The sequence below is a fragment of the Cygnus olor genome, chromosome 2, assembly GCF_009769625.2.
Source record: "Cygnus olor isolate bCygOlo1 chromosome 2, bCygOlo1.pri.v2, whole genome shotgun sequence".
In the NCBI taxonomy this organism is placed as follows: Eukaryota; Metazoa; Chordata; class Aves; order Anseriformes; family Anatidae; genus Cygnus; species Cygnus olor.
The window spans coordinates 33,657,735-33,780,822 of NC_049170.1; the positions used below are offsets into that span (position 1 = coordinate 33,657,735).

Below are 123,088 nucleotides of genomic sequence, written 5' to 3' on the forward strand. Positions count from 1 at the left end.
GCTGAACCCAGGTGTGCCCCCACACAGGTGTGTGCCCCAGCTCTGCAATGTGAGCAGCGGAAGAGGGAGGCAGCCCTGACACCAGCTGCAGGTTTCATGGTGTCTCTTCTCTGCCACTGATCCAAACAAGCACCATCACAAGCAGGATTTAATCACCCCAGACAAGCTACCTTACCAACACACTTGTTCAATTCTGTCTGCTGACTGAGCTTCATTCGAATATTATTATTATTCGCTACTGGATGACCAATTATTATTTCTACACTTACACCCTCCCTACAAAAAAATGCTCGGGTCAGCTGGTTCTCCTAGATGTATCCCTGCCATTTACCTGTGGTTCTGACACCTGTGTGTACCCACAAGCCTTGCTGGGTTTGCAGAGGTGCAAACAATTTAGAGATGGGCTCAGCATCCCTGTGGGTGGCTTTGTTGGCTTGTGGGAGCTTAGACCTGTTCTTTTTGGTAGTGCAGTAAGTGCAAGGAGTGTGTACTTTGGGTAAGGTGTTATTTTTACTGGCAAATTTTCTGAAACAGACCCAAATCTTAGCATTGTTATAATTTAAATAATTATTATTTAGGAAAGTATATAAATTTACTTTATATACTGTGTGTATGCATGTTGATTTTTCTTGCAAATATGTGACAATCTAGGTAAAGATCCAGAAGAATGGGTGTAAACTAGATTTGAACTAAATGAATGGCACAGGTTTAATTCATGCAGAAGCCTTGCAAATTTGTTAATGTTTTTAGGGTAAGAATACTTGCAGTACTGTAATATCCAAAGCAAACCTTCCCATGTCCTCGCACAGTCAGGATTCACTATAATGTACCTCTAAACGTCATCACTCCTTGTAAAATCCCTTATGATTCACACTAAATTCCTGCTAATCCTTGCACAAAGCTACAAAGCTTCTTCAGAAGGAGGTGAATGGTAGCAGGGATCTACTGCCTCTTTTTTTTTTTTTTTTTTTTATTTTCTTCTGTGGGCACAGGATGCTCTGAAGTCCTTGACTGTGGGAGCTGTGGTTTCAAGTCACCCTTTCTTGGGGCTGTATGCAGTTTTTCTGGTTTTGCCTTTATCTCAGGAAAGGATTCCCTGCATACTTGGCGTATAAATGGAAATGTTGCTGAGAATGCTTGAGTAACAGCTTTAAACTGCTAGTTGAAGTGTGGCAATTATATTTACATAGATTGTAAAATGGTTGAGGTTGATCTGGTTTTGAGGCAGTGATTCCTTCCTTAGTGACTTGACTGACTTGGTGCAAAAGCAGCCTTTGTAGTGCACTTCTGAGCAATCATTCTGCACAGTGAGCTTGTTGACTTTCCAGGTAAAGCATAGCCAACAAGAGTTAGATTTCAAGCCTGAGCCACTCTTACTCATTCATCTATGCAGGCTGAGTGTTGACAGAAGACGTAAAAGTACAAGAGTAAGCAACAATAATTGTGTTTTTTTTACTGTCATTGCTAAAATATTTTTTAAGTCTCTTCAGAAAGTGGTTACCTTTAGGTTTTACAGTATTAATCTGGGGCTGCTCCAAACAATAGCTGTCAGTGTGAAGTTAATTTGTTTGTCAGAAGCTTCAAGGTTCACGCTGTTCAAGGTATGATATTTGAATAGTGTCAAGATATTTCTAAGAACAAGTTTTATATACTTCTGAACAGGCAATGTGCTGTATGTTTGGTTAATATGTGGCTAGACTTGCCTGAAATCCAGAACACAGCAATGATTTTGTTTGTGATGGGACTGGGGATTTTGACCCTGAGGTGGACAAAAGGAAGTTCAGCCTTCAGGGTACAAATATGGACTTCTCAGATTGATTGTCTTAAGTGGACTTCTGAAGTGCATATTTTAAATGCATATCACAGCCTGTGACAGAATTAAAACTGAATTTCCCTACTGGCTATGGAGAAGTGCGTGTAGTTCATCCTGCCATGTTAGTCCCATCTATTTTGAGTATATGCATGCGGTTTTCCTGCAGTGAGGTTTTGTTTGTTTGTTTTTAAAGCACATTAGAAGAAAGGTAGAAGACTCAAACGAGTTGGTTTGATAAGCCCTTCCATATTTGCTGGTTTTTATTTAAATGTCTACTTCAGCTACTGGTACTTATCTCCCCACCTCAAGTGACTTACAAAAAAAGAGATGCAGCCAAACAGTAAAGAAAAGAAAATATGACTACTTTCTCAGAGGTGATCAACGTTTAACACGTTTAACAAAAGAACAAGGATAGCTTTACTAGTACATGTTCCTATTTGTGCTTTGATGTCCTTTAGCAGAAGGTGCTGGAACTCTCCCTTCACAGCTAGCATGAGAATGCATTAATATTCTCCTGTTTTTTTCCTGCTCTGTTATTATTTTTCCAAAAGTGCTCATCTGTGGATGTGGTTAATTACTTTAAGTATTAAGAAAGTACAGCTGTGATATAGAAAAGGACTGTTGTTCTGTTGCTTAGAACATGTGGTAGATGCAGATTCTTAAGATAATCTAATTAAATGTAACAATGAGTTAGAGTCAAAACATACTGTTTACTTAGTGAGTTGGCAAAGTATTTGAGTAGCTTAAGTTTGGTGCTCATAATATCCTGCTTAATGATAACATGCAGAGATAGTTGGGACTTGTTAAAACTTGTTGAGAAGGTCTTTGTTTAACAGAAGATTTAACAGTAGCAGCATAAACGTAAAGAGTAGTATTAACTGGCATAGATGGCTATTCCTCTTAACAAGCTTCCTGAACAAAATATTGTAATAAGTTTCTTTCCTTGAATATCTATATCCTTGGTACACAGGTCTTGATCTTGCATTGTAAGGTAAAAATAATCTGAAATGTTAAGTAAATGTTTCAGTTATTAACTCAGTTTCTGTAAATAATAATCACTTAAATAACTGATCATTGCTCATTGGTTACAATAGGGAAGGAAAGAAGGTCAAAGAGTTGTAGGTCCCATGTCCTGCTCTAAACCCCAGGGTAACAGAAGAGCCATGACTCTCTTCATCCTCACCATTTCCACATGTGGAACTCCCTCATGTCCACAGCCTGTCCTATTTTTTTGCCCTCCTTCTGTATCATTTAGAGCTTGGGAAGAGAAAATGTTCTCAGAGGTGTTGTGGTCACTTTGTTTTGAGCAAGAAATAACATAAGGTGTCTGTCTTTTTTTTCAAATACAGTCAAGAAAACAGTTTTGTAAGGCCTTTCACAGGTTGTTTTATTGGTCTGATACCTCTTGCCTCTCATGAGTGAGCCATCTTGACAACTGCTGATGTGCAACTACCAGGTGAAGGAGTAGGACACCTTTAGTGTGGTTTTATTTTTCACGATTCCTGGGGATTTTTCAACACTTACAGGATTCCGCGTGGTAGACAATTCAGAAACACATGGCGTGCATTAATAAGCTACTTATAAACTGTTTTCGGTTATTTTTATCTACTTCATCTGAGGAACAGGAAATTAGCTTGCAAACCATTTAAGTTAATATATTCACAAGTTCACAATTCAAGTTTCAGGTTTTTCAGAGAGAAGTAGGTTTCTGGTGATGTACTTCACAAGAAGGGGATCACCTATCTTTAAAGGAAATACTGTATGTTGCACAAAAAATGTGTTTTGTTTAAGTACTTGCCCCTTCTGGAGATACCTTTGAAGTTTCCAGACTGGGTCAATGCTAGATAAGCTCACAGGGTAGAGTTAAATGCTCACATTCTCCCACAAATTAAGCATGTTACCTTCACATCACAAAGTATTCCACTGTTTCAGGGAAGAACTCAAATATATACCTCAGCCTAACCTCTGTATTTTCCTTCCTCCTTTCTTTCAAGTCATAATAGGAAACGATTAATGAGAAGTATTTTTGCCTCAATATTTTCCTTGGGCAAGCAGGGAGGGAAATAGCTCTGTATCTGTGGTCTCTGGTGGTTATGCTTTAGAGGAACAGCAGATCTATACGTGTAAATTTCTAATTTTATTTTCTTGGCACCATTAAGGGCGTGATGACCCTTGAAGAAGACATTATCATGACATTATCTTTCTAACAATCTGACAGAAACAAGCGATAAGCAATGTTATATAAAATACGATTCGTGTGCTTCCTGAAAAGAATCATGGAGACTATGCTAATATATCCAAACGTCCTCCTGTAGTCATCTTGTGTTCATTTAGAGAGATGTTTTTTAATGTTATAGGAGTTAGAAGATGATTATTTTGGATGTAAAACCAAAACCCTGGATCTTGACAGATGTCTTGTCTCAGTTCTTTGTGTAGGATTTCATGACTGCTCAGGTTTAGAGTCTGTGTTCAAGGATAGTACTTATTTAGATAAAACTATTTTTCATTTATTAATAAAAAAAAAAATGTGTATTGCTTAAATTACAGTTTCTATCTAGGTAAGCTGTTTGTGAATTGAATGCCTTGGAATATTAAGTACTTTGGTAGTACATCACAAGTGTACATAAACTTTAAGAATATGCCTTCAATTGAAGCTGGAAACTACAAGGGCACTATGGTTCTTTTGGAATAAATGTAATTTTTGTGAAGTATCTCATCTGCACAATCTGAGTCCTCAAAGTCTGTTTGCATTTTATGATGTTCAGAACACAGGTTCTTTCCAGGAGCCATAGCTAAATAAAATTATATATATATATATATATATATATATATATATATATATAATATTTGATAATTTGAAGAAACAGAGATTTCCTGTTCACCAGCATTCTGTATTTGCACTTGACTGCACAAGACATGGAGAATCTTATGGATATCAGATGCACCCAGGCTCTTCCATCAGCAATGTGGTGTACAGTTAATTGGGTAGCTAAAACATATTTCTGTAGTGGTATATATTATTCTAAAGCAGGAATAATTAAAATGTAAGATGGAGAAAGTTGATTAGAAACAGTTTTTCAAGATACAGATTAGGATTTGTCATATGCAGAGCCTGAGTCAATGATATCAAATTATTAAGAACAAGGCAAGCATGTAAGATGTTCAAACAGGCAGTCATTTTGAAAGACACAAGGAGAAATCTTACATATCTATTATTGCCCGTGATAAGGCCTCCAACAAAGTATTGTGTCCAGGTGTAAGCATTACATTTTAAGAAAGATGATCCCTCAATAGTTATTGAGGCTAAAGAAGAAAAGGCTGAGAACAGACATAAATCTTTGAAGACATTAAAGATTTCTGCATACAGGAAGGAAATAGGCTGTTCCCTACATCCAGAATATAATGAGCTTAATCTAAAGTGCAGAAAGTTCAAGTGTAATAAATGAGAAAACTGCTTTATGGGAAGAATAATGAATCACTAGATTGCTAGGGGAAGTGACATGCTCTTCATTTCTGAAAACCTTTCAGGGAGGGTTAAAAAAACTTCTTTTGGAAATGGAACAGGTATAGCAGACATTGTCTTGGAGCAGGAACACAGACTTAATTACTCTTAAAGTCCCTTTTAGACGTGCACATCTATGACATTTTATACATAACACTCAAACTGTTTCAAATTATTGCAAATTAGTTAATATATTAAGTATAAGACATTAATAATTAATACTTAACTAATAGCTTTGATTAAATGAATTTTCCTTAGGTTGTCACTTTGGCATTCTTGGCAATTAAATGAGTATCTTGCATTAAACACTGGCGTTTCTTCTGTTTCTTTCCAAACTTCCTTACTGAATTCAGATAATACAAACAGTATCAAATCTCTTTCAAAAGGCAGATAACTTCTCCTAGCTTTAAACGTTGCAAGGAGAATGGAAAATGACTTATCCTCAGAAAATTCACTTCTGCTTACCTCTTGGTAATTTATTTACAGCAATAGACTTCTTCCAAAAAAAAAAAAAAAAAAAGGCATTGAAATAAAATTAAGACTTTGAATTTGCATGAGACTGCATGAAGAAACTAATGACATCTGAAAGAATATATCTGGAAAGAAGGAAGAAAATAAACAATTTAGAAACATGCAATGTGGTATTTAGAAAACATCTACAGTACAGAGTCCATGCCTGGATCTGGAAAACCTAGTTCCATACATTCTAGGATCTAAATTAAACTATCATACTTTAGATGAATTCTAGAATTCATCTGCATAGCAAAACTTAAGAGGAAATTTGGAAATATGTGGTCTGTTTCTCATCACTTGATACATACTGATAGTATAGTTTGGTACAATTCCAGTCCTTGTACTTGAAAAGCATTTTGAATGGGACTTCAAGGTGGGAGAAGAGTATTGCAGAGAGAACTCTCTAATAATTGCTTTTTCTTTTCTTCTTCTTTATTTTCTTTTTAAGATTTTAACCTTCTTTGGAAGCCTTCCAAAGAAATAAATAAATAAAAATAAAATAAAATGGATAATTGCAAATATTTATGTGATGAACACATTAAAAAGGTATGCACAATGAAAAAATAAAAGCTGATTTTCTTGTTAATTCATAATGGTTTCATTTCTGTTCTACGAATAAACGTGGAAGAAAGAGATGAAATAATTAACAAAAATATGTCAATTGCTTAAGGAAAATTTGAATGGTCTGTACAACTAAAGGAATGAATAGAGACATCTTGGTCCTACTTCTCGTCCATGTCTCACCGGTAAGTGTTCATAATCACTGATTTAGTGGAAAGTTAATAGCTTTTAAATAAGACATAATTAATTACTGAAAAAGTGTGATCTGCACAGTATGGCCCTCTTACACAAGTGCATTTATACACTCATGTTGTGCATGTGTACAGCTCACGTTTATTGGTATATTCTGTTTCTGCAGCACTCTCAGAATTGCTTGTTAACATCTGTAAGAGATTTCCTTGACCATTGTTTGGATGAGTCGATAACTAGCAAACCCAGGAATTTCTCTGTCCCAGGACAACACTACTATATGCCACGTAAACAGTATTATTGTGTTAATGCTTTCAAAGATACTTGTGTGGGAGCTAGATATCCAAGTTACTTGAAAATTGTGTCCTGTCTCTCCTTCCTTTCCTGATCCTTCACCAAACATGATTTTAGGTTGGAGCGCAAAGGATGAACAGCTCCTGTAGGAGAGTTAGACCAACCTGAATTAAATTGGGTAATAACCATTCCACCTGCTGATGACCAGAGTATTTTAATGACTTTGTATCTGAGATTAAATACAAAGTAAACAAAATGTCTTTGTGCTGAGACTTCTGACAGGATAAATGTGAGATTAACAGTTTATTTGCTTCTTCCAGCTAGTGGCTGTATTGAGAGAAGTGAAATACCTCAGATGTTGAAGCAACCCAATATTCCAGATTCTACTTTAGCTCCGTATGAGGGAAAGGAACACTTTTGCAAAGGTTTATGACTGGGGGATATGTTAGCAATGTGGGATGTATTTTTGTTTTTTTCTGCTCCCCACCCTCCCTGCCCTCTTGCAACTTGCATGTGTGTGAGCACATGCACAGCTCTAACTATCCCACTGTTTCGCTTGTTCAAAGGAAATACCACATCCTTGCCAAACAGAATCCTATCTGCAGCTTACCTTTCAGCTTACAATACTGGCCACAGACGAGTGTGAAGTACCTGGGGGCACTGCCAACCTGGTTCTTCCAGGCTGTGGATCCACTTGTCTTCCTCTAGCATGCCCTGCACCCAGCCTCCTGTTCTGTGTCGGTGAATTCAGGGGCCATAGTTTCACTTGGGTACTGTTCAAGTGTGAAAGGACCTCTCTCAAATAGTTGTCTTGCTAAGCAAAGCATATAACGTTATGTGTGGGACATACACAAGGGATTTCATCCTGTGCATGTCTTTCCTGTGAACAGTTTGTTGGAAACCTTGAACCTGTTGCTCAGCTGTACAATAGACTAATGCGGACTGCTTTGGAGGTAGAATATCCCCTGATTGAAACAGAGCTGGGAACTATTGATGACCAGCTGAAAGAAGCAGAATATGCACATGGCAGGTGGAAACCTGCTGGGAATGTATCTAATGTGAAAACATTAGGGTGTGATTTGCAGAGAGTTCAACAGCCAAAGCACAACACTAGAACCAATCCACCAGGTTATGAATGCTTGAATGGAGCATGTACTCTTTTTCAGGAATGGTAAAAAAGCAGCTCTACTATACCTGGATGACAAAGGAGAAAAAATTGCTAAAATATACAAAATGCTGCTAAATGACATCTACTAATATATGCTTCTACTAATATCTACTATCCGTCTTGTAGAGGTAATGACCAAGTGAGCTGTACTTTGATTTGGGTGTTAAATATTTGACTACTACTACTCTTATCATTTCTATGTTTTTATTTAGTCAGCTGTGTAATTACACAAGCTATGTAAAAGTTCTTTAAGACTCACATTTGAAGACAAATAGGAGAAGGGAAGAATTTCAGCAAAATTCGAAAAGTGCATTAATTGAAAAGTGCATTTTAAGTTGGTAGATTGGGAATGACTGGCAAGCTGAGATCATGGTACTGCTGCTGTCCTATTTATGTGCCCCTAAGTATGTTGTTCCCATGATCCCCATAGATAAAAATCATTTCTGCATCTGGAGAAGTCATCCAGAAACACTTTTTTTGTACTGGATATATTGTAGAATAATCTTGATTTGAAATTTCACTATTGCTTGCTTATATGATTATAATATATATATGATTAATTAAAAATATACATAAAATTTATTTATAAATGCTATGTCCAATTATAATATCCTTAAACAATGGCTTCTGTGCTACATAACTACTAGTGATACAGTAAACCTGAATCAAAGAACTTGAAAGAGATGTGAATGCAGAAGCAGGATTTTTGACTCCTTGCCCCTTTTTTGCAAAATTTTCTTGAGGGACTTGTTTTTGTTTCTATTGCAATAATTTTATGTTTGTTATCAACATTAATCTTAGTATCTAAAGAATATGCTTTAGTTCAGATTCAGATCTTATTTTGTATTATTGCCTTTATTTATACTATTGAGATTTATTTAAGAAGGAAATCAAAATAAGGGTTTCTTTTTAATGCTTAGTTAAATATAAAAAAGGTTAGTACTGGAATGCAGTACAAACGTGCAGAGGTATTCTTATAGAATGTGTAATATCAAAGCTGCTGTATTGTATGACAGCATTGTACCAGCTTTTTACCAATCTCAGTGCAAGAGATACTTCACCCTTGTACAGTTTTGCTAGTGTAAATGTGATTACAAGGAGGTTCAAGAGCCTTCTACACTACAGATACAAGAACTATTATTGTTGTTTTGTACTATACATCAACTTTATAAAATAGTATAAAAACAAGGAAGCTTACTGAATGAAGGCATACATTAACACAACCATAAAATAAAATGCTTTTTTAATTGTGAGAAGGCTTGTTTGTTTCCTCATTCAGGGAAATTTAAAGCTCTTCAAAGCAGATTCTTCCTCAGCCTCTAGGAAAAGTTACATTGATGACATTGTGATTGATGGCTTATATAACACTCTAATGCAGTCTTCAGACTTCTTTTTGGAGAACACAGAAGAAAGTTTGAAGCCAGTTCCAGTTTCTCAAGCACAAATGATCCTTAATGCCACAGATATTCAATTTAAATCTTCTCTAGATAAAGAGGCTGGTGATGGCTTTCATGACCTTTGATGAACTCCTGGGTGATATTTTCTGAATGTCTGCCCAAATGAAAAGGTTAGCAGACCACCTGAAAATAGAATATTATCAGGTTCAGTTTCTTCTCTTATGCTTGAATCCAATTAATTGTAAATGGCAAGAATTTTATTTTTAGTTACAAACTCATTTAATAACGTCTTGAAATCCCGAGCCTCATGTGTTTTCTCAGTTGCACAGTTTATAGAAGCGTAGTCCCGCTAATTTCCAAAGGATTACTCATGCTTTCACACAGTTTTGCAACTGTGAGCAGCAGAATGAAGTTGTCCTTTTTATGCAAGCCTGATTTAAATTTACTGAATATTTCTCTCTCTCTGTCTGTGCTTTGAGTTTCTATCTCAGATGTCATACTGAATTCTGTAGCCTGCACGTAATGGAAACTTAATATTTTAGGAAGATGAGTAAGGGAATATCTGCTAGACTGATAACCAGAATCATATATAGCCCATTTAGCTTTGAGTAACTTGAAAAAGATATGTAGAATCATTGAATGTCTTGAGTTGGCAGGGACCTTAAAGACCATCTACTTCCAACCCCCCTGCCATGGGCAGGGACAGCTCCCACTAGAGTAGGTTGCCCAAAGCCCGATCCAACTTGGCTTTGAACACTTCCAGGGATGGGACATCCACAGCTTTTCTGGGCAGCCTGTTCCAGTGCCACACCACTCTCTGAATAAAGAATTGTTATTAATACAGGAATCTGCAAAATTTTGTTTCTTTTACTTGTAGTCTGAAATAAGTGCTTCAGTGTTGAAAAGAAATACAGTTGCTCAAGAAAGTGTGGGATATGAATGGTTATATTAATGTAAATTTGTTTTTGGAAAGGTACTAAAAGAAAAAGGAAAGGTTAAAATATATTCTGAATGTTATGTTCTTAATTTGATCCTAGAAGTGCTTATAGTATTGATTTTTTATTTTTTTTTTTTAAGTTTTTAATATTGAATAATTTCATATTCTTTTTGTTTTTGAAATTATAGCTGCTATGTTTTAGGAAAACCAGATTAAAATATTTCTATTCTCAGGTTAACAAATTTCAAGATAATCCCAAATAAAAACAACTTTTGCAGTTTTACTTTAAGCTTATTTAATACCGATAGTTTGCTGGCATAATTAAAATCAGTGAGTAAAACTTCAGGAAGTTCCACTTCAGAAATGAGAAAAATGTAAAAGGCTACAAGCAAAGCCAGTTCACCAATGGTTATATCTCAGATTCTGAATCCAGAAAAAGGTTGTATGGGAAATCAGCCTTCTGAAGTTCTATTTACATCAAGATGTTGGTTTTCATGGGCAAGGTTAGAAATATATACACTACTTTTTGTGTGTGCGCGCTTGTGTGTAATATTTGTATTGCCATGAAGAGAGAATGGGGCAGTTTCCCTCACATCTCCCAGCTACCTCATATGGGTGTGTTTAATAAGCATTCATACGTGTACCTTTATGGCACTATCAGAAACTGAAGTATGAAATAGTTTAAATGCTTAGCTTTTGGCTTGGATTTTGAGAAGATGGATTATTTTGTGTGCTTTCTAGGTAGTGGTGATATAGGGTTGGAAACAAGCAATAAGGTCCAGAAGGCATTTCTGCATGCTAGGCCTTCCCCCTGCATCTATCTATCTGTTATAGCAGATATATATAGCCAAAGCTTGTTTGTACCAAATGTTGTTGACACTTTTATCTGTACTTTCTGTTTCAGAGCATCACTGATGATTGGACTAAAACCCAGTGGAGACAGATTAATGGGGAACAGATGGATGTAGAGCTCAGAAGGTTTGCCAAGGCAGGTTCCATAGCTGTCTGCTTGTACAATTTATCTCTGTTGGTGCCACCCCTTCCTCACTCTTCCCACCCACTTTGATATTTCAGTGGATTTGTTGCTCATGTCCTAACTGAATGTTCTGGAACATGTTTTGGTTTGGGGCTTCCCTTTAAAACTTTATTCTTCTGGCTGAGTTTCCAATCCATGCGGAGGAAGATGGTAAATCCATGCTGTCACTTTTCTGAATAGTGGAGGTGTGTGGACAAATAATGAAAGAATAATAAATGACCAGATGAAAGTCATTATTTTTAGAGACAAATGGAATTTGCAGAGGTTTATCTGCTCTACTCTTAGACATAGCTCCAGAGTAGTTGGATTAGCTTCATAGCTTCAGCAAAGACACTCATTTTTTTAAAGGGAAGGCACTTTGTTTGAAGTATTTGCAATGTGTTGTTGGTAGTAGTCTTACAGAAGAAAGTTCCAATGGGACAGGGGAAGAACGAAATAAAAATAAGAACAGAAGCACCCCAGATGATTTGGAGGACACTAAAGGAGTAGCTATAATCCACAGACAATATTAAACTTGAGTACTGAATTAAGAAAGTATTGAACCTAATGGGTATGTTTCTCCTTATTCATGTATGTATTTCACTCAGAAATATAGGTTTCATTACATGATACCAGGAGTAATATGCTGTGGTAGGGGTAATAAAAGCAAGGACAAGACTGAGATCACTGTGTTGACCTTCTGCTTTCACATCATTCACTATGGCATATATGCCAGATCATGGAATAGGGAAGATGCTGATCATTGCCACTGCTGGTCCTAGGATGATCGCTTGTGTCATGTTCATCACACTCAGGTGTACACAGAACTCTCCCTTATATCCAGAACTGCTATTCACAGAGGGTTATTAAATTTATGGATACTTTTATCTGCAGTGATATAATAAGAACATCGTTTAAGTTGTTGGAGTTGCAATGGAGTAAATGGCTCTGATCCAACTGGAATTATAAAATCATTGTGTTAATAGTTGTTATTTGTTATTTAAAGTATCATACTGGAAAGTAAATTTTCAGAGCTTTTACTTTATCTACTGACCCCAATAAAATCTTCCACAGACTTATGCTGTCCCAAACATCTGCATATGAAACAGGAAAATAGAGCTTTCTGACAAATCTCATCATTTTTTCTTAGTTATCAACAAGGTAGTTTTCTTAGTAATCAACAGTAGAAACAAAAATCTCTTTACCTTGAGGGTGGCCAAACAGAGGAACAGGCTCCCTAGAGAGGTGGTTGATGCCCCAGGCCTGTCAGTGTTCAAGAGGCATTTGGACAATGCCCTCAATAACATGGTTTAACTTTTGGTTAGTCGTGGTCAGGCAGTTATACTATGTGATCTTTCAACTAGTCTATCCTAAGGTGGCTGTTAATAACAAGTAATTATTGTAGCCATTTTTATCCTATTCCATAGGAAATATATTCTTTGGATAATAAGGTTTGTGTCTGGGATGCATGTAGAGGCTTGGAGTTAAAGGTGAAGAATCTGATATCCTTGAGGGGAATATTGGAGCAGCAAAATTCTGCAGTCAGAGAGACATGATACCAGGTCAAGAAAGTGATGGGAGTAAGTATTCAGTTAAAGAGACCCCAGTAATGGTCTTTCATAGTCTACATATCAATGCAAAAGTACACTCAAGCATGTGGTAGTGCTGCTGCTGCCAACCATTCGATGTGGAAGTGGAACAGTGATTCAGGGTTCAGACAGAGCCATCTCAAGTATTGAGAAGAGAATCTGTGGTCTCTGCTCAGACAAAAGGACCCGACTCCCTGGGGGCACTCCCTGGGGGCATACCTGGCTTGCTAAATTAGAGGTTTGTTCAGTAGGTGTCTCTCTCCCTGCTGAGTTTAAGAGCAGCACTAAGCATAAAGAGTTCTCTGTTTTGTCTGAGACAGGAAATACTTACAAGTAATAATTCATATTAAATATTTAGAAGAAAAGTAAGCAATGTGGCTAGAAACTTTCCTGGATAGCAAAGAGAAGATTTCTTGATAATGACCAGAGGAAATGAGAGGCAGAGTAAAAATGGAAAGAAAGGAAATAAATAAGCCACCTGAAGCATCAGCCTACTAGTAAATTCTTTAGGAATTAGTTTGTAGGGAGTCTGACAGAGGTTATAATTACTGTAGTTGTTTCCAGATTTTTGCAGAAATCAGCCGAATGTGGGCTGTCTTGGAATTTTCTTATGGAGAACATCACAGGAACAGAGCTCCTTTAATAAAGTCAATTGAACAGCTGCTTGAAACTCTAGATAAAAAACAAGTAAGAGCTTAATAGAAATACTATTAGTATATCATTATTAGTTGCTCCTTTGATATGCTTGGTTAGTTAAAAACTTTTTTCATGAATCTTTGTTAGTGAGTTACATTTTCTCAAGATGTTAGTCCTGTGAAATTATATGCATGCTATGTAACTGTACATATTCTAAGAAAATTCCTGTCTTGATGTAGGAGTTAATGAAATTACAGCTTTCTAAACTTACATTTCCTTAGATTTTTTTTATCATTCGATAATATGCTGTCCATGTGCAGCATTTAAAAGTGTGTTCTGTTATGATATAGAGTAATAACAAGAGAATTTATTAAACTCACCCTAGCCCTATTTCCTCTGATAAATTATTTTGATTAGTGCATTTTTTAAAGTTTTTTTTGTCTTTCTAGGTTCAGCTACAAACAATACTGAAAAGTAAATACGTGGTGTATCTCATTGAACAAATGAAAGGTTGACAAAATAAATTAAATGTGGCAGATTCTGTCATTTCCATTTGGATGGAAGTTCAATACACATGGGCTCATCTAGAAAGTATTTTCATTGACTCTGATGATATCAGAAGCCATTTGCCTGAAGATGTACATAGACTTGACAAAATCAATACAGGCTTCAGAGTAAGTAGAGTGAGTGTGTTATGTTCATTTTTGTCTTGTATTTGAATTATATAGAGTGAGCAATTAAGCAGATATTTCTAAACAATACCATGTTGACAGTTTAGTTTGAGAATTTCTTTGATAGGTTTGTTTCTAACCTATTGAGTTAATGTTATTGCAGAAAGTATACTTAGGTGTAGTCTGCATTCTGTATTATTAAAATTAAAGTATTTATTTGCCTTGTTTTCCTTTCACATGGACTGGCATGCAGATTGGCACATTATCACAAACCTCAGTAGTGGAAAAAGTTCTGTGGATGGTTCTTTCACATGACTTTAATATCTTCTTTTAGTTACTCTTTGTTAGCTTTTTAATCTCCTGGAGTTGCACAGAGATATGATACTTCTCAGTTAAGGAAATCCTTTCTGTGAAACTTCATATAATTTATGACAGTGATAGGTGAAATATAAGGTTATGATATATTGTTTATTAATGACCAAAAATGACAGCAGATCAGCCTAAGCATTTTCACTTACACAAAATATCAGGTCTTAATTGTTCATTCTGACCAAACAAAAAAAGTCACTGAACCCTTGATGAGTAAAGAGAGTAACTTGCATTATGAACATACCTATAATTCAGTCTAAATATGTCAGGGAAAATTCTGAGGTCTCACTTTTCACTACATGTGTTTCTGAAAAGCTAAGTTATGATAATGGTCATTTCATAGGTTCTACATTTAAAACTTCAAATAAATTTCTAATTGTTTAAATCTGCAGCATAAGCAATATGGGCTGCAACATGTCTAACTATACACACAAAAAAAACCTACATTCACACCTTTTGCATTAGTTGAAAACCTTGTTAAGAATGATGAAATTAGTCATAGCATTTAACATGCATGCTTTTCTTCATGATGCATATTGAAGAAGGCATGGGTCTTTCACATATAAGCGGAATTGTCATACAAGTTAATGTTTTTGGTGTAATCTGTCATTTTGTTAGAAGAGATCTAACAGTATAATCAAAGCAGTGTTTGTTTTTCTTCAATGGCTGTTCAAAGAAGAACTCAGTTGCCTGAGTTCCTTTTTCATTTTCTTCATGTTCAGTGTAAACATTGTGAAAATAAATGGTTGTGGATTTTCTTCTTTTGTCATTTAAAAAAAAAAAAAAAAGAATCTTAAGCTGGTGAGGTTCCTTCTTCCACTTCCTTTCCCCTGTGCTTTCTTTGTCCCATTATACTAAATGGTATGAAATGGAAAAATGTGAGGGGAGTTCCACCTGTTGTAACTAATTTCCTCACAATTCTGTACAGGAATGACACAACAAAAACAAAAATGTGATAGAAGTTACCACCAAGCCATAGATGTATGAAAAATTGAAGATTTGCAGCACAGGTAAAATTTCCAGTATGACCATGAGTTGGAAATACAGTTCTGGAATAGTCGGGAAATGAGGGGTGTCAAGTCATGCTTGCTTTTTGTACAGTTTTGAAATTATATGATAATATTTTTGTTGTTCGTTGCTATTTGAGGTACTGGACTTGTACAGTTTTTTGTATGATTAATTACATTTGAGGTATTATTTTGTTATTTATGAATTGCATGATGTAAAACTTTTTCAAATGTCTTAAAAATATTTTCAGTTTTTATCAAATTTATTTTCTCCCTACACACAAACTTGTAGCTGGGAGTCTTTATTTCCCACTTTCAGCAGATTTGTCATGCACAAATAATTGTGGTGTTTGTCTTATTTCCCCTGCAGATAGGCATGTAATTGAGCATTTTGAAGCTTAATACTTCTAGTGTCAATACCAGCATTTATTTTTGTGTTTGTTATTCTTTATACATGAAAATGTATCTTAGGAGTCACTTCACTCTCTCATTACAGTGGTTCATTGGGTTTTGCTTTTTCAAAAATTTCTTTTGTCTATAAATATCTGCCCTGTCAAAAAGAAATCTTCTTGTTTCTTGTTTCCTAAGGCTGGACACTTTGGAAGAGTTGAAGAGGAGTTTCCATGTAGCCAAATGTACTTTCTCAGAGACTTCTCTGGTAGCATTCTGTTCTCATAGACTTCTTGGTCTGAAGGAGTGAAAAGAGCTGTTTTGAAAATATGTAAAGTTTGCCACTTTCCAGCTGTTTCTTACAGCTGGATCCATTGTTGGTACTTAAAAGTAGACTGCATTGTTCTGTTTTACTGTTTCGTCTGATTTCCTCCTTAACTGGAAGAGAATTCTTGGTTTTAGGGTGGTTGAAGTCAAGTATCATTAAAATTTCTGTTGTCATTCAGACTTCCTCTTTGGAAAAAAGCTCTGGGTGGATATTTAGAAACCAAGCACATAGCATTTCCTCACTTCTATTTTGTTTCTTCAACAGACTTGCCAGCTACTCTTCCAATAGGAACACAGGTGGAACAGGTAAAATTCTTTGCATATTTTTGTACTTCATGTTGTCTATAGAAGGATATATTTCCAGGTAATGATGTGAGAAGATAGTATCATAGTACCTCACCTTTATTTTTGAATGTTATGTTAATTTACTTATACAAAATATTCACATTTCTGAAGTAAGGCAGTAACCATTTCCTGACAACTAGGACAGGTACAAGGTCTTCATCAAGGAGAGATTAAACCATCATTCTGAGATATTAGAAATCCTGTGCTGTCTCTTACTGGAAATTTAGCTGTGTATGATTTGAATTTGTATGGATCATAACTTTGCAGGAATTAGAAATGGAAAAGGCCGATAAGATCATCAAATCAATTCTGCTTCTGGTACTGACTGATCAAATTTCAGAAATGTTATGCATAGTGGTGATAAGTAAGACTGAGAGATCCATGGTCTTTGTTACATTGTTAATGGCTTTACTGCTGACCATTAATGTAGGCAATGTTTTTGTAGCTATCCTTGTTTTCTCCCCTTCAACAATAATCTGTTAGATTTTGTGACACTTTGAGACCAATTTGTATTAAAACACAGGCATTTTTCATTTCAGAAGCTCTATACTCTACATGCCAGATATATCTACGTGCCAGATGATACTCCTGGCCTCAGTGATGATCCAGCTATGGCCATTAATTCTCTGAGTACTAGAGCTATTGGTGTGTCTCAGGCAAAGTTTTTTTAGGAGGGATGAGACATGTAACAGAAGAACTGATATTTTCCCAGAGGATGAATTATTTGATAGGCCTGAATATTGAACCTTTTTGGACATGATCGTAGATTCTCCCATCTGCTTTACCTAACTAAATCTTAGTGACTTTTTTCATCCATTATTTGCTCTATGTTACATATAAGAAGAGCAGCTGGACAATCTTCTGTTCTACTTGTCAGGAATAGACCATGCCAGTGTGTAGACAGTGATCTTCAAAATCTATGGTCTTTGGAGAGGTGTGTTGTTACATTTAGACCTAAATCAACAACTTTTTGTGAAATAATCACTAACCATAATTAATAACAATTTCAAGACATCTCGGTTTCATATTGAGCTTAGAATTTCAGTCTCTTTGACAACTGACAATAGTGTCATTAACTCTATTCACTACTTGCTCTGTGAGCGTTTCCACCCAGCTTTTCCCATAAAAACCTCTTATATAGTAATCATGCAACAGTCAGTGTTGCCGTGTCAGGCTGTGCCACCAGAGGAATCAGAAATACTCTTCTTATTTTTTTCATTGCCATAAGTGTTCTAATGTTATCAAAATACCATTTAAAAAAAAAAAAATCTATTGTTTTTAAAACTTACAATTGAAATGCTGTTAATCACCCCACCATTTGGTGCATTTTATTTGTTACAATTGTAATGTAAAGAAACATTTTCAAGAGGATGTAGAGGAATCTACAAATACTGCCCTTGGAATGTACAGCAGAGAAAAGGGGCATGTTCCTTTCCACGAAGAGTGTGGTTGCAGTGGTCAGGTACATTGAGTTATATGAAATTTAGTTCATATTATGTATGTTATGTAATGTAATTATGTATGTTATTATGTATGTTATGTATGTAATTATGTATGTTATTATGTATGTAATGTTAATTAAATAGACACTTAGACTGGCATAAAATGTCACTTTTTAAAACAGAAACTTTAAAAAAAAATCATAACAAAAAATTACAAATATCTTTTCCAAATTTCAAAATATTGTTATCATTATTACATTGCTCAGAGCTGCCTAATAAACTAATAACTTAATAAATAATCTAGTTGCCCTTTGTGTGGAAGCTTATAAAGAAGTGTAGAGAGTTAAGTGTTTAGGAGCAATCAAAAAAGAAAAATTGTGCTGAAAGCAACAGGATGTTGAACCCATACTAATAGTTCATACTAATGAACCCTATAGTTAAATGTTATGTTCCTCATACTTCTCTCTTCTGCATTTCCATAACAATTTCAGTTCTCCTCCTCTCTAATCCTTTAAGGCACACCTCTCCAGACCTCAAGCTCTCTCACATGTCCCCTATCAGCTGAACATGGGTTTAGCTGGTTTTGAGCCTCATGTTTGCTAATTGGCCAGCCAGTATGCATACTAACTGGGTAGTGGTAGGTCAGAAAGAACAGATCAGCAGCTTCTGAGACAATAACTTATTGTTCTCACAACAGTGCTGAATGGATAAGCATTCACATTGCATAAAATTGATGTTGCATGTAGTTCTAATGATTGATTGTCTCAGCAGGGAAGCCACAGATTGAATGGGCAAATATATGCAGCTTGCCTCTTAGAGATGGTTTCTCCAAGACACAGCTACGTTTGAGTGCCTGGAGACATAGGAAAGACTGTATTGTCTGTGTTTACTCTGTCTCTGCAGAACAGAAAAACTTCAGGCTTTTATATTTGGAGCTCTAAGACAGCAGGTCTGTGTGCTTCAGTCAAATGGATATGTAAAGCAAAACAATATCTGGTATCCCAGTAATTGGGAAAGGCTCCTCAGAATTAAATCCTACTGAAGAAGCAGTGTGGAAAGAGAAAATGGGGAAAAAAAAGAAGAAAAGCAAACAAACAGAAAAACTCTCAGTTCAAGCTTGTAAAGAATGTTGATATGAAGAAAATCTTTTGTAAGGATTAAAGAGATGAGCTTCCTATTTTGTTAATATAAAACATAGCACTTATGCTATGTGAGTAGATTTATGCTTTTTTTTTTTTTTTTTCAAAGATAGAGTTTTGGTTGCAACACCTTGGTGAAACTGTATGCAAAAACAGTGCGTCTCTTCGTCAGGAAGGTGATAGTGGCCTATGAAGAAAAGCAGAGAGAACTTCTTGACTACTCAGGCTAGGTTACACTTACCTGTTCAAAAATCTGGTGGGTTTGAGATGTAGAAATGGCATTCACTAGGCTGGAAGAGGGTTTGGAATCAGCTCTGAAGGATTACCATGAGAAATAAGTATTGATATCTTCTTTTTGCTTAATTCAGGGAAAATTAACACAGTGTGAAAATGGTCTCATAAAAAGATATTAGTGGCATATTTAATAATTTTAGTCTTATAGTAAATTAACTGCTACTAGCATCTACGGGGAGGGGAAAAAAAAAAAGAAAGAAAGAAAAAGAAATAGGCCTTTTGCTTCCGTTTTTGTTATCTCATGGGCCTTTTGAGTACATCTTGGTTACTGGGTTTTCCATGGGACCATTCGGAACTGAGATGAAAGGTAAAAGCAAAGACTACCAGAGTTCATCCATGTTAGTGTAGCAAGAACAAAGTATGAAAGCAGTATAGATATAAGTATTAAACCCATGTATTTGTTTAAGGAAGCAGAAATTGTTGTCTTTCTTTGAGTCAAACCAAACAGTTTACTTCTAATATTATTTATTTTAGTCCCGCTTCAGAAGAATAGCTTCTGCTGTTTGAATTTTGTTTCACCTTTGCTTACCTCTGCTTCCTTTGAATACTTAAGTAGTCTGGTTTTCTTTTCCAACTTAGAAAATCTGCCACATTGGAAATACAAATCGGAAAGACACCTGTAAGGAGAGGAAAATCTGATAGAGGTATCTAAAATTATCCCTATAATAGAGGAGATGGACAAAGATTCATCTTTTGTTCAGTGTCTCTAATATAAATGTAAATAGGCACTACCTGAAACTATTAGGCAGCAGTTTTTGTTGTTTTGTTTTTTTTAAAGAAACACCTTCACACAGTGTGCAGTTTAAAATACAGAACAGTTGGCTACAGAATGACACAAGTATAAAAAAGGGTCAAATAAAGGGTTAGTCATATTTCAGTTCAGTTCATGGCTATTAAATATGATGATAAAATTGGTAGAGCGGTTTGTGGGGTGTGTTTTTTTTCCACTGGTTTGAGTTTGGACAGTTTTTGTTTGTTTTTGTATGTGTTTGTTTTGTTTTTGTTGTTGTTTTGTTTTAGTAAATCCTGTCTGATGTGTCTGTGGTATATTATGGCATATATTCCCAGGATATCCATCTCCTGGGCTTGCTTTTTTTATGTTTCTTTTCAAAAATAATTTCTGCTAGCTTCTATGAAAGACAAAGGGTGATCCACAATGAACCTTTGTGTGATGCAGCAAGGCTATGTTTCTGTGGTTGCTGCTGGTTCTGTGACTTCAAGCAGAGCACAGCACTGTCTCACATTGTCTCTGCTTCCTGACTGGATGTAGTCTGAGCTGGGGACTGTAGGACTTGTTCTGTTTTAAAAAAGGTGGGCAAGGAATGATAATCTGGACCTCCGTGCAGATGACATCTTCCTGCCATAAAGAAATGGAACTCTGGTGTGTTTAAAACAAACAAACAAAAAACAGATACCTTTTGGAATACTAGACAATTTCATTCTAAGTGTCGCTACTGATACATCCTTTATAATTGCATTGGTACTTCCATCATGATATGATACAGAAAAATAAGAAGCCCAATGAAATTATCTGCTGGTTTTATTTTTGTAAGCATTTTCAAAATCTTTTAGGATTTAGACTAGGATTCTTAAGTAACTAATTTTCTGTAACTTGGTCCTGACAGGAGCTTGGGTATACTTTGAATTCAATTGCATCTCAGCAGAACTTCTGTTGGTGGTGGCAGTACAAGTAAAGATGATTCAGAATGCAATTAGGGACAAGAAAAAGTATTTTTTCACTGCTTTTTTTTCTTTTGTCCTTTACAGACCATGAATATTGAATCAGTAAAATCTTGCAAATTTCATCTGAAGTCTTTTGTAAATGCATTAAGGGAGTAGAGAGAATAACATTAAATCACTCGTGTAATATACTACGTCAACATAACTTCCTCTTCAAGATGTAGTAATAAATGAGTAACCTCCTGGCCCTACAGGAATGCAATTAAAGTTTTGCTGTTGAAATTCTGGTCTTGTTCAAGTCCCGCCATGTGAAATCATAGCACAGTATGGGCCAGAAATTTGTTGGGGTTCATTTTTTCAAGAAGTCTCAGGTTCCAGGGTTTTCCAGTGTTTTTGAGACAGGCCTTTTGTTTCCACTGTACCACATCATTCTCCTTCCTCTGTTTCTTTTCTGCAGTGCTGTCTCCTGGCCTTTTCAAGACCACCTCATCCCTGTCAGTCTCAGTCCTGTTTTATTGGCAGGCTCAGAGAGTTTATGGACTTGTGCTCTACACTTACTTTCATCTTCAGTTCTGGCAGCTGCCTTGGCTGTATTGAGTGAGTGTACCTCTGTCCTGTACCATGTGAAGAACTGACCTCATTATATTTTCCTCAGAGAAGCAGCCATCAGAATTTTCCTTTTTTACTCTTGTTCTTTGCATTTATAATGCATGTTTTAAAAGTTAGTTCCTTCTATATACATATTTCAGCTGTAGGCACTCTTTGTTGCCCTAACTGTACAAACTTTTCTATCCAAATTATATGCTGGACAGTAGAAAGACAGGTTACTAAAAGCCGGTGCCCACCAGAGAATTGCCACTATGCTTCCTCTGCTAGCATAAACTTTCCTAAGCGTTTGCTTTTGGCCCTTGTGAGACATGATCTGGGGAAAGATGAACCTTTGTCATCTGATGACTGGTTTTGTATTATGCACTTGTTTACATCTAATCCACCAGTAAATATATGTATGTATATATATATATGTAAAGGTAACAAAGATTTTCTTTAGGCAAAACATTACACTGAAATCATCAGTTAGAACATTTATCACTGTGAACCCAGGATATGCATATGCCTGTGAGCACTAAAATATACATACACACACAAGAATGTTTGCTGTCTAGTGGTAGGGATAGATTCCATAGATGGGAATCCTTACAGCTGGTTTAACCTAGTAAATTAACTACTTGTGTAAGTGCCTAGCTATCACATTCTGCCATTAGCATAGGTATGCCTACACAGATGTTTTGTGACTACCAGTTCCAAGTGAAGCTGTACACTTTCCTAGTAAGCTACTGAATGTGTGATTGGCGAGAAGCTGTGAAAAGTATGGTACACAGCAAACAATTTCATATGCTTTTGGACACTGCGGGACAGCCTGTTATCTCTTTCTTAAAGTACATATTTATGCCTTATATCTTAATGCCAGTCTCTCAAGGAAAAAAGTTCAGATTTTAAAAGATCTGACTATGTTTTGCATGTTGCATTCAGTGAGTTAATATCAAAATGGTGTTCTGGGACTGAATTAATGATGCCAATTTATTCCTACAAAGTGTTGGAGCTGTGCTTTAAACTATGTGACGATGGTCTTTGAGCTTGCTTAAAAAGAAGTTGTAACTTGCCTTGTTACTTGAAATCTATGCTCTTGCCTTACTTTTCACTGATTTAACCAAGACTTGAGAACAATCTGATTCACTGAATTGATTTCTCAACATATTGAAGTTCAATAGGGCAAGCTGCAAGGCATTGTCAGGCTGTCTGGAGAGGCGTGAGTATAGACTTGATATCTGGGATTGCTTTTCTGAGCAGTAAACCCCTTTGATTTTTAAAAGATAGAAACCTAGGGCAGAACTGGGCCTCACATTGGTGCTTCTGTGAGCAAGCTAAAATGGACGCTACTTTCTTATCTATTAAAATAGACCAACATTTTGGTACTTGTATTATTTTTGCTTTACCTATGACACCATACTCCTTCGTGCTTTCACAGTAGAAAGACACAGAAGTCTGCTAAAGTTGGAAAGCTGTTTGCTCAGGCACATCTCCTCTCACCAACCAAACATCCAGCTTCAGATGGCAGGGCTGGGCGGCAGCAGCAATTAGCTTTCTTGTTCTTTGGACCTAAATTTATAACAAGCAGGAAGCAACGTCTGCTTATAAGGAGGAGGTGAATTCATCTGCCTCTGTAAAGACAGTCGCTAGAGAGGTTTCCATCAGTCCTCTCTTTATCCCAAGCAAGGTGGGGCAAAGCTCTGCTCCTAGCAAAAGGATTGCTTTTTCTTCAAATGCTCTTGTACTCATTTTCTGAGGTGAAATCTTCCTAATCCAGACGACCTTAATGTCGTGAACCTTGGGGGATCTTTCCCCAGCTGTAACAGGGTGCGAGAGACAGCAACATAGATGTAGCAGTAGCTGGGCTCTGAAGGATGCAGCTAGCATGCAGCATTGCTACGGCATTCTGAGTAAGGCCAGTTGTAAACTGGTCTTATAAGACCCTAAAGTTGTGTCTTAGCAAAGATTGGAGGGACAATATCTTTCCCCACAAGTGCTTTTAGTGAATTATATCATTAGAGTTGTATTTTTGTTCCAGAAGTTTGAACTAATGGTTAAATTAAGCGGAGAAAAAAAAAATAAAAAATAAAAAAGGAAGAAACAAACAAACACTGGAACCTCCAAAGGCAAACACAACCTTGTATAAGAGCATTAAACAACCCCCAAAATCCAAGTCCTTTAAAAAAAAAAAAAAAAATGGCCATTTCAGCAATGGCAGGGTGTAGCATCTGACTTCCAGACCCTGCACAGCTCCTGGCAATATCTTTTGGACCTTCACGGCAAGTGACACTGCAGCAGACTGCCTGCTTGAAGTATCCCTAGTACCTGTCTTGCAAGCCCTGCATTTCTCAGCTGCCTCCTTTGTGTACAGCAATGTTACTGAATGATAACAATCAACGGTTCCTAATTAGCTCTTTTTGCTTTAAAGTAAGGTCCTTGTTAGCTTTGACTGACACTCTTAATTGTGACTCTCTCGAGCTCTGTTTTTAAAAATGTTTGCACACATCAGTCATTTGATTTAAGTGACTTATTCTTACCATGTTTAAGTACTAATCTGTGTATCTGGATTATGGGGTTTGTTTTCTTCCTTAGACCCTGTGCCATGGTTGTCCCTGACATTGAACTGATCTGTGAAATTTTGTTGGTTGTTGAAGGGTTTATTGATGTGTGCTTGTTAGCCAGCAAGTTTAGCACCTTGTATACTCTCTGCAGGGAACTGTTCTCTAAACAGGTGAGGGTCTCTTTGGGCTTCTGGGTTTGCTACGTGTTAATTAACACATATTCACTTGGAAACAGTGCAGCTGGACATTGTATAATAATTGTTGTGGTTTTTTTATTTTATTTTAATTATATGGTCTTTTTATTTTTAAGAAACTTTAAATCACATGCCCATCCCTACTTTATCATCAGATATGAATTTATAATAAAGTGCCCTTTTCTCTGATCTTGGTACATTTGTAATGCATTAATTTCATGTTTAAAAATTTGTAAATTGCTGCCTAGTACCTGGGACGGCTGAACTAAATTGTGTTGTTGTTTTTGTATTAGAAAAAAAAAAAAATACCTCTTGGAGAAGAGAAAAACTTTAAAGCAGGGTAGGAATTATTATGAATAACAATTTATTCTGTTTGGGTGAATGTTTGTTTAAACTTTTGCCAGTGAATACAGTGGAGGATTGTTTAAAAAAAAAAAAAAAAAAGAAAAAAAAGAAAAGAAAAGAAAGCAGTGCTAAGTAATTATTATCCTAGGAAGAATTTATATTCAGAATAGCTATCCTAAAAATCTACGTTTTTTTAAGCCCTTCCCTCACCATATGTTTCTAAGCTGTTTTTAGGCTGAATAGCTACCTGTGTCTCTTGTCCTTTAATTTTGGTGTTTGATGTAAAATATGTTGCTAGTCTACCCAGTCTTATCTTTTGGAAACAGAAAAGTACTGTTAACATCAGGTCAAATTAGATGTTTGGCAGCAATTTTTCTGCTTGCCTTGTTTCATCATGGAGGCATAGTACTATTGAATACAATACTTTAAAATATAGTGGAAGATATATGAGGATGTAGTTAAATACAGCCTGTGAGTAACTGCTGCGAATGACTAATATAAAGGACAGCTTCCCAAGAAAACTTGGTATTTGACATCATTTCTTCATAGTTCCTACCCACAGCTTACCCCTGTGATAGAAAAATAACAGACATCGAAGTGACCTGAACCCAAGGATTAATAAGTTATTGAGTTTTTTAGAGTGCACCCTGACATTTTAAACTTGAGCCAAGTAAATGCTCAATCTGCGAGAAGAGGAAGGAGACATATTGCATCTGCGCTGGAAGAACAGTGTGGGGCCTCCTTCTGAAATCCATCCCTCCAGAGGAGTCAGCTCCTTCTGGTTGTAAATGATGTCTATTAGTGTGAGATTGTCACTGGAGGAATCAAGGTGGAAATGGATCCAAAAGTTCATGACATCACATTCTCAAAGTATCATGCTGGACATTTTACTTCTGGTGCAAATCTGGTGCCATGTAAAGATAGATGGGATATTAACAATTTGATAGATATACATATTTCACCCCTTTTATGCTTTTACTTTGCTAGACTTCCAACACTGGCATAAAAACACTGCAAGGCTACAGCATAAACAGGGAACAAAAAGGAACAAAAAAAAAAAAACCTTTAAACTTAGTGTTTTCTTATACATTAACACTTGGTTTATTTTCCTGTACTAACAAAATTCATTAAAATATTTTCCCAGGACCACTGTGACTGGGGACTTCATGCTATCAAATCAGTTCTGGTAGCTGCTGGCTTACTGAAATGGAGAAACAAGAACAGACCTGAGGATCAGGTACAACCTTCATTTAAAAGCTTACAGGAGTAGGAGCTGTTCCTGGTGTTCTCTCTTTGAATAAAACCAGAATCCTAAAAAGAGAAGGGTTTAACGCTCTTGTGATCTGTGGCTTCCCATCCTTTTCCAGGTGCTTATGTGAGCCTTAAGAGACTTCAATTTGCTTAAAATAGTGACAGATGATATCCCAATTTTCATGGGCCTGATCAGTGACCTGTTTCCAGCTCTGGATGTTCCAGGGATAAGGAACCTGTAATTTGAACAGATGGTTAAACAATTTACCCTGGAGCTTGACTTGTAGCCTGAAAAGAGCTTTATTCTCCAAGTAAAAGAATTCATTGCCTTTAATTATTCCCCTTAAGAGTTTCAATCAAAATAATTGCAAATGGGTTGTATTAGACATGAAGGTTATTTTTGAGTATGTTACACTATTGATAAGGCATCCTCAAATTCTCAGTATTTCAAAGGCATTTTGTCATGGCAGTACAGGAACTCAGTATGATAAATATATCCATAAGGAAAATATATCTTTTCAAAAAGGCTGTCTGCACTGACAAGCATGTTTGTTTACAGCACCAAGTTCTTGTACACAGTAGCTTAGCAAATGTTGGTGACTATTTATAGGGGGGAAGGAAGAAAAAAAAGAAAAAGAAAAAACATAAATATGAAGATATAGATTTGGAGTGTGTGATTACCTGTGGTTTTTTTCATGTGTGTTCTGCTATTTCTGTATAATACAATGCATAATTAAGAGTAAGAACTCTATGCTTACTGAAAACATGCATGTGATTTTATACTCACAAGTATTACTCATCTATAAGCTAAACTGAAACGCTAATTTTAATTTAAATTACAGACGAGTTGAAAAGGTGAAACTCAGAGATATTGAAACACTGTTTTGGTACAGACCAAATAAACTGTGGTTATTTGGACTACTAAGGAAATACTTTCCCACTGTCCTTCAAACACCGTCTACATCTGAGGTGTACAATAACACACTGCTATCCTTTATTAGGCTTTTTTGGAAACTGTAATAACCAAGCAGGTTAAATGTGACTGTCCTCAGGATTTATAAGGGACTTTCTGCTCCAGTCTATATTGTTCCTTTATCCTGACAACAGGGACAAAAGACAATAAGCTATACCTTGGATTATTGTGAACTTTCCAATCAGTCTTCTTTAGGGTGTTCTGATTTCTGCTAACTGGGCGAATCAGATAACCACTGAGGAACATGAACTCACTCCTATTATACTTCAGAAAGTCAGTGTGGATGCGCTTCACTAAGACAGAAATTTATAAGCAGCCAGACTCTTTCCATTCTGCTTCTCACAGAACTAATTCTTTGGAAGAAATATTACTTTAGTGGGCTGATATTATATTTTACCAAATTATACGTACACAACTGTTCTAACTTTGGAATGCACTCTTCTGAAGTGATCCTTTAAAGTGATGGCAAATTTGTGGTAACTCTTCTGTATCCCTGGTTTGGCACAATATTGGAGTGTATAGGTGTATAGCAAAATGATAAGATTTGTTCTCACTCATTGAAGTAACTACGTTTATTAAAAAAAAAAAAAAAGAAAAAAAAAAGCCAGTTCTCTTCCCATTTTGTGGAAGGCAAATGATGTTGCTTGATGCAACATCGCTACAGCAGAGATAAGTGCTGAGAAGGTCTAAGTTCCTATTTCCTGTTAAAGGGAATAGGAAGGAGACGAGAGAGAACTTTTGTGCATACTTCCCTCTCTTTGTTAAGAGGACAACAGGAGAGCAAAGGGTCTCACTGTATCCCTCCTGTGTGGTAGGCTGTTCAGCTGGAAGAGCAACAGGCAGTGTGTCACTCCATGTTTGCTGCTGGAAATGCAGGGACTGGAAAGAGCAAGGTACCTGCCGACCTACACAGTGGGTTTTTGATTTCACATTGCAAAGAAATTGCCTTGGTTCTTGCAGAAAACATTCTGTGGGATCATGATCTTTGTTTTAGGCTGTTGTATGGTAACATGCTGTTCAGGCCATCCAGTCAGCCACGTGGTGTGCAATGGCAAAACTCAAATGTACAATTTGCTCATAACATTTTATATGTTGTTTGCAAATACCAAAGGAAAATTAATAGTGGCAGCAAGTAATGAGCATGCTATTTGACAGATAGACTAAGTAATACATTGTTCTGGAAGGAGAAGCAGGATGATTTAATTAGACTTCTAGACAGAAATAGTGGAATATTTTGACACAACACTAGACAAGTATTTCTTATAGTGCCTATTTCTTATAATGCCTATTCTATAATGCCTATTTCTTATAATGCCTATTCCTGTTACAAAATTTTGGCCGGTATGAGGTTTTCTTCACTTTTCAACATTTTCTATTAGAGAAGATAGACTGTGGAGTGCAGCTGTATCAGAATGGGATTCTCCCTTGCTGTCATGGAATCACAGAATCATTCTGGTTGGAAAAGACCTCTGAAATCACCTGGTTCAACCTTTAATCTAGTACTGACAAGTCCACCACTAAACCATGCTACTAAGTTCTACATCTACGTGTTTAGACTTAATGGAAATCAGGTTTAATGTCATTAGGCTTAATGGAAATTTGGGGCTAAACTAGCACAGAGGCATGAGTAAATGAAGGTGAACAGTTGACCGAGTGTAGGCATTTGCAGTCAGATACCCAGTTTAGAAAGGAACGCAAAAATTCCTACTGTGTCAAAATTAACACTAATGCGCAGCCTCTCCATCTCCTTTAGGTGCTGAAAACTGCATTACACCTACGTGAACACGCAACAAAAGTCCATTTGGAATGGCCTCAACCCAAAAGCTCTGACAGCTGATGAACTGTCTGGTTTTATACACAGTGCAACACAAGAGTAAAAAGATCACAGAATCACAGAATTGAAGGGGTTGGAAGGGACCTCGAAAGATCATCGGGTCCAACCCCCCTGCCAAAGCAGGTTCCTTAGAGCAGGCTGCCCAGGTAGGCGTCCAAAGAGGCCTTGAATATCTCCAGAGGAGGAGACTCCACAACCTCCCTGGGCAAATGGCACATGTCCTTCTTATTAGGACCTGTTCCTAGAAACATAGTTCTCTATCAAAAATAGGCAATGCCAGAATTCAAGAAGGTGTTAGAGACTGAATTATTGTGTTGGCTTTTTTTCTGTGTTTTAATGCAATATGATGTGAATGCAGAGCACTGGTAATTGTGGAAAGACTGGAGACAGGACAGGATGCTAGTAGACAGAAAAGTACTAAACTGAATGATGCTGATTCAGCTGCCAAAGAGGGTGAGTTATTTTCTCTCCAGACCCATGAAGCCTTCTGTATCTCACCAATATTATTAAGACTAATGACATACTCTCCTGTAGCCAAAACAGAGATAGGTCCTTATTATATAAAATTGTCCTGGTTTCAGTTAGGATAGAGTTAATTTTCCTCCTAGTAGCTGGTAGGGTGCTATGTTTTGGATCAGGATGAGAAGAGTGTTGATAACACCCTGATGTTTTAATTGTTGTAGAGCAGTGCTTACGCTAAGCCAAGGACTTTTCAGCTTCTCGCTCTGTCCTGCCAGCGGGCAGGCTGGGGGGTGCAGCAGGAGCTGGGAGGGGACAGACCCTGGACAGCTGACCCAAACTGGCCAAAGGTGTATTCCATACCATCTGACACCACGCTAAACAATGTATAGGGGTGGCTAGCCAGGGTGGGGGGCCGGCTGCTCAGGGATAGGCTGGGCATCGGTCAGCGGGTGGTGAGCAATTGCATTGTGCATCACTTGTTTCGTATACATTATTAGTAGTAGTACTATTATCATTATTATTATTATTATTTTCCTGTCTTAATAAACTGTCTTTATCTCAACTCAGAGGCTTCACTTTCCCGTTTTTCTCCCCCATCCCAGAGAGGGAGGGGGGAGGGTGAGCAAACGGCTGTGTGGTGTTTAGCTGCTGGCTGGATTAAACCACAACAAAAATGCAGTTATTCTGCTGTATCAAGAGTTCACTGAAAATATTTTTTATTTTACTATGAATAACCATTTACTAAGCAAAGCATGGTTTTCTTATGCTACACAAACTTCTTGTTTCAGTGATGCATTAGGAATCCTGAAGTTCTAATTGCTGTACGGTGCTATTATTCAAGCACTAAAGTGATGAGATTTTGTTGAAATACAATTTATAGTGGAAATTATATTCTGCTGTCTTTTCTTCTGAGAGAGCAAACTAATATTAACCATGAGGGGTCAAAATGGTTAGTTTTGGATGGGGATGTAAATTCCATGTGGATTGAGTCACTCAATACTGTTATAGATGATAACAAGGTGAGCAACTGGGAAGCAAGTGCACTAGATTCTTCTCTACCTGTTTTCCCCTTTATTTTTCTGAGGACAGCTTTTCCTTCCATTCCTTTCATTTCTTTTGGTTTTCACTATTAGTAAGTGATGCTTTGGCATCTGAGTAATACATTGCTTGCCTCTATGTACAACAAAAAGTCTTGAAGTTTCCTACATATACTGTAAGGCTCATTGTGCCTCCTAGTGTATAAATTGATGTAATTCAAGTTGTCAATCATAAGATTATTGAAACCAGCATTTGGGAAACCTTCCAGTAAAACAGATGTGAGATTTCATGGATTAAGTCCTCACATCACTGTAGCAAGGAAGGCTAGCATTAGGAAATCCAAGTCAGTTTAAGAACTAACAGTAGTATCTAGACTTTTTATTCTCTTCTCATTAGTTACACAGTGAAACCAATTTTGTTGTATGGTCAAAATGCTGCAATGTAATTAAATCCAAATCTAAAATCTAAATGTAACTTTCGAATGATGATTGTAGTTTGGTCCATTCTGTTAAGTTTTCCTCTTTTAAGAACTTAAGCCCATCTCCATGTGGTGACCTTCTCAGGTTACTCTGAAAGGTGCCTGTCTGGGGCTATCTGCATAGCCTGACTTTAGCTAATGAACAGAAAGTGTCATTTCCAAGGGAAGTTTTGGAGCACCCAAATTTAGGCTCCTCCTCTCAATCATTTTCTGTTTCTTTTTATTGACATTGAGAAAGATTTAGCTTCTCCTGCTTTTAACAGCCTTCAGGAGTACTCTCATTGGTGAAGCAGGCTAGTCTTCTTTGTTTTTTGAATTGTTTAAACTGTGAAAAAACACAAGATCAAGTAAAACCTTTTGAACTTGTTCTCCTCTGTGTTTCTGAAGCAAAAACCATAGCCGTGTTTGAACAAACTTTATTTAGCTGCATTTGAGATGTACTGATTCTTTCCAGGTTCTGACCCTTACAAGCAATGAACGTGTGCTGGAGACTCCATCAATGCAGCTACTGTTTGAGGTGCACCATTTAAAAGCTGCAGCCACAGCTACAGGATCCAGAGCTGGCCTCCTCTGTCTGAACACAAGGACCTGGGCTGGAATCCGTGAGTATTTGATGACATTAATTAACATTTTTAAGATACATCCTGAAGATTAATGGGAGTAGACGCTATTATTATTTTACTATGATAATAGGGGGGATGAATTAGTTGATGGGTTATGTAAGTTGTTAAATACAGTTTGGAAGATTTCAGCATAAGTTAAGTGTTTTATTTTTCCCTCTTATCCTGAGTGCTCAGTAAGTAAATAAATTGGCTAGTGTTTCCTGTCTCTTTTAATAGTTGCAATCTTTGATACTGTTAAGGACATTTTGGTTTACATTGGCTTGGTTTTCTTTACCTCCTACCGCTTTTGATTGCAGTACTACTCTTTTGACTTTTTGTATGTGTGTTTTATTCAAATTAATCACAACAACAATTTTTTTAAAGAACATGGGTCTCCATGTATAAAAGGGAATTTAGTTGTTAAAAGCACAATACATTAATTTAAGCAGTCCAGCGTGATCTTTTCCTTTTGTCTTTTGTTGAGCTAAACCAAAACAGTTGTACAAATTTTAGTAAAAAGGGAGTTGAATGTTTTCAATCAGTGTTTTTATTTTCAAGCAGCATTACTGCAGTTTCATGACAAAATTTGATTTTTCAGCACTCCAATACGTCATCAACGTATCATCAATTTTAGTTCTAGCCATCCATTTTTAGAGTAGTGTGTCAGGATAACTGGAGAAGCCTTCAGTGCACACGTTTCCCAGAGAAGTCTTGTCAGCAGGAGAATTTAATTAAACAGCTTGAGTTGCTTCAAGCTGCCCACCTAGGGGGGTCAGGATCAGAAGGCTGGTATGGACATGGAGAGGCAATATGATCTCTCACAGCAAACAGGAGTGTAGAGATGCAAACAGTAGGCAACAAACTGTTCAAGCAGAATAGCTGTGAATGAGTAAATAATTGGTTTAGGCAGTGTTTGACTAATACTGTGTGAGCGCAAGTAGGGGATAAAATTGCCTAATCCTTTAGAACAGAGACAGTAAGGTATGTGGCTGCTAACCCGAAGCATATGTTATAGTTAGCATAACGAAAAGGACTTTTAGGCCTTTGATTGTGATAGGAACTAGCAGATGAGAAGAGTTACATTTTTATTACAATTGTCTTCAACTGTACTCAGCCAGACTTTTCAGCTAGTCTGGGTTTTATAGGAATTATAGGAAATATATATAGACTGTAGATGTCTGCAGTGCCAGTCACGTTGAATTTGGGTGTCACATAATCATTGGTCTTGGGTACTACTTACACACTGGTATTTTAAGTATTTTTTTCTAAAACCACAGAAAAAAATATGGAATCCTTGGTCCCACCTGCTTTTTGTTGTCTGGCCCTCTGAAAGTAGGAGCAAACCATCATCTGGTTCCTTCTCCCTGCTCTCCCTAGAATAAAGGATGTAGCCAAGGAAAATGGGTACAACTATATGCCAGTATACTCAGCTGTCAAAGTAGCTCTCAGAAATACAGTAGGATGATGACGTTCACAAGAACAAATAAAAATAGTGTAAGACTGGTGACACCTAGGTGTCACAAACTACTGCACTGGGTGTGCATTTAGTTAAAGGTGGTTACATACAGTTTTCAAAATTCAACAAATCAATTTACATTTCAAATCCGCAGGGAAGAAATTTTGTTTTTCAAATTCTCCCTCATTAAATTGGAAAACAACCTTTTGTTTGTTTGTTTGTTTTAAAAGTATGTTGCCAGCTGGATAGAATAAAGGATACACCAATCCGAAAAGGCTAACAGGACTGTTCTCTTTGGTAAATATGTGCCTCCTTACTTGGAACAACTCAAAACAAACTCTAAAACTGTTGCTCCTATTCCTGAAAATATTATGGTACATGTAGGCATTAGGATTAAAGCTATTTATTTTTTAAGGAACAGTATTTCTGAAAACATCCATTTCTGAAAACGGTATTTCTGAAACATCCATTGAGCACGTGGCCCTATGCAGAATAAAATAAAGCTTTATTTATTTATTATTATTATTATTTAAAATTACTATAAATATGATAGGTATGTGAGGTGAAGCTTAGAGACTCAGTACTGAAGTATGGCACATACTTGTGAGTGGAGAATTAGAAAGCATGAACTATTAGTAAAAATTTAATTGCCTCATGGGGCATTTAGTTAGTTTTGCTCTTTTTTCAGTATGATTCACATACAGTATTCTCAAGTGCTTTACAGTGTTTTGATTACATTATTATTTAGGTCTTTTTAAATGCTTAGATAAGTAGGAATTTTCCTTGGGGGGATTAAAAGTTGATGGATATAGAAACATAGAGCTGCTGATCAGAAGACGTTATCCATTATTGGCTATCCTGAAATAAGATTTTTTTGTTGTAGTATAATATTTGGTAGGAAAATATAGGGCTTGGAAAAGAAAGCTGTATAAGGCAGCGAAGGTTTTAGGTGCTCAGAGTAAGTAAGTAAAGTTAAACTGTTGCCAACTGCTTGCTGAAACAGTTTTAGGTATGCTGAATGCCAGACCTAAAAGTAAATGAAATATTAATTGAAAAATTGAACAAAATGCCTGTTGCACCAACCTTTTGTTTCTCTTACCAGTTTTTGAGACACCAGAACTCTGTAAAAGTTGAGAAGGAATTAACACATTTCAGTTAAAACCTGATTTCAAAATTTTCCTACTACAAAAAATTGAGTACAAATTTTCAAGTGGAAATACTATGAACAAAAGAAATAATCCAGTAGAACATTCTGTTCCAGCAATTATGTTTTCAAATGAAAGAACAGTGTATCCCATTTCATTGCTTTTAGAGTTCAGTCCTAGGCATATATGGAGAAAAACAGAAATCAAAATTGGCTTTTAAAACTAAACTGCGTTGTGCAAGTGTTTTTCTTTGTTCCTTTTCAATTTCAGTTAATTTTTGTCCTTACATCTGAGGAGGCACCTCTCAAATGTTATATTGATGTACTTTTAACAGGCAAACCAGTCCTGCTTGTTGGAAATCCTGGAGTAGGACAAACTGTTTGTAGGCAATAGTCTTTGGAGAGAGCAGCAAGGCTAACATTCCTCTCAACTGCTATACACCATCAGCAATGCTACAAAGTAAGTTCCATGCAGATGCAAGAATCTTATCTTCCCTCAAAGGTGAAAATTTTTGTAGAGTTGTTATTATTGAATGCAGCTGTTTTTCAGGATGGTGGATTGCAGAGGGCAGCAAACAATTGAATGGCCGTGGCCTTCCTACCTGTATACCCAGTTGAAAATTTCTCAGTTCCTGTCTCTTTCTTGCATTACTGCTAGTGAATCAGATTGTCACTAGGCTTAAAAAGTATTAAATCCACAAATGTCTACTGAATAACTTTTTACCCTGCTTTTTCATTCCTGCCTTCCGTTGATTACTTCTATATTAGGTTGGATAAGCAAATACCACTTTCAGTTTACTTTGTACCTTAGTTCATTCTTTGAAGTGTTTCCAAGTTCATACTAAATTGGAATCCTACGTTAACACAACTTAACCTTTCTACCCCCAAAATGGAGAGATCTGAAGAAATCTGATGTGCCTCAGAGAGAGATCATAAGTGAATATAAACTGTCAAAACTTCTTTAATGGAGAAACAGCCTTAGAAAGTTTTCAGATATTCCTGTTTTGGTAAGGATTGTTTAGCTAAAGATTGCCATTCCAGCAGCAACCATGGCCAAGGCACTAGAGCACAAGGGCATAACACTTCCCATTGCAAAAGGAAGCTGATTAAAAAATTGGCAACTGATGCCAAAAGTTATATATTCTTTGTGCAGGAAATTTCTTAAATAAACCAAATAGGTGAATGCAGCACCACAGGGGCTTTCTATGCAAGTGTATAGCAGCACCCACTAACTGTATTATGGTCTAAAACTTGGGAGTTTATGAAGGTTTAAGGATTTGCTATGAAATTTTAGTATTATTCCTTCAGATTTTAAGTTGATACTATAAAACATCTGCTGCTCCTTTTAACAGAATAACAAAGAAATGGACTCTATCTGCAGCTTTTCCTTCTCTCCACTGTTCTTCAGCCAAGTCCCTCTTGTTAAGTGCTCTTCTAGCAAGTCTGAGCAAGTTCCTAGCTGTGGGTGAAGAACTGCATGACAATGCAGACCAAATATATTGTGTTTGCTTTCCATTGTGTTTACAACATCTTTCTGGTGAGCTGTAACAATATAATTTTGTTCTGTCATGTATCGCTCAGAATGACTGCCTCTTATGTTATTTTTGTGTTTGTGGATACCAATGCTTCTTCCCATACAATGAATTCAAGTGACATATTTTGAAGCCTGCCTTATATATTTTTGGCTACCTCTCCAAGAAATTGTTTGGAACAATCAGGTTGTTGTTGTTTAAATGGGAAGAGGCATCCACATCAAATTACACAAATGAGCAATTAAGTCTCAGCTCAAAAACAAAAGCTTAAAAGCTGAACTTTTTGAAGTACAGCTATTCTTCACATTGCCATGTTCCTTCCAGAGTTTAGAGGTTAAAAGATTTTTTCTTACATATCATATCACTTTTAATTTGCAGTATTTTCTGCCAGCTCCCATCTTATCTCTATCTGCTTAACTTCGTTTGAGCTATCTGCTAGAGTGGGTGAGATTAGCATGAAGTGCTGGGTTTTATTTAGCATTCTCCAAGGCATATGACTCATCTGCTCTCCCTCTAGAAAATCAGAAAATTTCAAAATGTTACTTGATGATGGCAGTTTCTAATGCAAACTAATATCGGTACATTAAGTTTGGGATCATTTGGGTACATTAAGTTTTTTGGGATTGTCAGTAGTACTAAAGTCTGGAACGGTGCCACAGGGAAATTTGCATAAACATTTAAGTACAATGGGGTTTAGTGAAATATATTTCCTTATTGTACTGTAATAATGCAGTATTTGAAAAAATATAATGGGATCAATAGGTTACAATTGTGGACACTTTAAAATTTGAGAAAGTTTAAGGATCAAGAAGAAGTGTTCCTAATTATGCGTTTAAAAGTACAGGTATATATGTACCTCTTCTAAATGAAGAAAACAGTGTTCTTTTTCCTAAGATATTAAGGCAACTAAGATACTTTAGACCTTTCATATGCACACAGTTTCTGTATTTTTTCCCCTTTTGTGGTAGAAAATTAGGATAAGTACAGACATACATCTTATTTTTTTCCCCAAATTTGATCATCCAGCTGCAAATACACTAAGGTTCTTCATTTTTGTCTTGTCCTCCAGTGCACCTTCACTCTTCATGTGCTTGCTTTTGTTCTCCACAGTCAGTAACCATTCTTTTAGCTGATTGTGGCTAGACAGAAGTGTATTTGAAAGCATTTGCTACCTTTCTTGAAGTGGCATGACAAACTCACTGTTGAGGTATGCAAAGGATTTATATCACTGTTTAAAGAATCTGAGATGACAACACAATGCCCCTTTTGTTCTAATGGAAGCTGTTTGCAGTGATATGTTTGTTCATACTGCTTTGCCATGAAACAAAAAAGTCTGTGACAAGTCAGAACTACAGTAGAGTTATGACATAAAGCATTTATATGTCACTACACAAGTGCTGCTTTCATTTCCTATAAGATCTCTTGATTGCGTTGCCCTGTTGTTAAGAAAATAATCAAGACAAGCTCAAAAATGTATGTTTACTTTTCATTTTCCCTATCTAGCCAAAAAGATTTTAACATATAGCCTACTATAATGCATTTAAAAAAAAAAAAAAAAGTCTGTTGTCCACAATGTTAGGATAAACTGAATGCATAATCTATTTAAATGCATAATCTGTTCTACTTAGTATACATTGAAATAATCCTTCATTAAAGTTTCATAAACACCTTTGCTTCAAATTCCTGCTATGAATGAAACCAAGAATAGTTCCAAAATTAGGCTGCTGACCAAATACATTAGCCATTTTCACTAGAACATGCTGAGAAGTTTACCTTGAAGTCCACCTATTCCTGTGATTTCATTTTCTGCAGAACATTTATATGATCATTTAAACAACGAAACTTAATGACATAGGAAGGGAAATGAGATGTTTTGATTCCAGCCCTGTTGTAATAAATTCCTAGTGATTTCTGCAGGATCCTATTTCCATGCACAAAATAAAAGCAAGATTCGCTTGTGCGGTTGGAAGTCAAATTTACATAAAGGTTGAATCCTGTGGAATACTTCACTAAGTGACAAAAAATGAGGATCACATCTTACTAAAATTCAGTATTTTAATAATGCCTAATAAAAGTAGTTTTCTCTTATATTTTCAAGATATCTTATCAGCTTTCTCTAGTTAATCTTCCTCTTACGTCTGTAAGGAAAGACATGCAGCTGGCTAAAATCTGTACAAGCCTCAAATTCATGTCATAGGATTTTACAGATGTAATGAATACGTGAAATTATTTGAATTAATTTGCTCACTGTTGTAGTAAGTTTATCTGATGGTCTGCATTCAACCTTATGTAAGCACCTCTGGGGAATTAGCTGAAATTTTATATAATCAGCTTAATATTCCTTAGTGATTAAATGATAGTTATCATTTGTATTTTTATACCTTTAGATATATTAAAGTTCTCATTTATCCTTCTCAGGAGAAGAAGAAAATAAACTACTTCAGTGATAGAATTGCTGAATGTCAAATACTCGGGGATTTTACATGCAAAAGCATCTCAGTTCCAAAGGATGCAGATATGTGGTGAGACTTTCAAAAGCCATGAAGTAGTCAAATTAAATCAAACAAGAATTTTCTGGAATTCAGAAGAACAGTCTGACATTTTTAAAGGCATTTTGTGAGTATCATTGATTCCTAAGGACTTCAATAGTTTGAAAACCCTCATAGGTTGTGGAAATATTTCATAAATCTTAGCCAGAATGATTTTGGTTTCTTGGTTTGTTTAGTTTCAGCATTGCTTAGTATGGTAATCATTTTTATGTATGCTGCATGGTCTTTCAGAGAGGCTTGAAAAAAAAAAAAAAAAAGGAGGAAAAAGCTGGTTGTAACTGTGGCCCAGTAGGAAATAAACTTATCTATTTTATGGATGATTTGAATATGCCTAAAGTGGATAGATATGGTCTATACCTCATGTATTGATTCAGCAGCATATAGATTATGAACACTGGAGAGTATTTAATTCTTACAAAAATTATAGGATAACTTTCAATATTGTGGTCCATGATAGGCTCGCTAAACCACATAGAAATGAAAAACTTGAAGAATTACTTCAAAAACAACAGCAAAAAGCATACTCTCCCTGGAGTTTTAAACAGTTTTAGAAAAGAGAAGAAGAAAGTGGAGAGGCTGTAGATAGTCTTGGAAGGAAAGTATTCTTCAGCTGCTCTTGGTAGAGCATCCCATGGATGGATGTGATGAGAACATGCATCTTTGAGGTATAGAACCTGATTCCCTAAACTACAGCTTGACAAATGCTCATCTTATAATACCACCTCTCTCTTCATCACCCTGTAAAGACAGCAGGCAAAATCTGCAGAAACATTACAGTACTGGTTCAAATGAACAATTGCTCTTTCTCTGTAATGAGAAGAAAAACATACACAAAAAAAGCATGCTGAAGTTGATTTGGACAATTAAGGCTACTCCCCCCACCATCAAAAAAAAAAAAAAAAAGCAAACCAACAACTGCCAAAACAAAACAAAATCATTTGGAAATTAAAATATATTAATATATTAGTATCCTGTTCCCAGATACTGTGAAAAGAGGAAGTTTTCAATTTAAAATCAACCAATTAATGTTTGATTTTGTTCTGATACAGGATCTGTGTCATATAAATATTTACAGTTGCTGTTATAAATACAATTGGCTGCTTCTTGTTACTGTACAAGCATGTCACTTAGGTTCTATGTTTTCTTCATGCCACATGTAAAGAAAATATTGTCTGTTGAGTAAAGGAAAGAAGTGATCAACAATAAAAAAAAAAGTTACAGATATGTCAGTGTAATGTCAAAAGGAGGTGGACAGAGTGGCAGGCTATATGCTTACAAACAACGATACTTCAGTATTAGGAGGCTGAGTGTATCTGCTCTGTGTTGTTCTTTGACACGTTCAGGTTGGTCTCACACACACATATACACCATCCTTAAAATACCCATAAATTTTTGTTTCATAGAGGACTCTTTTCACTGTCACAGGTCCTGTAAGGAGGATGGTTGGACCAGTTGATCTTGGAGGTCTTTTCCAACTTTGATGATTCTGTGATCTCAGTAGGGTTGTGACCAACTGTGACCAATAGCATCCATACAGTTCTTGCTCTTTTAATGTATGTTCAATTGGATTGTATAAGCATTTTATTAGGTAATATTTCATCTCATGAAAGAACAATAACAGGTTTCAGCTGAATATTTTGTTACGGAACAAGGCATAAAGAGAAAAAAGGAAGCAACTGCTCAAATCTAAAGCATCTCCCGCTCAGTGATATTAACTGGGTCTAATTTAGTGCCATGCAAAACTTGTGTGTTGTAGTGCCTTTGTTTTCTTGCCAGAGTTATATGCTATTAGAGCCTGTAATCTTTATATTTCTCAAAAAATTTTCAAACTTTCATTCTTAACGGTTACCACTGCTAAAACTATTCATGCTTCTCTGCTTTGAATTGTTTCTTTTGAAAGAAAACATAAAATTAAAAAACTATATTTTATAAAGCAATTCAAATTAGAGGAAGAGTTGACCTCGCCACTTAAGAATTCTAGACATAACCATTTGACAATTCTAAAATAGAGCAGAATTTAATTGAGTTTTGTTGTACACATACAGGAAAAAAAATGCAATTCTTTGAGAAAGAGATGCATTTAAATAAGGAATTGTGGGAAGGATTTATTGATTTAGTAGGGAATGCCTGCATTACTTATAAATTTTCCTCTTATTGTTGTTTTTTTTGTTGTTGTTGTTTATTGTTTTTGTTGTTGTTGTTGTTGTTTGCTTGTTTTTGTTTGAGCTGCTTGGCCTCCTTCAGTTGTATGCTGATTTCTAAAGAAACAAGGCTGTCAACAGATTTGGGCAATTGGAACTCAAAATTGCCTGATACTGAAAACCCATTTTAAAAGTAGGCGACTTTTATTTTTAAAATTTACCTAGATCTATGCAGTATCATTTGGAGAACCAGAAATAGTATTTATTGTATTATACAGCAGAACAGGAATGATCTTTTAAGCTACCTTTTTTAATATATAATGGTTTCTCTGAAATGTGCTTGGTTCCAATTGTTTTACACAGCTCTAAGAGACTTTCTTCATTCATGTGAAGATGATCTTTGCCATTTTTTTCATAGTGAAATCTGTTAATTTTATCTGTTGTTATCTACCATGGCTGCACTCTCAAACTGATTTGAACTTCCATATTTTGCATTAGCAGCTGGGGGGGGGGGGAGGGGGCAAGGGGAGTTGCTTGTTTGGTTTTGTTTTTAAAGTTTTTAAATGACCATCCTAATTTGATACTTCCATGGCCATTTGTATTCCAGAGTTTCCTGTAGGGCAGTAATGTTGGTTCTTCTACCGAGGGTAAGCCTGAAAAATGTACAGTATTTTGGCTCTAACGTTAATCAAGCTACATTTTCTCTCAGACATGATAAGCAGAAGCTAACTATTAAAGAAGTTTGTAATTGTCAATATATTGCCTGTATGAATCCAACTACTGGGAGCTTCACAATCCACCCTAAGCTCCAGGTATGATTTTAAGTGTCATAACAATTCTGCGTTTATTATTTAATACATGAGATAATTATCATTTACCCTATCACTGTAATAGGTAGGAAACTAATGGGGATAGGAGAAAACATATCTATAGTTTAGCACAGGTCTCAAATCCTGCTCTTCCTATAGCTAAACAGAAAGAGAGAGAGAAGCCATGTGTATGATGATACTGAGAATCCACTGAATTTTATAGCAATTGCAGTCTCATGAAATTCACCTGGCAGATGTGCCCTTGGGGCTCTGAGCCAGACATGCAACTGCTGTGGAACTGCACCAAGGATGAGGCTAGAAATAAAGTATTTCCTGTGACACACAGGTGACTGTGTTTTCACCAGGCTGTATTGTCATTTAACACTCCATTGACTCTTATCTGCTGTCTCATGATAAGGAATCATTCTGTCTTTTTCCCTTTTCATTTTCAATGACATTTTGCAGTATTTGCTTTGAACTTCCTTTCCTCGGATTCCCTGACTACTATCTATAGCAAGCTAGTTTGTTTCCACTTTCAGCAGCATGCTTTCAGTCCACCAGTACTGAAGAATATTCCAGCCATCACACAAGTAGCCACATGGCTTCACAAGGCAGTGATTCAAAACTTCTCACCAACTGCTGTTAAATTTCACTATGTCTTTAACCTGAGAGACCTCCCCAATGTCTTACAGGTCTGTATCATGGGTTATTTTTTTTTTACTTGAAGACTTTCTATTATTGCTGTTCTTTATTATTTAATGAGATAAATCCCTGTGGACCAATCTGAAGAATGGATGCTCTTTGTACAACGATAGTCCATGCCCTGAGGTGATTATGCTCAAGTAGACAGAAAACTAAGATAGAAAAGATATTTAATGAAAATAGAGTAATGGTTTGCAAATTTTGTTATGCTTACTTATTATTTTGACAAGAGAAGGTCAAAATCTGTTCCAAGGGAAGAGCAACTTTCTGGAGACTAGACTCCCCCAGAATAGTTTCCTTGTCTGCCCACCCCATGGACAGAGTGAACAAGGGGGCATGGATTTGTCAGGTTTCCTGATAACATTGCCCATTGCCCTGTATAACACTTTCTCAGTTTGCATGAGGAGCTAGGGCATCTTCATCATACCTGAACCCATACTGGCATGAGATTTGTTAAGGAAAGAATTCTGGGTAACGGTTTAACGGTTTTGAAAGTGCTAATTTGTTCACTAAGAACTGTGTTTTGTTTGTTTGTTTGGGGGGGTGGGGGGGGGGGGGCAGGGGTGTGGTGTTGCAAAATGGGGCTAGTGAACACGTAAGATCCATAAGATCCTGGCAGTATGTGTCCTGTACTGCACCAGGTTGTCAGACCATGACTGACCTCGTGCCAGCCCATGGAGAGCAGGCATTTGTTTTAACTATACTTGTGCAGACTCAGCTGGCTGAAGAACTTGCTAATTTACAGAGATGTTCTGGTTCATTTTAAAGGCTGTATAGTTTCAAACGTAACGCGTTAGATATCTAGTCAGTAGGGTTAATGTCTTTAAGGAAAGAATCTGACTGATATTTAAACTGGTGGAAAACAAAGACTATGATTTCCTTCATAAAATGACGATGGATGCTATGCACAGGCATTTTGAGGTATGTGTGAGTAGCTTGAAAATATTTTGCCTAATGCCGATGAATCGAAAACTGGGTAGAGAAAGCTCTTATTTACTGAAAACGTAAGTAGCAGTAGCATGCTATCTTTTCATTCTCAGCCCCCACTGTAAGCATCTTCTTTACCAAGGAAAAGCAGGTGTCAGAGAAAGTGATAAGGAGAAACCAAGGAAGCTTTCCCCTTGAGAAGACTGGTTTTAGTCTTTGCAGAGGTGGTAATTTCTTGCCTTGACTGTAATGTCAAATACCTCTGTTGCGGTGTTTTTAGCAACTTAAAGCAAACACCTGAGCCTTTGCTAGGATGGGGATGCAGCAACATGTCTGTGGACATGATTCTTCATGTCCTTCATTATGTATGGAGAAACAAATTGTAGTCTTTGTTTTCTCAGTTTCCAAATTCTGTACTTCCAACCACAAGAATATACTTCTGTTTTTCCTGACTTATTGTTCCTTCTGTTTTATTTTTCCTTCCTTGAATAGTTTAACCTGAGTGTTAACTGTATGCGTACGTGTGTATATGTATGTATATGTGTATGTGTATATGTATATGTGTGTATATGTGTATGTATATGGGACCAGATGGGATCCACCCGAGGGTACTGAGAGAACTGGCAGAGGAGCTGGCCAAGCCGCTTTCCATCATTTATTGGCAGTCCTGGCTATCAGGAGAGGTCCCAGTCGACTGGCGGCTAGCAAATGTGACGCCCATCTACAAGAAGGGCCGGAGGGTAGACCCGGGCAACTATAGGCCTGTTAGTTTGACCTCAGTGCCAGGGAAGCTCTTGGAGCAGATTATCTTGAATGTCGTCACGCGGCACTTGAAGGGCAACCTAGGCGATCAGGCCCAGTCAGCATGGGTTTATGAAAGGTAGGTCCTGCTTGACGAACCTGATCTCCTTCTATGACCAAGTGACGCGCTTGGTGGATGAGGGGAAGGCTGTGGATGTGATCTACCTTGACTTCAGTAAGGCTTTTGACACCGTTCCCCACAACATTCTCCTCAAGAAACTGGCTGCTCGTGGCTTGGACTGGTGTACGCTTCGTTGGGTTAAAAACTGGCTGGATGGCCGGGGCCCAAAGAGTTGTGGTGAATGGAGCCAAATCCAGTTGGAGGCCGGTTACTAGTGGAGTCCCCCAGGGCTCAGTACTGGGGCCGGTCCTCTTTAATATCTTTATTGATGACCTGGACGAGGGGATCGAGTGCACCCTCAGTAAGTATGCAGATGACACCAAGTTAGGTGCATATGTCGATCTGCTCAAGGGCAGGAAGGCTCTGCAGGAGGATCTGGATAGGCTGGAGCGATGGGCTGAGGTCAACTGTATGAAGTTCAACAAGGCCAAGTGCCGGGTCCTGCCTCTGGGGTGCAACAACCCCAAGCAGCACTACAGGCTGGGAGATGAGTGGTTGGAAAGCTGCCTGGCAGAGAAGGACCTGGGAATACTGGTTGATAGGCAGCTGAATATGAGCCAGCAGTGTGCTCAGGTGGCCAAGAAGGCCAACAGCATCCTGGCTTGTATCAGAAGCAGTGTGGCCAGCAGGTCTAGGGAGGTGATTGTCCCCCTGTACTCGGCTCTGGTGAGGCCGCACCTCGAGTACTGTGTTCAGTTTTGGGCCCCTCGCTACAAGAAGGACATGGAGGTGCTCGAGAGAGTCCAGAGAAGGGTGACGAGGCTGGTGTGGGGTCTGGAGAACAAGTCTTATGAGGAGCGGCTGAGGGAGCTGGGCTTGTTTAGCCTGGAGAAGAGGAGGCTCAGGGGAGACCTCATCGCTCTCTATAGGTACCTTAAAGGAGGCTGTAGAGAGGTGGGGGTTGGTCTATTCTCCCACGTGCCTGGTGACAGGACGAGGGGGAACGGGCGAAAGTTGCGCCAGGGGAGGTTTAGGTTGGATATCAGGAAGAACTTCTTTACTGAAAGGGTTGTTAGGCATTAGAATGGACTGCCCAGGGAAGTGGTTGAGTCGCCATTCCTGGAGGTCTTTAAAAGACGTTTAGATGTAGTCCTTAGTGATATGGTTTAGTGGAGGTCTTGTTAGTGTTAGGACAGAGGTTGGACTAGATGATCTTGGAGGTCTCTTCCAACCTAGACAATTCTGTGATTCTGTATATATATAAAAGGAATTAAGTTATTTTTCAATTAATTTTAAACTACATTCTCCTTTGGGCATCAGAGTACATCAGTAAAATGCATGTGCTTTTTGAACCGTGAGCATTGTTGGTAATCCAAAAAAAAGTATCTGTATTTAGAATTAAACTATAAGAGAGAATGCACTGTAAATTTCAAGACATACATAAAATAGGTATACAGGTTTCATTTTGGTATTTCTGCTCCATGTGGATGAGGCATAATACAACTATCTGGTTTTCAGAGTGGAAACACTGCAGATATAAGCTGGGATACAAGTATGTTTCTTTGCCTTGATGTTCTCAGTTAAGCCTTGTAATGTATGCCTTTTTTCCTTAACTTGTCATACATAATGAAATATAGTACTTCTCAGTATTGTTCATTTTATCAGACATGGCAGAAGGAAGACAAAATAGTGTCACGTATTATACAGTAGTTATGGCATATATAGTTTCTTCTGGAATTAGTGCATGTTGGTGCCAATACCAAGTGAGGACCATGTTACTGTTTCTACATGCCCTTCAAAAACTTTTCACTTCAAAGCATGCTCGTTTTGCACCAGACAAAGCAGCAGAAACATGAACTAAAATAAACATATTGAATTCACGTATGTTTGACTTAAAAAAAAAAAAAAAAAAAGTTTTTCTTGACAGTTTGGAATAAGGGGGGGGGCAATATTTGAATTTATTCAATAAAAAGGGAAACTGAAAAACATCAGCTTTGTTTACTGACACTTTTTTCTTCCTTTCTATTTTCCATTTGCCAGTGAAAAAGGAGTGAAAGAGAGAGAATAAGTATATAAATGACATCAAAATAGAAAAATTAAAATATCTGGTAGTCTGTGGACCTAGATTGAGCAGTGACTTCCTGTCACAAACTTAGTTTTAAATAGTTTAGACATGAACAGTTAAAGGCATAGACAGCTTTGCTAACAGTTGCTTGAAGCCTGGCTGTTTGGAGGCACTGTGTGAGTGCACTGATAGTGCATGAGTATGTCGATCACTACATTACTGGACTACTCTTTCAGAAAACATTTTTGTGCTATGTTTTGAGCAATTTTTAACTCTTTTTTTTTTTCCTCTCACTTTGTGGTAGAACGTGGAAGACCAAGCACTGCTGCAACTTCTGCTCATCTATTGCCATTTTGCAAACAGCAGAGCAGCCCCTTGCTACAAACCAGTGAAGGGATGGGAAGTACTAAGGAATGTATGTACGGAGTTCCTAGAAAGCTACAATGAAATGCATGCTTTGATGAACCTAGACTTATTTGAGGGTAGCATGCAGCATGTGCAAGTAGAGTATCTATAAAATTTCCTGTGGGGAGCAAGTAATTAATGATGATTCTACTAATGTTTGCATGAAATCGTTGCATTTGCTCTTTAGAGATGGTTGCAGTGCTGACTCATAACACTCTTAATGCAAGGGTTATGGGAGGACATCATGCACCAATACTTCTGCTAAACATAGTATATTGGTGCTGCTATGGAAAAGTAGATTGTGGCTCTGTGGTTAAAGCTAAGCTCCATTTTGTTTGTTTAAGCAGAGATTCATCCTTTCTTTGTGCTGCACAGATATTAACAACACTTACTCTCCAAGTTTGAAAAGATAATCGATAATTCTGTAGTCTGCTTTATTAGTTAATGAAGTAATTGGCCTTTAGAAGAAAAGTAATATTTATCTTTTATGTCCAAGAAAGGGAAAATGCTTTTAAAATTAGATTAATTCAAAATAAGAACAAGTAAGAAAATACCTTAAACATATAGATATTGAATGCCACTGCATGGCAGGCCTTAAGTTGCCTAGCCTTGTGTGTTTTAGATCTAATCCAGCCCAAACTTCTAAGTGTGATCATATTTTTTTTTCACCTGTAGATTTTTTCATATGCATTCTTACCTTATATCAATTTAATGTACTTTTTCTCATGTTGGGTAATATCTTAATGTCACCATGGCCCAAAATAGCAGTTTCTGTTTCTGAAAAGTTCAAAAGTACATTTGCTTTGTTTTCCTGTGCTGAAGAAAAACAGCCTATTTTCAGGAGATGAAGTGAAGATTTTGCTGAATCGGTGAGTCACAGACATCATTGTTGCTCCTTGTCATTATTTATAAACCTTCTTCAACATATTCAATCTTTCTAGTTATATGTATTATCAATGATTTCCAGAAAGAGAGAGAGGCCCATGCTGGCAGAGCTTAGTTTTGTTAAAACATTTTCTATTATTTGCAGTGACAAATAATTTAACATGGAAGCTTTTCTTATTGAGTTGGACTAGAATTTCAATGTCATTGTTGTTTTCACTTTGCACATATTCAGGCGGAAACTATATAAGAGAAGGCGCTCTTGACAAAGCAGTCTATTGTAGTAGTTTCTATCCAAGAGGATTAACAAAGAGATTAAATTACAAAGATAATCGTATGGATCTTTCATAGGGACTGTAGATCTTGTTCTGACGATTTAGAGGTTGATGTGATAATCATCAGCAGTTCAGACAGAAGCCTTCTCAGGTATCACCAGTTTTGCTCGCAAATGTTGGTAAGCCATTATCTTCTCTGAAGTCTAGTGACCGAGGGTAGTATCCCAGTTTGGCAAATGAAGTGGCACGGTACATTAGCTTTACAGTTTGGCAGTCCCTGAAGAGTAAATGTGAAATTAAATCCTGTAAAGTTGTGGTGTTTTTTTCCCCCAACTTTTATCATTTATTTTCATGGTTCCATTGTGAAATAATGAGTAAGGCTGACAAGATTCTACCATGAGGTCAGAGAGGATTGGCTTCCAGTAATATTTGGGTTGAACAGGTTTCTACCTCCCTATTTAGGTTCATCAAGATTAGGTACATTGTCTTTGTATTTATTTATTTACAAATTTTCTTTTTTTTTTTTTTTGGGGGGGGGGGGGGGCAGAATTATTTTTTTCAGGGCATGAGATATTAAGAGAACGAGGAGGTTGATATCTACCCCCCTTCCCCATTCCCCCACCCCACCCCCAGTGGAATTCTCATGTGTTCCTAGGACCCAGCTAACCAACCCTTCAAGTTAACTAGGTTTTTATTCTGAAGATAACTAATTTTTTATCCTGAAGCAAGTCAGCATCTGTCAGGATCTTGGAATGATGCTTTAGAGCAGCTCAGTGTAAAGAATGAGCTGCCAGACAGCTCTGGTCATTGTAAACCACTACAGTTACCTTCAACATTTGACCAAGGAAAGCATCTCTTTCTGCTTGCTCGCATATTGGAAAGAAACTGAATGCTGACATGAACATGACGTACCTTTGGGTATCAGGAGCACATTGGCACAAAAGTGAACACATTAAGTTCAATGTGCTAAAAAGAAGTTGAGAAAGTTTGCAGCTAGGGTTGCTGAAGTCTACGTTATGTTACTACTTTTTGTCACCAGCTGCCAGACTGGTCATATTCTGGAAGTCCCTGGGTTACGTACTTCTGGTTGGAGTAGGTGGTAGTGGTAAACAAAGCCTGCCAAGGCTGGCAGCATACATCTACTCCATGGAGATCTTCCAAATCACACTGAAGAAAGACTATGAGATCCAGGACCTGAGGGCAAACTGATAGATATTATTTGAGTCTGTTGAGAGTTAACTACTTCAAGAATGTGTTGCTTTGTTATTGCACATGCTTGATAAAATCACAGGCGAGGCAGTATAGTTCACAGTAACAAACCCTGTGGTTCACGTGGTTTTCAGCTGTACCTCTTATTTTCTTTATCTCTGAAAAATGGGGTGGTCAAAGGATATCTTGGTGTCTGTTTATGCGTTTCACAGATATTTGGTAGTTTCTTCACTTCCTCCAAGACAGATACATCACACACTACCAAGATGTGTTTGAAATTCTGGTAGTTAAAGTTAACTGCTTGCTACAAATTTTTGCACATGTATTGATTTAGTGAATAAAACTGCTATGGGTGAACACAGGGCAAAATTTTGTCCTTATTGCATGTGAATCATTTAATCAGTGAAACTGCTCATGCAAAGATAAGGAAGGTTAGTAGAATGAGGTGCTTTATTGGGCTTATAGGCCTCAGGGCTTTGCAAGGCTGAGCCTTATCTATGTGAGCAAACATGGAAGGAGCAAAATGTTTTCTTCCTCTTTACTCAATGTGTACAACAATCAATGCTTCTAAATCTCAGACAAGGCTGAATGAGGATATGATTATGGCTAAATTTTGTGCATGGCAGTCTCCCCAGATGCTATATGTTAGCCTTGCAGCCTGAGACATCAGCTTTCAGAGAGGGGAGGTATGCACTGTTCTGTTTTGGCAAAGTGGTGACTATTCTTCAGTATCTTACATGGTCTCTCAAGTGTGCCCTCCTTCCCAGGGCAAATGATATGCAGTGCAAGGTGTAGGCACAAGTCATCACTCCCCCTGTGCTGTTTCTGAGTGGGAAACTTATAATACTCTGCTTAAAAAAAAAAAACACAAGGATTTGCTGTCTGCTAGGTCATGTGGCAATATGTTCATATCAGTCAGCATTGACCTTATTCTTTATTTCAAATGTAATTACACTCCATCACAACTGATGGCAGGCCCAGCATGGGCTCATGAAAGGCAAATCCTGCCTGACCAACCTCATTTCCTTCTATGACTAGGTAACCAACCTGCTGGATGAGGAAAAGGCTGTATACCTAGACTTCAGCCAAGCCTTTGTCACGGTCTCCCACAGTATTCTCCTGGAGAAGCTGGCAGCCCATGGCTTGGATAGGTGCACTCATTGCTGGGTTAAAAACTATCTGGATGGCCAGGCCTAGAGAGCAGTGGTGAATGGAGTGAAATCCAGCTGGTGACCAGTCACCTGTGGTGTTTCCCAGGGATCGGTGTTGGGGCCCATCCTCTTTAATATCTTTATTGATGACTTGGATGAGGGAATTGAGTGCACCCTCAGTAAGTCTGTAGATGACACCAAGTTGGGGGGGAAGTGTCAATCTGCTGGAGGGTAGGAAGGCCCTGCAGAGGGACCTGGACAGGTTGGGTCGATGGGCAGAGGCCAACAGCATGAGATTCAGCATGGCTAAGTGCTGGGTCCTGCACTTTGACCAAAACAACCCCATGCAGCACTACAGGCTTGGGGCAGAGTGGCTGGAAAGCTGTGCAAAGGAAAAGAATCTCGGGGTGCTGACTGATGCTCGGCTGAACATGAGCTGGCAGTGTGCCCAGGTGGCCAAGAAGGCCAACGGCATCATGGCTTGTGTCAGGAATAGCGTAGCCAGCAGGACCAGGGAGGTGATCGTCCCCCTGTACTCTGCTCTGGTGAGGCCGCACCTTGAGTACTGTGTCCAGCTTTGGGCCCCTCACTTCAAGAAAGACATCAAGGCTCTGGAGCGTGTCCAGAGAAGGGCTACAAAGCTGGTGAAGGGCCTGGAACATAAGTCCTGTGAGGAGCGGCTGAGGGAACTGGGGTTGTTTAGTCTGGAGAAGAGGAGGCTCTGGGGAGACCTTATTTTATTGTTCTCTACAACTACCTGAAAGGAAGGTGTGGGGAGCTGGGGGTCGGCCTCTTCTCACACACAACCAGTGATAGGACTAGAGGGAATGGCCTCAAGTTGCGCCAGGGGAGGTTTAGGTTGGAAATGAGGAGACATTTCTTCTCAGAAGGAGTAGTCAGGCATTGGAACGGGTTGCCCAAGGAAGTGGTGGCGTCACCGTTCCTGGGGTGTTTAAGGAAAGGTTGGACGTGGTGCTTAGGGACATGGTTTAGTGGGTGACATTGGTGGTAGGGGGATGGTTGGACCAGTTGATCTTGGAGGTCTTTTTCAACCTTAATGATTCTATGATCCACCACCCGGCCTGGCCAGGACGAGTCAGGCCTCCATGCTGGGAGGAGCAGCCAGGGCAGACAGAGCACGCTCCCACCAGTCCCAGCCTTGGCCCTTGCTCTGAGCCTTGGGGGGGTGCTTCCCTGGAAAGCTGTAGTAGAGGAGGAGGAAGCTTTCTGGGATTTTTAGCTTTCTGGTAGTCTGAAGGGGAGAAATCTGAGCAAGGAGGCTGTTTGATTACTTCTCAGCCTCAGCGCCTCCCTTATAGCACATGTGGAGTTTAGCAGAACAGTACCATCAAGCCGGTGGGTGATATTGGTGGTAGGGGGACAGTTGGACCAGGTGACCATGGAGATCTTTTCCAGCCTTTGATTATATGTTTGTACAGCTGCTAGCACAATGGTCCCATGTCCCTCTCTGGAGCACCAATGTGTTTTGACAGAAAAAGTAGCAGCTCACTGCTCAGCCTTCAAGTAAATTTATTTAGGAGAGCTTTCTCATTTAAAAAAAAAAAAAAAAAAAGACTCATGACAGTAGGGCTGCAATATCCATTTTTAGAATATTCATGGGAGGATTTCCTTCATTAGTGGCCTGTTCTTATCTTCACCACTTGGTCATGTCAAAACCTCAATGCTTGTTAGTAGATACAGAGGACAGAGGCAAGCTGCCTTTCACTTTGGATGTTATGCAGCAAATTACCAATATGTAAACAAACTGAAAAAAGGAAGAAGTCAGCAATGCGTTGCCATTCACTAACATGCATTTCACGCTTTCTCTGTATCGTTTTAACAGAACATGAATGATTGCCTCCTTTCCTTACAGGTAGATCTTGCCAGTTTGTGCATCAAGACTGGTGCCAAGAACATGCCCACAGTGTTTTTGCTGACAGATGCCCAGGTTCCAGATGAACGCTTTCTTGTGCTGATTAATGATTTGTTGGCATCAGGTGATTAGACCAACACATTTCTTGAAAGATCTTCTCCAAAGACAAATGATCTGTGGTTTCACTGAACTTTGAAGGGATTATTTCTTTCGGGTATTTGTAAGGGAAGCCTTTAGAGAAGCCAAATCAACCCAGCCAGCTTGAGCATTGAGTCTAACCTGCCTAAGAAAATATAGCCTGCTGAGGAGACAAATTGCTAAGGCTTACCACGCATAAGTGCATTGATTTGGGGGAGATGGGAATCTCTTTCACTTAATATCATGTTTTCTTTGGTATGATTTCACTGACTTCAAGCAATTTCCTTGTGACTGTATGGGTGTAACAGACAGTAACGCAGTTTCACCCATCTTTTGAAAATAAGAGAATCTGGATTCTGAACGTGAGGATGTGGAGAAAGGTAGAAATGCTATACAGTTGAAGACCATCTTGAAGGGTTTTAACTGCTATTTATTTTTTTTGCAAGCAAACTGGAAAACATTTTTCTAACAGCCTGAAGGGGGGGCAGGGGGGGGAGGAACCACTATTCTGTGGGTTACACCATTAGAAGGTGAATTTCCTATCGGCAAGTATTTTTGCCTTTTTGAAGCAATGCTATTTCTTCTCCCTTAAAAAAGATTTGTTCTCTTTAGGTGAAAAGGTAACGGAACAGGAGGGAAACTGTTTTGTTACTTGATCTATTATCATAACATATCTCTAGTTATGTGTTGCAACCCCTTCAAGCTAAATACCATGTAGATTATTTCTCTGGGTGTATTGTGTAAAGCTTCTCCTAACTTCCCCTTTGTCTTTTCATAGGAGAGGTTCCAGATCTGTTCAGTGATGAAGATGTGGAGGGCGTAATTGCAGGAGGTCGAAAAGTCCCAGACGTGGGATTGACAGACACCAAAGAAAACTGCTGGAGGTACTTCTTGGGTACTTCTTGTTGAACTTCATTAGGTTAAAGCAGTTATTGTGAGGTTAAAGTGGTTATAATATACCATTTTTTCCCTCTTTTTTTTTTTCTCCTGCTCATCTTCTCCTTTTTTCTTTCTTGCTTCAGTTTTGCTGATGTTCCCTCTTGTGCCTAATTTTGTTCCCATCACCTCTGTCCCTCCACAAATTTATTTTAAGTTATAGACCTTAAAAGCCAGTGGAGAATTGTCTAGTGTGACATATTCTGTCTGACTTATTCATACTGTTTTTACTTTTCTGGACGTCAGTGACAAGATCAATAGCAGTGCTTACCCTAAGTATATCTGTTTCTAGTCAGTACTATTTGTCTATGTTTCATGACCATTGCATTTGTGTACATTTTTAAAGAAAGGACTGGAAAAATATGGTGTCTAATATCTCTTCATTTTCTTCTTCCCCATTTTTTTCCCTTTGTGTTTTCCTTAACCCCCCCCCTACATTTTTTCTCTTTGTTTTTCTTTTTAAGAGCTTTTTGAAAGCCAGCTTTCAAATGCCTTTTACCTTGCAACCATTTCACCAGTCCACCCACTGTGCAAATTAGCACTTTTGGAGGCAAGAACAGGAGATATCTATTCATATTGTAAGGAAGCAAAGTAGACACGTTATAGTACTAAAGGAGACATAAATTTCATGAGTTAACACACTGGCAGACATCTGTATGGACTTTTAGTTAGCACTGGATGACCTCCTGCCTCCTACTTTCCCTGGGTTTGAAGAATAAAAGACCAGTAAAACATGAAAGGGAACAAAATGGGAGAATTTAGTTTCAGAATGTTGAACCTTAGTGAAGTGATATAGTCTCATTTTCCCATTTCATTTAAAAAAAAATCAGGATCCTGTGCTAATCCACACAGAACCCAGCTCAAGAATCCAAACTATACTATGCTATACAATGCCATTCTTTGGACCACCATACCTCTTTGGTTTTGTGTTGTTTTTGTTTGATTGTTTTCAGTCTAGAAGTTACAATCAATTCTGATATTAACATACTGCGAACGTGCCATTTATGTAGGTGTAAATTTACGTCAGTGTAAGCTGGAAGCATGTCAGTTGAAGACAGTAGATTGCACTATTAGAAAACATGGGTTCACAGCTGAAGTGTGTGCAGGGATGTATATGCACCTGAGGATTTCAAAAGCTTTGGTGATGAACAATGAAATAAATTAAAAATAAGAATACTCCTTAGGCAAACACTACTGATGGCTAAACACTGTAAGTGGTAATGTACTGACAGAGCTAAGGTATGCCATTGCATAGGCTAACAAGTTTCTAAGGCTCACAGTTTGCTGGAGGTCCACTTTTTTTAATATGCCACATCTCTGTGCAGTAACCACTCTCGAATACTCTGCAAGTTACTATAATTTCTTAGAAAGAAAGGCAAGGATGAAATACTTGAAAGAGCATACTTACCATAAAGTTTACATTTAAAAAGTATGTTTCTATAGGCCATGTGAGCTCCAAGGTGTTTAGGCCTGGTCCCAGTTTGGGGAAAAAGTTGAAAGGTTGCCAAAAACAAACAAATTACAAAATCAGATGGAGTTCAAAGGACAGCAAGGATTAGCTGTTCTTGCCTCGTATCCATGCCCTTGAGAAATAGTTGCTTCTTCAGGTCTTTACTTTTCTGAGTTCTACATTTCTTAATAGTTCTCTTGGTTTCCTCAGTGCTCTTAAACTTTATTATACATTATAAAGCCCTACATATTACATGGCTTTTTTTTCTAACTGAGTCTCAGTTATTCAATCTCTGTGTAGCCAGTTTTCTTCATGAGCTGCTGATCTCTGCTACAAATGTTTTCTCCCCTTTCTTGAACAGGTTTCCTCATTGACTGTTTTTCTCCCTTTTCTAAGTTTATGTTCTCTCAATTCTGGCTGCTGTGAAGTCCCAGCAATACGAACTAATTATTCTCCTGTTTGGGGGGAATGCCATTTCCCCAGTGCCTTTCCAATACTCAAACTGGACTGAACTACTTTAGCCATCACATCCTTATCACATTCTCCTCCTTGCATAGTCCTCTTAGTATTTAGCTGGGTCCATATTTTCTAACGGACTCAGCAGTCCAGCATTTTCATGCTTCAGCCAGAATTAATATAAAACATAGGCAGGTGCCCTGCATCGCATCACCACAGGTAATCTTGTGGTGTAATTAGTAATGTTATTACTAATACCTTTCTTTTAAATCATTATCTTCATTTCCAAATCCTCTTTCATCAGGGTATGTTAGTTTTTTCTTGTGGTCTGTTTCGCAACTGACAATATCTTTCATCTGTGAAGCAGAGAGGCACTTGTGCAGCCCCAACATGGCCTGGCTTTTGGCCAGCTGTCACAGTTGTTTCTTCAAGGGGATAAATGCCTATCAACTTGAATGCTTTAATTCCAGCCAGAGTTACACGTTTTTAGGGATTCTGGTTCTGTGTTAGACTAATATTAGCCCAGACAAGATTATTTTTGTCTGATTCATGGGGAAGTAAACGTACAAGAGATGGTGTGTGATGGGAAGAGATCGATCCCACCTCCCAGATAATTTCTGAAGTTATGAACCAGTTGCCACCAAGGAGGCAGGTGGACCAGGGAGAGGCAGATGCAGCTACTGCTTCCCCAGCAAATGAAGGCTCAGTTATGCTGTTAGACAGCTGAGAACCTATTCAGAGTTCGTAAATTCTGTAGCACAAAAAGCAGCTTCTCCTGTAATTGGCAAGCTCTTATGAAGTTCCTGTTTCTCCATTAAAAGCTCCAAGCTTTATTTATTTATTTGGATGTTGGCCTTTACATCTTGAGTGCTGTGGAGAACTGATTTTTAAGGATATATCTGTGTTAGTAAATTTGAAGTCCATTTTGTGATGCTGAAGACTAGTGTCATGACATGGCTGGCATCCATGTGACATAGCTTTTCCCTTGCCCTGCTCACAAAATGGCAGTGTCATTGCAGAGCCAGCTAGGGGTGATTCCTGGTCTATACAGCTCTTTCCTCCTGCCACAGCACCACATAGTTTCCCAGGGAACAAAACCATGCAAGTGAGTGTGCTGACACTTAAATGGGATGGGCTCTATCAGATCAATGGTCAAGCCTGTGCTGTGGCTCTCTTTAGTTCGTTAGTATTAAGATACTGTATAAGTATTAAGATCTGTCCTGCTTTGTTTGAAGCACTAAATGAACCTAGAGAGCTCACATATCTGAGAACAACAGGAAGAGGCTGAGCTGAGAAGTAACATAGTGACATCTGTAGTACTCCATCCACACTGATTGTCTTTGTTATACAATTGTGCCAATTTAAATCTTAAAAATGTCATATGAAAGACTTGTGTTGTACCTTTCAATCCATGTTTCTTTCAAAGAAAGGAATGGATTTACCTTGGAGAACTTCATAAGCCTTTCTACTACTGTATGAGATACTCTCACTGTAATTTTTATATCTTGGTCGCCTGCATGAAAATGATTCACTTGTTATGTTTACCAGCTTTTGCTAGATACTTCATCCATTTTTCTCCTGTCTGCCTTCACTCATCAGTCTGTTTACACCCTGTTCCTTACTTGTTTGTTATGGAAGTGTTGAGAGCCTGTGGTAATCCACATGAGCTCTAGTGCTGGATAAGCATGAGATTAGAATAAATATTAGAACATACTACTATAATGTACTCTAAAACTTTCAGATTTTTTTTTGGTGGGGTGGCCAAGATCAAGGAGCAAACAGATGGATTCTGGGTATGATTTACTAAATCTGACATTTAGAGACTAGCAGAAAGTTAGTAAGCAATCCTGAAATGCCACTATTATCTTCTCAAGGATCCGCAGTGTATTTAACTTAATGCAGCTCCTTATAGATACTAGATCTTTTAAATCATTCCCATCAAATGACATTAGAGAAAGTACCTTCTCCCCTAAAGCTCAACGTAAGACTGATGTAAATAGAGCAGGAATAATAATCATTCATACAAACAATTGTGTTTAATATTTAGGAAGCATAAAATGTTACATAAAGCACAAAATTAAGGAAAATGCTAAATACTGATTGCTGTTCGGCAAACAGCCCCAAACTTTGATTTGGACTCTTCTTGCAGCCCAATACTTAGAGGGTTAAGTCCAAATATGAGCAAAGTGAGCAGTGTAGGAGGGTGGAAAAGATAACTTCCAGCATGTCTGTGTGTTTTGCAGCTTTGAAGGTGTGATAGACTGTTTGGCACCGCTGCTACAGCAAGGGCACTTGTAAGAAGAACATTAAAGGGTGGACAGATATCTCTAGGCTCTCCACTACTGTTGCTACTGTATCAAGGGTGGTATGCAGATCTGAGAAGGTGGCTGCTAGAGGAATGAGAGGAGAAAATGAGGTGCCCCAAACATGAACATTTTTCACTATGTTTCTGATAACATAACTGAATTTAGAATTTTATCAGAAATTGAGGTGACATGAATGAGAATGTCTAATCAAAAGGTTTATGGTGTAACAGAGAAGAAACTCCAGAAAGTTCAAAGATATTTCTAGTGTATTTGAGAATCCTGAAACAGACCTAGAAGACTCTTCATCTATATTACTTCTCTAACTCAGAGTTTTGGGGTGGAGACAATTTATTCTTGCATCTTTTTGATTACTTTTTCCATGTTTGTCTCTCTCTCTGATCAGCATGATAAGATCTTGCTGTAAGTTCCAAGATCTTTCTGTGGTCTTTCTAAAATTCTATCACAGATTTCATTACTTTGCTAGAATGGACTTCTGTGTGGATATTTCTGCCATTTGCTTCTCTTGAATACATTCAAAGTAGATGAAATCTTCTCTGTACCTCTGACCACCTTACTGATCGGGTGGCTGGTCTTTGTATTGTCCCTGGACAACCCAGACTCCATTTTCTTTTTGCATGAGCATAGACCAGAGGTTATATTTCTGCTGAGACTCTAGAAGACAGCATTGGACATTCTTCTTTCAAATGTGAGAATGTGCACTGATGCTTGTAATTCTTGTCAAAGGCCACAATTGATTTTAAACCATTGGTTTCTCTTGCTGACACACTCTCAAATACGTTCTAGGCAATGTGCAAATCACCTGTGGTTAGAATTTTAGGCTCACCTGAGAGAGGTATTTTTTCTCTGACAATAAACTAGATCAGTAGGGGGATTCAAAACTCTGTTTTAACTTGAGATATTCTTCCACATCTGGTTTTATGAGACAGATTAAAAATGTACTGTGAGATGTTGTAGCTATGGGAAGCTGGTAAACATGTTGCAAATAGACTAGTGAATACCCTCCATTTAGAAACATAAAGAATTAAATGGATTTAAAAAGTGGAACGTGCAGTTAGCTCACAGTGCAGTGGGGCTGTAACTTATTTAATGCTTATGGTTCACCCATCAGTAAAGATTTCAGTGAATTCTTCTCTATTTTATGCCCCATGTAATTTTCATCTGTATCATTTCTCTTCCAGTCTGCCACAACATGGAAGTCCATCATTACTTCTCTTTGCCTTTCTTGCTTCTTCCTCATACCCTTTTTCAGCTTTCTATCTCTTCTTTCTCTTATGATTGTTTCTCACTTCTGCCTTTCCTGCTTCCACTGTGATTCCCAACAGAAATAGACCATTTCTGTTTTTCTTGCTGTTACGCTTCTGAAAATGGTGTCATTGATCTGAAGCTTTCAATAATCTCAAAACTCATTTTATGCTGCTATGAGAAAAAAAGTTTCTCTGAGATACAGACTGACCAGTGCTTGTGACCAAAGACCACTTCTTAATTGATTTTTCTAAAAGGAGTGGAAATAACAATGCATATTGCCTATGGTACAGCATAAAATCCAAGCCTTGCAAAGTTACACATACCCTAGGAAACATTTTTCTGTCTGAGGGGGTTTCTGAATAATGGTAAAAGATTTTCGTGTTTTGACTCAGCTCTACTGAAACTTAATCATCTTTGCTCATAGCCAAAACTTAATTGCAGAAATTATCTGGTGTTTTCTAGTGCAGAGATGCATTTTAAAAACTACAAGATAGTAGCAAATCTTTTCCATTTTCTTTCAAGAATGCATAGAAGCTTTTTCCGCTGTTACTCTATACTCACCACTTTTTCTCTCTGACTGCTTTAAAACCCATTGAGATATTGTCTCAGGTCAACCTCCTCCTTTTTTCCTTCTTTTCTTTCAACTCTCTGCACTTCTGTCTTTTTCATCTGGCTTAGCTTTCTTCCAGATAGTTTTCTCTTAACATGTAATGTCACTTACAGATTACTCCAGAGGTGGGAAAAAAAAAAAAAACACTTCCTTAGTGTGCCCAACAAGACTGTCCTGCCTCTTGTGGTTGTTGGGGTAGTGATAATCTGTTCTGATACCATTTAGATATTTTGTGTTGAAATGAACAATATCAGTGCTGTATGATTTGATTTGAGAAGTCCTGTACAGAAAGAACAAAAAAAAAACTCATTTCATGGTATTCAGTGTATAAGACATTAGTCCTATACACTTCTGTGTTAAGACAGAACAGTCCAGACCCATCTTAACAGCTTGATGTCTGTCATTTTGCTAATTAACCAAAAACAAACACAATGGCCAAAACATGTGCTAACTGCAGTAAGTAGATCCACAGATAACAACTAAGAGACTGGAATAATCCTTTTTAAATGGGAATTGCCTTGGATAAGCCAAATACAGATTTAGTCTTCTCTGACTATTTTAGCCTCATTTGGGCATCCCTTTCCCCTTCTGTAAAAAATGGCTCCTAAACATGCACATAGAAACCAAGATCCTAATCTCATTTCCTTTACATTCTTTTAATGGAGTTGCAGTGTGTGTTAGAATGGCTGGAAGTGGCTTGAATAGGTTTAGGAACCCAAGAGCTGGCTTTGCGTCAGAGGGACTATCTGAATGCGTGCCTTCTGGCTGTCTGCGTGCCAGTGCAAGCGTGTGGCTGCATTCCTACTTACAGACATCACACTGAGCGACTATCCCCAGGTGGAGAGACGGGGCAGAAACGGTAAGTATGCAGTGTACGTACAGTGGAAAAGGAGTAAATACCTATTTGCCCAAGGTAAAATGCTAGCTGACTGAATTTATTAGCTGCCAAATTGATTCGGAGCCTCAGCTGCGAGCTGGCTTGCACTGGCGTGGGGCCATGGTTCACTGCGTGCCTTTCTTTGAAGGCCTCCACTCGCCGTGTAATTCCTTTCTCCCTCTCTTCCTCCCTCCTCCCTGCAGATCAATCTGTGTTTCTCCCCGGCAGATGCATGCTGAGAGCCCCAGCTCGGAAGTTCCCAGCCATCATGAGCTGCCTGGCTATTGACTGGCTTCAGCCGTGGCTGCAGGAGGCCCTGCGCTCCATCTACAGGAGGCTCATAGAGGAACCAAAGGGGTCGAGGTACAGAGCCTCCAGCTTGTCAGCCTTATAAGAAAGCAACAGAGATCATTGAAAGATCGATAACTGAATAAGCTGGAAGAAAAAAAAAAATACAATGCTTTTTTTTCACCCCTTTTTGCATACCTGTTGTCCTCAATTTTGTCCAAGCTCACCCTGCTGGAAGCTGCATTTTTGGGGCATGTCACTGCCCCGGTCCTTCAGAGGAATTTAGAGAGGTCTCACAGGCAAAGAAGTGAGTGGGAAAAGAAAAGAGCATTGTAATTTATAGCACACTCGTCTTTGCAGAATCGTTTAGTTCTAGAATGTTTAGGATCTTCATAGGTTGAGAATATATTTAACCCTTCCCAACATAGTAAAATATATATACTAGTGCTGTACCAATGAGGCTCCAATTTTGCAATGCACAGTCCAGGCTACCTAAAGCAAGGCTGCAAGTTTTCCTTCAGTTCAGCAACCAAGCAGGTGAAAATTTCCCCTGGAACCACACGACAAATGCATTTAGAGCTTTAATATCTGGGTACTTACTCCCTCGTTGCTCCTGATCAGTCTGGAGTGTGACTTTTTGTGGGGGGGGGGGTGGGGGGGGTGGAACTAAAATAATAATAATAATAAAAAGCCTGCAGGTGTCTGGGCAGGCAAGTGCTGCGGGCCAGGGGCAGAGGCTGCTCCGCGGCGTGCTGGTGCCTCCTACAGGACTGCAAGGGAAGCAGAGGGCTGTGCTAAGCCTGCTCGTTTGTGTTTTCCACCAGCACCTCCTGCTTTATTTTAGCAGCTTGCAGAAAATTTGAAGTGTGAGTAGAAGAGCTATTTGCTGTCCGGTGCGCTATGTGGGGTTTTTGCCCTTTTTTTTTTTTTGATATGATACCAATCTGCATATTCCCATTTATTTCTAAAGAAACTGCTAAGACAATGTGGAGAAAAAAAGAAAATAGATTTTTTTTTTTCTGATCCTTAACTAATTATATTTTGCTCCTTTGAAAATACATCTGGTCATCATAATTTAGGCTTTTAATACTGAAACTTTTTTTTTTAATAGTTAAGGACTATATTTCTATATAATTCCAGTTCTTTAGGAAAGAATTCACTGATGTCAGCAACCATTTATGAGTCTCTTTTGCACATAGGTGCTAATTGTTCCCAGTAGATATCTTTCCTGTTCAGTTCCCAGCAAGTGAAATAAATGGCAGGTAATGAAACAACATGATGCTGTATTGCCCCTGAGTGAAGATTTCTGTGTCATCAACATACATGGTGCAGTATGTGGTGCCTGAGTCATGCCTGCGTGTGCAGCCAAATAGAAAAGCAACAAAGAGAGCAGAATGTAAAAAAGTATTAGGAGGAGACAGGAAGAATTGGAAAGATGGAAAAAGTGAACCCAGAGCACAGAGGTCATAAGGAGGTGTGGAAATAAGAGACACTATGACAGCGCTGTAAGAGAAGAGGCTCAACTGGAGGAGAAGAGGATCAAAACTGAACTAGGAAGGTGAGAGAGGTGTACAGTAGATAGAGGATGAATAAATGGGAAGTGAAGGGAGAATGGTCACAGGAAGGTAGGTAGTAAAGGGAGCAGGTTCAGGAGCGTTGCAGAGGTATTAGGCTATCAGAGTAAGAGGAACAGGATGGCAAAGGACCACCCCAACGTACAGGGAATATTGGCTGCAGACTGCCATCTCTGGTCTGTCAGAGATTTATAGCAGGCGGCCTCCTTTTCTGGGCCCTGGTGCTGCTGTGTTGATACAGTTTCTCTTGCTCCATTTCAGATATCTCAGGAATTTTGTTTGTTCCTAGTATAAAAATTGTTAGCAACAACTCATGTGTGCCTGAAACATACTATAACTGTGCTGCCCATTATGAAGAGCAGTGCAAGATCAGTAATTATCTTGGCATAATTGACACCTAGCTCTTAATTATCCTGTTTCAGTATTAAAAAAAAATAAAAATAAAAAATAGTAATTGTTATATTTTTTTTACTGTATAATTATATTTCATATTATTTTTAATTAAGGTAGCTTGATGTTAAGCTAATGATTTTTTTTCCTCCTAAATGTTCTATACAGATATGTCACTACCTGATGAGGGTGTGGGAAATATCTGGGTTTAAACGCTAAGGGAAAACCAGGAAAAAATCAAGGTGATTGTGAGAATTGGGAAGGAAGTCTGGCATTCTCTGTCTCTGTATTTTCAAATCAAGTCCAGGTACTTTTCTGGAAGATACAGACTATCTGGGGAAGGAGGCTGCAGACTGAGCTTAGCAGGGAAATGGTGAGCTGCTCTGAAGGATGGTGTGAAAGTCCTGTCTGCCTTGCATGAAAGTATCTGGACAGAAAGAGGTGGTGATCCTACCTAGTTCTGGTGCCAGCTGAAGCTTCCCAGAACATAGGTCCCATGCTCTCCTTTTCACTCAGGACACTGGCCAAATTGTGGGTTAAGAGGTAGTCAGTTCAGAGATGGTTGGAGGGAAATGGAGAGTATTAAAAATTTAATTGATTTGGATGTCTTCAGTTTCCTTCAGAGAAAATAAAGGAAAAGAGCCCTCTTCTGTTTCAGTACTCAAACTGCTGAACTTACATGTAAAAAGAGCACAAGCAAAGAACACTGCAGCAATACTGAAATACATATACTGAGCTTAATGAACTTACATACCTCATTTGGTATAGAACATGATCTAATGTATTTTAACATAAATATTTCATCTCTGTATTCAACATGACATAGTCTCCCTTATTCAGCTACTTTTACATATCAGCACTGAGTACAGAATAAAAGAACCAGAATTATTTAATCAATCCCTTTTAAAATAAATTCAGTGTACATCTCTGCTATATGCTCTGAATGTATATTTTGCTGCTGCTGTCTTGCGTGCTGTTTTTTCGTGTTTTAGCACTAAACATCACATACTATTAAGCATACCAAGGATAAATTAATTATATTCTTAGTGTATCATACTCCAAAGTGTTTTACAACATGTGATATGGGAAAGAAGTCTGAAACAACTTTTTCCCTTCTCCCCTTGCCTTTTATACTTTTCCCCATACACACATATACTTCCCAGTTTTCTCATCTTTTTGAAGCTGGATTGGTGTTACTCCCAGGCTTGATAGTGGCCTGCAGGATGCATTCAAGCTCAGGGACGCTGGCCTTTCTTGATTTATCATGATTTGATTTGGTAAGGACAGATTTACATCTTTAGGAAAAAAATGGAGGAGGACGCAGGAAAAACTCCTGTCTAAGCTCTCTTAAAAACTTCAAATTTTCACTTTTGCACGCTTAAAGTCAGTCAGGCAAGGCCTAGAATAGCGAGATTGTATATGAATGAACAGGCATCACCCTTATAGTTTCTTTCAGATTTTATATAGCTTTATTGCTCAGTAGTTTGGGGAACTATCGAATTTGATTCAGAACACTATTCTTCATTATTGGCTTCAAGCTACGGTATACTTTCTAGTGAACTGCAGTTAAATCAGATTTTCTTACTGTATCAATTCTTTTTTGTTTGATTTTTTGTAATAAGGCTAAATTAGCAATAATAATTTCCTTTGCCTACAACCCTGAATGGGCATATATTGAAAAATACAATGTAGTATTAGGGGAAAAAAAAAAAAAAAAAGAGATAAATGAATGTCAGAATAAATAATTTATGCTAATGAAATTACTGCAATTAGTAGTTCCACAATGACCCTTTTAAAAGCCACAGCTGTTAATGTCAGGAAGTGCTGTCACTGCTGACCTTATCATAAGAGAAAGTGACAAATTGGAAATGCAGGAAAGACCAATCATCAAAGAGGTCTGTTCGGGAACGATTAGTGTTTTCTGAAAAACAGTGTGAATTACAACCAGCTGCTCTCTGGCTCGGCATGTCTCCCATGCTGTGCCATTTTGTTAAGCTCAATAACAATAGTTATTTTGCCCCATTGAGACAAGTTGTCTCGGGCCACTTCCAGCTCTACCAAAACCCACTTCTTCCCTCGCTGATTTACAAATGAAACTGTTGTTAGAGGGCTTTTCAGGGTTGCTGAGTAGAGACCTCTCATAAGGATCATGTGTGAGAAGGTTGTCTCTCTTAGGAAGATCTGTATGGCAGGGTGCGCGTATCATAAACAACGGGGAAAGGAGAGAAAGGCCGTAAGACATTTAAGTGTGAAGCCAAGTGCTGGTCAAATCTGCATAAAATGTCCAATCCTACTGGCCAGTCTTGCTTTTAGAAACAGCTTTTTTTGGAAGTGTGTGTGATATTAGATGAATTTATGCTGGTTTTGCTTCAACTATTATTTTTAACTTGTAAAACAATTTATTTCTGCTTTCCCCAAATGCAGATCATTCTTTGTTTAGTCCTTGCTTTAATTTCTGTTGTAGTAATCACAGGTGAAACATGTATTCTTTCAAACTAGCCTTTTAAAGTCAAAAGAAAATAGTGAGGTTTCTTACTGAGAAAAAGGGCAAGCCTTTCCGCACCAGCCTGATTGTAATATTAATGATGTAGGCTTAAAACATTTAACTGCATCAACAACTACTCATGAGCAATTTTCCCAAAGTTCTCTAAGCATTATTGACAATGCTTTGGTAAATTATGTGTGACTTTCCTAAGAGTTGGTGTAGCTCATTTAATTCATATTAATTGATTTTTAGGCTTCCCTTGATTAATTGAACTGGGTTCATCTTGAACAGAATGCAATAAATAATCATTAAAATGAGGGAGATGTGACTCCACAAATTATAAAGTTAAGTATGCTAGAAGTCATAGAGGACAAAATGAAAGTTTGTTACAATGATGGAGTTAAATAGGCTTTCTTAATATTTCTCTGTTCATTTCGCATACAGTATTCCTGTTTAGACATGTAAATGGATATATTCTAATAGTATAGGTAGATAGAATCCTTTAAAACAAACAAAAATTAATTTTGGGTGTTTCTCACTACACCTTTATCCAAGGAAAGTATACTGTAATTCAAAGCAATGTAGTAGCATCTTCTATTTGCTAGTTTGGTTTTCCAAAAATTTAGGAAAAGAACCATTGAGCTTCAGCTCTCAGCCATGCCTTCCCCTTCTAAAGACAGGGATTTTACCTCTGCTCAGGACCATGCAGCTAAATGACCACCTGGAGCCATTTTAAATACACATAGCCCATTTTGATTACCATATAGTCTATGAAAAGAGTTTTCCAGTCCCACTGCTGCATTTTCCTTCCTGCAATGAGAAGGAAAGCTCACATGATTCTGTGAGGTATCCAGTACAGCCACCGCAGCTGACTGAGCTTCTGACCTGCGCCCTCCTCCACTCCCACAGGGTTGCCCTGGGGCCCTTCTGCAAGGTGCTGCCAGCTTCTGCTCTGAGCTGGAGGCGTGCTTCTTGGGCTGATGCATGGGTAGCATCTGGGGAAGGGAAAAATACCAACTCCAGTTCTGTTCAATCCAAAGTTAATGGCATAAAAAAATCCATTTCCTTCTGAATAGGAATTTGATGATATACAAGGAATGTAGAGATCAGTGTGATTACAGTAACAACTGCATTTATTTTTTTAACCTATACAGGATTTTTTTTATTATTTTTTTTAGGCAGGATTTCCAGAGGTGAAATGGAAAATTAATATAGTTTTAACTCTGCATATGGCAGCATAGAGACTGACATCATCTCTGGTTTTAGCTTTTAGGGGTATTTATTAAGAAAATGTAAGCATGGTGAAGCACTTAGCTCCTATGGATCTGAAGACTTTACGAATGCCAGCACAGAATTAACTAACTTATATGCAAAACAGTTGTGGGGAGAGTCACTTAAGTTTTAATAGTTTTTACATGCTGACAGAATTATGTTTTGGGTAGACTCTGATGAATGTTTTTGTGAATGAGCCATCTTTAACATAACCTTTTCTGACATTTTTGAAACATTTCTTTGCTCCTGTGTTTCATTTGTTCTTGTTCCTTGGGTATGTGCAGCCACTCGTCCAGGACTCCATCTGTGATTTCATGGCTTATGTCCACACCAGTGTGAAGACGCCGATTGCCAAATACAATCGGAATAAGAGGCGATACAATTGCACCACTCTGATGAGTTTCCTGGACCAAATCGGACTGTTTAAGAGCCTATTGGGATAAAAACATGAGAGGATGTTAGAGCACATGGAGCACTTGGTGAATGGTATACAAAAGCTGAAGGCAACAGCTTCTCAGGTAATCTGTGAAAGTCACAACCTTTTCTTTCATTCTTTGTAAATAATCTGGATTTTATTGCTAATAAAACATAGTTGAGACTGCACCTTTTAATTAGACCAATTAGTTGCAGGATGGCATCTTTGTGTTTCATTGAAATTACATAATTTTGGAAACTTTTTTCTTCACATGGAAGCTGTTTCAGCTTTTTATCTGGCTGTGGAAGGAGGGGTTTATCCATTTGAGCAAGGACAAAGTCTGGACAGCCTGGGGGGGGGATGGGGGGGAGTAGAGGGTGTGGTGGTGGTGGTTCTGCCTGTGGCTCATTTCTGGCTAGTTGGTCCAAAAGACAGAAGAGGGTGGAGACTGTTTTGAAGTCTTTCCCCACCACACAACCTGTTCCTTAGTCTTTTGTGCAGCTGCTCATGACAAGCCATAGTCAAGGAATTTCTTTATTCCAAGTAGAAAGTCTGTGTTTTACGTGAAGATTGCAAATTAAATGCTTGGTTACATCCTCGCATGGCATTGTAGCTTTGCGCTGCTGCAATGCGGTTAACAATGGGAGCTGACTGGCTTATTCCCACGTTTCAAGCTGAAGTTCTGCAAAAATAAATGGTCAGTGGAAAAGGATGACTGCTCTTTTATAGTCTATTTTTAATAAGATATTTTAAGTAAATGATTAAAACATTTTTTCCTCTGAATTCTAATTTGATGATGACCAAATGGTAATTTGATAACTTCAAGTGCAGAATGCTCCTATCTAGCCAGCTACCTGAACACTAAAGCATTTCTGTCCCTGTACTCTGGAGCTCTGGAGGAGAATATCAAATGCAGCACTGTTTAGATTTTCAGAAAGAACTACACATAAAGTTAAATCATTAAAAAAATAAAGTGAGTGGAGAGGTTTAGGATCTCTACAGTCATCTGTTTTGACAAATTCACTTTTACAACTTTGTCTGCTCACTTCAAGATGGACAAATTTTGGAAATACGCATTTTGTAGGTTTTGTAATAGAATTCAGGAGTCCACCAAAGATGAACAATGCTCAAGATGAACAATGCTTTCAGTGTGACAAAAGTTTAAGGCCTCTAATATTTGTCGTCTTTATCACCTCTATCCAGATCAGGTCAATGAGAGTCCCTTCTGATTAAGATTTAGCTTTTTATCACAAAGAGCTGTAAGATAAAATGCTTGGAGAGATAGGGAAAAACTAAAAAACAGGTATTTAAAACATTTGCATTACATGTGGAAAGATAGTGTCGCTGGATATATTTATACAGGTTTCTAGCCTGGCAGGCCATAAGGTAAGTTGTTCTTTCATCAAACTAGCAAGTAGTCTTTGTTAATCAGTCTCTGAGTCTGTCTTAACCTTTCAGCAAACCTCTGCTTGAATTGTCTGCTCAGAGTGATTACTAAGCATTTTCCAGAATGTCCTCTTGCTTTTTCATTTGTACCTTTGCTCAGTCCTGCAGCAGAGTCTGGTTGCACTGCTGAGACACCTGGTTACAAAACCAGCAACTGGACAGACATTTGAGCACCCTGAGGGAGCTGTGGAGTCCCTGGTGGATGTTAGACTGTTCTTATTCAGTTCTCCAAGTCATCAAAATCCTGTGTGAGCTAAAATGTGGAGCTGTCATATGGAAATAAAAGAGGAAAAGGTGACGCTTTCAGTACTAAGACCCATGAAACATGTGTGAATCTTATTTTCATTTTCAGCTTTTTGGGGCACATGTGGTAGAATCTCTCAAGAGTGATACCTAATGGTCCTCACTCCCAAATAATGCATTACCTTTTGCCCTGTAGGTAGAAGATCTAAAATCCAAACTTGCTTCTGAAGAGGCAGAACTGCAACTGAGAAATCAAGATGCTGAAGTTTTGATTGCTAAAATAGGGTTTCAGACCGAGAATGTGAGCCAAGAAAAGGCCATTGCTGATGCAGAGGAGCAAAAGGTCAGCCTAATTCCCCCATTTAGTGCTGTTGAGCTATATTTAGCACAAAATAAACCTTTTTAGGTGAACAGTTTTGAACAACTTCCTCTCCAGGGAGCATAAAGTCTAAAGAATTATTATACTTACACATGTAACAGCATTTCACACCATGATTACCACTTGACCTTTCTTTACATTATGCCTTTTCCCAACCTTTTAGCTGTTTTAATGAGATGAAAGAACAATAAATACTGAGCTCATTCAAGCATTTAATGGATGTGGATCTTGAGAATCAGACCTATTTGTAATACAGTAAAGGTCAGAGAGTCATCTCTGAGCACTTCAGATTTCTAAAGGCTTTAAGGCTCTAGGTGAATTGAACAACTCAATTGATACAAAAGTCCATTCCAGTACATTGCAATGTTGCAAGGTGCAAACGTTGAATTTTAAGCTTATAATAGCATTTCTAATAGTATGTGTCATCAGCGTTGAATCTTCCTCCTTTTCCTCTCAGTTAAGCCTACTAACATTAGTTATCAACTTCCATATTGGAAACAGAGAGGTTTACGTCTATTAGCACTCACCACAAAATAGATAGAAATGTCCCATCGCAATTCTAAAATTTTAATCTAATTTTAAAGGCACCATTTTTGAAATAAAACATCGTGGTATTGAGTGCTATGAACTGAAGTTCCTCTGTGTTAAAATCTGAAGGGCTCACTCAACTCTTGTCACTTTGCTACAAAACCTAATGTCCATTGTGCCATTTATCAATACTGCAAAGAGGAAATTTTAAATGACTCACAGTAGCACTTAACACCTGATTTTGAGCTATGGAAGCTCCTTTGCTTCCTTAAAATTTGTTGTTAGGTGTTATTTAGTGCTTTCAATAATGACCTTATGTCTCATCTTAATTTTATTGAAAGAAAAGTGATTTTTGCCACTGATATAAATGAAGACTAGGTCAGGACCTTTACGTTTCTCGGGTTTATGTTAATTACGGACTTCAGCCTTTCACTGGTCCATGTCTTCTATAGGGTTTAAAAAATTTAAATTTTTGAAATTTAAAGTCAAAATAGTGCAATTAATTAAGCTTGCACAAATTGAATCAGAAAGCTCAATGTCCTACCAACCACTTTTCAGTGATGCTTTTCCCGTATTGGTTCCATATGCTGCTGATGCATTTAGGATGATCAAAAAAACACCCTTAACAATTCAAATTACTTCATTAAGCAACTAGATGAAACACAGAGTGATTACTGTGGGATAATCACACCTTTGGGCAACTTTGTTTCAGGGACGAGGTTCAGCACATAACACAAATGATTACTGTACTCCTCCGCTCATTGCTTTATTGCACTTCTGAAATATTTCCATTGGAACGGAAGCGTCATTTTGTGATACATTAATCTAAAACTATTTTATAAGGTTGATGATGGTTTCTAAATATTAATCTTCTCCTATAATTTTTGTTACCAAAAAAAAAAGTGTATCAGCAAATTCATCTTCTGGGTAAGTAATATGTGAATAATATTCATAATTGATTAAATCTGCCACCGTTTTAAAAATTATCTTGGTTTATCTTTTCTGTAGGTTTCAAACTGAAGCTTATTAAGGTGGTGGTTTGTTTTTGTTTTGTGGGGTTTTTTTTTGCTTGTTTGTTTGTTGAGTTTTACAGCATTTAAGCCACTAAACGTCCTAGAGATAGTGTCTTAGAGTTAAGCATTACCTAGGAAAAGATGAAGAGTGGAAGTCACTTTAGATCAGACTCATCAGGAAAAGTGGGGTCAGTCTGGATACCCCATAAACATGGTAGGGCTACATATCCATACAGTAATCAACAAGGGTCTGATTATGAACGTTATGCTGCTGAGGTTTAAAATAGCGAGCAGTAATGCTGCTGTCATTTTTCAGACTGTTTATGCTCTGTGAATGATGCCAGCCAGAGAGATTTACAGATGATGATGCATGTGCCATTACCTTTTAAAATGGGCCCTACCCCTTCAGAGGAAAAAAACAAGCAGAGTACAGTGTAGTTAGGATGGGGGACAGTGACATTAGCTGAGGATTAGGAATAAAGATCAATCCAGACTGACCAGCATTTTTGATTTAACTCCCTCAGCTGAAGTACACTCTTTATTTACATGGTATGTTTGAGCCACTCTACTCATGGTCTGATTGCTAAGGGCACACACAAGGGGCACACTGCTTCCAGCTTTTCTAACAATTTAGCTGTCATTTAAGAGCTCTATACTGCTGAAATTATTGACGTGAAGGGGACTAAACTTCTTGAGAAAGAATGAAAAACTCCTTCATCTCTTTGTGAGGGGAAGTAGATTTGAGAAATACTTTTCTAAGCCTTAACTGCAACCTACCCTGTTTACTTTTTCCTCCTCTAAGAAAAATAAGTGTAGTACTTGTTCATCTGGCTAGATCTTTAATGAGTTTGACCAAACGAGCATCTTAGCTAAGTTTTAAACTTCTTCCTTTAAATTAATTTCAATTACATGGGTGTCAAACCATGTTAGAAACCATATAAACAGATCCAAAGCTGTAACTGTATATGCACTATTCAATTTTGAAAATATATTTTGGATAAGATGCAAACCAATAAACATTGGGAATTTCATCCTAAAAAGTACACCAGTTCTGTTCAGCACTTTTCTTTCATAAGAGACAGGAAAAGGATTTAACATTATTAGTAACGTTTGTAATGTAATATTAATTTTAATTTTTTGTTGTTTCCACAGCTATAATGTCTGTGTGTGTCCCTTGTAATAAATGTATACATGGAAAGTTCCCCTGATAATTGTACGGCCAAGTTTTGTTAAGGATATCAGTCTTACAGGGGCTTGTTACTACCAATGCATAATGCTTGATCCAAATGTTAACGTAGTGATCATTGTAATATCTTCTTTCTCTGTAATTAGACTTTATTTAAGCAAGACCTAACAGGAAATGTGCCTGTGAGATGAGCATGAAGTAGAAGGATAAAGATGAGCTTCAGCCCTAGGCAATGTATCCTTAGAAGTGTGCACGGTAATCTCCCAAATATGCAACTGCAGATGATACAGAATGCCCTCCAGGGTTACTCTACCAGATAGATTTGCACCAATGAAATCATAATCAGCTTTTAAACAGATAATTAAATCAGTGCACAAAGTTGTGGAAGCACTCAGATTTCACTTAAAATTGATGCTAACTGATGTAAAGTCACTGATCTAAGCCACTGCTAAGCCAAAATAAGAGTTTTGACAAATATGCTTAGATTGGTATCTGCTTAATTTCCAAACCTGAAATTAAGCAAATACTGTTTTCGTACAGGATATTTCCTTTTCTTCTGTTCCATTCCTTGTTTGAGGCCTATGGTTTCAGATACAGCACTGAAGAATTAAAAGAAAAAGTCAAATTTACCAAAAGATGGAGGCTGTTTTTGATGAATCCGATACATTTACCTAGACCTAAAAAATGCAGTCAGTGTTCTATTGGTTAGGGAAAACCATATTGCATCACCTGAATTTACTGTTGGATCCATGGTATTTTCTCAGATTTTCTAAAAGGGAACCCTTTAGAGAGGAAAAATAGGGGAGTGAGGGGAAAAAATGTGATGGATCTCATAATCTCATAATCTATTGAAAAGTCTTCACTTCACCTTCCCATTTCTTGTTTATCTCCAGGTGCTGCACTTCAACATATACCTTTAAATGCTTTCAGCTTACCTATTGAAATGGCGTAAGCTGGTGAGTTCTCCTGTGTGTTTGGTAACTCCTCAAAAGTAACATGCTACCCTAATATTCTCCAACTTTGTATTTCAAATACCTTATCTGGTCTCCAGTTCTTCATTACTAAATCTCTCACCTTTGCATCCTACACTGTTGTATAGAGTCCTGACCAGGAGTACTTCTCAATTTTTGTATCTCACACAGTGATCTCCAGGTTCCTGTTGTAAACCTGGACCATTCACTATCTGACGTGTCTTCAGAAGTTTTCAGGGTCCTTTTTCCAAGTAATCTATATAAATAGGTGGTATTCCACATCCATATGGACATGCTTGGTCTTCTCATTTCAGCCTTCAGTGATCAACTTCCATATTGAAAAGTGAGGTTTACAGCTACATCTACCAGAAGGACAGTCTTCATACTATTTATTTTTCAGCAAGAGCTGTTAAAGGCTTATCTGGGGTGGGGAGGGGAACAGGATATGTCAATTGGTCTTGTAAATATATATTACCTTTCTCACAGCTGTACCTTTTTTATGTCCTTTGATATCAAGATGGCAAATAATGCATTACTTGCGATATTTTGTGTCATAACGTTCTAAGCAAGAACGAAATTGGGCATCACACATAATCTGTTAATTCAGTACCCATTTGAAAAACATATACGGTTTATTATGGTCTCACTGAAATGAATAGAAATTATACAAAGCTGACGCTTAGTCCTCCCATGACAATGGTATGATAGCATGTTGTACTTCCTTACCCTGAAGGCTACGCTAAGCAGCAGTTGGTTAACCAAACCAGGAGGCTTAGTCTTACAAACACCAAACAGGACTTTGAGACAGCTGTCTTCCTTTCTGCTTTGATCTAGAGAGTGCTACCAGAATTGTGCTGAAGTGCTGTATTTTCTTCAGTACAACAATGGTGAAACATTCATCAGGTTAACTACACGTACATCTAATATAAGAGTAAGAATAAGGCAAAGTTCAGAGGCTGGAATCAGAGCATCCTCTGAAAAAAAGAATTTGAAAAATAAGTATTTCATATATAGACCATTTTTAGCAGGTAAAGCAGCTAAAGTTTCTTGATTTTCTATTTGCAAAACTGAGCTGTGAAGGATAATGGTGAATACTCTGTTATTATAAGAACCCAGATAAAGAGTCTTTGATGATACAGGCAGTTGTCCATAAATATAAACAAAAGTTATTTCAGGTATACCTATCTAAAGCTATTTGTTTCCTACCTCCTTAGTTTATGTATTCATCTCTTTCATATTCAGTCTGTATTTTCTCCAAAAAAGGGGGAGTCAGCAGGTTTCCATCTCATGCTGTTGTCCTCAAGGGCAGAGCAACATGCAGAGATGCTTCATGATTCAGAGCAGCAGGGAGGAAAGGAACTTCACATACCAAATTTTCTCTCTGACTCAATGAGAATAAACGTGATCTAGCTACCCAGAGGTTAAAATACTGGTTTGGTAGAAATAGCAGATACAATACAATGTGATAAGTAGTTCAGAAACCTGTTGACTTCTAGCAATTGTAGATGGCTGATTTGCCAGCACATGACTCTATCTCCAGCTATTCATTACCTTATCCCCAGAAGGCTTCCCTCCTGAGCAGCTGCATGGGTCAACTAACTTTTTTTTTACTGATTTACTGATTTTTTTTACTGATTTACTGACACAAGCAGTGCCTGATGGAACTTCTGGTACTACAGAACTCAGCTGTAATTGAGGCTCCATTCCCCGAGCTCTTCTGTCATATGATGGCACAAACAGGAGATGTTCATTCTCACAATGCAGAACATATGGAGTCTAGAGCCAGGCACAAACCTGCATAACTGTCAGTTGTAGATGTCTTTTGTTTTGTCGTTGTTGTTCTTTGTCTGGTTTGTTTCATATAAAATAAAATAATCTGTTCTAAAATCTCTTTGCATATACAGACATTGCAATGCAACTGCGAGTGCTTCAGCAGCTCTGATTTGATTTACTGTCTTAGTTTTCAACATAAATCTTAAGTTTCATTGTTTTAATAGGTGAGAGCAATCCAAGCAGAAGTACATCAGAAACAGAAAAAATGTGAGGATGACCAGATGCAAGCCAAGCTGCTTCTTGTTGGTGCTACAGCAGCCTTGGACATGCTTAATAAGGTAAAGATTTCACAGTTTGATGTCCGAAAACAATTTGTTCACTGTTCAAAGCTAAAAGGTCATTCCAGTGTCAAGTTGCCCAACATGATCAAACTTCCATCATCTCTGGGCAGCAACAGGTACCTGGCTTTACACTTTGCGTCACCCTACTTTGTCAAGTTGCACATAGGATTGTAGAGCAAGGAAAGGGCTGTGATCATGCGTATTTTCACCTCATAATACAATTAGTGATAGTCTTCAAATTGCTGGTAATCAGAAAGCTTCTGCAGAATAACATTGCCGTTGCACACTCCTACAACTGTTTCTCAGATCTTCTTTTTTCGGGTTAATTTTACAGTATTGAAAGCCTTCATCAACCCACCAATGTTATTGCTGCAGTAATGATTTTACTGGCACACAAAAAGGGATGTGCTCAAAGACCAAAGCAGGAAAGCTGCAGAAGTCTTTATAGGAAAGGTAACGATCAGTGAGACATCATAGTATCTGAGATGAGAGAGGGGAAAAAAATAGTTTAAAATTTGAGCCAGAGATGGAAAGACTAAATCACATCTTTGTTTTCTCACAGTTTGAGTCTATGGGGATAAGATCTGACCCTGCATTGTCCTCTTTTATGTGGGCTTGGTGACAAGCTTAAGCCAGCCTGGGCTCCATTGCAATTTATTAACAGGAAAAATAGAAGAAAAGTCAAAGGGAGAGAATTTCATGATATTTATCTGATCTCTAAAATTTTCTTAAGTGAGTCAAAAATCACAAAATATGTTTGTGAGGGTTAATATGTCCAGCTTTTGGGGGAGATTGTATTTTTGTTTTGCATAACATTTCCAAAACAATAACCTAGTGCAGGATTCCAGTTTTGCGTTTGTGGTGAAAGTAGGAGAAAGCTTCTAGTTATCTGAAATGGAAAAGGGTTAATGTACTGGAACTTCTGTCAGGCTGATGACTTCTTGCAAACTTTAATCAGCCATGATAAGGAGGCATTCCTGAGAATTGTCTGAAAGTCATCAAGGAACATTTATTGAAAGATTTCAACCCAAGTTATCTTCATACAAAATCCTTTGCAGCAGCTGCTCTCTGTGCCTGGGTTATCAACGTAGTAAAATTCAATGAGGTATATGTATTGTCAGTTCCTTTCCTTACTAGCATTGATGGGAGAATTTCTCTTTTTAAAGGTCTTTATTGTCTTAGTAAGCTTAGTGTTCTGGGGAGAATGCAACAGCAACCACAGATAGAGAGGGAGGTATTCAGTGCTTAATAACATGTATGCATGTGTTTATTTCTTGTAGAAGGCTGTAAAAGATGTGTGGCTGTCCCAGTCTTTTCAATTGTCATTATGACACAGCAGTTGGGAAATATTCATCTCCAGATGTACGTTTCACTTGATAATGTCCATCTGAGTCTGGCTGTCTAAAATGTAAGACATGGAGTTCATCAGCAGTGATTCCCCTGAGCATGTGGTAGGATTCCTCCATTCATCCTAGTTTGATAGCATATAAATACCTCATATGATAGCATGTATTATACATCGTGATATCATGTAATTACAAAATAGCAAGCAGCTAATCAATTTAGATATCTATTTAAACTTAACGCCTGAATTCCACCTGTATTCTAAAACCATGAAAGTGTTGCATATAAATTTATTTTAGCTTGAGAGTAGACCCACCTGAGGGATGTACTCAGTTCTGCTTAAGATATACTTATATAAACTATAATTAAACCTCCTGTAGTCTTTAGGTAAATATTGAAAGAAATCTCTGCATGCTTCACTCATGTGTAGAAGGATGACTCTAAAGCAAGTATATATAATAAGAGACTAGCAGGATTATGTGAAAGACTTTCATCAGGAGTTATTTGCAATTTCAATAATGAATGTGAGACCAAATTTTTGTCTAATGTACTTACGTTGCATGCCTTCTCAAGCTGTATGGCGAGGTAGAGTTGAAGCGCTGTATGTTGGTCCAGGCAAATGCTCAATTTGAAGTGGCTACAGAAAAACTAGAAATGATTGGGAAAAAGCTTCTTAAGTACTGCTTTATTAATAAGCATTCTTCTCTAATATCTTGAGACCATTTAATTTTATTGATTTGTCGTTGTTGTTTAATTTAGTTGTTTTTTATTGATTTTATTACTTTCTAGTTTAGAGTATTAAGGATACCTTCACATTAAGCATTGTCACTATTTTTTCCTGCAAACCTACTGAAAAACTTGCAATGGTTTTGGCAGTAGTACACAAAATTGTTCATAAGAAATTCACTGAATTTCCTCAAAGCCATATAGGCACATTATACCCAATACATTAATAAACCAAAATGAGAATTGATATAACTAGTTGGCTATGATTTTTACTAGGTATATATGCTAAGCGTTATATATGAGTTAGGACCTATTGAACTATAGGAATAACTTCCAGGAAGGGTTTGGTACCTCATGTTCGTCTGTGTTTATGCTTGCCATTAATCATGTCATAAAAATGTCCTCTGATTTTTTGAATGACCTCCATACACATACACACATCTCCACAATCATAAGTGGAAACTTTGACTATAGACTTCTACTGATGAAAGTTTTAGCTGTTATCTGAACAGAAGACTAGGTTTATTGCCAAGTATACATTGAATTTTTCAGAGGGATTATTTGTTGTTTATTAATTATTCATTTAATGGAGTAGCTGCAACACAAAGCACTCTTGAAACAGACAAAGACATGTTGTGGTATCTTGAGAGCTGGTAGGTGGAAGGAGTTCCTCTACTGCAGATAACTACCCCGACTTAGCAAACAAGGCTTTAAATCGTTCAAAAGACATGGCATTAATAGGCTTTAGAAGACTTTGACTTGCCTGAAGACTTTTTTTTTGTAATATTTAGATATGAAATCCTACAGCTTTAGCTATCAAGCAATAAATGAAGGCTGAAAAATTTTGTAATGAGGGGATTATTCTCACTGTTTTCTCTTAAGGTATCAATTTAAGAGAATGAGTGAGATTTTCTTTTACTGAAAGACTTAGAAATTTTTGGGCAATCGTATCTGAAAGTTTAATTCTTTCTTTCAACAATTCCCTGTTATTCCTCCTGCTATCATAGTACCCAGTTTTTCTTGTTCTGAAGGAGATTCAGATTGAATGGTTAAGCAAAGATAGCATTCATTTCTTTTCCTCTTCTGGTACAACATGTATTTTGTACAACATGTTATACAGCCTTGTAACCTTGAAGTTGCCTATTTGGTTCAAAGCGCATCCGCACTAATGAAGCTTGTATCTACACTAAAAAATAGCATGACTGAAAAATCATTTTTATTATTTCACACATCTATAGCAATGTATGTCTATTAAGTGCAAATACTTTTTGGACAAAAATGCCATTAATGTTTTCTTATTTATTTTTTTTTATTGTTAATTTTAATACACAGCAGTCACCCCTAAAACTCATGGAGTCTTATTTTTTTCCTTGCCTGGCCATATCTCAAAGCACCTTCTCTTATTTAAGGAATCTTGCTGTTCAGTAAGCTTCCAACTTAGAGTCTAGTCCTGTCTTTTCACATTTATTTACTTCTCCTTTCATCTCTTCATAAATTTTGCTGGAGATGGTTAGCAGCAGTTTTTTTTCTTAGCTGTGCTGAGTTCCTACTGGGAAGAATTCTGCACCACAGACAAAGCTGCAGTTCCCTCTGCAGTTATCTGTTTCCTGTGTTAGGCTAGCAGTTGTCACATTGTCATTTAATATGAGTATTTTTCCTAACTACTTTATACAACCCATAGTGCAAGTTCAGACAGGCTTCCTTTTACAAGGTGGGAGGTTCCAGTTAAAAGTATTATTTTTATAACTGATTCATACAATAGCTGACCAACTTGATGAACATTTTTAGGGAGCAGTAGCTATAACTTGTGATTCTCCAGTAGCTATTACTCATAACAGTACGAGCTCCTGAGCTCACAAGTCTATTGAATGGAGAGTACTATAGAATCATAGAATGGTTTGGGTTGGAAGGGGCCTTGAAAACCATCTAGTTCTAACCCCCCTGGCATGCCACACACTAGACTGGGTTGCCTAGCGCCCCATCCAAGCTGACATTGAACACCTACAGGGATGGGGCATCCACAGCTTCTCTGGGCAACCTGTTCCTGTGCCTCACCATCCTCTGAGTGAAGAATTTGCTCCTAACATCTAATCTAAATTACTCCTCTTTTCGTTTAAAAGCTTTCCCCCTTGTCCTACCATTATCTGCCCGAGCTGGTGAAATTCACTGTTGATAAATGTAAAATAGTGTATATTGGAAGGAAAAAAAATGAGCTGTTTGTGAATACGTCTTGATTATTGTTCATTCATTATTCTTGGACATTTTTAACCTCATCAATCAATGAGGTTGAAAAGTCAAGTTCAACCAGATGCAAGTTTGAAGGCTTGTTTTGAGCTGGAACTTTAGTTCACTAACCTCCAGGGGTTCATCTAATAATATTTTGTAAAAAAAAAAAAAAAAAAAAAAACTTTCAGTAAAAGAATAAAAAAGAAATATTTGTCTATGCAGTTTGTAAATAATGTGTGCTAAAATGTATTTGTAACAAGAGAGAAAGGTAAGAGAATGGTGTTTTGGTATAGTGAAAAAACGCTGCACACATTTTACTCAGAGAAACTTGCCTTGTGACTGAGTCCAGAAATCTGAAGATAGCAAAATGGGATTCAATTTTTATACGTGAAGGAACTTAAAATATATATATATATACTTCGATAATTCAGATTTTAATCTACCATTTAACTACTGAGGATATTGATAAAATCTTGGTTTGAAGGCATATTATTCCTATCCAGAAAAGTCTGTTTGCTTCTCACAGTCCACATGTTGTATCTCATCTCTCAAGAAAAATGTATGTCCTTCATTTTGTAATATTTTGCCATGTAATCTCCAAATATTTTACTTCAAAAACTTAAATTACAGCACAATTCTTTGCACAGACCAATGCAAAATGATCATTCAAATGTATTGCAAATAGTCCAGCTGGCAATAGGGTTCTCAACTCGTTTGTCATGCTGCTTTCTGTACTGATTGAAGTAGTGATTGAAGTTGCTTATTTCGACAAACTACTTACCTATACATATTCTGTATCCAAATAGTGCATATCGTGCATAATCTTATGTGTACTTGGACTAATGATGATTTATATATCTATTGTACTGATAGAAAGAGTGTAATTTCTTGTTCGTTGGGAGAATTTAAAATGTCATTTAAAGAAAAGACTTGAAAGTGATTGGAGTAACTTAGTTTTAATTACATGTTTAAATTATGCCCTATCTGATAGCTGTGTGCCAGACTGGAAATGAGCAACGTGGCTATAAAAGCATAGTACATATCATGAAGACGTGTATAAAAGCCTTTTTTTTTTTTTCCCCCCAGGACTGGCAAATAGATGAAAACATGAAAACAAAGTTGTAAATTAGCATGCAACAGAGCTTTAAAAAAAAAAAAAAAAAAAAAAAAACTAGAAATCTTAACAGGAAGTTTAAGCATCTGGAATTATAAGAAGCTGGGGCTGTGTCACCCACTTTACAAAATGTTAATCCAAGAAGTTTCAACTATAAAAAATAAAATAAAATTGTATGGCTGACAGATGCATTTCCACTGACATCCGGTCTTTAGTGCCCAGTTTTCTACCTAGAGGATTGAGGATAATGACAGGCTGAAACATTAATAAAGTTCAGTAGGTGGATTGAACCCTGCAGATTGGTAGGTACAGAGCAGGGTCCTTTCCTGCCTTTGCAGTTCTGCTTTTTAACAGAATTCACATTCATTAATTTCATGAAATCCAACAATAGCCTTGGTTTAGTTTTAACCATAGTTACAGCTGGCATTTCATAGAGCCTCCATGTAGCTTTCAGGGTTTAGTTTTTTTCTCCATCTAAACATGCAGAAAACATGGTCAACATGGAATAATTTAGTCTGCAGTTTTTCATTCCTAGTAAATAGCCTATATGTGATTGAGGAACTGTAGTGTCCAGCCTTACATTTAAAATCAGCTTGAGTTCCTCAGCTGGAAACTTGTATTAATCCCAAAGCTAAAGGACATGATGTTCAATACAATTTCCCAAGGTGAGGTCTGTTATGTACAGCAGCAGCATTAACCATGATTAGCTGATGAAAAGATACAAGTTCAGAATGAAACTTCGACTTTCTGCTGGTTTCCATTTTTAGAGTTAGCATGCTGTATAAATATTCACCAATGTCTTCCTCTTTCTCAGAGGGACTTACATCTAGCAAACTTTCATCAGCTCCATTTTTCCAACCATGGTAACTTCTTGATCTTCTTCATTTAATATTTTGATTCAGTATTTTGTAATATGCACCTCTGTCCCGTGCAAACAGTTCCAAGTGGCTCATATCAGGCATCTTAACTCACTGTATAAGGGAGTCTGTGAAATGAGCATACAGAGAAGGCAAACTTGTATTTATTCTGAAAAACAGTGTACAATGCAGGCATTTCTCAGTGCCTAGATTTTGTTTACCTTAGCTGCTGATAACCCTATGTGCACCATTAGCCTGTAGAAAGCTCCTGTTCCTTACTTCAGTTGTATGCATCCATAGCCTGTAAAAACAAAAAGTCCTCTAACGCTGAAGGAAGGTCACAAGTGCTGTGCAGGCATTCTTATATATTTCTCTCTATCTGAGCTGCCTGCTGGCTGGATCTGATCTGCAGGAAGTTTACATCTCAATGCTACTTCTTCAGAAGCAGACATGCTGTGCTGCCCTATCGGCTGTCCACTGAGGAGCCGAATTTCTTTTAAGCTTGTACAAGGCCAGTATGCAGAGCTCACAGGAAGACGGTACTCCACCAGTGTAAATCCATTTGTATCTGCACCAAATCAAGCAGTAGGGCAAAGATAGAGATTTTGTTTGTCGTTTATTGATGCTAGCCTTCCAGTAGTCCTCTCCATTCTGGAGCTAAACAAATTCAGTAAGAGTGATGAACCAGTTACTCTTCTACCTTGTCTCTTTCAATTCATCACATTAAAGTGGCATTAAAGTTTTTCTTATCAGTATCCAGACATCAATCCATACGTTCAGTTGCCCCCTATCCTTCAATTCATTCCCTGCCCTTTTCCTTCTGGTCATTTATTTATCTGTCTCTTTTCCACCTTCGTCTCTCTGATTTTCTAAAGAATAGACTTTGAAGGCAGAGTATCAGTTGTTAGTGATGTTAGTGTCTGTTCCTGCATTCACGGATGTGGTGTGCTCCCTGACTCATAACTCAGCTTCTTTCTTCTAGCAGGGAGAGAGAGGAGAGTTATACATATTTTTCATATGGAAGTTTTTGTGGGCAGCAATTTTCAGTAATGATAATTGGTGCAGCTGTTAGTAATCAATAATACATCTTCAGCCTAGACAGCACAGTAAACTAACCTCCTTTCACTTTGCATGGCTTCCAGAACATATCTTTAAATGACAAATTAAATTCTTATCAAACTTGGGCAATATTATAATAAATATTGTCACAGCATTTTTTTAATGTCAAACATATACAAACTAGTACTAATATTAATACAGTATGTTTTTTTAAATATTTAAAATGTTTTAAAGATGACTGAAAATAACTCTGAGGATGATGGTGATGCCTACACATCCTTTATTTTACATTAAAACTTAAACATTTGTCCATCCCGTTGAACAATTGCTATATATTTACACTAAATGGAAAGAAAAACAGGTTAGGAAATAGAAAAGAAAAAAAGTTTTTTTCATGAACAATTAGTTTGTAAGCATATTGAGTGAAATGAAATCAGATTTCTATCTTTAGAGACTGTAGTTTTCTACTAAAAATATTTGTGAAAACTGTCATTTTACATTCACATATAAGAAGTACAACTTGCATGCAAAAATAAAAGAGAAGATGAAATAGTATGCTTATTAGAGTTAAGGCTAAAAAACATTTGGCCAAGTTAACCCTTTTGCAGAAAGATTGTGTAATTTGTACTTAACTACCACTATTTTTACATGTGGACACATGAATACTGTGAAATACTCTGTGCCTGAAAAGAATTGTGCAAGGGCACAATCCAAGCAGGATCAGTATGGAGAGTAATGGCTCTCTGCTGTGAGATGGAGAGCATAGTTCCCAGCAATAACTTTCTCAGTAACAACTGATTTTAAAATGTGAATTATCCCAAAGATATAAAATGCAGTATGTAATTCTGTTGTTGTTACCCTTAAATTTTATTTATGTTACATCCTATGAAAGAGTGACAAACAGGAATGGTGTGTTTTGTTGTAACACCTTACCTATCCTGAGGTCGTGATATAGAAAGTGCTCTGATATAGGAGAATATTATGGACCAAAAAAATTGCAACAGACCTTGCTGTTTTGCTCACTGTAGAAGGTTCTTACCATCTATCCTGCTATTTACTGCCTGAGCCTGGAGTCTTTGGATGAGTGCATCTTAACTATGGTCAGATCTGTGTTGTTGTGCAGGCAAACTTGGAATGCTGTAAATAATAGTACCTGTGTTTAAAAAATAAAATAAAATAGAAAGCTGTGGGAAAGCTTCGTGGAGCTATGCGCTCCTTGCTCTGGTTGCTATTCTTCCATTAAACCTGAGATGGAATTTTTTTCTTCTAAAGTGGAAATTACCATCCTTAGTTCTGTAGTTCCTCTAGAGAAACAAAATAGTTTGCTGAGCTGGAAAGGAGTCTCTTTTTAATTCTGAGTAGGAAAGAATGGAAATTTTTATCTCCTGATGACAGGAAAACAAATAAATACAGTGGGCATGCTTTTCCTCTTGTTCATTCTTTTTATGAACAAAAGCAATAGTTTGTCATTTTTATTTTTTTACAACCAGAACAAACTTCTGCTTTTTTTTCTTTTTCCCTCTCCCGTTGACTACTCTTGACTGATTATTACCATATTTCTTAGACTTCTTCAGGTGGACAGGTTCTTGAAAATTCAGCAACAATAAAAAGATAGCTCCTGTTCTAAGTGTATTTCGACATAGTTATATAGGTGTTAACAGAAAAAAATATTTATATTAGGTGTTTTATCTAACAATACCATGTCATCCTATGTGCTCAGTTAAGCAAATCTGGTTAAATTCTGCAGCCTTGTTATATGGCAGCTGTGGCTGATACTGAGTTCAGGTGCATTGGGTAGGAAATCTCTGAAAGCAGAGAGATGGCACATTGCTGTCTTTTGAGCAGAGTGCATAAGGCCGTGGTTCAAGTGTGGATCGTCATCCAGGACATCTGCCTTCTTTCCTACCACTAGTAAAGCCATCCTGTCTGCCCACTAGCAAACTGCTGGATCTCCTTATGCCATCAGGCTCCATAAAAAATAATAATAATAATAATAATAATAATAATAATAATAATAATAATAATGTGTCTTCTTGCATTTTTTTTTCTCACTGGTACAATTTTAAATGACATAGAATGCACAGAGCATAGTTACAATGCCCTAGGATACTTGTACTGTATCTAGCACAATAAACTTGCAGTTCTGTTTGGGATCTCCAGATTCTACAATAATACAGATCATTGTCATCTAGCAGAAATATTTCCCTTCTTAAAATCATCTCCAAATGCCTAATCTACATCATTTAAATAAATATTTCTTAAGGGATTCTAGTGATGGTTTTGTTCTCCATTGTTTTTATTTATCTTGTGCCAGGAGTTGTAGAAAGAACAGAGTGCAATAAACCTTTCCTCAGAAGTTTGTATCCTTCAGACTTAAAGGTGCTATCTACTAGTATTGTCATTCATATGTTATTTGAAACAAAAACAAAACAACAAAAACAAAAAGCAACCTTAAGCTATAACATTTTACCCATCCTTTTTCAAAATAGATCCTGGGTGGCAATCTGTGTAAACTCACAGCTTCATCATTTGAGAAAGCAGTTGCAGAGAAAGTCCGATGTCAAGATGATGTCAACCAACCAAACAAAACTATTGAGCTGGCTGAAGTGTCGGTCAAGGGCCTTGAGGTAAGAAGATTTCCTGAATGTTCTAGGTAGTGTGAGTTTTGAAATATCTGAAGTGTTTTGTTAAACATGAAGTTAAATTTTGAGGATAGTGCATGGAAAAAAAATCTGGGGTGAGAGGCGACAAGATGACCCTCATTAGAAATAATTTAAATGGAAGGAAAAAAAAATAATAAAAATAAAATTCTGAGGAATAAAATGTGCCGCACCACACCTGAGAAATACTACTCTGCATTTCCTGTTAAAAACAAAAAACAAAACCCACAGGTATTACTGAATGGCTGATATTGGCGAGATTGCTAAGGAGAAATTTCGATAACTAAGTCACCACATTTATATACGACTGAGAACACATTGTGACAGCCTGGGCAGCCTCTAGTTAATGAGCAGAAAGACTGAATAATCCTCTAGGTCAGGATGGAGTTGCCCTGCGTCTGCCCCCACTGCACTTTAGATTGTAAATAAGTACAAGGCACCAATCAGATATTTGTTGTTTGCTTTTGTTTTTTTTTTTCCTTTTGCAGAAACCATTCATTTTTAAATAAGAATGAAATGCATTTGTGTTAAAATTATGCATATTTCAATGTGGTTATTACCTTTATTTGTAGACAAACATCATTAAAGCTAACATGTGCCTATTTAATGGTCACTAACCATTCAAGTCAGCCACAGCATTGCTGTGTATCCTCTCCAAAGTCTTTGCAGAAATCGTGCTGTCTTGATTCATCATCTAGAATTTTAACAATTCTTTTTTGATGGATAAATATAAATAACACTAAATTAAAATTACAAAGAATAACTACACTACTAAATGAGTTTCCACAGCAGTCTGAATAATTTTTTCTTAAATGTTTTAACTTGGATTTCATAAGATTCCTGTGACTTTTCTTTCTGTGATCTTAGAAAGCATATTTTTGTTTCTGCAAATCTCCCAGCAGAATTTAGCAATTAAAAAAGATTAAATCAGTTTGGAAGAAAAGCATTGTAGGAATATAGAACTAATAATAATAATAATAATAATATAAAAAGACATCCATTTTTTATACCTGATTCTAAAATGAGTATAGTTAGAAATTTAAAGCGTGTGAATAATCTTTGTTTTGATAGAAAAAACAGTGAAGTCAGTGATGTGTAGTGTTGTTTTCTGCATATGAGAATTTCTGTTTGTCTCAAGATGCCTTAATCAGTCACTGTTGGCCTGACCCTGCAGACCCTCAAAGCCTTTGGACACCCTGTGGAAGCCAATGGCTCTTGCCTATAGGTAGTCTCTGAGTCTTGGGTTTTGAATGTTTATGCGTGGTTAAAAGTTTTTCTCCAAGATGAGGTTTTATTAGCAATCTTATTGTGTAAGTTAAGGGGAAAAATATTTAAAAGGATTAATTGAGAATGTCACATCTTTTCTGCTGAGAATAAATTCTTTTTGACTAGAACAGGAGATAGTTAACTTCTGAAAAGCATCAAGACTGATGATTTTGTCTATATAGCATTGACCTGGAAGCTCAACCATTCAGACTAATAAATCAGGCAATTTATATTTAATCATTAACTAACTCCCGAGCTGAACAGCTGTTCAAAATTAGAAATGGGTCACCCCGGCCAGGATGACATTACAGGCAATCTATAATGCATTAGAATAAAATTACAGTGATTTTTAACTGTCTGGAAATTTATTACACTGCATGTTCCAACTCTTAAACCCTTGTTAGCCAATGTCACTAGTGATTTATGGTGCTTGGGCGGTATGGTAAAATTACTGAAGATTTAAATAGACAATCATTCTATGTTTAGTAAATCTTCAAATTTCAAAGCTATTTTGGAGAATGAGGTGGTTGCTCTTTATTGTTTATGACTTACCAGTCAGTGACAACAAGAAGAGAGAATGGATAAATCAAAAGCCTTCTTGTAAATTAATGGATTTATTGTCTTGTTGCATTCATTTAATGATTTAAAGAAGAATCCAATGACTTCTGTAGGAAAAATGGATGTCTAAAATACTTTAAAACAAAACCGCTACCTTACAAAGATTGTTGTTAGAGCTTTCAATAGGAGTAGCCCTTTCCTTGTCATTTTCTGGGTATCTCTTTTGGACATAACTGGGGTTTAGGAAGCCCTCACATACTGAGTTCCTGCATTTTTACTGTGAAAAGTTTAAATGCTAATTCTTAAGCACTGAATTTTAAAGATAATTCCATTTCTTTAGTGGATATTTTATATTCCCACTTTATGCTAGAAGAGCTTGAATCTTCTGGTTAACCATTTTAGTAAATATTTCTGATTTTCTGAAAAACATAGATGGAATAAATATCAAGTTTAGCAGTTATTCTGTTTGTTTTTGTACACATAGAAATTTCTATTTTTTTTAATGAAAGAAACTATGGGGGATGCTTTCTATTCCATGGTTTTCACTGATTTTGATTAGATCATATAAAGGACTGGAAAAATACGTTTTGATTAGTCATCACTCTGAAAAATGAATGTCCCATAAAATAAAAGAGTCAGTCTCATTTATGCTTAAAGGTGGCCTGTTCTTCCTATGTATTTCTTTTAAGTATTTGACAATCATTCATTTTTTCTCTCACAAGTATAATTGGTATAGGTGCAAGTATCAGAAAGAAGGTAAAATTTGTGAATTTCAGATCATTACAGCTCTTAGCTCAGTAAAATTTCTGGAACTCATAGGTAAAACAAGCCAGACAAATAAGAGGAAAAAATATAGAAACTCTTTTTCTCTGCCCCATTCTTGGGAAAATAAATAAATAAATAAATAAAAGTATAAGCCACATCTTTGTTGATGTTGAAACAGCTTTAAACTTTTTTATTTTTTTTCCTAGTAGTCTTCTTTCCTTATGCTGACTTCTGAATCTGGCTGGAAATGATTGCACATTGCACAAAGCCCCACTGCCATGCTGTAGCTGCCAGCAGCATACCAGATGCTGCCAATATTGCAGTATGTCTGCTGTACTGTACCTGCCCTAAACAAAAGCACCAATTAGAGTGTGTGTGTGGGGGGGGAATGACATAAAATGCTTTTGATGAAGAGCTCCATCTTAATTTTTCAGATTCAAAGGGTTCAAATTGCCACCAGAAAGCACAGATTGTTTTCAGTCTTATGGCCTTAGGAAGTTTATCCCTCACTGGCAAACTACATTTCCTATAGTGCTTTTGTTTATTTAACATGGAGATTAAATGTTCTGTCACTTCTAAGTTGTTCAGGAGCTGTCATTTTCTAATTTGGCTTTGCAGTTTGAAAATGTGCATTGGAGCCAATTTGTTGAAAACCTCAAAGCACAAAAGAAAACTTTATGTGGTGGTGTCATGTTAGCAGCAGCATGTGTGTCTTACTTTGGACCCTTCACAAAACCATCTCTCCAGGAACTGATGGAACATTTCTGAATTCCCCTTCTAAAGCCACAAGTGGTAAATAAATAAATGTACAAAATGTGAGTCTCCAGTGAAGGGTCTGGTTTCCTAAAGTCACTGTTTTTCACAAATGTGAAATATTTTTATTGATTATTGACCATATTTAAAAGTGTCTATAAAATACCTATTGCAGTCTGTTTGTTTTCTAGTACATATATATTTTCCTCGTTATTTTGAAGGGAATGGGAGAGAGAGGGGTAAGAAAAAGTAAGTTCCTTCCCTTTCCAATTCTCCATGTGAAATTCTGCTCTTTGTGACAATTGCGTAATAGCAAATGCTGTGAATACTGATAGCAATGTAGAGATACCTATTCGGTTTAGCTTTTCAGCTCCAAGCAGTGCATGTACTGCATAATGCTCCTTTCTCCATACATGGAGGAAACCATGACAGTATTCAATAAATGCAGACCGGCTCTAACTCTTAGAGTTGTTTCTGCACATCTTTCTCACTTCTTGGCCTCTTAAATATATGCCTTGTACCTTATTTCACCAGCTGCTGCTGCTTCATCTCTCTTAACATTGCTCATATAGTACGGCTATAGCATAATGTGGTATGAGTAGCATGAAATTTCTTCAAATGCTTCTGTTTCTGTACACTCTGTACTAGGATGTTCTCATGTCACTATCTTCACAGCTCTGTCACTGTGTCTTCCTCGCTAATCCTTCTTCATGAAGCTCTGGACATGTTCCTTTCCTCCTCGCTGCTCTAAGTGCTCCTGACTGGCTTGCTTCATATTTTGCATGTGCCATAAATCACAGTATTGTATCACAATCAATGCAGTTGATTCTCTCAAACATGTAAAGGGTGGAATGCTTTCCCCTATTTCAAGTCACAAAGTTAAGGCACACAAATGAGTTGATCTGCCTGAGGACGCTCTAGAAGTACATATTTAAAGCCAAATCCAAGTTTCACAAGTTCAGCAGTCAATGACATCTCTTTGTAGTTTTTTGTTTGTTTGTTTTTTGTTTTTGCAAGAGTTTAACAATTTGTGTGAGGAAAAATGTCCTCTCTTTATTTGTTTTCACTAGTGGGGCCTTGGAAACAAACATCATTCTTTACTCTCTTAAGAATCTCCTCACATGGATGGAACACCTTTATAAATAAAAATAGTTCATACTCTTCGTATTTTTTAAGATGCTTTCACTGAAAAGTATTGAAATAAAATAACTACTTTCAGATTTGATTGTTTTCCCAAAGGTGGAGAAGAGTGGTAAAGGAAGAGAGAAAAGCATGTAGGAAGTGATGTTAAAAATAGATGATCATTAATAGTAATTTTTAGAAAGAATACCAACTAGTTCTGTGTCACAAAGTATCCGTTTTGTGCAGATGTAAGGACAGTAGATGTATCAGTATACTAAAATACATTTCTTGCATTGTGTCAAAATGTGTATTAGAAATTCTAATAACACTCCAATGCTAGGTTTTTCCACAAGGAAGTATTTCAGCTCATGGAGCTGAACGTAGTGCTTTCCTTGCAGTGCAGGATAAGAGAAAGAACATTGTCAGTCTTTTGGTACATATAAATAAATTATATGTGGGGAATTAATATGTTAAATATTTGCAGGGATGTCTGTCTAGTGCTTTTGTGCTTGGATTTTCAGCAAGTTCATCAAACGTTAAGTTTATTTTGGACTCTGTGATTAGAATCAGGGTTTAGACAATCGTTTTCCTAGTATGCTAACTATGATATTTGTGCTACAGAAACTGCAATGGATATATTGTTCTATTATTATTATGCTAAAGTGCAAATTTGGCTCAATTTAAATAGAAGAAATAATTTTCTTTATTAAATAACCATCACATTTGCATGTTTTTTGATTTTAGGGTGCACTTTTAAGATAATCTCAAATCTACAAGCCAGTAATAAGGACTATACATGTCTAATGAGGAGGAAATTTTTTACAGGAGTATTTAAAACACCTCTGAATGGTGTTGAAGATAGACAAATATGGATTACGCTATACTTTCCTTTAATTTATGCTTTTAGAATTCAATCCAGAAATGAGAAATAGGGAAGCCTGGGATAAGTGGTGAAGGAATTGGTGAGAGTTTGTCCTTTATCTCAGTATGGAAAAATTAGGGGCTACCAGTAAAAACCAGTAATATGTTGGTATCCAGCAAGGGGGGCTGTCTGACTGCTTTAGTGTGCATGGAGCTCACAGCTTCCTTCTCAGTGAGTAGGCACTCACATGAGGGCTGCTGCTGGTGCTACACAGGGCTGCCTCTGCCCTCTCTTATAAGTTTTGAAGGTGACCTCGTTAACACGTAGCTGAGCTGTATTAATAAGATCCCAGGGGAATCCTCTTTGTAATTTTTGTGCTATTAAATATATATTTATATACCAGAAATACCTGCTCAAGAGCATACTTGAGCAAGAAATTTGCAATATCAGAATCTAGATACACTGAAATTTATGATGTATGGGTTTACTTTATCAAATATATTTTATAAATTAAATGTCTTAAATGAAAACACATCTTTTAAAACCCAAAATAAATAAAATAAACTGATTCTCATCACATTTCCTAGTATGTTATTTTGCATCTGATAGTCTACGGAGGTCCTCCTTACTTTCCTGCCTAGAAAATCTTAATTTATATCAGTCTAGCTCTATCTTGTGTGTTGCACTGAGTCATGCCTTGCTGCTTGGTAACCTGACTGGTTTATTATATTTCACTCTGCTTCAAAGGTTCCTGTTCCTGTGATGGAGGGCCTGGACCCAATTGCCACATTGATGGATGATGCTACGACTACAACATGGAGTAACAAGGGACTGCCTGCTGATCAGATGTCAGCAGAAAATGCCACCATTCTAACACACTGCAAGTGCTGTTTTGTTATGATAGATCCCCAGCAACAGGGAATTAAATAGATAGACTAAATACAGAGCTGACCTTAATGTCATACATGTAGGACAGAAAGGGTATGTGCATGCTGAAGGATCGTCTTTTGCATTCACTAACCCGAAGTTCCTCTAAGTTTTGTAAGGGATTGATGCATCTTGGAATGTGTTTACTTGAAGACTTGAGATATTACAACACTGCAGCTTATTTATCCATAATATCATTTTCTATTTGAAACAGTACATTTTTCATTTGAAATGACATAAATGTATTGAACTCAAAGATATAGAACTCTTAACAACTGAGAAAGTCTTTCCAAACAGTTTTGTATGGTTTAACCAAGCTCTTTCAGAAAAGCTTCTTCAATTCTATTATAGATGTCTTTCTATGAGTATCACTTATCTAATATTTGATATATTTTTTTTTCATGGTAAGTTTTCTGAAGACCTTTGTCTTGTGGAGAGATTATACTAATCAAAACCATGCTGATTTTATTGATCCCATGCCTGATCTCCTGATTGGAAGGCATACAGTTAAAAAGGGAAGGTAAATATAGCTTGAGTAATCAGAATTTTTCCATGATGACTGGATCTACAATGCTTTGATTTTCGACTTTTTGCTTACTGTTTCATAACACTTCATGCAGTTATTTATTCCTTTTAAAAATGCTATGCTTTAAAACTGTTGATGAGTAAATATTAAAATGTTAGTATCTGCATCTGATTAGATAACAAAATTATTTTCTCAATTCTCAAATTGGACTAGAAATACAATATAGACATGCATGAGAGTTTTCTCAACCCAAATTGAAAATGTTAACTTTTTTTTTTTTTGAGTATAAAGGTATTTTCTTTTCTTCTGAGCCAAAATATAATAAATGTTTCTTGACTTCCATTTTAGGCATCTATAGAAAACGGGAAAGTATTGGATTTTCAAGTATAGGATTTTCAAGCTGGAATATCGGCTTAAGGAAACCATACCTCCACTTTGCAGTGTGTTGCCATAGCTTTTTGTTGGGCCAACCCATGAAATAAACCAAGGAACTGGTTTAAAAATAAATAAATAAAATAAAAGGCTGATGAGGCAAAACTGATGTGCTACAACATGGGGCAGAGATGAGCAGCCAGTTTTTGGTTGGTATGATTGCCAATGCCCTGAGTGTCAAACCAATCCAGTTGACAGTGTCCTCAAATCCTTTGAGGCAGACATAGTGGTGGTGGTAATGTCTCTTCAGCTTTACCTAGAAACCTAGTCTGTTGTCAACAAAAGTCACATGCCCCATTTCTTATGCAGTGTCTGAGGACAGAGCCTGTCCCAAACTCTCACTCCTGATGGCAGCAACACAGCCCTGTGAGCTCCAACCCAGAGGTCTGGAGGTGGGTATTCAAGTGGAAGATACATGTTCAAACCAGGTAACACACAACTCAGTTTATTGCGTCTTCCCTCTCTGAAATTGCTGTGGCAGGAGTGTAGATGGTACCAGATAAGCAGTCAGACATCATATTCTGTCCTTTTCAGGGGTTGGCTGCGAATCCCATCTGTTGTCAAAATGTTTAGAGAATATCATCAAAAATATTTCCTGTGATCTAGTTAAGGTACCTCTAGATACATTTTCAGGGATGATAATAGGAGAAGTAATTGAGTTTGTACTCAAGCACTTGGTGCAAGAGCATTTTAGTCTGTACTCTCTTCCATCACTTTTCATGAAAGCTTCCAGTGTTGAGTCTCTAATGCAGCTGTCAGCCTAAAGAATAATTTTGATTTTTGGTAGCATGAGAGTAAACCTGATAAACCTCTTTAAATACCTCATCCGGTGAACTGAAATGCTATGTTAGTTTCTCCACTCAAATGTGGATTTATTTTTAAGACTTAAAGTATTCTTCTGCTCTATTCCTGTTTTCAAATAACATATTCATGAACTAGATCTTTCAAGTTTGAGAATATGATGCTTATTCTAATAAAAAATCAGAGGTACCCCTGAAGCACTCCTGGATCATTCTCAAATGTTACTCAAAGAGCATTTAGACTACTTGCACAGACTGATTTTTCAAAGAGAAAATATGAAAGATATATTAAATAAAACTGGTTTCTAGTTTTGGAGAAATTACTCAAGCTTTTCTCCCTCCTCCTCCCTCCAGAATTTCAGGCTTTGATGTTCGCACAGTAAATTTAAGTAACAGCTCACGTCTCTGTGAATGTTTGAAGCTCCTGGAGGATACACTCTTACCCTGCAGTGTCCTCTTGAAATGATTCTTTATTGTTGCCTTTCTATGTAATGGCAATAGTATTTGAAGTACTTCAATGTAAGACCATACAGGTTCATTTTTAGAATCTCCAGTGAAGACATTCTACTGAAAATTAGAATTATACTGGTCTGAAAGAGAGATGAGAGTCAGATTGCAAGGTATAACAAGGCTTAAGTCACAAGACAGATGGATGTAAAACAGTAGAAAAAAAGTTGGACTGAAGAGGATGGGGGGCCCAGCAATAGAAATCTGCATTTACTCAGCAGAGGTTTCCATGTAGCACAGCAGACCAGTACACACTCACACAAGCATGAAGCTATTGTGATACAAATATAAGTTCTTTGTGTGAATATTTTAGCAACATTACGTGACCTAATGTTCCATTGCTCACTGAAGATGTAGCAGGTCTCCTCTGTGGGGCAATAGTAATATATACACCCCTTTATTACCAAATAAACAGTTTTCCTCATTCTGGATTAATTTCTGTTATTTGTTTATCTTAGTAGTTATGTCAGGCACTTTGGATTTTTTTTTTCTTCCTAATAAAGAAGGACTAGAAAGGTATTTGTGATAGATATGGTGCAGTCCAGCAGTTGAAGTTCATTAATAATTGGAATGTTGCAGAGTATGAAGTAATGAATACTAATTACTCCTTTCATGTCTGACAGCACCCCGTGGACCAATACATCAGCCCAGACTTTAATTTGGTTCTAGTAATGGTTTCATCAATAGTACATTAATTCTATGTTTGAAAAGATATACAGTTGAACCTGACCCACACAGTAGATACCACTGTCATAAAATGGCCACATACTGACAACAACTGGATAATTACAAATAATTAAATCCACTGAGCTTCAGACAATCCTAATTTTAAGTAAAATATATCTTATCATATTAATCGACAGAAAGCATAGCTAGGGAGATTTATCAACTTGTACTCCTTCCAAAGCAAATTTACTAGCCTGCATATTAGAGAACTTGCTGATCTGTGAAGCAACTTCATAAAATTATATTCCTCCCCACATTGTTTACCAAGATTGTTCTTGTGTCAGACACTTGATATTCTGTAACATCAGCTTCTGGTATTGTTTTTGAATGAAACCTGCAAAAGGGATTGTGAGCTTCAGAGAACTTCAGATATATGTATGAATTTACATTTTTCTCAAAAGTTGGGTGATTATAGTGTGAACTTCAGTTACTTGTTATCTCTGCAAATCAGACTTTTTACTTGAGTGCTTTAGTTAAGAGTTAGAAGCCTAAGAAACTTTAGGTGTTGGAGCTTGAGTATTTTAGTTTAGTCCAGGTTTCTGGACCTGCAAACCTGCTCAGTGGGTCTTAATATATATTAGACTGTGACCTGATGTTGACAATGGCTAAAAATTGCTAAGATTATTATTAAAATAATTTAGTATATTTTCTGAGAGGATGGAGAAAAGACAAAAGTGAATAAAATAATTTCAAAAACTATCTGTTGTGGTACGTGTTTGTATGTAACCATGAAAGGCATGGGGGGGGGGGTGGGGGTGGAAATTAGGTCTTACTTAACAGCAAGGTATCCAAAAGTGATTCAGAATGCACATGCTGAGATCTAGTGGAGCAGATAAATCAAGGCATGGAAGTAAACAGGTGCCAATTCAGTACAGATTTTTTGGCACTAACCTGCTAGTTCAGAAAGAGAAGTGATGCTATTGAATAGGTTTGGTCTGGACACACCAAAGAGTGTTATCTCCATAATTTATCTCTGCAATTCCTATGCCATCTCCCCAGAACCACTGTTTTGGAGATAACTGGATGTAGGCATTTAACTGTACAGATCAATATCATTTTGACTCATATGGGAGAGGGTAGAGGAATAAATTTGTTGTTCATAAGACCCTGTATGCACCATATGAACTGTTATACCCACTCATCTATTCTGCACCTTCACAAAGGGATAGTCATGTTTCTTCAGTTGAAAGATTAGGTTATTCAGGGTTATTTAAGATGTATTGAAATTTATGTGCCAATGTAGCTTGTATTAACAAGTTTCCATTCTTATGAGGCATGATTATTATTCATGCACACACACAGCAAGACAATTCCTTTGGTTTCTCCACAGGGATAGCTTTCCTTGCCTTGAACGTCTCGCCAGCTGTGCAACTTTAAGGCAGCATTTTCCAACTGAACTAGTTTGACCAACTTACACAGTTTGCCTACTGAGATTGCCTAGTAACAGCTCCATTCTTCACTTGTTTTCACCTGATTTATTCAACTGCTTTCTCTACGTTACTTGTTGGAGTTTGAAAGTCTTTTCCAGAAGCTTTTAATTTTAAGCAGCAGGAAGTGAAAGAAGGCTCCTTTGGAAAATGTGTTTATCCCTCTTTCTTCAAACAGAAAAATATTGTTTCCCTTTCCTTTTCTGTCCAAGAATTTATCACTTCTTTTCATTCTTGCTGAGCTCATACAAAACATTTATTTATAGGAAGCTATCCTAGTTTTTGCCATTTAGAGTCACAGCATGTTTTGGAGAACATCCACCCTGAAAGGTACTCTTTTTAATTTTGAGTGCATGAAAATGTTTGCTAAGAAAAAAGTTTACATAAACTCAAGCCATTTGATGAAAAGAGATCATGTTTGTATGCTGAAGATTTTTTTCATCTTCATCAGATGCTCTTTTTGAAAGTCCTAGGCATTGTTTCCTTAGGCAGTAGGTGACAAGGGAAAACCAGTTCTTTGTGCCGGTAACTCAGATTTTGGCAGACTCATTCCTAGACTTCTCACAGATGAGAGTTTGGTGCGTGTGTAAGCTTCTGCAATATATTCACTCTTAATATTTGTTTTTGCTAAAACTCAGTTATTCCTTAAAATTTACACAGGATTTTAAAAGTGCTTTGGAAACCCCTTTCAAATCTCTTAATCCATTTTTTCAAGATCTATGAGTATTTTGGCAGGAAAACACTAGCAGATAAGAATTTCTCTTTAATTTACTTTGCATGTTCTTAAATAACAGAGAGATACTTTGTTTTTTCCTAACTAGAATGGTACATTAATTCAGTCCATTCTAGCAGCCTCTGCTGGTGGAATAGGAGATTAAGAAGAAAAATTTACTAAAGACAAAATCTACTTTGGGTTATTTCTTTGGAGTAAATTTTTTGCTATGTCTTCTATCAAGGGCTTCCATAAATAGTGCCTATACCTGCTGCATTTCTTCAGAAACCAGAGTCAACCTTTAAATGGATGCATTTCATTTAAAAAAATGAAGCAGTTGTTTAAATAGTTGTTGCTTATACTCCTTGAACCATGTGAGAACAATAACAAAACATTTATTTTTCGCAGATCTGTAATTAACAAAACCTAGAATAGCAGCAGTAATAAAACCAACTGAGTCATTATGTGGTTTTTACCTTTCATAGATGATAATCACAGAACTTGGTAATTTATTGGTCCTGTGAACTGAGAACCCATAAAGTAAGTACTCGAATCCAGAACTTGAAAGCTTATTATATCACTACATAGACCTTCTGGAAGGTAGTATGACTGTCTTAGTAAAGTTTTTCCACTGGCAAAGCAAACTGAAAGTCACTTTTTGTCAGATCTCTGCTTCTGTCTTTTGCCTTTGTGTATGTGTGTGTTGAAGGTGCAGCAAAATTGCTCTGTGTCAAGCTCTAGTGTATCATTCTCTACAGCTGTAGCCAATTTACAAAGGTATGAAGGGACCACAGTGTTGGAATTGAAATCCAAGTTGCAGAACTGAACAGTGAATTCAGCTCTATCTAAGGAAGGCTGAATTACCTGAAGGACAAAACTGTTTGGCTGAATGTGTCTGGCTGAATGTGGCTATTATGCAAGCACAAGACAGGAATGCTCATCTCCAGTAGTTTGCATTGAATTAGTATACAGTGTGCACACATCCAATGTTGTCTTGTAGAGTCATGGGTTTCCTAGGACCAGTCGCATTAAGTTATTCTTAGGAATTCACTTGCAGTGTATCGTAAGTGACTGCCTTTTCACCCTGGTCCTTGGTGAAATGCAGAAGTGCTTTCAGCACACCATTTTATTTAGCCTATGTCTTCTGGCTAAGGGGATGTCAGAGCCAGACAAGAATGTTGACAGTTGAAATATATGCCCCTGACTCTGGCAGTGCACTGTGATATCCTAAAAAGTAAGCAATGTGTAAGTTTGTACAGAGAATTGCTTTATTCATGTACTGATGTGACTTTCATGAGTTGTGTTTTAATATTAAGTATCTGTAGTACTGCAATCACTTTAAAAATTGATTGGGCTTAATGTGAACTAGAGTTTTATGAAATTAGTTTCCATCTACTTGCATTCTGTTGCATAAATGCTCTACAGACTTCTTTAAAAAAAAAAAAAGATATTTGGAACTCCTTTCTTGGAAGAAAATATTCAAAGCAGCCATTGCTGTACAGAATAAATAAATAAATAAATAAAACTGTATTTAAAGAAACAATTGTAAGAACTAACATCTATTTGATAAAGAATTGTTTGAAAGCTCTCTTAAGTTTGTCATAAGCAATAAAGATAGAAGTTTACCCCTAAGCCACAGACTCTTCAGCACAGCAGTGAATAATCTACCAGTGTCTACTGTATGTGGAAAGGAAGCTATGCCAACTAGGAAACGCTGTATGTATTTTTCATATAGTTTTGGTGTGCTCAGTCATCATCATTTTGTTCCTTAAGGTGCAGGCATATAAAGTTTGGTTTGTATCCACTTCTTGTGCTGCCAAGATCACACAATGCTCATCTTTTTGTAATTAGGATATTTATGATTTTTTCCCATTCTTTTGCATTTTATTCTTTCTCAGATATAACCAAATTGAAGAAAAAGAATGTGAATTCTACAGGAATTTCTGTCTCATCTTTCACACTAAGTTGGCTAACTCTCACTACAAGCCAGAACTGCAGGCTCAGACCACTCTCATTAATCTCACTATCACTAGGGATGGGCTGGAAGAACAGTAGCTGGCTGTTTTGCTTGGTGCTGAAAGGCCAGACTTGGAAAATCGTAAGGTAAAGACTATCTTTTGATCTGTCCGTTGCTCCTTTTGAGATTGTAAGGCTAACTTTAATATGCCTGTTTGAATCTGCTGTACAGTAATTGCTAGTAACCCACATATTAGAAAGATTTTAAGGGTCAGATACCACAAAGTGTAGAAAGTGTTTCTATAGATTTGCTCAAATTGGTGCTCCAAGAGGGCTGTGCTAGACCTAAAGCTTTCCTAGAAATTAAATGTATTGTGATCTTGTTCCCACACTTCTTTCTACTGCTCAGTTTGCTCTGTGCATTGCAATTATTTTACAGTACAGTATTAAAGCCTTGTACAGTGCTTTGTGCTTTAGTGATATTCAGCCAATAAATGTAAATAAAACTTCATGCCAGTCCATAAGAGGATATGATGGCATTTGGTTAGGACCTGGGGTACTTGGTTAATAAACTATAATTTATTCCTACAGAGATGCAGTTCTGTGGTTCTTGCAGTCATAGCCAATGTATGGTACTTTATGAACAGAAATACTTTTATATATGATTATAAAGAGGACCTTGAGCAGACTGGTCTAAAAAATGGAAAAAGTACTTAAGGGTATGAAATGAGTAGTAAGAATGCTTCCTATTTCTCTGTCCAGTTAGCTCTTACACTTCACAAACTTCATCGGCGAAGATTAGCTGCATCTCTTTGAGGTACTCCTGCTTTATGCAAGGGCAAGCTGGGTCAGAGAGCTTAATTACCCCTTGAAGAATGAAAGCAATATACTTGGGAACACAGTGTGAAAACAACTTTCCATTTTCTTCTGCATCTGCCCATTGCTCCACATGTGGTTGTACACTTCCAACACCTACATCATATAGGTTTTTTTAGTGTAAGGGTCAGATTCTGATGGAGAACTCCCAACAAGACTGGTCAAACTCTTGCAGTGTCAGAGGGCCCGTCCAGCAGAGCAGACTGACCATACTTCCCCACCCTACTTGCTCCCCTAGTGGGGTTCTCCAGCTTCATGCTATTCTTGGTTTCTCAACTGCCACGTAGATTACCACTCACCTTCTCTGGCAAGATCCCAATCCTTTTGTGTAGTCTGAGGAGGAAGGAAGTTAGGAGAGAACTGAAGTTCTAGTCCATGGTGAGTGTGGTCTCCTCCTTGACCATGATCTTGACATTCTTGCTTTGGGTGTCCCAGAACTTTAATTCTAATGTACTAGGACAGAAGGTGAACTACCTCCTTCAGAAATTAAATTAAATCATCTGGTGCGATTAAATAAAAATAGCTCACAAATGCTATAAACCAGCATTTTTACTGCTATTTTTTATTGTTTGAGTACAGAGTTTTCATTCTCTCTGCTAGTCAGTGCTGGTCAAGCAGCAGAACTGCTTCAAGATTGAGCTCAAGCAGCTGGAGAAGGACATGCTGCTCAGTCTGTCAGCTGCCAGGAAAGTTTCTTAGATGACAATAAAATTGTAGAAAAACTCTAATCAGCAAAGTCAGCTGCAACAGAAATACAGTGCAACGTAATAATGGTTGAACTGGTTTTAACAGCTTGAAGTCACTTGTAAAATGTGTATTATTAATTATTTTTAGTGAAATAGGTCTATGAACTAGAAACTGTCAAACTCCTGTCTGTCCAGCAAGTGCTGTCCACCCACGTATTCACAGTTTCCTACTTATGGTATGTAGCTGCCACATAATTATTTTATTTTCCTTTTGATTTAGGTGCTTGAGTTAGTACTTGTAAGAGAAATACCAGCAAGAAATGTGAATAAATGTATTCATATGTGATTTCCATGTTTTTACTAGTGAACAGGCACATTGCTGTGGAGAAGTTATTCCCTAATGTTTGTCCAAGCAGAAGCCTGCTTACCCTAAATATTTGCTGCTGTCTGAAATAAAGTCAGTTTGGTAGAGTGTATCCATATTTTTTTCTTGTACTGATAGGAATGTTTTGGTAATTGTGTGGGGTAATCATGATGGATTAAAAAATAAGTGAGGCAACTGTCATCCTATAGATAGCTGAAGCCAAAGAAAATGAAGTTCAAATTAATGTGATGAGACAGCTTTACAGACCAACAGCCATAAGAGCGTCTCTTTAATTCGTTAGTAATAGCCTGGGCAGCATCAACCCTGTCTACCGGTACTCAGTGAAGGTAAACAGTTATCTTGTTGATTTAGTTTCGCAGTGCAAGGAGCAAAATCCTACCCCCAGCAGTGATGCCCAATGTGTTGGTTATTATTTGTAGCAGAGGTGGTACGACATTACAGTAGCAAGGCTGCATGTCTGAGAAAGGAGAGTACTGTGATTTCCTGCTGATTCCTAGCACAGTACCTCCCCACTGGTCTCTCGTTGTTGGCTCCCTCTGTTCTGATGGTGTTTTCTGACTGTGCTTCTGAAGTTTGCCTGCCTTTTGTGCAGCTGTCCTGCAGGGTCAGGTAGTAAGAGTTGTCAGGGGTTCTCTATAAACAACCCGCTGTGGCAAATCATCCAAATTATTTGATGCTATAAGGAAGGAAGATAACCCGCTGCAAAATTATCATCTTTCTTGAGTGAGAGGGATATTCCTGCCGAGTTAAATAAGGAAGAAGAAGAGTATTGCAGTTTGCAGCCTTCATTCCTGGATTGCTGAGTTTCCTCAAAGCTTCTTGTCAGAAATGGTTCAACCCCTAGTGCCTTGCATTTTAGACTGCTAAGGACATCTCTTTCTAGAAGCCTACAGTCAGAAACTGATTGGTTATCTTGCATGCAGGAAAACAAACAGAATTCTGGAATTAAATAAATTAAAATAATTTTCTTTATTTTCAGGCCTTCATAGCAGTCTTCCACAAAGCAATTAAGCAGGCTGAAGACATTCAGTAGTGTATCTCCAGTCTGACAGAAGCTGTCACGTACTCAACATTTGTTTTTATGAGCCAAGGACTTTTTGAAAAGGATAAGCTCATCTCCTGGCCCAAACTGCTTCTCAGGTGAGGAAAATTTTTCTGATTGATGTTGCTGATATTATTGGTTTCTGTTTCTTACCTTAGAAGGTGATGCCTCTGCCTAAGCAAGTTATCTTTTTGCATGATGGCTGTGCAGTTTCTCACACAGTGTGATTTCTGCTTCAATGTAAATCAGAATTGCAGAAATTCCAAAGACGCTTTTATCCAACTCTATTTATTTAAAATACTGCTGTGACTTTATGAAGCTACATTGAGGATAGATGACATGATTTAACTGCTTGTGGTTATATAATTAATATTGGAATTGATGTGGTATAGTAAAATAAGAATTCTCTTAATAATACACATATCACATTCAGGCTGCTATTTTTCCTTTTAATTTTATAATCTGTAAATCCTGGAAGAAGATCAGGGATTACTTTTTCTTTGTGGTAGATTTTGCCCTGAAGAGCTTGCTCCAAAAGATGTTGTATCACAGAGCTGATCAGTAACAAAGGTGGGGATTAAACTAGAAGCTAACCATTCATGAAGGAAGTAAAAAGTTATAAATTGGGGAATCCACTTGGGGGGGTGATAGGAAAAAGGGAATCACTCTACAGAGTGTATAAATGGAAGTAACAAGCAGACAAATATTTGGAAGAGAAAGGAGAGAGAAGGGCGAGGGGAGAGAAAACTGGTGATTTCTCTGCATCATAGTACAGATGGATTTCTTTGTATCACCCAGGCTTGTAGCACTGTGATGCTTAACTTTGCCTTTTTTGTAGCAGTGGTACTGGGATGGATCAAGAACAATGGAAATCTATACAAGAACTGAAAAATAAGCTCTGTCATAATTATAGTGCAGACAGAAGCCAGAGTATGGGGCACAATAAATTTCTGATTTTTTAAATACATTTTTAGATGGAAAGAGAAGGGGCTATTAACAAAGGGAAAAAAATGTATTTATGTCAGGAAGCAGAGAGACTATAGAGTGCCATGGCAAAGGTGTCACTTTTTTCTTTAATATATGTGATTAAAGAGAGAAAACAACTAGAAGAAACCCTACTAGAAACTGAGGATCCTTTTTTTGGTATGCATTCAGTTCGTGTACCAGAACTGATTCATTCAGTTGCTATAGTTCTGCAGCCTACTTCTACAAAGTCTAAATTGCCATCAAAAGAATACTGGATATATCCCTCCAACAATATTTAAAAAAAAAAAAGAAAAAAAGAAACACTACCACAATCATCATCAAAAAAAAATCAACTCAAGATCTGCAATTTTCCCAAAGCTTTGTGAGTGCTTGCAGTATACAGAGGGCCTAGAATGAAGATGGAGACAGGAGTGCACTATTTGTCCTCCTCTCCATCTTTCAAGCCATAAAAAGGACACATGGAGATAATTAGATGGAATTCAGAAATATTTACTTTTTCAGTAGTAAAATAATTTGTAGCCAAGTTTGCATAAGGTTAACTTCAGTGTGCAAGACTTATGTTTTTGTTTGTTTATGTTCCCACAAGCTAAAGGAAAAAAATGCTGATATTGTTTAGCTTATTTTAAAACTTGTGTGAATTTGGCATTCAGTACATAAATGAACAGCAATTATATTTTCTGCAAAAAGCTTTGACTGTCACATTGAATTTGATTTTCAAGGTGTCTTTAACAGTAAAGGTAAATTCAGCTGTGTGTGTGTGAAGGAATGGTTTGGGGAAAATCTGTCACAACCTTTAAAGGCAGATATATAAGATTACTCTATTTGCAATAGATTTCAAATCAATGTTTTAAAGCAATCTTAAAACAAGATGTTAATTCTTATATCAGAGATTCAGAAAATGCAGCAATAGGAATTCTTGTGGCTTTGAGCTCCCTACTCGATGAGACTTTGAGTGGTGAATACTTCAAGGCAGAAGTGCCTCTGAACCAAGTCTGATGACCTTTTTCAATTTTGTACACTGTCAAGATTCTTCTAAGAAGTAAAGAGATAGAAGCACTTGAATTGGATTTCCTTCTTCGATTCAAAGTTGAATGCACTTACAAGAGTCCTGTTGACTTCTTAACTACTCAGTCATGGAGTGCCATTAGGACAGGTTGTGAAAATTGCTTTTTAGTTCTAAATCCTTTTTGATGTTATTTCTGGAGGCAAGCTACAACTAGACAATCTCAGATAAAGTAATACATTCCACAGGAATTTGTAGTAGAAATAGTGATGCTTTCAAAGAGTTGTCTTTGATTTTGAATATATTTTTCCTTAGGCATTGTGTGTTGTGGTTTGTGAGGAAATCCTGTTATACTATAATTTGTCCAGTTGCCTAGAAATATAATATTGATCTTCATACTGCTTCTTACTATAGTAAATGTCCCTTACAAGGTTTCCAGTTTGTCATATCTTGTTATCTAACAGTAAGCAGACAGTATGGTAATACTGGCCAAAATAAACTCTTATAAATACTATTATATAGTAAAATAGTATTATATAGTTATAAATACCATATATATGTAATTTAGTATTTTAAAGTAAGTCCTGAGTCCCCTGTAATTGGTTAAATGAGACTTTTTGACATATCCCAATAGTAACAATATTTATCTTCCTCTTTCAGCCTTCACGGAGAAGGTACGTCCTCTGCATTTATATCTTTGGTATGTTTCCAGGCTATGGCAGTGATGGATGTGCTCAAGGGGGTAGATAAAGATATTGAAGTATCCACCAAGAGGTGGAAGAAGTAGGTGGACTCAGAATGTCCAGATATGGAAAAACAAAGGCTTTCTAGAGAAACTAATCATACTGAGGGTGCTCCATCTGGACAGAATGACGTATGCTCTCAGGTATGAAACCTGACAGCACATCTGCCAGGGTGAGTATGTGAGAGGGTGGCTTCTGTGTATCAGTGTGGAGAAGACAGAGATCTTAAGAAGCAGGCAAATAACTTAACTGAGCGGTCAACCAGAATTTGGAATCAGTGACTGTGGCCATTCCCAGACAATGTTTTGCTTGTGATGAATTTACGTAGAGATGGTGTAGTGAGACACAAGTTGTGGCATATTTGGAGAGCTGTGTTTGTGATTTCTTTTAGATTGCATATAGGTACCCCGAGGAGAGTGCTCATTAATAAACAAAAATAGAGTAAGTTATGTCATTAATAGCTGAAAGTGTTAGTTCTCATTATCATATCAGGACTGTTAACTAACCCCATGGGATGAAATTTTGGGGGTCTCCCATTTTAAAAATTCTGTTCTACAACAAAGATTCAGTTGTGGATACTTACATGATCTCATCTCAGTTGTTCTGTAGTGCTGTTTTAATCCTTTGATCCCAAGTGATGGTCTCATAGACCTGATCCTCCACACCACACCATTACTGTTCTTACCTATTTAGATGCCTTCTGCAAAAGCAGTTTCTTTGTTCTGGGTGTTTATTTTGCCCAGCTACCATAGCTTTACATGGCAGCATTGCCTGCATATAATGACTTCTTGGATTCAGTTACTGAAAAGGTCCTTTTTCATTCAAAAGTAGCTAGTTTCTGTCATGTGGTCTCTATCCCATAGAGAAAACAAACTGATTGTCCTCTGTCTCACTTTACCATCTGGCTCCCCTTTTTGCCTTCAGTTCACTTTCCTGACGCTGTCTTTAATGAAACCACTTAGACCATCGCTGTCAGCAGCTCCGGTCTAAGAATAGTGCAGGCTAGAAACCTGTAGCAGAAATCATTTCTGATCTTTAGCACATTTTCTATACATATAGGAACTTTTGTGGAGGAAAAACTTGGCTCAAAATATGTGGAAGGCATGAGGATGGACTTAGCAAAATCATACGAAGAGAGCAGTCCAGCCACTCCTGAGTTTTTTCATCTGTCTCCAGGAGTGAATCCACTTGAAGACATGGAGACACTAGGTAAGCTTCTTATTTGCTTCTGGTGCAAGGATCACTCAGCTGTGCTCCAACTAAATAAGAAAAATTCAGCTCCCACTTGAAATGGAGCATACAGTGTCATATATGTAGATACATAAATATATGATATCTACGTATGTGTTTGTATGTATGTGCCTATAAGCACGTGTGTGTATGAGTGTATTTTTACTAAACAGAACAAAGACTTCTGGAATCATCTCTCATTAAAATGGAGTACACGTTAATATGGGAAAGTTGGGCAGGGTTTATTTTCAGCAGAAGATTCAAGTTCTAAAGTTTCTTCCACCCCGACCATATTCACGGTAAATTGGGTGGATGAAAAGTGTAAGGCCATAAGTGTTACAGTAAGAAATTCTTAGACTGAGCATTCCTGTGCTTGGCATAATGCAGGTTTCCTTTGTACTGTTTTCTACCTTTTGACTAGATGAGGGCCAGAGGGCAATTTTCTCCATGCTCATGCAATCTTGTGCCCCCTGTGACTAAATAATGGTCATTATACAAACTATATTCAATTGTATAGGGCTCCGTCGCTTTATACTTAGGATTGCTATTCCCTGCAGACAATAGTGAGAATACCAGGTTAATACAGCTGTGACCTCACTGTGCTCAATTTAAACTCAGGCCTCACAAGGTGAGAGGCTTGTGCATTTACCCACTGAACCAATCAGTTAAAAAACTGATGTGGTATCTACCACATGTTGCTCCCTTTTTCATAACGGAATTGCTCTGTACCCCCTGTAAGAGTTTCTAAAGCTCAGTAACAATGCCGGGCATCTATCAAAATGTCAAAAGGTTCATTATCTTAAAACCAAGGGAACAGATTTCTGCAGGCTTTTTCTAATACCAGCAATAAGGCCGCTGTTGAGAGCTCGCAATTTTGCTTGTTGAAATTGTAAGGGTTTAGTGAAGTGCTTCAGAAGAAGTAATATGTATTGCACAAGTGATAGTGAAATTAATGGGGGCATTATCATTCTTTTTCCTTTCTGCTCTGCTAATTTTCCTATCTCCTCCCCCTCTGTCACTCACTCTCCCCCAATTACTTCTTTTACAGGCGAAAAGCTTGGTTTCACTATAGACTCTGGAAGATTTCATAACATCTCTTTAAGACAAGAGCAGGAGATAGTTGCAGAGGAGGCAATCAATGCCACACATGGCCACTGGGTTCTTCTCCAAGTGAGTGTTCAATGGCCTCTCTGATGGTGGGTGTCTGCTCAGTTGGAAGAATGTTCCCAGATTACACACAAAATATACAGCGGGTTACAGAAGAAGTGTTAAATGGCTAATAATCTTCTTCTTTTTAGCTTGAATTTGTGAAAGGATAAACATTATATTTATATGTTGTCATATTTTGCTTAACACTATCCTCACCCTCCCAGGAGGAGCAGGAGAGAGAACACAGCCTCGGGTGGGTAGGCAGAACCATCTCCGGGAATACATTTCCCCTGCATAATTAAGAACTCCTGGTCTGTTCAATGGGCCATGATGGAGACTTTAATAAAGCGGGCCTGACTTGCTCTTGGGAAACTGTATAATTACCGCTGGAGCGCTGCTCTCCCGAGATAGGAGCAACACCTTTGGCCAGCATTGTATGGATTGAGAACCCACACTGCAGCAGACAAAAAGACCTGTGCAATGCCCTAGCAAACCGTGACTCCTGCCTTAATGATGGTGTTGACAGGGACACTACAACTGTCAATGCTACTGAAAGAAGGTGCTTCCCTCCCACTGTTTCATGCTAAATAGCTAGGAGATATTTGTAACAATCCTTTTGTCCAGAAACCTAGGAAAAATGCATGTTCCAGATCTTGATATTTAGGAGGTTATTCCCGGTGATCACCTCCTCCTCTGGTTTTAACCTCAGCAACACACATTTGGCTGTCAACCAGGTCGCCCACAACAAATGAGGAGACAGGCTGGACTTAGGGTTGTCTGCTGACTGAAATAATGTCACTGAGGGGTCTTAACACGCCAAGCACTGTGCAAACATGCAAACTGACCACTTCATCCACATTTCAGCTGAAAGAAATCTTTAACCAGGTTTCACAGGAGTAAGCTAGTTGCACTTGTCTGAAAATAGCCTGGCTTTTCCTGTAGTGAGCATAGAAGTGTTGCTGTGAAGGAAAGAAGAGAGATGGTTTTCAGATGTATTTCAGAGTTCCTAGCTGCTCTGGGGACTGAACGAGAAAATGGGAGATGGCAGGGACCTTAAACCAGCAGCATGGCATGTCTGAGGTCACAGGAATAAATGGGGAACAAGCAAGAGGCTTCTGGTATTGCAGAACTTCTCCATTTTCTAGTCTGTTATATAAGCCGTGCTCCTAAGGGAGGAAGGAGGTGACAATTCTGCTGTGAAGATTTTTGGTAGTGAAAGGTTGGGGAAAGTCCAAAAGAAGACTAAATAAAGATTTTGAACTAAATCCCAACTGGTGGTAGGCCAACTGCAGCCAATGGGATTTGGATGTACTCAGTAATTCTCAAGCTTTAGTCTTCTGCGTTTTGATTCAAATACCTATAGCCTCCACCTTTATGTTAAAGAGAACTACATGAGCAAAAAGGTGAAGCTTTTTACTATGGATTGTGTTGTATAATTATACACAAAAAAACTTTTTGCTTTTCTGACTAACCTGGCATCACTTCTGGGAAATACTTTAAAAATAAATGAATATATAAAATTGTGTTGGCTTCAAACATATGCCCCTGAAGCAGGTAGGAAATTTATTACCTCCACGAGGTCAAGCTCTTATTTAAGGCTGTTCTTTACATTATCAATTTATTTAATAATAAAATGATGCTTTGAATTAAATAACTGTTTTTCATTATAAACCCACAATAATTATGTCTTAAGGATAACAAATGTATCTGTTATCTTACCATAAACAGAGTCTGTTTTCCAACAGAATATTCATCTGGTAGCCAAGTGGCTAGTAACCTTGGAAAAACTCCTTGAGCAATACAGTGAAGAAAGTCACTCTGACTTCCACATCTGCATTAGTGCTGAACCAGCTCCAACCCCAGAAGAGCACATCATTCCTCATGGAATACTAGAAAACTCTGTTAAAATTACCAGTGAACCTCCTATGGGGATACTAACTGATCTACAAATTACACTCCACAGTTTTGACCAGGTAAAAGCAAGATGGACTTTTTTTTCATTAGTTTGTTTTAAATACTCCTTCCTCTGTGGGGAGAATTGATGGTGTTCATGACTGTTGTGTAGCAGTCCAGAACTTTGGGATTTTTGTGTTTCCAAACTAAACGGCAGCTACAGGGTGTTGCCTGTGTCCTGTGCTGCCTCCATGTTTTCTGACAATATTGGGAAGAAAGGTGTGACAATAGTACCTGCATGCATATTATTAAATATCTAGGTATAGACATGCATAACTATGTTTAGAAAGATAGAAAAAGGTGCATTTATTACATGAGCTTTACCCAGTGGTGCAGTCTTATGAAAAAAAAAATGTTATTTTATTCAATAGTACTTGCTAACTTTGTGCAGCTCTTAATTTTTGGTAGGTTAAACCACATCCATTCTCCCTCAGTGTAGATTTATGCATCCAGATGTTCAAGCAATTCCTCACTACCCTATGTATGAATTCCTGTGGTTAGGCATAAAGAAGGAAAATTATGAGCAAGGGTTATGTACTGTTTGTTGTTGTCTTTTGCTCTTTTCCTGTGCAAGAGTTGCTTGGTGAGAGGAAGAAGCAGGTGAAGTAAGAGGTAAGAATGGGGAAAACAGGAGTGTCCCTGGATGGGCTCAGCCTGCATCCCTCCTAGTCCCTGGTTATCCCTGCTCTGAGGAACTTGTACAGAGATCTCCAAATTTGGTGCAAGTCAGCTGTGGAGGTGCTGCAGTAGCAAGCTTACTCATGTCAGCAAAGCATGCCATGGTAAAGGTAAGCAGAACTTTTTACTTTAGCCATCTAGTAATATATTCAGGCTCCCCAGGGAAGTCCTCACAACACCAAGCCTGCTGGAGTTCAAGGAGTGTTTGGACAATGCTCTTGGATGTGGTTTAATTTCTAGGTAGTCCTGACTGCAGCCAAAAGTTGGATCTGATGATCCTTGTGGGTCCCTTCCAACTTGGGATACTCTGTGATTCTGTTAGCATGCATTTATGTGAACATAGGCTACATGAAGGCAGAGCTTGGATGTGAACAGGGTAAGAGTTGATTCTAAGGGGAACTATGTCAACCAATACCCAGAAAAAGAAAAAAAAAAAAAAAAAAAAAAGAAAAAAAAAGAAAAATTGCACTAAAAGAGCCTTGTCAAAGCTGCCTTGGCTACAAATGCGTTAATTATGGTAGTATGAGGTGATCTGAAAGATTCTTGGCAGAATGGGAGAATGTCTGTGGTTTTCTGGCTAAACATATAACTTGTAACACAGCTCTTTTTTTTCATTTTTTTAATACCTTATTTTGATAATAATTCAAATGGAAAGCTGAAAGAAAAGGCTAGAAATTTTTAATAAAGGCAAGCCATATGCATTGTTGACCCACTTCGGACTACAGTCAGTTCAGGTATACGTACATATTTTAATTGGCTAATTTCTAAGCTCAATGCTTTAGAACATGCCCTCTCCCCCCATTATTTTGAGCCATTGGTGTTTGAGGCTTGCTACAAAAAAATCCTGTACAAAGACTGTCTTTAATAATTTCTGATTATGGTATTTTAATTTTTTAGAAAAAAAAAAAAAAGCAGAATTGTAATGAGAAAATCAAACTATGCCTAAACTATGCCAAATCTAGGTGAAATAAATTTAATGTTTTGTGTCTTTAGGATAGAAGCTTGCGTTGCTCAGGCTGTGCTACGTGTTCAGTTAAGGATGATATATTTTCTTTGGGCAGCCAAGAGGTTACCCCTCTGAAGTTTTTTTCCACATATCTATGTTTTCATGGGTATCAAAAGTCATTTTTGTTATGTTTCTTCTCAAACTAAAAGAACATAGAAAACTGTCAAAGAAACAGGAAAAAATTTCTGCAGGTTTTATAGGAAAATTACAAACTGTTTGTCTCAGTAGTTTAAAAAACAGCTAAAGCCCTTCAAAGAGTCTTATTTTGCCAAGATTCTTTGCCAACACTACAAAAGCAAAAGAAAAGTGATTAAACTTAACTTTCAAACATGACTTTTTGGGAAACAGTGTAAAATCTGAAGGAACAGTGTGCTTTTCAATAAATGTTAAACTGGTAAATATTCTACTTGGAATAAATAAAGTCTATGGAGTTTTCTGCTAAGAAACTACAGTGCTTATCTGAGTGATATTTATAGAGCTCTACTTTCATTGGTTTCAGTCGTACAACAGGTCTCTTTCCTAAGGGACATTTGTAAATAAAAAGGTAAATAAAAATCAACAATTTTGTTTCTGGGAAATACTGCCAAAAATACTGCCTAATAGTCGCTTATCACAGTATCTCACTCTTCTTCAGACCTCAGGCTTGTGAGTGCTCCCTTTCGGCAGCTGAGGCGGGAACAGCTATCAATTACATTGCCAGTTGTTAAGTGGATAAATGTATTCCTTTTTTATTTTGGCAGGATACCCTTCAACTGCGTAGCAGAGAACGGGAATTTAAGAGCATCCTTTTCTCTCTTTGCTATTTTCACACTTGCATTGCTAGTAGACTCAGGTTTGGCCCTCCAGGCTGGAATCAAAGACACCTGTTCAGTACTAGAGACCTCACTGTTTGCCTCAACGTCCTCTGCAATTATTTGGAGACTCATACAGAGGTAGGATGTGGTCAAGTAAACCACGCACTAAAGTTATTTCAACTCAACTGTTTATACTGAATAAGGGGGACACAATTTTTCTCTGAAGCTGTTATTTAAATATCTGGCATTATGTGATTCTGTTGCTGAGTATGAAAATAAACCAGATCAAAGTTGTTTGTTTGTTTTTTTTTTTTTTTCCTGGTGGGGGATGCTTGAACTTTATAATATAGGTCAAACCAGTTCCACATCAGTAGCTAAGGGGGGAAAAAAATGCCCTTCATTATGTTAACAAAAACAGTGGTTTACATGTGCATATATGCCAAATTCATTAGGCAGGTAATGAAGCATTTGCACAAATGTAATTACATACAGCAATTTTGACAGTTCATAACACTGCATTAATAATCACTACAATTAGTTCTGATGATGGAAGCAATTTACAGCACGTCACATGTATAAATAATGGTGCATTTCCTGCATGTGTCATTATTATGTATTAAGGATGCCACCTTGTTGTGACTTTCTCAGTAATGTTCCCCTTGAGTCGAACTTAGGGGTAGATGAGTGATTTTATTTCTGAGCTACAGCATATTTTACACTTGTATAGTTTAAACACTCGGTTGAGGTCATTTATGTAAGTTCTGCAAATGCAATGTCTAAATAATTGCAATAGTTATTTATTACTGAATAATGTAGGTAGTACTGAATAAGTCCTCCTATGTTCATAATTTAAACAAATCTAAAAGATATTTATAGCTTTAAAGGAAAAAAAAAAAAAAAGAGAGAGAGAAATGTTACCCCTTGGTGATATGCTTTTCTCTGTATCTTCCAACTTGTAATTAGTCTTAGAAATTAATTTTCCTTTTTTCTTTTTCCCCTACTGACCTTTTTTTTCTTTTTCTTTTTTTCTTTTTTCTATTTTTTTTTTAGCTAATAGAACTTGAAACTGGTTTTCCTTTCTGTGGTACTTCGTGTCACATTGAAATAATTGCTTAATTTTATAGTGATGATTTAATAATGCTTCCCATTTAGAAAACAAGTCTATAAAATCAGCTTATTCCAACCCTTAGTTTTCTTTGCTAATAAATCTTGCTGCTCTTTAAGCTTGGTTCTTTTCAAAACACAATTCATAAGCTTGATAATTAATTCTGCTAATTAATGAGAGGGAGGGTTCTGATGGCAGGAAGGGCTAGAAAGGTCTGTAAGAGCAAGAATCACTTCAGCTCTCCTGTTGGTAATACTGCTTATTGGCCGTTTTCATTGTATTGGTTAGCGATTCATTATATTGTGGCTTTATAAGCATTTTAAACATAGATATTGTAGAGAGCGGAGAGAGAACAGATTTTCAAGATGCAACTTTGTATGTATATACACATGTGCATATGTGTATACACACACACACGCACACTTACATATATTGCTATAGCTCTCATTTGGTACCTTTTGGGGACAAATTTATTTAATACAGGTAGGGAATGACCAGAAAACATAAACTGGAAAACTTTAGCTAGCCCATCAGCTAGTGGAGTGTCTTAACTCCATCATCATTGGTACTGGTTTTGCTCTTTCCTTGTGAATATTTAACCTCCTTGCATCTCAGTTTGATTTAACCCATTTTCCTATTGCTAAGATGAACTCCACTGTTGTCACCTCTGATAGCTAAGGTCTTTTCAGGTGAAGTGCAGGATGTATGATCCTACCTCATTGTCCCACTCTTTCCCTCCACTTTCTTGTCCCCATACACGTGTTCATGGAGTCGTTGTTCAGTGTTGAGGGGAATGTGGACTCCGGCCTCTCTGTGTCCATCCAACAAGCTATGTGTCAAGGGCTTTTTGAGTTCAAACAGACCATTTTCCCCTGGATTACAACAACAGCAGTTATGCAAACCTGACAGCCTAAAAGATTTCTAATGCAAAACCCTCAGTTTTCTCACATTAGTAAAAATGTCCCTCTTCTATTGCAAGCTTTGATTATTCTTGTGTTATTAATGTCCCCAAAGGTATGCAGCTGAATGAGCTTGTAATGATGGAATATTGTCTTCTAAAAGACAAAGGCAAACAACCATTTATTGAGATAAATATATATGAAATGAGAAAAATATTAAATGTGTTTCTATTGCCAACAAAGAGAGAAGCAAGTTTCTTCTTACTGAAGGAACATATTATTTTAAACCCAAGTTGGCATTTTTTACAGGGATTCTCTGTCTGGGCTTCTCATCACCAGCTTGCAGCATTGTCCATTATATCCTGGTGGCCTTTTTTTTTTTTTTTTCTTTCTTCCTTTTTTATTTTTTTTTCCTCCATCCTCTTCAACCCAGTTTAAAAGAAAGATGGATTAGAGTTTCACATATTCAAACTGAAATAAACTTGTAACAAACACACCGGAATAGCTGCAGCTATTTTACATGTTCTGTTCTGTCACATCATGCAATATTTAAAGCCTGTAATTAAGTTTTTACTTGAACTGTTGGGAGGCAAATGCTGCCCCCAAGGGCGTAAAGGTTCCCATCTGGAAAGGCTTCATCACAAACTGGCATATTTTGCAAACCAAAGGGTAGCAAAAAGAAGCTTCAAACTCTGTGAAGCCAAATAAAACAGAAAGACAGTAGTTCGTGGAATAAAATGTGTTACCACTGCTAATCACAAGCTATAAAATCAGCATTATGGCTACAGCTCTACAATAAACATAGTGCTTACATGATGTGGTAGTAATGGGATTAATATTAATTCAATTTTTACTGAAGTTTTTGAATACATCCCAAATTCAAATAATGTAGAATTTCAGTTACTCGGTGTTTCCTAGTGAGGAGATATAAAAGGCTGCAATCAGATACAAGTTCTTTATTTCTCCTCTAAGAAAGGCACAGTAGGTTACCTTCCTGTCACTCATGAGGATTATGTTTTTAAAGATCTATATAGGAAAATACATGCACTTGTTAATGAGTTATGTTCTCGTATATCATGCAGTGTTTTGAAAATGTACTATTCTCTTAAAATCTTTTTATAAGGGGTAAGGTAGAAAATAACGACATAAGACTCCGATGATACTGCTTTATGCCATTAGACAATTTTAGTCATAAACTCGATATTTTTACTCAGGTATTTATAGATACCTCTCACTGAATTGGAAAAAAATAAAATAAAAAATAAAAATAAAAAAGGGGGGAGGGGAAGGAAGAAATAAAACTGTTTCAAAGTAGTTATTTTCTAAACAACAGCAATAAAAAACAGCAACAAGAATGCATAGCCACGAAGCTTTGTGGAAGGATTTGATTTTCTTTGTTTCTCATAACAGTGTTTATTCTGAGCAGCTTAGGTTTGTTCTTTTCAAAGCTTCTGTTGTTTTATTTAATGTTGTTAGCTTGGGTCATAGACTTGTGTTTTCTCTTTGGTGAAATTTTGTATGGTGGCCACATCACTGATGCCTGGGACCGCAGTCTCTGCTGTATATATCTGCAAGAAGTCAAGGCCTCATCTGTGATAATATCTTTCATATATATAGCTAGAGCTCTTGAATGAGTATATACTTTGTTAACCCTGAGAGAAATTGATCTTTCAGAAATGGAGCCTTTTGGGAAGACCGCAAGCTTTCTTGTCTTTGCGGTCCCACCCATACCAAGGTCTTGTCTAGCTGTCGTGGAATAAATGACCCAACTTGTAATGAGTACCATGACTCATCATGTGCAGATTTTGTCTGCAAGGGTTTGTGACTTGGCACGTAGCTTGTTTAAACACTTCTGCAGGTGCTTACTTGGCACCTTCAGCTCAGTGTTTTGTAACACGGCTTGTATAGCTAGCCTTATGACATTAGGGTTCAGTGCATTTAGGTTTTCATTTTCCTAGTTTAATTACTCTCTTTATTAATAAATTAATATAATTACTTAAAGGAGTTGCTGTTTAGAAATGTCTGGGCAGGCATAAGGAGGTGTCTTTTATAAAACTGTGCTTTAACCAATGTAATTGATAGATTCACCAGTTACAGCAGTCCAGAATGGCACAATCCTCAAAACTTGCCTTTAACTGTTTGCATGCCATCTTCTCTGAATACATTATACATTTCCTTGGGTGTTTTCCTGTTCCCCAAATAGGAAAAACAGCTTGTAAGACTACGCATCATTTTTCATGTCCCTCTCACACATCTGTTTCTGTAGCTGCAGTTTTGTCAGATCATCGCCAGCTGACGCATACTGCATGACTTGAATTTCGTCTTTGAGATTTGGTCCTGGACAGCAGTACGTGTGGAGCATCCATGAATCTAAGGTGCAAGACTGCCAAAACTGCTCCTAGCCGGAAAGAAGTGCCAGAACTTTGAAGGGTACCAAAAGAAAAGGTTACTTTTTGTTCTAGAAGCTTTGCATGGTATAAATACTTTAATCTGTTTTCATATGTACATACATATAGATAGACTTATATCATATATATATATATATATATATATATATATATAAGAAAAACAAAACAAAACAAACCTGGCTGATTCTCCTAAGCTGCTAACTAGTCACTTCAGAGAATTTACTGAACAATTTGCTAAAATCAGCCGAGAGCTTTCTCAAGAGCTTTCCAGACTTGTTATTTTTCTTTGTCCATAGGTAAAAGGCTTATTTGTAAGAAAAATAAAAAAAATAAAGAAAAAAAAAGAAAGGGGAAAAAAAAAGCACGTTATGTTTGAGCAGGCCATTTGTTGTGGCTTGCTAGCTTAGGCAAAGCACGCTTTTCGCCCTCAGCCACACTGCTGAAGCCTGCCTTAAGGCTCCGGGCGAGATGAGTTTTCTCGTGTCTCCCCCACCCGTACCGAGTGGGTTTTCCTATGTCAAAGAGCCACGTGCAGATTAACACAATTGGAAGTAACTGCTCCGAAGAAGAGGCCCGAGCACGAGTTGCCATGGAGATAGGGAGGCTGACCTCCACTGTACTTGTGACCTCCGCTGAGGCTGATTTCTCCAAATGACAGCTGGGGTTGCGGGGGCGCGCTGGGAAGCTCGTTCTGGCAGTCCCTTCTCTGCATCTAGCCCGTGGATGAGTAAAGAATTACTGCTTCCAGTTTAGGCAGTCCATTAACCTTCACAAGCCTGAACTTTCATTCAAATAATTGTAAAATAAGTATAGGTGGTGAAACCTGAGGAGAATCACTGCTATTTGTATGGCCTTTGGAAAGTTTAGGGACCCAACCCTGAGCGGGGATCTGCTGATATTTCAAACAGCGAGATGATATCTTTCCAAGCGTTTTGCCTTAAGTGGAATTGTTACAGCACCAAATTACTGGCAAAAACAGAAACCCATGCATTGACTGGTGGCCAAATGAATGCAAACAGGATGGATGCGCATCTTATCAGTGCTGGTGTTGTGCGTTGGCTGGACAGATTGCCTGTTTTACCTACCTGTGTTGCTGAGCAATTCTTTTAGCTGTGAACCCAACCAGAAGGTATGTTAGAATAAACCACACAGTACCTCACATGGGATCCGTCGTAGGGACACAAGGGTGGCGAGTTCCTGGTAGGAGCTTCAGTAGCCCCCAGCCTCCCATTGCACGTGTGGCTCCCAGGAATACAGCACAACACATCCTAAATGCCAGCACAGAGAGCAGTAAGTGCCGACTGACTGTCTGATGGAATTGATCTTTCACTCGAGGTGATTAGCAGGGCTTTTTTCAACACCCAGGCACTGCTTCAAAGTGGGGTCTTAAGGCACAGCTTATTGTGGGTGAGGTTAGCGGCTCCGGTGCAGGTAAATAGCTGGTTGCAGAACCAAAATGACTTCAGAAATAAGTGCTTACTGGTATTAGTGGGAGCAGCAGCTTGTTGTTGACTGTTCTAAATGCCAAAAGCCTTTAAATTTTATTGTGATTTTGTGGAGTGGACCCTGCATTAGGAAGAAATAGCTCCTGTGAAAAGCACCACTTACAGCCAGAAATAGGTTGCAGCAAAAACAACCTGCAAGTCCAGCCTAAATCCCAGACTGGTCTAGTCTGGGCTAGACTAGGCTAGTTCAGAGGAACATTTCGAATCCAGTGAAGTCCTTACTGCACAAGAGCTGGGAGACTAGAAAACAAATATGACTGCTACAGCTCTTATTCTGCTCTGTCATCAGTTGGAGGGCAGTTGTGAGCACAGTGTGTGTTTGTGCAACACCCCTAATTAGCTGCACACTGAGCAGAATTAAAGCTGTAGCTCATGTATTGGGTTCAGGTGGATTGAGGCTCTTGCCCTGCCTCTCCCACAGGTGTCCTGTGTGGCTTTTACCAGTGCGTCTCAGGCCCTCATCTGCAAAAATGGCATAATAATCCTTGCTCATCTTCTGAGGGGATGCAGAAATTCAGTACTAAAACTAACGCTCGCCTCAGTAGGGGCAGTCCTTAAAATAAACTCAGAGCATCCTCATAAAGGAAGAGGAAGCGGTATCAGTCCTTCGATACTATAGAAAATGGGAATGTCATAGAAGTGTGCAAATAGCAACCATCTTAAAATAGTTTGATAACCCTACTGCACCGTGGCGGAATGTATAGGTGCCATAATAGACTCCAGACGTATTTCTGAAACTTTTTAGATGAAGAAGAATGAAAAAGAATGGCAAAGATGAGTTGAATGTTAACAGTAGTGGTGACAACGTGCCAACCTGTGTGATGGACTGCACTAGGGAGGAATTTGGACCAGAGGAGTTTGGATCAGAGGAACACAGCTCATTACGGAGACTGTTTCTTTTTAGCTTTGAATTTAACATGGGGTGTGAAACAAAAGATGTATCTATCTTGCATTTTTGTGTGTTTTTAAAAACAAATGTGGCAATAGTAACTCGGCAAAAATATGTTAGGGGTGGCTGAGCCGGTAAGCCTAGCATTCACCCCAGTGCTATGTTCCCACTGCTGCATGACAAACCCTCCTGTGCTGAGCCCAGCCTGTACTCCTGCATTGTCTGCCACATCCACTTTTCTTCTCACAGGTCACTAGTAATAGGACTAGAGGGAATGGCCTCAAGTTGCACCAGGGGAGGTTCAGGTTGGAAATGAGCAGACATTTCTTCGCAGAAGGAGCAGTCAGGCATTGGAACGGGTTGCCCAGGGATGTGGTGGAGTCACCGTCCCGGGGGGTGTTCAAGGAAAGGTTGGACGTGGTGCTTAAGGACATGGTTTAGTGGGTGACATTGGTGGTAGGGGGATGGTTGGACCAGTTGATCTTGGAGGTCTTTTTCAACCTTAATGATTCTATGATCCACCACCCGGCCTGGCCAGGACGAGTCAGGCCTCCATGCTGGGAGGAGCAGCCAGGGCAGACAGAGCACGCTCCCACCAGTCCCAGCCTTGGCCCTTGCTCTGAGCCTTGGGGGGGTGCTTCCCTGGAAAGCTGTAGTAGAGGAGGAGGAAGCTTTCTGGGATTTTTAGCATTCTGGTAGTCTGAAGGGGAGAAATCTGAGCAAGGAGGCTGTTTGATTACTTCTCAGCCTCAGCGCCTCCCTTATAGCACACGTGGAGTTTAGCAGAACAGTACCATCAAGCCGTTGAATGCTGTGTTGAAGGGTATGGGTACTGATATCTCACATACCCAGATACCCTAGTGTAGCCAAAATGACTGTGGAAACATGTGAAAGACTGGGTTTTAAGCATGGAACAGCGCTACTACTGCACTTAATAGATTAAATGAAACAGGATGAGCAGGAAAAGAAATTGTAGTTAGCAATCTCTGCTAGCTCTGTTCTCAGGCCCTGCTGTCTTCTGTACCTTCCTTTCCGAACGTAGCACAGAGACACAATGCTCAGATAGCCCAAAAGCTGGCGTGACATGAGACAGCCTTCAGCTCCTCGTTTTCTTCATCCTTACCAGTTAATGCAATTCCTCTGTGACTGCCATTCTTGCTCTGTAACTCTCCAACCCTTGCCTTCCTCCCTCATATTCCTCTGGGCACCTATTTTCACCATTAGGTCACAGAGGTTTTGCAGATGCGAATGCAACAGCTCTGGATACAAGCAGCAAAAACGTCCTTCAGTCTCACATTTTCCAGGGGAGCTTGCACTGTGCAATTTTTGGTTCCTGTTCAGAGCGTGGAAAATTATTCATGGCATTCATCATTAATTCTGCTAAAGCCAAGGGCTGAAATGGAGCTGCATTACTGTTTTGGTTTCAGTTCTTGGTCATTAGTGCTGTTAGGAATTGTTTTTCATTTGTGTTCTGACTCGATTCCAGAGCAAGCCTGCAGGGGAGAGAGGCTCTTTTAGGGTTGAGACGTGCGTGTGCGTGCCTGCGCTGTATTCTGTCTGATGCCTGAGATACCAAGGACTGGGGGGAAGGTAGGAAGCGATGGAAGCTACTAGGCACTACAGACATATAAATCATCATGCTTGCAACATGATCTCAGGGTACATCACTATAGCAATGGTCATCCCAAGGCCAGGGACATGTTGGCAGGACTTGGTAGTAACATTACTTGAAAACTTAGAGGTAAATCGAGGTTGTTAAGTGTCAGTTGGTTGCTGAAGAGTCAGCAAAGATGGGAGAGCACTTCTGTTTTTTATCTGCTTAGGAAACTGGAATGTTTGCTCACTCCTGTAGTGAGACTCACTCCTGTAATGAGACTTTCAAAAAGGAGTTGAAGAGTTCCTCACAGCAGTGATTGCTAATGGGTCTCTTTGTATTGGCTTGGAAAGGTTAGGAAATGTGCTGGGTGATATTCTGGAGATGCTTCCTGAGGAGTTTAACATGGCAGAAATCATGCAGAACAATACTGCCAGGAGCCCCTGTACCCTTGTTTGCCTTCAGGAGTGTGAAAGGATGAACCTCCCCCTTTCAGACATCTGAAAGTCTCTTAAGAGCTGGACTCAAGGCAAGTGACTTTATTATTAACGGTATTGTTGCTCTTGTATGAGTTCTGGGACTTTTTGTTGCTTGGTTTTTAAGTGAAAGAATAGCTGTTCTTTATGATGCCAGTATGCTTGTTATTGTTCTCCAAACAAAGGGAGAGCTGTTGTTTTCTCCTCACATGGAAGAGCTGCAGTCTGCACTCTTCTATGATGCTGTGCCAGACACATGGACTAAGCTAGCACCCATCCGCATACAGCCTTGCCCACTGGTAAGTACACTGCCCTATCTGCCAACAGCAAACTGTGTTTAGCTAGCTAGTATGCAGTTATTCCAGGGAAGTGCTGTTCGTTTCATTTTTGTCTAACATTTGTCTTAATGGAATCAGTTTTACTTTGAAGTGAGTTTTGCAGAAGCGCTAAGCACTTTGCTAAAGCAAGGCTTTGTCACCTCCTGTTGTCAGTAGTGGTAGGGTTGTTCAGCATCTTGCAAAATTCCTTTTCCCCTTGCCAGCAGCAGTATTTACTTGCAGGCAGAATGACATGGAGAAAAACAGGCAGTGTTTTTACTCTGTTTTTGGAAATTCCTTTGACATCTCTCAGCAATGTGTGCTGCACTAAGCTGTTATGCCGTCTGTCAGACCCTCTCGTGCTCTTGATTTGTATTCGTTCTGGCTTATCTTGAGGTTTTAAGTGCACCTCTGAAGATGGTACCAGACAATTTGCATTTAAGAATCTATCAACTGTTGTTACCAATTTCAGGCAGTTTCTGAGCATGTGCTAATGTGACTAATGGTGATGCTCAGGTTTCTCCCCGAGACAAACATTACACAACTGAGCACACTCACATATGCTATGGTCAGCAACCTTACTCATGCTGATCACCTTCTACAATTGATTTCAGACTTTCAGACACGAAGACAACAGGGAAATAGCTAAAACTGTGACCTTATGCTTATGTAAGCATATACCTTCTGCTTACTTCAGCCATGTATCTTCTCCATAGACGAAGGAATAATGACTCTTGCACTGGAAGTTTGTAATTTATTTTGTCTAAAAAAAAAATCACAGTACAAACAGTTTAAGGCAGAAGCTTTTGCTGCTTCTCTGTTAGGGTGACTGATCTTCTGTGGTATGGAAAACTTGATGTCTGGACACAGGACCTTGTGCTGCCAGCAGTGGTGTGGCTTTCTGGCTCGTTCAATCCTCAGTCCTTTCTGACAGGTAAGCAGTGATGTTTATAAGGAACCAGGTATGTTGTTTCACTGCCAGACACTGATTTTTATTTTATTTTTTTACCTTTGGTGTTAGCTGTGTTTGTGCTGCTGTTTGGAGAGTTAAGTGCAGTTTAAATGAAAAAAAAATATATTAAAAATAAGCCAAATATTTAAGCTGCATAGAAAAGTTAAGAAATGACAAAAATGGCAGGAAAACTAAGACTGAAATGTCCTGGTTGTAATCATGTGCTATAAATTAACAGCTTTTTTTTTTTCTTCTTTAGTAAGTCTCTCTTTAAAGAGAGACTCCTTTTTATCAGGGACCCCTAGCAGAGAGTTGTCCCATTTTTAAAATCCTATAGTCCAAGTTCTTCTCCTGTAGACTTTGTTATCAGAATAATCATCTCTTAAAAGCAGGGGGCACCCATTCGAACTATCCTTCAGTCCTACATAGAAGCGAGAAGACAAAGCTGCTAAGGAAATAAATGCTCAATTTCATAGTTTAAAAAGGTTCAGTGCAAGTTTTCCTGCCAGAATCATTTAACCAATTCAGTGTGCATGCTATAGTACCATTCTGTTTTATTTGTTAGTATTAACTGACAGTTACCAGACTAAGTAGGGAAAGCCAAGCAGTCTGCACATCCTCTTCGTGCAGTTGTTGCTACAGTAGGGAATGAAAAATCTCCAGCAGGGTACTGATAACAGCACATATCAAATTCCATGTGGCCACGTATTATTCCATGTGTACTTAGATAATCCTTCACTAGCCTAGCCAAAAGGGGTCCAGGAGCTTACAGGACACTTTGTCCAGGCTGCCATGGTTCCCTGGAGAAGATGGGCAGTGGGGGTCCAGGCCACATTTGCAGCCCAGCTACTGAAACATCTCCCCCTGTACATGAAGGCAGAAGAGGGAAGGAGCTTGAGGGCTGACAGCAGCTGCTGCTCTGTGCTGAGGTCCCCAAATAGTGCTCACTTAGTGCCACAGGCAGAAAGAAACCCCAGGGTATTTTTCATTCCTCTTACCGTCTGTCTCCAAACTTTCTGTTCAGGGCTCTTTTTCCTGTTAAGGGATGGGGAGATGTAAGGACAATATGAAGGCTACAATATATTTTAACAATGGCTTGTTCTGAACAGGGACACAGCTAGAGAGAAGCCTGATTGTGGATCGCAAAGCAATCTTGCTCTCTTGCCAGCAAGCTGGGAGGTTGGTTTGTTCTATACTGTGCAGAACTTGTTTCAAAATAATTGCATTCACACTGCTTTTTTGCCTTATTTCAATTAATGGCCAAAGGAAAAAAAAAAAAAAGCACACAGAAAAAAAAAAAGACAAAAACAGTCATTCTCATTCTTGTGCACAACAGGCCTGAGAAGGACATGTTTACAGTTCTGGCATCAATATTATTGTCCAGATACTGAATTATTGTGATTATTATTTTTAAAGCTGTTTAGCAGAGCATAGCGTCCAAGAACAACTTGACTTTGGATAAGATCTGCTTGACGGGAGATGTTACCAAAAAGACCAAAGAAGATTAAGGCCACAGGGAAGAAGCCTGTATCTGCCAGCTTTTCATAGAAAGAAAGAAAGAAATTTCAATTTCTTGATCTCAGTAAGCTATTACAGGGACTGCAGCTCCCTTCAAGTAAGTTCATCAGGAGCTGGACTCAAGTGCACAAATGAACAGCACTGATGATGTTTAGCAATGATGGTGGATTGTCAGCATTGGTCCATTGTGACTTTAAATTTCATACCAGCTTGGTGTCCTTGTCACTGTCCACTGTTCATGCACTTAAATTACTGTTAACTGAGACTAAACATAGTCTGCAGTGTAGAAAAGCAGCAGCTCTGATCTAATTGAGGATTAGAAGCCTGAAGTCCAGAGATTTTAAACTTCAGTCTCTGATACTGGTCACCTATTTTCTGCAGCTCTTAGTCTTACCAGATGTTGGTAACCCGGATCAAACCACCTGCACAGCCCCCCCTTTTTTTTTTTTAAACTATTCACAAGATCATCTTTTTTTCTTCCCCCTGGGCACAAAGTTATCACTCAACAAAGCTGATCTAACGCTTTTCATTTGCCAGATTATAGTACTTACAGGTTGTTGGGGAAACATACCAGGAAACAAGGAAATAATTGAGAATCCTGTATTAGCATGAGGTATGACACACCCAGACGGGTGATGTGTATGTACAACAAGCATAGAGCTTTAACCTGGGTTTCTAAGGAGTCAATTAGTGCAGGAGCTAGAACATAGTTTGAGGATGTCCCTGAACTTTTGGAAATCATGTTCAGCTGTAGAGCCATGTTTTAACAACTTGCAGAGGATAAACACCGTAGCTTGCACTTTTGGAACTTTATTCTTCCTGATACTGAGGTATCTAGTTTAGGAATGACAAGTAAGGCCAGCAGTCAAAATGTGGTTTTAGTTTTAACATAGAAAGGCTGTCAACTAAGTTACAGCTAATTAGAAGAAAGGTGCATGACTCCAAGAGGCAATTAGAGAAACATAACTATTACTCACACTCTTCACTGGGCCTGAATGTAATCAAAGGAAAGCAACTCTTCTGAAAGGGAGTTGCTTCTTCAGAAAATCTGAGCATTCGACTGTGTATGCCTGTGACCCAGTATGTGCATCAAAGTCCCAACTGTAGACAGTTTTCAGTTTCTGCTTTCAACAAAAGGGCACAGATAAAAACAGAAGTCCAGTCCAAACCTCATATTCATCTTCACATTCATACAATAGATGAAGCAAGAGGCCATGTTACAACACTCCACATTAAATTTGTATGTTCAAGTGTAGTTTTAAATATTTAGCAATAAGCAACTGTTAAGATTTAAACGTTTCTGGTAATCTCTGTGCCTATGTTTACTGCAGGTGCCAGGTGGGACATCCAACTGGGGACCGTAGCTGAAATCCTGCTCAGGGAATCGAATCCAGCAATGCCAGTCATTTTTGTAAGAACTATTCCCCTGGATCAAAGGGAAACTAAGGCTGTTTATGAATGTCCAATTTATAAAAGCAAAAACATTTGGACTTTTAAACTGAGAAGCAAAGAGAAGCCAGCTAAATAGGTTCTGGCAGGTGTAGCTTTACTCTTGGCTTTTTAGGACTAAGCTTTCATGCTTAGTCCTGCTTAGTCGATGCTGCTTTCTCAATCTGCCTTGTAGTCAAAGCAAAAAGAG

At 37.8% G+C, this 123,088-nt stretch overlaps 1 protein-coding gene and 1 long non-coding RNA gene across 3 annotated transcripts; both read left to right on the top strand.

Annotated features, from left to right (window-relative positions):
• Window positions 1-6,470: 6,470 nt before the first annotated feature.
• On the top strand, window positions 6,471-21,506 carry LOC121065315. 2 transcript variants are annotated; one of them, XR_005816987.1, is made up of 6 exons: window positions 6,471-6,574; window positions 12,817-12,969; window positions 14,064-14,288; window positions 15,583-15,664; window positions 16,558-16,684; window positions 21,366-21,506. It is a non-coding gene; the product is annotated as an uncharacterized LOC121065315 (long non-coding RNA). The 2 variants fall into 2 exon arrangements; XR_005816988.1 differs by having other exon boundaries at window positions 16,644-16,684.
• Window positions 21,507-21,741: 235 nt separating this feature from the next.
• DNAH11 (dynein axonemal heavy chain 11) lies at window positions 21,742-116,919 on the top strand. Its single transcript, XM_040550406.1, is given in 52 exon segments — window positions 21,742-21,875; window positions 24,459-24,597; window positions 26,111-26,203; window positions 26,334-26,528; window positions 28,006-28,106; window positions 28,944-29,081; window positions 30,358-30,505; window positions 31,457-31,580; window positions 31,583-31,608; window positions 33,291-33,458; window positions 38,478-38,637; window positions 38,640-38,686; window positions 41,146-41,239; window positions 41,689-41,940; window positions 42,706-42,722; window positions 46,096-46,289; window positions 48,393-48,422; window positions 48,424-48,553; window positions 51,587-51,710; window positions 52,503-52,619; window positions 59,454-59,607; window positions 59,854-59,988; window positions 65,870-66,152; window positions 67,935-68,081; window positions 73,813-73,940; window positions 74,264-74,321; window positions 74,323-74,382; window positions 74,859-74,898; window positions 74,901-75,034; window positions 75,847-75,950; window positions 83,747-83,882; window positions 87,123-87,293; window positions 89,989-90,173; window positions 90,175-90,243; window positions 90,588-90,625; window positions 90,628-90,688; window positions 97,197-97,401; window positions 98,731-98,815; window positions 98,818-98,894; window positions 99,390-99,527; window positions 100,181-100,313; window positions 100,316-100,341; window positions 102,257-102,377; window positions 102,944-103,040; window positions 103,042-103,121; window positions 104,039-104,185; window positions 105,255-105,376; window positions 107,101-107,328; window positions 109,733-109,931; window positions 111,681-111,686; window positions 113,279-113,367; window positions 115,061-116,919. Coding segments are annotated over 52 exon segments (6,069 nt in total). The 5' UTR covers window positions 21,742-21,813; the 3' UTR covers window positions 115,115-116,919.
• The last annotated feature ends 6,169 nt before the right edge of the window (window positions 116,920-123,088 follow it).